We start from the raw sequence: 144,179 nt of genomic DNA, 5'->3' as shown, positions 1-144,179 counted from the left end.
AGACAGGCACCTCGCGGAGACCACAGTGTCGGCCGTGTGGACGGGAACGACATTGGGAAGAGCGCGGTTGAGAGCTTCCTCAAAGCTGGCACCGAAGAACAATCGCCTCGCGAGGACTCCGGCGCTGACGTTCACGAACGGCTCCAGCTCGAGCACTCTTTCCGCGGCACTGGGAGGCGCAGACCCATTACTGCCAGCCATGCTGAATTTTGCTGCATTTAATATTAAAACCATGAAGCTTCTAGTCCGCCTTGTTCACCATCGTAGTGTTTCAGATTGCTTAAGACGCATTCTTTGCAGTGACTGAAAAAAGTGATGTTTTTTCAAGTGCCGGTATTTGATGTACGCAACATGACACCGCCGAGTAAATTTTCTGCCATTGCCCTCATAGCTGCTCCTTATATTTATGACATGAAAGGAAACAGGGATGCATTAGCTGGTTTCACGTAAATCAGTGAAGTTAGTACTGTCAGAGAGGTCAACACAAATGCTTACGCTGCCTTATCGTATAGGAGACTTATTTAGAGCAAGATGTGACGATGACTCAGGTTCACGTCCCGAAGGTAATTGCAGACTTCAACAAGGGCTGCCGACAGCACTGTCGCTGCCTTGCAATCACTCGTCCTTCGCCACGCTCAGAACGACCTGTTAACTTTGGTAAACATGGGAAGTCGGGCCAAGCATACTACGTCGTACTTAAAATGATGATCAATATTTTTTGTACGCAAATCGCAAAGGGGACATGAATGGAACTCTGTTAATATGTGACATCTTCCCTTGTGCAATCAGAGATTTTCATTTGGCATCAACACGTTCGGTCTTCTATCCACCAGCACACTAAACAAAAAAGCATTTCAAGAAGTCTCGTTTGCCAACGTGTGGTGATAACATGTCGCGTCAAAAAAGAAATTTTTGCCCAATAAAATAATTAGGCCCTCCAACTTGCTCACGGCATCGCATGCATGAGCTCGAGCAGTCAAGATCGGTCAGACATTTTAAATAAGGCCATTGGAGAATAAAACATCAGATTTGGAGTGGTCGCCCTCGGACAGCCACAACAGAAAACAAAGAGGCCATAGGTGCAATCATCAAACGACGCGCGAGTAACAATAAATTAGAAAACAACAACAATAGACAAAGGGCAAAGTGCACTGCAACATACTATTAACACGTTAGGTTACTGGAGAATTTACACCTGCTGCACTCCACGCCTGTTGACAAATGATCACAACGTTCAGCGCAAAATCGTCAGTTAAGAACTTCTTATATACACAATTAAATAAAAAAGAAAACCATTTCCTCCTGGGCATTTTTACAGGCTATGAAAGCTGGTTTCACCAATTTCAGCCACAATAAAAACTACAGTGCATGCGATGGTATCACTCAAATGCTTCCACAACAAAGAACGCAATAAAATGTGCCGACAGCCTTCACAGTCATGGCCGCGGACTTTTGGTAATCGTAAGGTGTCATTTAGTTTTATTTCCATGAACTTAGGCAAACTGTAAATGCTGGCTGCTCACTCAATACGCTAGACCAATGATGAAACACAAAGCATGCTTTTTTCACAGCGCAGTGCCTTCCTCACACGTGGACACATAGGTGGGTTTCCCTCACCTGTGAACGTCGACGTCGACGCAGAGGAGCGGGTTCAGGGATTCATCTCCGAGACCCATGTAACTGAGTGCATCACGGAGGAAGGGAACGACGTGAGCATCGCCCAGCGAGGAACGCAGGCTATGTCCCATGTTTACGTGGGCTTTCCCTGCCCTGGAATACACGCTGATCATGGCAGACAGCCCTGACCGCGAACTGGACCCCACCACGAAGTCGACAAGGGCCGCCATGACCAGCGGCTCGTTGGTGGTAATCGCAATGTGCCGGAGGCCCAACGCACATATGACACTGGCAACCGTCGCGGTCCGCTCGTCCCTGCTAAAGATGAACGGCTGACAGCTGTTGTAGAAGACAGCCATGATCGCTTCCTCGTGGCCGAACAGGTCTCCAGGTTGTGCAGGACGTGCTGGAAGGACTCATGGATGCTGGCTGTCAAGTTTGCCGCGCTCTCCTAGATGTATACAGACCAAATTGTACATTTTCAGTATAAAATGTACTACGTAACTTGCATATAGTTGACTGATATTGATTCAGACATCGCAAGTCCGTGCACAGTACATGATGATGCTCTGCGCACGATGTTCAAGGCGGCTATGGCAGTTACTCAGTTCACTTGACGCGTTTTCTTGCCAAGGCAGGAACACCTTGCCGAAAGCAGGTCAGCTTACTAAAACGCGTCACACATTTATGAAAAATGCAACGTCGGAAAGAAAGCACAGGCCTCTCGTTCAATCCCGTTCAATGAGCGAAGTATTTTGCGGACACTTAGCTCTCCTCGACGCCACTACTTCTGCAAAAGATATTTCTCAAGCTTTATACAGCGCTAGCTTTTAGGCGCGCGTCCCTGGCTTGCGCGTCACTGTCGGTGTAACCGGTGATTGCGCTAATGACATGCACCCACCGGGTAGGCATCACCGGGTCGCTCTGTTTCCAACAGCCGCCTGCCAGTGCATGGGTGCATCACTTGACCACTACATCAGTGCAATATGAGGTCACTGCATCTTTTTTGCCTCAAAATATTCCCAAAACAAAATGTCTCCATTTCTCTCTCTGAATCTCGTCTCTCATAGTCGTAACCGTCCTGTGAGTTTTTTTTTTGTTCCTATCTTCACAAATAGTTTTCATCGCGACAAATAAAGATCGCTTTTTATTCACCACCTGTGTCCTGCTTTTTGAAGTGTCTGTTTTCACCGCCGTTATTTTGGAAGCAGAAGGTCTTTGCTATTCCTTTAACTGCCAGACCCTGTGCACTTGTACTCCTTATGGCACTTTACGCCAATACCATCAATGACAAGTGAAATTCTCTTAGGCCAATGCTGTTTTGCTTTCAATGTGAAATGCCAGGTAGGTGTGTCCACCAGTCTGCACGGTTTCTTTATATTCGGTATCATTAAGTCTATGAAAACCATTACTGCGCCTCTCAGAACCCGTTTTCCCATAATTGTAACATGCACAGATGGATGGCTTTTTGATCATAGCTCTTTTAATTTTGGGTTAATTAAAATCAGGAACCAGTCCAAGAAAATATATTCAGAATCAACATGACCAGAATATGAGAGTGAAAAAATCTGGAAATAATTTACTTTCTCACAGAAAATAACTTGAGGATTGAGTTGGTACGCTGCAGGGGCAAGCTGATGTCTCAAGTTTGCTATGCCCGACCGCTAGGCGATTTGGTCCGCGTTGGCAATAAAAGTGTGCGAAGAAATTTAAGGGTATTTAAGCAGTTGATAGTGTTACGTGGTCTAAGACGGGAACGACGCAAGAACGGCCCGGGCACAGCACGCAGGTCAAGAGCATAGGGCCCGCACAGAGCACAAAGCACCCAAGCCCGGAGCACGCGCCCATCCGAGACACTTCGTTCACCTCGTCTTCACCAAGAATATCAGTTGCAATGGTTTTTGTTGTCAACCATCGCGATGCAGAAACGTACGCCGCGCAGCCGTTGCAGAGCCTGTCCCCCTTTCCTGCTAGCCACCATACCCCTCGAGCGCCGTTCAGCGTCAGTAGTGTGTGACTTCGAGTACACACGAATAAATTCTTGACTGTAAAATTACTGTTATTGTGATGCCTCTCAAGCGACTCACTTGGTCAAGATAGGTTGACAGCCCACTGCAATCGTGCTCAGATCAACTGCGGGCTCCATGCTGCCATTTACTGCAATGAATGATTCCATAGGTCCGCGCTGGTAGACCTCATGTTGATTCGCCTTGGATATACGGCCCCTACAGTCATTCGGCATCACTTAGGGCACAGCTTGATATGGCTGTACAGTAACGAACCTTTGCTTGCGATATACGCAGTCTCAAAAATTATGATGGCCTATGATGCATCGGAATGGTCTCAGCGGTGCTTCGTGCCGAATATTTAGAGTGCTTTCTTTTGTTTTCACACCCTTATTCTAGACAGTCTGCGGCGGTGGATCAGTGGTTATGGCACTCGGCTGCTGACCCGAAAGACGGGGGTTCGATCTCGGCTGCGGCGGTCCAATTTCTAAGGCGGCTAAGTGCTAAAAGCCTGTACTGTGTACTGTGCGATGGCTGTGCACGTTTAAGAACCCCAGGTGGTCGAAGTTTCCTGAGCCCTTCACTACGGCGTCCCTCAGCTTGAGTAGCTTTGGGACGTTAAACCTCCATAAACGAAACCATAAACCAAACTTCTAAGCAGTCATGTGCAACTTTCTCGGGCAAATTTTTAAAAATTGGAAAATTGCAAGACACTACTATGGAAATATTGAAGCTAATAACCCAATATTTTGATATGTAACAAAAGAATTATTTTGAAGTGTTTCCATCGATCGCATCGAACAGTTAAGACGGTCATGCAAAACTAATGAGGAACGCTTTTGACGACAGCCAAATCATGTATAGAAAAAAAACAAGACTGCCGTCGGGTGATCTACGGACATAATAATTATTATAGGGATATTTTGCATTATATGGAGCCTCGGTCACCTGAGCTCTGCGTCCGACAAAGAGTTGGTCTGCGGGGAACCGCAGCCGAGGGTTCTCTCCACCGGGATTCCAGCCACTCTTGTCGATCGCAGCACGGTCAAGGAACGCAAGAAGTCCTTTCGCGGCGATGGAGACGACACCTACCTTCTGCAGGTTAAGCAGATTCCACTGACAACAGATCCGTACGAGGGTAAGCACTGCAGAATTGCGCAGGCAATAGAACCCATTCTACTTTTATTGTACGAAAGTACGGTAATTTCACTACCGAACCGGTAGCAAAATCCTTTCGCTTGGTTTGCTTTTCTAACTGAATATACCACCAACGTCCTTAAATGTGGGGCTTATCATCCGGAAGCGAATCAAGTTCTATGAGAGACACCGCATTGAAGGGATAAGGATTAATCTGACCCGCCTGGAGTATTTAACCTGCGCTAATATCCCATACCACAAGAGCATTCTTGTACTGCGCCTTCATTGACATAGATCGTGGCAGTTAGGATTGGTAGTCGAATGCTAAAATCCCTTTGCTACCGTGGCCCGGTTGTGATTAATATTTGGCTTGCTGGTAGGGCGATAATATGGTGAGAAAGAGCTTGGCTGGAGAGACTGTAAAAAAAAGGTCCAAACATTGGCGCTGAGAGTCAACTTAAATTGCTTTATTGCGCAAGGCAAAAAACTGAAAAGTAGCGTAAACAAGTGTGCGTCTTAAAAACCAATGTAAAAGTACAAATAAGAGCCGCGCGCGTGATGACAACTATAGCTCATTTTTGAGCGCAGAATAATAAATGTGCCCTGTTCACGGTGGCTGAGTATTTTACCGGCCTTCACTCATAGGAAGTGTGTGGGTGCGCATATCGGCGTTCGTGACCTGCGGCACATCTAGAAAATTTGGAACGTGAATACCTTGCAAGACAAGAATGGATGCATTAGAACGGTCAGGTGCCCATAGATATGCAACCAAGACCTGGACGTTGCGTAATTAGTTTTTCTAACTTCATCCTGTGCCGGTATTCTTACCGACACAAGGGCAGTTGCTCACTTGGAATCAACAGAAGATTCTGAAAGGCACCACAAATCACGCGAACTCCAGATTCACGAGGCCCACGCAGCTGCAGGATGCGGATACCGGTGCGGAACGCCAGACTTACGAGTTCCACGCAGCTGCAGAATGGAGATACCGGTAGGGAGGCGTTTCTTCAAATCCTTCTTGAACAAGGAATTGGTTACTTACGCAGGAGCGAAGTTATTGTACTTGTCCTTATGTTGTACAGTTAATTGAGCAAACATGCATGTCACCACGTTCCTCTTAACTGCCCTAAGAAAAACTTCCAGCCCCTTTCCTCATCGTTCATTATTCCACGCTGTCTTTCATTGCTGTATGGGGTAAATTGCTTTTAAAGAGATGATGCGCTCACAAGGGACCAGAGCGCTATGTAGGAATCGTTGCATTTATTCATGCGTATGTTTGTTTGGCTGAACGAAAATTTGAGAGGTCTGAGTCATATCATGCTCGGCAGCATGCAGTGCCAACCTAGTTTCATTCTTGAGTCGACGTAGATCCAGGAGCGTGACGTATTGATCATTGGAAGCCTGTTTATGCGTAAATAAACTTTGAATGAATGATGCTGCTGTTACTGGTAACACGAAACCTGCTGTCGAAGAAGGATTTTTTTGTACAATATGTAGTGACGCGTGAAAAGTATCCGAGATTCCTAACGTCTTAAGTGAGATTCACTTCTTCAATTTCTGAAAGGCCCGTGCACGTCGAATCCTTGTCTTCTCGCAGTTCGAACATCAAAGCGGCCGAGGCTCCTAAGTCTGAAGGAGAAATCCTTCGGCACCCGTTTCGGGAAGTCCCTGAGAACGACGCTCATTGCTTCCGCAATGATACTGGCAGGCGTGATCATCGGTGCCGCCGTGCGGCCGAAAAAACAATTTTTCTCGTAATATGCAAACGTTAGTGTGCCCTATGTTCATCCCCGCAAACTCAGGTTGGGTGAAATGCGCGGGCTGTGTCAAGTAAGACATATGCACGGTACAGGGGAGGATTTATTATCTGGGAGGAAGTGGACAGAAAAGGGGGCGGGTCAACGTTTTAATGCGTTCGGTCTACTTATCGCGCTTGGAGCGTCCGAGTTATACTAGTTCCGCGGAGAGAAGCCAAGATGGCGGCTTCAATAGCAACGACCCCAGTGGTTGGCATGGTAGCCCAAGCGGTTAGACAATGGCATAAAATAATGACAGGCGGCAGCGTGATGCCCGAGGATCACAACTCGAAACTAGCAGGAATATATATCCCTGTGTGGCAGTTCTCAAAGTCAGGTCAATTAGTCCCGACATTTTTGTAATTTGTAGGCCCACCGTTCGCCGCAGAGTGTTCCGGATGGTGTCACACGATTAAGCGCTTCGTGCAGCATAAGCTTACTAGTTAAGTTAGTGTCTAGCTTGCGGTAGGGATTGGAACCGGCAACCTACGTTAGGTATGGTAACGATCAATATTCGATCGGTGCCTCAGCGTCAGTTCATTTTTTTGGAATCGGGTTCATTATGTTTTTCGTAAGTAAAATTTCTTGCTTGGGGAGTCGGGATGGCGTTGTGCCTCCGGCGACTGGAGCTGATTTCAACATATCCAGCAATTCTGCACAAACGCATTTTTTTTATCGGAAAACCGCTTATGAATTAGAAGGGAAGGACCTACCAAGGATGGAACTTTCCCGACCGCTACTTCCCGCGAAAGCCATCCCAATGCCAGCGATGCCGCATCGTGGAAGGGGGAGCTCACACCCTACAGGCAGCAGCCTCCATATGGAGCAGACATGGCGAGTTGTTCTCTGAGTTTGACACCGTCTCCGCCGCCAACGACAACCGTGAGCTCACCGAGACATTCATAATCGTCAGTATTGACCAAGCATGCAAGCGCTCGCCGGATCCCCAGGCCCACCACCTTCTTTGCCATGCTGAAGCGAGCTTAGAATTCAAGCTCTCGGGAGAAAGAAATCGGTGCTCAAAAGCCTCGGTCACCTGAGCTCTGCGTCCGACAAAGAGTTGGTTTGCGGGGAACCGCAGCCGAGGGTTCTCTTTACCGGGATTCCAGCCGCTCTTATCGATCGCAGCACGGTCAAGGAACGCAAGAAGTCCTTTCGTGGCGATGGAGACGACACCTACCTTCTGCAGGTTAAGCAGATTCCACTGACAACAGATCCGTACGAGGGTAAGCACTGCAGAATTGCGCAGGCAATAGCACCCATTCTACTTTTATAGTACGAAAGTACGGTAATTTCACTATTGAACCAGTAGCAAAATTCTAATTCTCCACCTAGCGATGCCGGCCGGCGCGTCGGCAGACTGCTGGTTACATCACGATCGCGACCATACGAAGTTGGCCTTGAATTTCCCAAGCCGAACGTCCCAACGTTTTAGCCAAGGAGCGAAGCACGGGTGGGGAGCTCAGCTCTGTTGAAATGAATCAGGCGGTAGTCTTGTCCTTTTGGCGAGGAGGCTCTCACGCTCCTCCTTTCGTCCGATCGGGGAAGAAACGATAGGTTCCCCGTGTATGTCCCTGTAGTTTCCTGCCTTAATTTTTTTCAATGTGGCCGAGCGATGCCGAAAGGGATGACACCGCTGCTTCGTCTGCGCCGTCCAATGCCTTTGAATGTGTGGGGGCGACAGTGCCCTGTTCACGTTCCAGAGGGCATACCTGCCGTCTTCCTTGGCAGCTGAGACTGTCATTTTGCACTACGAGTGCCGTGCCTTCATCTGGATCATTTATTCCGCACTGGAATTCTGAGGCGCCGGGCAGATTGCGAGCCACGCCGTATGCTCTATCTGGAAAAACAAGGGGGGTTGGCGATCATGTCAGATTGGAGTTCGTCGTGGAAGGTGCGACCTTTAGCTCAGACCAAGCCTGCGCTGAACTGGGCAGGGAAGCTCATATCTTCTGCTCGGTAAGGGGCTCCGGAGCTCACCAGTTCCAATTCAGGAGTCACGAACCTTTCGGATGAAGATGAGGACAATGACAGCGTAGCTGTGGACGACTCGCAGGCAGGCAGGCAGGCAGGCAGGCAGGCAGGCAGGCAGGCAGGCAGGCAGGCAGGCAGGCAGGCAGGCAGGCAGGCAGGCAGGCAGGCAGGCAGGCAGGCAGGCAGGCAGGCAGGCAGGCAGGCAGGCAGGCAGGCAGGCAGGCAGGCAGGCAGGCAGGCAGGCAGGCAGGCAGGCAGGCAGGCAGGCAGGCAGGCAGGCAGGCAGGCAGGCAGGCAGGCAGGCAGGCAGGCAGGCAGGCAGGCAGGCAGGCAGGCAGGCAGGCAGGCAGGCAGGCAGGCAGGCAGGCAGGCAGGCAGGCAGGCAGGCAGGCAGGCAGGCAGGCAGGCAGGCAGGCAGGCAGGCAGGCAGGCAGGCAGGCAGGCAGGCAGGCAGGCAGGCAGGCAGGCAGGCAGGCAGGCAGGCAGGCAGGCAGGCAGGCAGGCAGGCAGGCAGGCAGGCAGGCAGGCAGGCAGGCAGGCAGGCAGGCAGGCAGGCAGGCAGGCAGGCAGGCAGGCAGGCAGGCAGGCAGGCAGGCAGGCAGGCAGGCAGGCAGGCAGGCAGGCAGGCAGGCAGGCAGGCAGGCAGGCAGGCAGGCAGGCAGGCAGGCAGGCAGGCAGGCAGGCAGGCAGGCAGGCAGGCAGGCAGGCAGGCAGGCAGGCAGGCAGGCAGGCAGGCAGGCAGGCAGGCAGGCAGGCAGGCAGGCAGGCAGGCAGGCAGGCAGGCAGGCAGGCAGGCAGGCAGGCAGGCAGGCAGGCAGGCAGGCAGGCAGGCAGGCAGGCAGGCAGGCAGGCAGGCAGGCAGGCAGGCAGGCAGGCAGGCAGGCAGGCAGGCAGGCAGGCAGGCAGGCAGGCAGGCAGGCAGGCAGGCAGGCAGGCAGGCAGGCAGGCAGGCAGGCAGGCAGGCAGGCAGGCAGGCAGGCAGGCAGGCAGGCAGGCAGGCAGGCAGGCAGGCAGGCAGGCAGGCAGGCAGGCAGGCAGGCAGGCAGGCAGGCAGGCAGGCAGGCAGGCAGGCAGGCAGGCAGGCAGGCAGGCAGGCAGGCAGGCAGGCAGGCAGGCAGGCAGGCAGGCAGGCAGGCAGGCAGGCAGGCAGGCAGGCAGGCAGGCAGGCAGGCAGGCAGGCAGGCAGGCAGGCAGGCAGGCAGGCAGGCAGGCAGGCAGGCAGGCAGGCAGGCAGGCAGGCAGGCAGGCAGGCAGGCAGGCAGGCAGGCAGGCAGGCAGGCAGGCAGGCAGGCAGGCAGGCAGGCAGGCAGGCAGGCAGGCAGGCAGGCAGGCAGGCAGGCAGGCAGGCAGGCAGGCAGGCAGGCAGGCAGGCAGGCAGGCAGGCAGGCAGGCAGGCAGGCAGGCAGGCAGGCAGGCAGGCAGGCAGGCAGGCAGGCAGGCAGGCAGGCAGGCAGGCAGGCAGGCAGGCAGGCAGGCAGGCAGGCAGGCAGGCAGGCAGGCAGGCAGGCAGGCAGGCAGGCAGGCAGGCAGGCAGGCAGGCAGGCAGGCAGGCAGGCAGGCAGGCAGGCAGGCAGGCAGGCAGGCAGGCAGGCAGGCAGGCAGGCAGGCAGGCAGGCAGGCAGGCAGGCAGGCAGGCAGGCAGGCAGGCAGGCAGGCAGGCAGGCAGGCAGGCAGGCAGGCAGGCAGGCAGGCAGGCAGGCAGGCAGGCAGGCAGGCAGGCAGGCAGGCAGGCAGGCAGGCAGGCAGGCAGGCAGGCAGGCAGGCAGGCAGGCAGGCAGGCAGGCAGGCAGGCAGGCAGGCAGGCAGGCAGGCAGGCAGGCAGGCAGGCAGGCAGGCAGGCAGGCAGGCAGGCAGGCAGGCAGGCAGGCAGGCAGGCAGGCAGGCAGGCAGGCAGGCAGGCAGGCAGGCAGGCAGGCAGGCAGGCAGGCAGGCAGGCAGGCAGGCAGGCAGGCAGGCAGGCAGGCAGGCAGGCAGGCAGGCAGGCAGGCAGGCAGGCAGGCAGGCAGGCAGGCAGGCAGGCAGGCAGGCAGGCAGGCAGTTGTAGTGTATACTAAGGAGGCAAAATTTTTATTTTTGAAAATATTCGAAACATTGTTCGAAATAATACTTCTGTCCAACTTATAGAGCTTTCGTTTTGCTTTCGAAACACAGGATAAAAAATCAAAACTTAATAAGAAATTATTACAATATGTTCGAAATGCCTTTTTAGCACTGCCTTCTTTTGCTAACGCTAACCACTCGGGTGCCTTGTTTTCAACGCTCCCCGCTTCACACAAAACAAACTTCCATAACTGAGACTTGCCTGATCTATCGGGCAGACTGCGTTGTTAGCCCTTTATGTTGTATGGCGCTTCTAGTATTTTGTTTCAGCAGTATGCGCAGCTAAAGACGACGCTGTACACCTGGAGCGTACGTTTTCGGCCATGGGGTAAATAAAGTTTTTCAGCTGTGTCTTTGGCGCTTTTGGCAATTTTAGAGCTCTGAGGTTAATTCAAAGAAACAATGGCTAGCGCCGATGCACTTTTTAAATAGTTTTCGTGCAGGAATTCAGAACGGTAAAGCTTTAAATTGCAGTTACCATGTTAGGAACACCGGAACTGAGTTTTATTTTCTTAAAGTTATGCAAATTATGCAAATTTTTTGTCACGCGCTTCTGTCTTTTTTTTTCTGTATGTATTTTCTTCCGTATGTATTTTCCTCTGTATAACGCTTACATCTGGCCTACTTTTTTTTACTGGCCCGCCGGACTGTTATAATTTGTAATTTGTATGTTTGTTTGTCATGTAGTAGGGGGCTGAGGCCCTGTCAGGCAACATTGTGCCTTTAGCCTCAGCCCCTTCTTAGGCAAACGTCTAAGCAACAAATAAAAAGAAAGAAGAAAGAAAATGCACTCTATTTTAGGCTAAAGCGGCGCCCACTTGTCGGAGAGTTATGACTCATTGTTATCTGTTAATTACGCTCAAGGTTGAGACGAATTTATGAAGGCGCGTCTGCAACGGAGGGCGCGCATGAATAGAGGGGCGGATGTGCTACTTCGCTAAAATAGGGTGACAAAATGCCGTTCGGGTGAGAGACCAGCTTTCTTATGCGCCCCTGCACCCTAAAAAATTCTGGACTTGGGTCCTCGGAATTTTCTGCCTTTGAACAACCGCAGCTTTTTTGTAACGAAATTATACCACAAGATGAACGCCAATTAGGCAAAAATTTGCAATTAACAAAAATGATCTTTAGCAGAGCACCAAGTTTCATCGAGCATGTTCTGGTTTCTGTCGCGTTGTCACTTTCCAGCGTAAACTCTAGCTTATCAACCAGTCTATCTTCTTACCTTACAGAAGCTTCCATGGTTCTTATGTTTTCGTTGTTAGTAACAAAATATCAGTGTTATTATTTATACTTTACGGTCAAAAATGCGCTATTATTCCTCCTAAATATATGGTACTTGTGGTAGCTTTTGGCAGGATCGACATCTAGGGTTGCTTTCAACCTAAAACACAAAATGATGAACAGTAGTGCAGAACTTGCGCATTTCATGCGGCTTCTTCTTAACAGAACCACTTTCATCTGAACGCTAAAGATTTTCATGGGTTTCTTATTTCAATATGTCTATGCTTCATGAAGGAGGCGTTCAGACTGGGATCTTGAGACAGCGGGTCAAAAAGTTATGCATCGTTTGCCCGAACATACGGCCACCAAGGGAAGGAGGCAGACGACCGGTGTGTTATATACCACTGGTAAAAAGGGACCGGATGTTTATGATAGTGGTAGCAGCAGTCGCTGCGACAGCTAGGGTGGTGCGAAATGCTGGCGGCAGGCGGACTGTTTCGTAATGCCTGAGGATGGTAACGGTTAAGCGCGTGTCACACAACGTCACACCCAGCCACTCAACACTCCATATAAGGTGGTTACACGCGGACAAAGTGGAGGTGGGTGGAGTGCACAGGCAAACATCACGATGACGTAATGATTTCGTCGAATGACGCCCATAGTTCTGTCACTGGGAAATTAAAAACAAACAAATGTTAGCGCATATGCTAGCAGTGTCAGGCAATTGCTGTTACGAGGTTGGGACAGTGGTTGGACGAATAAAGCTGCAAGCGTACGGAGGCATTAGGAAAAGTGCTTAGCGAAGAGGAAGACAATAAATATCAGGCTCAAATATTTTTACGCTAAAACCTCCCGCTTCCCGGACTCAAACGGGCAGTAATACGACGTGTGCGGTAGATGCACATAATTGGAAGAGATTCGCTGGAAGGGCGTTAAATAATAATGCGGCTTTCCTGTTTCCCACTAAAAACAGTTAAGGCTCCCGTTATGGAGAAAATGCGGCGTTGCTGGGGATGATGTTCTCGACAACGTCGTCATTCTCGTCCATAGCGTTGCGAGTGAAAAGCAGGCGGCCAACGTGCTTTCTAGGCCACATCACATCGCGACGTCCTCACAACCTATTCGCTGTGGCGGGCAGCAATCTGCTCACTGGATTCTAAGCAAACTGCACAAAGTGGCAGCTGGCAGTTCAATTTATGATTGGTCCTGAGAGGTTGCTGGTGAAAAGGAACCTAGATCTAACACTCCCAACCGGTGGCTGTGTGTGAAACAGCCATCTGCCGAGGCTAGGAGCGGTTCGAGGATTCCCAGCGATCTGTCAATGTACAGTATAACCGTTATTGGCGAATTCCTTATATACAGGCATTGACCCATTAACGCTGTCCTGTCATCCTTTAGAGGGAGCTTAACTGTCCCCATTAATTTTATTGCTTTTCAGAATTTTTATAGCCATATTGAACATGAAAAAATCAATACTATGCCTTTAGTCTAGTTCCGCTGCTGGTAAGCTGGTAGTTGCGGAAGCGTTGCCCTCGCAAGTTTCAATTTCAGATTATTTTCTTCAGATATTTGTCGAAGTCTTATATTAGAGTGCTTTGGCGGAATATAAAATGCATAATTGAGGGTGTAGCACAGGCTGTGGAGCTGACTGAGTCGTGGTGGCACGACATACACGCGGTGGTGAGCGGAGGATTCCAATTCTCTCCGCTATCGCCTGCGGTGCATTTTGCGTTCTCTTGCTCGGCGGTCAGCGGCTCTTCTATTTCACCACCCCTTCTTAAGAATGGACGTGGTCGCTTAATGTGAGAGTACGCCGTCTTCCATATGACAGATTCTGGACCCGACGACCACATTTCCACAACGCTTGGTAAAGAACTTATAGAAATGTAAGTTTATTAGCACAAAATATGTGTGAAATATGCAGGTCTAGTTACTTCCTCCTTGTCCGTCGGCCATGTCTACTTCTGGTGACCGTGTTCTGTGCGTCCGTGCGGGGAAGTGTGTAACAGTGTCGTGGTCATCGGGGTAGCAGACCCCATCCTGGCATCTTCCCGAAACTTCTTCGTCAGCCTGCGGTGTAGAAAGAAGGGCACGCACTGAGCGGTAAAAATAAGAAATGTTGCTCTATTGTTCTCAAAATCCGGGAGAATGAGTTATTCTAGTGATGCGTAATCGTTGCGATGTGCTTGGCTCATAGGAACTGACAGGGAGCAGGCGTATGCTCTAAAATATGCGCCTTTCATTTGAACTATACATTTACACTGCATGCGAATAACTAAGACCTTGACTTCACATCTGCAAATCACAATTAAGGCGGCTCAAATTGTTTTTCACAATATCTTGAGCCAAATTCTACAATTTATTATTTTCATCAGGCGCTGTAAAATTTGCTCAAAGGCCCAATCTTTTTTTTTATCGGGGTGTTCGCCCTCTTCCTTCAAAGCCATAAAAAGTGCAGCGAGGAAACTAACTTCGGAGAAGGTCCAATTATTCTGATTTCATACAAATACCTTGAGCAGTGTGATTTAAAAACTATGAGTAATAACTGATTTGACAGTTGTAATGCTTTAAGACTGCTTATTAAATCGGCATAAAGAAAGACATTACCCTATCGAGTTCGACGATAATCAGCTACACTTTTTAGGTGCAATTCTTGCAAACGGTGTTCACCGCAGCACTCTGGACAGAAGAATGCTTTCATGTTTAAGAAATACTACCTGACGATGAAACAGCAGAAACTGGCTTACATTTCAGCTAAGGAGGCATGCAGTTCTTTCCGATTTTATAAGATGTTCGGTACTATTGACGCGCACGAGCAATAAATAAACTTTTTTTGTTGTTGAACGCAATGCTTCATATCGTGATTTCCGTGGGAATTATACCATGTACACTCCTTGATTTCAGGAACAAAAACGTCTGCCTAAATGTTTAGCTTTTTTACCTATTTGTCTTACGGTATAACCTTTTTCTTTACCATTTTTCGTGTCTTATATCCGTAGGTCCAACGCCCGCTGGAGTTACAGACTAGCTACGAAGAAGCGGATAATAAAAAAAATCACATGAAGAACACAGTGTCACAACGGGCACCCTGTGGCATACCTTCGGAGGATAACATGAAAAGTTTATCCGATTCAACAAAGACATAATGACCGGCATTACAGGAGCAACGGGAGGCAGCCCTAACCAGCAACAGTCTGGAGGACCCAGGTCAGACCATCGGATGGTCCAGACATCAGCGAAAGCCACCGGATTCTTGAACTAAGGTGTCCGCCCACCTGACTCGTCCAACATTTAAAAACATTACAAAGTTTTATTTCTCTTTTAATGTGCTGATGTGGATTGCGGTGGCCTGTACGGAAAATGAATAAGACACCGAGGAAGTGGAAAAGGGCGCCCAATTATCCGAACGCTATAAAGCTGTGAAGTCGGTGCGAATGGGCACGTGGCGGAGTGTTGCTCTCCCGGGACACATCTTCATAGAGCTCGAAGTTTGGGGTTGGCTTGCCAGTTCTGGCCGAGAACCAACGTCTGAGGACTAAGCCTCCTAGGGTGCCTCTATGCCGCCTCTGGCATCGAGGCACCCTAGGGCCTCCAAATGAAAAGGTCCGCCTTGCGTCCAGCCCCCTCTGCTGCCGACCTTCGCTCCCACTCAACGCGTCGCTGTCTGCGGTCTCCGCCGCTACAGGACCTTCACGGAGTCAGGCGCCGCTACCAAGACCCGCCTTCTGCACCGAAAGCTTACCTGGCCAGATGGTGATACTATTACCTTTTCTGGGCTGTGTTACCTGTGTCCATGTTGTACCCCGTCTATGCTTGCTTTTATTGCACATTTGCTGCGTGCGTGCTCGTGCTCCCTGTGTATCCGGAGGCATTGGGAGAATGTGTACCTAAATACCTGCATCGCAGGTAGAAAGCAGGCCTGAACAGTCCCTCCGGAAATGTGCTCGTGTGAATGTAAGAGTGAGCTTAAACAGCTACAGACACCAAATTTTTTCTTGCGTCCTTCTCTCCGTGAAGTGATGCGTTAGACATTGTTATGCACGAATCACTGCGTGCTGCTCGGCTGGGATAATAAATAATTTGCAATTAAATTTATTCTCGACGTTGCTTCGGTTTTAGGAACCGAGCGAAGGCTTCGACGTGTAGCTTACCTTCAGTTCACGTGAGGACCGAAAAAAGCAACGATATAAATCCTGATATGTCGTTTGTTGTCATTGCAGCTCTTGAACCAGGCTGGCTTATTATGTGTTGTTTTGAATTACAACTACGTATCAGCGCTGATATTCCAAGTTGTTACATTCCTCACATTATCTGAAGGTCAACTACATGTCACAGTCATCGTTCGGTTGATGGAATCGAAACAAAAGGAACAAGAGAGAAGAAATTTTAATAAAATTATTTAGTTATAACAATGGAAGGAAAAGATGTTGCTAGCTACGGCATCTGGCATCCAATCCTGAAGCACCTGAGCTGTGGCTAGCGGCAATAAAACGACAGGGACAGGACAGGGAGAGGGAAAAGAAAGGGGGAAGCGATAGTGAGAAAGGATTTAGAAGCCCCCCCCCCCCCAATCGTTTAGCGATCGACCTTAGCTGGATAACATGCTGTGATCTATGTATTCTAACGCCTCAGCATCATATGGAAGAGTATATGCAACTTAAATTAGGTGTTTATAGTCCTTCGAGCACGGCAATAGAATACATCATTCCCGCTGATGACAACTGCATTCAATTTTAGTTGCACTTCTGAATAACTTCTATTGCTTCAAGTGAGTATGCTTTTGGGTGGTTGACTACAAAAGACACATTCGTAGGTGAGAAAGACTAATTCAAACTTTTGCTGCCACACGATCCAGTCAGTAGGTAATTCCTAGCTGGTAGACAATTCTGGTTATTCTCGGTTTAAACTACTTCAGCGCACTTGGCGACAGGAGGTAAACTGATGCTTAAAACTGGATGATACTTGCGCACGAACGCTGCGTGATAAGGCTTCTGCGGTGGCTAAATATGTGAGGGAGCGCGTTAGAAAGCTACTCCTTTTTTGCCAGCCGAGGTTCAAATCCTGCTAGGGTTTGAAAGTTCTTTATGCTGGATACTGCTGTCATGACGACGATATGACGCTCCAATTGGCTTTCCTCCGGTCGCTGCGGTAAAATATGGCGGCGACGTCTGTATTTGCTGGACAGTGGTGTACATGGAGGTTTCGTAACCCTGGCGTATGCGTATGCAGTGTGGCTGAGTGTTCTGAACCATCATAAAAACAGCACTGTAGGCGGACAGCTTGTATGAGAAATGGGCTGGTGATCGACATGTCATATGGCGATATTTTTAACGCGGTGAAAGCTTTAAATCTCGCAGAAATGCTACGTTTGTGTTTCAATTGCGGTGATTATCGCTATAGCTGAATTTTAATTTTTTTCTCTATGTTCGTTTGAACTGTTTAAGAAATTGACTCCTCTTAGCCTTTAATTGTTTAGGGAAAAAACGCGATTTCAGTAATCATTTTTATATAAAACTGTGTATGTACAATGTGTTGCACCAGTTTATGGTTTACGGCTTTGTGGGAGTTTAACGTCCAAAAGCGACGTAGGCTATAAGGGAAGCTGTAGCGAAGGGCTCCGGATGTTTAGACTTCCTGGGGTTCTTTAAGTGCACTGCGATAGCACACGGCCTCTAGAATTTCGCCGCCATCGAAACTTGACCGCCGCGGCAAGGATCGAGTCCGCGTTTTCCGGGTTAGCAGCCAACCTTCATAACCACTGAGCCACCACGGCTGCTATAGGTAATTTTCCTTTATGACTTTGGTGAGTGTTCGTTTAAAAGGATATGCTGAATTTCCCTCGCCAGACGGGTTTCCGTCGAACCCTCAACTATGCTATAGGTACTGTTTGCTAACGCGATCACGGTGTTAGTTTTTTGTTTCTTCCATAGACGAGGAGAAAGGACCGTGGAATGCAAAGCGTTACTTTCAAAGCAAACAAAACGTTTGCCTGCAGCTCCGCAAAGAGTTATGTCTTACTGATGCATTCAAACATTTTGCGTTAAACTCACGTCCGTGCATCGCCAAGACTAAGAACCGACGTTCTGGGCTTTTTCTCAAGGGCAGCGGCTGCCCACCGACACTGCGCCGAGCTTAAGACAACCAAATGTTTGCCTTGTGCAGAATGTACTTACCAGTCAAATAAAGAGCGCTAGCAGTTCGTGACCAACGCGCCGCATATTCTTGTTGCGATGATCTTAAGCTGACGCTTCTCTAAGGCAGGAATTTTTGCTTAATGCAGGGAAATAAAGGGAGTTCCTAAGTCGGAGGGGATCAGTGGATTAACTCCTCTTTCTTGAATAAGGCCTATCGGGGTCATTCTGAAACATAGCGACAGCTACACCAGTTTAAATATTCTTTTAGAGCACGCGGCCATCAACAAATACCTGCTTATTAGTTCGAATGGCGTTGGCAAGGTTACTGATACAAATAGAATATACATACGAACTTAACACGGTTCTCTAACTAACATTCAAATGTATTCTTCCGTCGAGACGCTAACGCTGTAAATGGTTTCGAAAGATTAACAAGTGCAACCACGGCTCGAACAAGTGAGTAAGAGTCGGCTTGATTTTAAGATTTTTAATAGTTTTTCCCCCTTCCCCCTGCATTTTAATTCGGAAACGTCAAAATCTCATTAGGAAAATATATTTTTCACTCCTGTTTATATTTGTTTACCTAATGGGGAGGTTTTCCACATTGTTGATCAAGCTCGTCAATATGCCCATATTTATTGCATTTAATAAGTACGGCGGAATTTCTCAGTCTCAGTCGGCCACCAGCTCTACTCTTGGAAGCTATCTGCTTTGCAAGACAGCTGCAGAGTAATCTTCAAAAATACCAACCCTTATAATAACATGGTATTGCAGGCGAACGGGCATACATTAGGACCCAAAAGACGATCTGCTGCGGACTGTAATTGTGTGCCCGCAGAGTTGTGTGTCCGCCAAATGTTTACAGAACGAAGGCTACAAGTCATTCATTATTCTCAATAAAGCGACTCTGAGAATGGAAAAAGTTTTCTAGAAATGATGTCCGTCACAATATGAGAAACTAGCTACAATGCCAACTACGGCTGTAGAGAAGGGCCACTCTTAAAGCCAATTTTTCAGCGAGTCTAAAGCTAACTCTTGGAATTTCATAACTGTCCAATGTATTGGTTCTCGGCTATAAAGCTTGCAATTCAGAAGATGTTTTGACATCTACCATTATTAAGAGCAGAACGCAGGCTCGGGTTGAGTGTCCGCCGCGGTGGCTCAGTGGTTATGGTGCTCGAATGCTGACCCAAAAGACGTGGGTTCGGCCAGACGCGGAAGTCGGAATTTGATGGAGGTGAATTGCTGGAGACCAGTGTGCTGTTTGATGGGAGTGCACGTTGAAAAAGCCCACGTGGTTTATTACCCGCAGCCCTGCACTATGGCGTCCCTCAGCCTGAACCACATTGAGACGTTAAATCCCATAAGCCAAACCAAACCTTCAGTTTGAGGTAATGCTCAATGTATTCTCTGCGGGCGAGAATAATAACTTTTGCCATTTCAAATCGTCTGGTTGGTTTGACTAATCATCAAGTCATTTAAAACAAACACGTTCACGTGAAAAACTACTTAGATTGCGCTCTTGATATCCTTCCACAATCTGGCGATCATTTAGGTTCAGCAGACTTACCCAACAGTCGAGTCCATCAGGTTTATAGTGTCCGTACAGCCATGTGTTGTTCGTGTCAATATATTTGCAGTAGTATGAACATTCGAGAACCCCAGCTTGCTACGAAAAATTAGAAGAAAAAGAAATGAAAGGGTATTTGCTCAATCTATTTTAAATTCAAATGCAGTTCTTGGAAGGTTTCATTTGTCGCTCTTCCACCTTAACCTCTCATTATTTCCTAATAACCGATCTGTTAAGGAATGCCAGCACAGCGGAAAACATGCGTAGTGCACAGAAGCTATCACTACATTGATTTTTGTGGAAAATATAGTGAAAGTTATCAACGTTTTCATTCATTTCTTTACATTTAACCTATATGCCTTATTGAGTGAAATCTTTCTTTTTATTATGCGTCAATCACAACACAATTTTAACTGCCATCAGATCAACTTGCTCGTTGTCATGCTCCTTGACATCGGGAAGTTTGTTGTATCTTCGCGTGATTACGGTTTTTATCGGTTTCGAAGATATAACGCGTGTTCTCCCTTCAGCCTACACAGATAATTGAGTGCGTGGCTCGTCATTGGCGTTTACTTCAGGAGGTATGCGCAAATCTTAGATTTTATTGCAATCGGGTGACGCGGTGGCCACCTACGTGGTTTACCTCACCGAAAAGAAGTTTGTGAAGCCACTACTACAATTGAGCGCTATTGAGAAAAAGAAATCACAGCCAAGCAGGCAGCAGCAGAAATGTTTTTATCGATAAAACCATTGTACGCTTGTCTACATCGCTGTAACCTGGACACCATCTTCCCATATTCTGTAAATGACGACCCCTTTAACGTCGAGATCATGCGCCTTGCCGAAGAAGATCGGCTGATGACCTTCCTGTGGAAAATAGCTTTGGAACAGCGCTTCAAGGAACGCTTCGTTGAGCCGCGTCACTACCTCATCAACGCTCTGGGTGATGTGATATTTAGGCGACTGCTCAGGTTGCGCGGCCTCCTCCAGAAACTGCTCGCGTGCTACTATAGACATTATGTTTTCAGTAACTGAGCCAGCGACGTGACCTACTTGGTTGCATTCGTCACTTCATCACTGAAACTGTTCGCCGGTAAAAAAAAGTGACACAACCGAGCTTTCTTATGTCGCACGCTTAAAGCCCGATTGCACGCGATAATCCATAACTCACACCGTGGCCCTAGGCTGGGAAGGGAAAATGCATAAAAATATGCTAAACACTGTTTGCTATGACATCGTTGACATCTGTAAAGGCACATCGAGCGAATTTATTAATTTTGTGGGCTGATTATGAAAAATGAAACCTTCAAATCAAGCGGAAAGAAAGACAACGACGTTTGAGTACCCTTATGGGCACAACCTTGCGTTGCGTCATATGATTATTTTCGAGTTTTTTCTGGCCGAATAGAGATCTTAAGTATTTCCTGTCGTGCCAGCCAATTTATCTGCGTTAAAAATTACTGTTCAACATAGAGGAATCTTTTCACTAGCTGATTTCTTTGTTTAGGCGACCTTGCTTAAAGAAACCACATAATTTTTATTATGAGTACAATAAGCCTGAAGTGATGCTTCGAACCGCTTCAGATTGTTAGTTCTGCCCTGCAGGCTGTGTATAAGGAGCAGTCTTACCTTGCTAAAAGAAACCACGTAAATTCTTAATATCAGTACAATGAGCCTGAACTGATAAATTCCTAATCGCTTCAGACTAAGTTCTGCCCTGCAGGCTATGTATAAGGAGCAGTCTAAGAAAACATTGTTCTCTAGCCAGGATAGAGCACAAGAGACAATACTTCAAGATAGCCTCTGTTGTGATTAGAAATAGAAGTTAAATTGACAAATACCGGCCAATCTCTATTTCAGCGGTGCTATATAAAGTAATACAAGAAATTTATCAACTGCAAGCAAGAAGCAGTTTTTTCAAAACTCAATGTATTTACCCCCTATAAGTGTACATTAATAAAAACAAGTCTGCAGAAGAAGCATTAATAACCGTCAACTATAGAATATTTGTTAATATTGAGCCCTTTAGACAGACCGAGTGTTTTGAGATATTTGCAATGCGTTTGAATGCGTTCTACAACATAACGTCTTACGAAAGTTATCCCTGTAAGGTTTTCAAGGAATAGCATCTGATCAGCCGAAGAGTTAGTCAGGTAATATTTTTGCAGTATGTAATAGTGAGTGGTCTATGCTCAGACAACATAGTTCTGATGCAGGGTCTTCCCCAGGGATCTAGAGTAGGGAAACTTGTTTTAAATATAAGCGTATGCTATCATTTTGATAGCAGTCACCTGACCTATTCATGTATGCATATGATATCAGTGAATTCTTTGCAGCCCATTCTCTTGCTACTCTCGAACATATGGTAAATTATTTTCTTAGAAATGCGCATGTTTGCCTGTGGGCTAATAGACTCAGCTGTAATCTTCCTAAAGCAAATTGCCTTATATACCGGCCGATGAATACTAAACAGTGCTCTCTTAAAGGTTACATACGAAAATACATAACTGAAACACGTTACAGACCACAAATTTTTGGGCGTTTGGTTTATTAAACTTTTATGAAACACTCATATTGCCATTCTAGTTAATTGTTATGCTAATGTATTGGTATTTTGCTACTTTACTGCCGGCGAGTGTTAACTGCTTTGTTTACTATGTACTGTTCTATTAGCGACTTGTGTAGTGTCCTTAATTGGGGTACGACAACCCATAGAAATTTAGACACACTCATTTGCGTAGAAAACAGCGTGTTAAGAGCAATTGAGAAGAATTACAAAAGGCCCCAACGTCTGCACACTACCTTACTCTTCCAGAAACACGGCATTTAGTTCTTTTCAGTACATTGATTAAGACAGAGCCCACATTGCAAATCATTATAAAAACCGTCAGATATGACCTTCGTATGCACCAAACAACTCATACAAGACGTCTGTTAAAGTATGGCAAATACGCGCTATTTACCAGGTTCTGTATGCTCTTAATAAGTTAAATCGGGAAGTTGAATTCAGCGTGACCGAAACATTGTTTAAAATCATCATTAAACTATACCTAATTGAGAACAATATACAAAATTTTCTTCACTCTGAAACGTGAAGTTTTCTGCTGGAATTTTTATTTTCATGTAGACCTTAGCACGCCTGTTGAATTCCTTTGCGAGCGAGACTTGGACAGTGATCATCCATGTTGCAAATTTTATATATGTGTGCTGATTGTTTATGATTGTATGTGAAATTTTAATTATCTTGCTGATTTGGTTTCCGCTGCATTGTTTGTGTTCAGGCAGATTTTGCGAGTACATGTATGCTTAAAACTGTGCTTAGACGTATGTTTTTGGTGTTGCATAACATTTGACTGCTCTGTCAAGTTGCGGTTGGGTGCCTATGCCTCTTGCGGTTTTTTTTAACTTTAACCTTGGCTGCCTCTTTTTGTTGAAAGAAAATAAAAAATCTTGAGATGGTTTGTAGTGCCAAGGTAATGGTACATATCGCTCAAAAGTAAATCTAATCGTAGCCTGTTGAAAAGCAGTTAAGCGATGACCAAAAGGTGGAGCTTTGCCGTGCATGAAATAAGAACTCTTCCAAGAGAAAGAAAGTAAGGCCCCAGATGTTTCTTCTGAGACTAACAACCCTGTGTGTTGCGTTTCCTATTGATAAAACAAGGTATATATACCCCAGCCGACATACTCCTTGGGCTCGAAGGGTAAGGTTTTACACCAGAAGACCCCCACACGGTCGTTGCCTAACATTCTGTGCCAGATTAAGATAAAAACTGGGGTTCATACTGCGAGGTATTCTCTCGTCATTTCCACCACCCGGAACAATCTATTATAATATGCAAAATGTTTGTGCTGTTTCTTACAATAGACGGTTCTTTAAATGAAATTTCTAAGAACATGAAATTTTCATTAGAGTTTGTTCATGGGAACATTTCAGTGGACTTGTTCCAGTATGACTGCTAGCCTAAAAAATGTTTTTATGAACAGGCATTGATCTGGTGTCCTCCAGGTGATAGGGCTACATTTTACAATTTTCCTCTGGCATAACTTCCTCCGTAATCGGAATGTACGCTGAGTCCTAGGTATTCTCACCAGACCACCATTTCTGGCTGCTGAAGCAGATCTTCGATATTTTTCGCACATACTTTATGCGGCCGGCTTTCCCAGCATTTATAAAATATCTCAAGGCGTTAGTCTTTAATAAACTTATTCACTACTACCAGATTTGATCTCGTACTAGCCAGCGGCTGAAAGCTTGGGTGACACTAACGCGGACTAACATGTATCTCATTTGATTTTCGCTCAGAATATGTCGGTGTTGTTGCTGAAACCACTCTACCGTCGTTTCCATCAGCAGTAACTACCTATCATGTATAGCCGATGTTTCGCCGGGATGCGCTTTTCTTATTATTTATTCAAACTGTCTAATGCGTCTGAAACAAAGCAGATTATTGAAAATCAGAAAATGAAACAAAGCAGATTATTGAAAAAATTTATCCATGCGCTAAGGCTATGTTAATTATTCAGCTTTAAATTTCTCAATTATAAGACAGTCATTTTGCTAAGGGAGTCTTGCATTGCAACATGCAAAATGTACCGTGAGAAGATTTCTGTCGAATGAGTAAGGATAAACGAGAGACGCGCCCAGATGCGGGAAGGAGGAAAAAAAAACCATTGAGAGTAACGATAAAATGCCTCAAGGCCACAGTGCTCAAAGAGCTATAACGTCTGGCCAAAAAGAGCAAAAAAGAAGTGCTCAGTTGCTGCGTGACCGCAACAGCGGTATTTTCGCCAGTAAGCACGCTACACGTACAATTTTCAACATCGAAACCCCTTAAATGGTCAATGTGTTGGGGCATGCAGCGTTAACTTTTGTGCTCTGTTTTTTATGCCTCCCATGAAGTACACTTTCAGAAATGTAATACGGCATTTAATACGTACATCACATTACAATACACGGAGGAACGATAACATGAAGGGCGCTTCGACCAGCTGAAGGATACAAATAGTTTCCGCCGTTCAGATACGATGCAACATCGCTGTCGAAATGGCGAAATCCGCACTAATGAGCGACACGGATGAGTCGCGATATCTTGTTGCATGCCTTCTTGTGCTAAAGTTAGCATACCATGCGGACAATTTTGTCAGTGCTCACTGCATTTGAGCAAAAAGCTTCATATAGTGTGTTATAGTGGAAAGAGGCGCTATTAGCGATAATTAACCCACGTAAAGGCGGAAAGCGAATGGATTAGTATTTGGCCGTTGGTTGGGAAGTAGGATAGAAAGGGGAGTGGGTTAGGGAGCTTCAGGGTCAGAATGAGCTCCTCGTTTGCTCTTGTCTTATTCTTGAGACATACCAGTTGTCTGATTCCCTTTTCAAACTGAGTAATTTTGTAAGCGGTCCTAACTTGGTCCACTCTATCTCTCTGTGCACTATGCTAAATTTTTTGTTTACCTTGTGAAAAGCTCTGCAGTTGTATGTTATTTGTTTGTAGGTTTCTTGTACAACTTTTCTGAGTGTGTTCACGTCGTGTCTAGATAGAAGTTGTTTGTCGTGAATGTGCGGTATGAATGGGCGTTGGTTATCACCTTGTTTAGGACGGCCTCGTTTGGGCAATTGAGCTTTTAGTTTGCATCTAGAACCTACGCTGATGTTGCTTCGCGTACAGTACATCTGCGATCTGAGGGTATTTTGGTGTGGACGTAGTGCAGCAATGTTCTGCCGCGATTGCCTCCATTCAACAGCTTTACGGGAGATTTTGATCTACTGTGTTAAGTTGTTCGGTTCGGTTTTGAGACGGGAGTCGCCACACTTGTGGTGAAGCCCACCATGACTGCCACCTCCACGACTGGCTTTAGCCCGCCAGCGACGTTATGTCCCAGTTTTCTTATTATTTGGATGTTTGTTCCAGACTCTTCTAGAGTACATTACATTTGGTTTGGCCAGTATACTGCCGAGAACGTATGTTCAGCTAATGAAATAAGCTTTAATCTTGAAGCAGTCTTTCAAAAGTGTCTTTCAAAGATTCAAAAGCAGCCTCTAAAACCTTGAGGCTCCTTGAGTGGAAGAATGCTCCTTTTGGGTTTATATTGTTACTTTTAATGATATATATCTGAATCGCGGTGGCGTTTTATGTTACACGTTTTCGGGAAAAGATTATCACACCAAACAAGGTGTTTACCCTTCCCAGTCTTTCCGTTTTCAATGAAGCAAACCTTTTATAACAACGCACTGAAAGCGGCTCTTGTTTCTCATATTGTTAACTTTGCCAAATTCTGTGTACATGAACAACTCACAGTAGCATTTAGGGCACCATGATATCACGATAGGGGCAAAAGGTTTGCGTGCATAGTAAGTAACTATGCATTTCTGCCTTTTCGCTGCCGAAAGAAATATCAGAGCGTAATTTTTTGTAACATCCGTTTTGTTTTGCCGTGTGCTTGTCTTTTATTTGATGAAATGCCATGCATTGCGGGGAGAAGGTATGTCGTTCGGCTTCTGAGCCATAGTAACAAGGATCGAATCCCGGACACGGCGGCCGCATTTCGTAGGCGGAAAACTGCAAAGGCACCCCTCTATCTGCAATGTAACTGCGCGTTAGGAACACATTGCAGTCGAAACTGATCGAGTGTCCTACACTTCGCCGTGATTCATAGCCAATGCGCAGCTTTTGAGTTGGTGATATCTAATAGAGTCCCATAAATATTGGAAGTTTATGGGTCACAGAATCGCGAATGAATGTTTTCTTTTTGCGAGCTTTGGTAGCGCGTTCATAACATGTTAAAATGCTCATGCTCACCGTCGCTGCTTCTTGGGTTTAAATTACCTTATGTATTGATTATACGTAGGAAATCCCACGTCGTGTACGCTAGTGGGTTTTAAGAACGCTGTGAGTCTTCGTCTTACCAGTCGCTCAAGATCCGGACAACCGTGTGCAATCAGGTGAGGATGAGTCACATTGTCTGTAGTTGTCGGCTCTGTTGAGATCTCGTTTGTAATTTCCGTAGTGTCCTGGGCGCCTGCACACACCGATAAAAAATGCGCTATTTTTTTCTACGTTTATACCACTAATAACCACTAACAACTGGTGAGAGATTCTATTATTTGCTCTCTGTGGCCCCCAACAAATCAAATAATTATATATATCAAATGTGGGTTTTGTAAGACACTTTTACATGCGCTGTTTTTGAAGAGTTTTTTTTAGCGGGGGTCGTTTTTCTTTACACGACATTATTCTTAGCCGTGCAGGAAGATCTTTCGTGACCAGTAGATCTTAAGCCTGTATTTTCTTAAGGCAAAAACGTTTGCTTTCCTACACGTGCTTCACTGCAATTTGGGTTGTGTGCCTTGCGATAATAATCTCCAAGTTGAGGTTGTTAAGATGTTACTCCGCCTGTGGTCTCAACGAATCTGCAGGTTTTAGCCATCGAGCAAACAGTCAGTGAAAAAATGATGAAACTAAAATTAAGGAGCAATTGAAATGTTACTCTACATATTTTACATATGAGCAAGCATAAAAGATTTTTGCGCTGGCGCCAAACGGATGCCTGTAGGAAAGAAAATGTGATTAACTGCTCAGAAATCCCGGTAAGCAGCAATCAGCCCCAAATGTTGGAAAAAAAATCTCCATTACTTGAAGTAGAATTTGCACCCACACGTTTTAGAAGCTAACAAAGAAGCCGTGTTTTATATATATATATATATATATATATATATATATATATATATATATATATATATATATATATATATATATATATATATATATATATATATATATATATATATATATATATATATATATTGCGCTATTTACTTGTGCACTGCCTGTCTTCCACCTGCCGTGGTGCATAACGCACCTGTTACGTTCAAAATGCAGTTTGGCATTTAAAAAAAGATTTGTATGAAACTGATGCCATTAAGATAAATTCTGGAAAGCACGATTCAAGGAAATAACAATAGAGGGGATCGTTGTGAAACCTTTCTCCGGGTAAAGCTTCCGCACTTGCACCTTGAAGAGATGTGTTATGGTCGTCTGCTACATCCCGCTTCAGATATTTTTAATTGTTATAGTCTTACTCGAATTTTATTATCACTAATAAAATCTGTTCATTGAACTTTTTACAGTTTCCTCTTTGTTTCGATATTATCACTGGACTTTATGCTTTGTAATTCAAACAGTCCTTTGGCACAGAGCACTTCTCTTTTCTATGATGAATTTTTATGCTTTCTGTGCTTTATTTACTTTAGAAGCATTGTACATTGCCAGGCTTGCAGTTTTATCAGTATGGTGCTATCGGTAGCTGTGCCACAATGCCGTCAACTAATCCGCTCGTCTTCGCCATGCAGGCGTTCACACCCTTGACTGTTTACTCCTAGCTACCAGCAGCTTGTTGTGCTCTCTGGTCAACCGTGACAGTTCGCCTTCCTTGTCACAGCATGAGTTACGGCGAGACCACCTGCGCAGCAGCTATGAACGTGCTGTTTCTGGGATACCTACTGAGGGCAGCTGGATCCTCATTCACGACGGGAAAGCCCCGTCGTCAGCAACAGCACTCAAGGAGCCATGCATAAAACAGCAGTAAACGTGGACGGCATCCTGTAGTGTCGGTTGCTGGGCCACAATGCAGTAAGCTAACCCGCTAGTATTCGCCATGCAGTTTCGTCACCCTTATAACTATTTTTAAGAAAAAGAACAGCAACACTTGTCCGGTGCAGCTCAGGAGTTGCCAGTCCTGCCTTGTTATCAGTGCCGACTGCGTTCATGTCCTTCAGTCTTTATTGCCACTGTGTGGTGACCTTGAGAACAACCCTGGTGCCGACAAGCTAGACACTATCCTTGAGGAAGTAAAAAAGTTGTCTGCTGGCCAGAGTTCATTGCTTAAAGAAGTGCAAGAGCTCGATGACCAGCGGCATTCAATCTGGGACGACCGCACGTCTTAGTGTTTTATCAATGAAGTCCTCGTTGGGCACAGACCTACAAGCCGTCCAAACCCCTACAGTCAAAACAGCTGATTTAGTTGGCGTGTTAAGTCGTGTTAGGACTATGCTCAAAATCAGTCTCGCTGAAACAATCTCATATTCTATAGTCTGCCCGATACTAACTCCACAGAAATCTATGCGGATTCTGACCCTCTAATCATCCGCAAATGCGCTGTCCATTTAGACACCCAAATAAACCCAAATGGAATACATTGTGCCCACCGCATTGGACAACACTCTATGAGCCGGCAACGCCCGATTATTGAAAAGTTCTATTCTTTCAAAAGCAAACAGCCAGTTCTTTCTAAAGCTCTAAAATTAAAAAAAGTACTGATTACATAGTCGGTAAGGATTTTCTCGTGATGTTCAAAAATGCCGTATACTACTTGTCACTTTTGCCAAGGCTAAAACAGGATCGTTTTCTCTTAGGTATAAAACTTTGCATATGGGTAAAAACGTGACTTTTTGGATGAGACTTCCAAGAGGGTTAAAGAAATATCATAGAAATCGAATTATCCTCGCCGGTCATCGCACTATCCCCGTCGTTCGGCTTGCGCCAACTTCAACAAATGATTCATACTTACGAAATTCGAAGTTTTGTGCCGAAATGTGCCATCGTGTCCAACCAAGTAACATCGTCAGAAAACAATCTACTTGTACGAACGGAGATATGTTTGAACACCGATCTTTTTCCCCGCCGCGGTGGCTCAGTGGTTAGGGCGCTCGACTACTGATCCGGAGTTCCCGGGTTCGAACCCGACCGCGGCGGCTGCGTTTTTATGGAGGAAAAACGCTAAGGCGCCCGTGTGCTGTGCGATGTCAGCGCACGTTAAAGATCCCCAGGTGGTCGAAATTATTCCGGAGCCCTCCACTACGGCACCTATTCTTCCTTTCTTCTTTCACTCCCTCCTTTATCCCTTCCCATACGGCGCGGTTCAGGTGTCCAAAGATATATGAGACAGATACTGCGCCATTTCCTTTCCGCAAAAAAACAATTATTATTATTATTTGAACACCGATGTCAATGAATCAGATATACTGTCTGACCTGTTCAATTTTCGTCTATTTCGCACCGATCGCAAGCATGCTCGCGGGGAACGAGTGATGATTGCCGTCAACGGCAGCTTATGTGCGGTAATTAGCGTCGCATCAGAAAGAAATTTGCGGGTCTTGCGCCATGCGTTGCCGCTAACCCTAATTATTGGGATATGTTATAGGCCCCCTCGCAGTAATTCTGACATTCACCGTAAGCTACACAGCACCATAAATATACTAGTCCGAAAGCACGCCAACGCACACATCATACTATTTGGGAATATTAGCTACCCTAACATTGACTGTACTATTTGGGGACATTAACTACCTTAACATTGACTGAAAGAACGTACCCCAACACAAAGTCAAAAAAGGCGGCCACAGACTGGAAGACGTTGAAATAACGAGCGTTAGCTGTTTTGTTTACTGGACGAAGAAAGCGAAGAAGAACGCTCCCGTTGTCCAGTTACACTCCCTCAAGGTTCGTCCAAAACGAAACATGCTTCGTTTGGGGGGTCAAGATTGGCCTATAATTCAGCTCGTGGCAAGATATGGTAACGCTTACATTAATAATTGCATGTATACAATGTTTACCTATTATTTATTGGGGTTCTATTATATACCACAACTCATAGTGTTTTATTTGCCCCTACCAAATTCGGTACACAACTGTCCGCGGATGGGCGCCCCTTGTTGTCAGAGTATACATAGCGGAACGAATGTGCACTCACATAGCGGTCCCATAACTGGACAGTTTTTGTCCCGTTGTAGGATATTTTTTGAGGGATGAGGGGGAAAACGGTGTGAGGGAAAAACCAATTTTAGTGCCCGCGATCGTGGATTCGAGGAGCCGAAACTTTGCCACAATTTTGTCCCCTCACTTCATTCTCATATATTTCCACTCCTATCCGCCAAATTGCACCGAGACGTCATCATTTACACATGGCAGGTGGTTCTTTCTGCAATGCTATTATAATAGATGGTGCTACAAGTGTCCATGCGAGATATGCTGTATGGTGGTAGCAGACCCCTCGAAATCTCGAAACGTGATGAGTAAGAGCTACGGCTCTCAAAAGATCAAAATGAATTTCTTGATGTCTGCCTCAAGTTTTTTTGACCCAACTAATAACAGAAGCGACACGTATAGGAGGGAAGCACCTAATGCACTAGATCCAATACTTACCAATGATCCTGACAGCTAGACTTCATTAAATGCCACCGAAAAATCAGCGAAAATAAAGTAATGCATGGCCCAATTTCGACTTCTCACCACTATCGAGACAAACTTGCCTGAAAGCTGTAAAGCTCTGCGATATGGAAAACCACCGCGCAATCAATGATGAAATGAAAAATATTCTGGCAGTACTTCAAACACTTTTTCATACCACAAGACTTAATGAAAACTGTACAATTTTAAACAAAAACTTGCCGAACCAAAAGAAAAAATATATGTGAACATGTAGCCTCCAGAAGCGTAAGAAAAAACCTCGCTTCACTGAAACACTAAAAGACTTTCAACTAAAAAAAAATGGGGGCATTTCGTATAGCTAAAAATCAGGCAATTCCACGCGCTGGCGAAAAACACTACGAAGCTGAGCGCACATAACTGGCCGCGATTGGAGATGCCAAGCGTCACTTCTACTTGGTAGAGCTACTAAAGATGATAGCGGACAACCAGAAAAAGTTCTGGGTGATGACAAACCCAAAGCAAACGCGTGCGGTCACTCTCACTAATGATTCTGGTAAAATCATGACTGATACGAAATGTGTAAATTTTTTCGACACCGCAGTTTCATCTGTTTTTACTTGCGAATTTGAAGTGCCATGTTATGCTTTAATAATTATTATTACTACAACTATAGAAGCCATAAATTTCAGTAGCACTAGAATATCGTGCGTAATTGAAAAACTGAACAATTGCTCGGGCAGTGGCATAGATAGTATAAATTCCAAGAATTTGACAAACACTAAACTAGTCTGTCAAGTTTTTATCTGTTCTTTGTTCTCGCAATCACTCTTAAAAAATACTTTACCGGACGATTGGTAAGGGAGGAAGGTCGGTCCATTCCACAAGAGAGGTGCTGCCAATTTACCTCTTAATTATCGCCCTATTTCGTTAACTAAAGTTCTCTGCAAACTCATGAAACATGTCATTTACTAACAAGTAATGAATTTTTTAGATTCCAAAAACTTCTTCCAATCATCACAGCATATGTTCCGAAAAAACGTCTCATGACAAATTGAACTAGCTATAATTCTTCACGACCTCCACACCAACAGTGATATTAACCCACAAACGTACGCCATTTTCCACATTTACACAAAGGCGTTCAGCAAAGTATCTCGCCACAGCTTGCTTCTTAAACTCACACAGTTGAACACGTATCCCGACATAATCGTCTGAATTACTGAGTTCCTCATGCGTCGCTGTGAGTCGGTATTCATTATTAACCAGTCCTTGGACCCACTTCCAGTCACCTCCGGAGTACCGGAGGGGTCCGTCCTAGGTTTCTTGTTATTCCTCATATACATTAACGACCTCTACCAGCACGTATTCAGCAATATCCTCTTCTTCGCAGATGAATGCGATATTTACCGTTCAGTGTGTAACCCTTCTGACCGAGATTCCCTACAGGCAGACCTGAACCATGTGGAAGGTTTGCAATTGCTGTGGCGGATGACACTGAACCCTAACAAATGTAAATATATGTCTTTTCATCAATGTCCCAAACCTTTTGTTTTTCTATACACAATTTCTAGCTCCCCAGTTGACCTCATCCAGTCATATAAATAATTAGGAGTCACCATTTTTCATGATATATCCTGGCGTTTGCATGTAACTAATTTAATATCTAAGGCTAACAAAGCACTAGTCTTCTTAAAGCGTCATCTGCGGGACGCGCTGCATCAAATATAATTAGGAAACGCCCTCGAGGGTGTACAAAATGGGGCAACCAGATTGATTCTTTCTCTGTTCATAGTCACTCAACATTACCATATCGTCTGTAAAATATCAGTTCGGCTTGCCTAATCTTTCTACTCGCCGTATCGCCAGTGTTTCCCTGTTCAACAAGTTATTTTATTCACCACGCGACAGCAACAATACATCTGCGCACTCTCACCAAGCAGCTCATCTCGCATCGATCATCCGCTTCATGTTTTACGCCAACCTGTCCCAACCTCTCTTTTTACCAATTATTTTTTTTACGAGCAGCAAGTAGAAATGCCCTTCCCCACTGTATCGCCTCTATATCCTGGCCATCAACATTCTCAACCACTGTGCATGTCTTCACTGTGTAAAACAACCCCTTAAAAACACCCCATCATGGGTCTCTAAGGAAAATAAAAGTGATGTGATGTGATGCGATTTGAGTGGTTACAGCCAACCACATCTGCAATGCCGCGCTTCTCCGTTCATGAATATAACGCTAAGACAGCTGCATAGTTAATGATTTTTGATGCGCAAATATTGAGTTGCAAAACAAATTCTCAGATTTCAGAAACGCTTATATAACCATCACAATGGCAAGCTTTCTGATAGACATTGAAGAGCAGAAGGCCTAAGTGAATCCTATTTGTATTAGAAGCCAAACATACACAATGGTATAAGACATTCTGTTGTCTGCGTTATCGTGAGGGACTATTACTTTAAAACTAATATTAATTTAGCTTATGTACCTAAGCCCAGGGAATGAAATATTGAAGCCTAGTTCATAGCAATGTTTCAAAAATTAGGCGAGATTTTGTATCTTTAAGGCTCGTAGCGACGCTGTGAATGAAAACTTCAGTTTCTGAATTTTTAAAATACGCGCGGGGAAAAATGATGCTTAAGGAACTTAGTAGTGTCTTAATACGTTTTTGAGTTACAATATAATAAAGTGGGCAACCTCTAAGCTGGCGAACGCTTTTTGCAGAAAGGTCCGTTGGAGGCACTTAGATATCTCTTAACTGCGAGAAGGCGAAAGCCGTTGGCGGCTTATTGCACTGATAGTAATTTGCCGCGCTTGAATTCATTTCACGACAGAGAAGACGAGCTGCTGGCGCGAGCGTGGCGCCACGTGACCTAAGTAGCGATTCAACGGACGGGCGGTCACCGCGACCTAGAGCACGTGGCCTAGGTGGCGATGTAACGGAGGGATGTCCACCGCGAGTATGAGCCATTAAAGGCTATGGGCGTAATAAATAGGTACTGTTTTATTGCGTCTGATCATAGCCTCTCAACGAAATAAATCTTCTGGCATTCAACCAGCATTATTATGTTGGGCTAAAATATTGTCCTGGACAGATAACATTAAGAATAAATATATTTGAAATACTGCGCCGAGCTTCACTTCGCACTTTGTGCAACGCTTTGATAGTCCTGTGCGTAATAAAGTACAGCATTTTGATTTTGTGAGGCTACGCTCGAAGATGAAGTATTTGTGCTGAATGACGTGGATCGAAGGCAGAAAACTGAACTTACGAGAAAATGATGCCATTAGGAGGAATAAAGCAAAAGGTGCCATTCCCAAGCCGGAGCTCCGTTTGAGCTATAGATGTGTTAGTGAGATTGAGCTGGCAGAAGGAACCTATTTATGAGCGCTGAAATGATGCTTCTCTGTTTTTCCGAACTGACCTTTCCGTCCTAAAATGTTATTTTTGATTGAAAGCTACATTGAGTATTCATGACGCAAAATAAATATATATGCCGACTGTAAATCTTCTTTTTTCTAGTTTGCTTTTTTGATTTCAGACAATTGCGCGTATGGAATGTTAAGTCACCTTTGATATTTTCACGTGCACACGGTTTCAAAACAGGCAGCCGTGGTGGCTCATTATTTATAATCTTCGGCAGCTGATCCGAATAATTAGGATTGAATTCCGATCACGGCGCTCGCATTTCCATGGAGGCGAAATGCTAGAGGCCTGTGTACTGTGCGATGTTACTACACGCTAAAGAAAGCCAGGTGGTCGAAACTTGCGGAGTCCTCCACTACAAGTTCCTCAATAGCCTGAGTCGCTTCAAGACGCTAAACCACTCTAAACTAAATCAATCTAACCCCAAAGATCACTGACACATTTGCATTCATGAAAACCAGGGAAAGAATGCTAATGATTTCGCCAAAATTCTACAATTTACGTTAAGCAGGAAAAGAATATTCTTTTTGTAAAAAAATAAAAACTGTTCATGAGCAATGCCCTGTTTAGAACCAAATGCTTATATATAAAAACGCCAAATGCTAGTACGTTCTGCAATAAAAGTGCATATTCCCATCATCCACGAAATTTTGCCCGAACAGAGCGATGATAACCGTTAAACAAAATATGCTCCAGGCCACGAATTCACGGTGATCGACCTACTGCAGCCGCTTTCAAGAAGACTTTTCGTAGACACACCAAGACGATACGTGACCACAGGTGGCACATTCTGATTAGAGCCAAGAGAATGGTGCTTTAATCAAGACACTTTTCCAGATAACGTTCACAAAATTACATAGTGGAAACAAGCGTGTGTTTTGGTTTAAAACACACTTATGCTAGCGAGTGCATTGACGCAGGACTAGTAAGACACCTATTGGTACCGCGACTACTGCTACTACTAGGACGAAGATGACTGTCATCCATGACATTGAAAAGTCCTGCCTCACCAATCAATGACTGCGAAAAGTACAGTAGGTTACGTGGGTGCATTGGTGTGAATGAGTGAAACAGTATAAGCAATAAGCACGCTATTTATGACTATTAATAAATTTTATTACGATGATTAAAGCGTAAAGACAGCTCGACAGAGGTAAATACAATCAAGCACACTGAATGAGCATTTTAGTGAACGTTAGCATTGCGCTGAATTGGCGGCGAAGAATCTCAACTCCACAAATGTAGTGCAGGGATGGACCATGTCTGATCACTCTCCGGTTCTATTGCCAATTACCCCGATAACTTCTTCAGTCCTTGGCTCATCTACGTCATTTTTGCGTCCTGCTTATTGGCCGAAAGCGAAATGAGGAGAAAAATTAATAAAAGATTATCCCTGCTTTTACGTACCTCTCATGCACTTGAAGCAAACAATACTGCCATGTGGCGCCTTGGGAAACAGACGGTGACATTAGTGGTGCTCGGATTGAAGGAAGTTGAAGTTAGCAGTCACCTAGCCACCTCTGTGGCTTCTATAGTTCTAACTTCACAGATCTGGCATGGCGGTTTCCCCTTTGTGCCATTTTGTGCCGAATCTGAGACAATAGATCACTTCCTGCTGTTCTGCCGCCGCTTCTCTCATTTTAGGTAGCGTCTTTTGCAAGTTCCTTTTCATCAACTGGGTTTAGCTGTGTCCTCCGCGGTTGTTCTTTCCATTGGCGCTTTTTTGCTTGGACGGAGCGACAGGATTGTCCGCTCTGCTCTGCAAAATTTCCTTCAAGAAACGCAGCGACTCCAATTCTAATTTCGTTTTCCAGCTCTAAGTAAGTACAACATTGAAACATCACAACGAAGTGCATTTTGTCTTCCTAGAATGAGTTCCAGCGTCGTCTCCTAGAAACTTATGGCAACAGGGATCGCCTTGAAAGGGCAGAACGCGCTCTGCAATGTCGCGTTCAGCATCCACCTCTATCGGCACTTTATTTACCGCCGTGTTAGCCTCGAAGGGTTTTCTGCCGATTCTCCTCGACCGCGCTATGGCGAACGACCACGGGCCGTTAAGGATTTCCTTGAAGATCAAAGTTGGTTCAGCCTGGTCGGTCGCATACTCGATTCCCATTGCCCAGGGGTCGTCCTTCACGTGGTTTGAAAACAGCGAAGTGCAGTTGTCTTCCAAGAATGAGTTCCAGCGTCGTCTTCAAGAAACTTCTGGCAACAGGGATCGCCTTGAAAGGGCAGAACGCGCTCTGCAATGTCGCCTTCAGCATCCACCTCTACCGGCACTTTCTTTACCGCCGTCATTGCCTCGAAGGGTTTTCTGCCGATTCTCCTCGACCGCGCTATGGCGAACGACCACGGGCCATCGAGGATTTCCTTGAAGATCAAAGTTGGTTCAGCCTGGTCGGCCGCATACTCGATTCCCATCGCCCAGGGGTCGTCCTTCACATGGTTTGAAAACAGCGAAGTGCAGTTGTCTTCCTAGAATGAGTTCCAGCGTCGTCTCCTAGAAACTTATGGCAACAGAGATTGCCTTAAAAGGACAGAACGTGCTCTGCAATGTCGCGTTCAGCATCCACCTCTATCGGCACTTTATTTACCGCCGTGTTAGCCTCGAAGGGTTTTCTGCCGATTCTCCTCGACCGCGCTATAGCGAACGACCACGGGCCGTCGAGGATTTCCTTGAAGATCAAATTTGGTTCAGACTCGTCGGCCGCATACTCGATTCCCATCGCCCAGGGGTCGTCCTTCACGTGGTTGGAAAACAGCGAAGTGCAGTTGTCTTCCTAGAATGAGTTCCAGCGTCATCTTCTAGAAACTTATGGCAACAGGGATTGCCTTGAAAGAGCAGAACGCGCTCCGCAATGACGCGTTCAGCATCCACCTCTATCGGCACTTTATTTACCGCCGTGTTAGCCTCGAAGGGTTTTCTGCCGATTCTCCTCGACCGAGCTATGGCGAACGACCACGGGCCGTCAAAGATTTCCTTGAAGATCAAAGTTGGTTCAGCCTGGTCGGCCGCATACTCGATTCCCATTGCCCAGGGGTCGTCCTTCACGTGGTTTGAAAACAGCGAAGTGCAGTTGTCTTCCTAGAATGAGTTCCAGCGTCGTCTTCAAGAAACTTCTGGCAACAGGGATCGCCTTGAAAGGGCAGAACGTGCTCTGCAATGTCGCGTTCAGCATCCACCTCTATCGGCACTTTATTTACCGCCGTGTTAGCCTCGAAGGGTTTTCTGCCGATTCTCCTCGACCGCGCTATAGCGAACGACCACGGGCCGTCGAGGATTTCCTTGAAGATCAAATTTGGTTCAGACTCGTCGGCCGCATACTCGATTCCCGTCGCCCAGGGGTCGTCCTTCACATGGTTCGAAAACAGCAAAGTGCAGTGGTCTTCCTAGAATGAGTTCCAGCGTCGTCTCCTAGCAACGTATGGCAACAGGGATCGGCTTGAAAGGGCAGAACGCGCTCTGCAATGTCGTGTTCAGCTACCAAATGAGAACGTCGCAGCGTATGTCGATGACTTGGCGCGCCTCTTCAAGCGCGCGGATCCTGTAAAGACTGAGGACAAAAAGCTGCACCATCTCATGCGGGGTGTCAAACACGACCTTTTTCTGGCCTTGTCCCCAGCCCTCTGAAAACTGTCGCCGAATTTCTTGCTGAGTCTTTCATGATTGAGAAGGTTTTAGAGCACGGCTTCCGAGTACGATTGACCATTTGTCCGCCGCCTCTATTTGTGACGAGTTACCATGCCTCGGTACTGATGCCTTATTGTTACGAGATCCCATGCCTTCTATTGTCCGCGACGAACTCCGGAAGACGTACAGCACCTCCCACGGCTCCCAGCTCCATAGGGTGCGTTGCCCGCGAGGAGGTGCAGCAAGCGTTAGGGCTGTCCTTACCTGCAGATGAATCTCGCCCATTGCCCCATCCTGTCTTTCCTGAGCCTCGTCTCACTTACGCCAAACACTGCCGTGCCACGCTCCCGCTTCGGTGTCTTTCGTTCCGGCTCCTGCTGAAATGCCGCGGCCACCCAACCCCGTGCTGCATTACGTGGAAGCTCTACGACCGTCCACGAGAAAAGCCGACGTGTGGCGCACACCCGACCGACGCCCATTATGCTTTCACTTCGCCGAACCTAGCCACCTCCATCATCACTTTCCTTACCGCCGTCTTAGCCTCGAAGGGTTTCCTGCCAAACTTCTCGACCCCGCTATGGCGAACGACCACGGGCCGTCGAGTATTTCCTTGAAGATCAAAGTTGGGTTCAGTCTCGTCGGCCGCATACTCGATTCCCATAGCCCAGGGGTCGTCCTTCATCATCTACCGCGAGAATTTCCCGGGCGGAACAAGGCCGGTCGCCCCGCACGCAGCGGAAAAACTGAAGGCAGCGATCTTCGGGGGTTGGCTCGCAAAAAATTCCGGTGCGGGAGACCGCCAAATGACGGGGATACATGACCACGCATCGACGGTTCCGAAGTCCGCGGTCACAGTTCACTCCGACACACTGCCGCCATTACATCACATACGCAATGCCGACGAATTACCGGTAGCACGGCATGCAGACAACGATGCCTGTGCGCGATCACCACTTCCGGAACCTCCAAGTCGTGAGCGGATTTTCTTGGACACACCTGTGATACTCCATCGTCGTCACGTTGAGCAGAATAGGTATTTTTGCTGATTATTCAATTCGAAGCAGCCAGCTGCCCGCTATTCTCAAATAGCTTCTCACACCAATGGCTGGGAAACACTTTCGCACGGCGGGCGTTCATCTGATTGCCCTTCTCGGCATGTGCACCGCCCGAGTTCAAATCCAGGAGTCCGCATTTGTGATCAGCTGTCTCGTTCTGAATAACTGTTCACGCCACCTTATTGTAGGCTTCGAGTTTCTGCGTAAATAGGGGCGATTATTGACCTTCGAGATTATAAGATCACGATTTTTCTACTGGGGATGCTGTCGCCCTCAGCAATGCACTGCGACCAAGCCAGATGCTTCATATTTCTACGAACACGGGTACACAGCCGCCTCGAACCAGCTCTTTCATTACTGTCTAGTGTGAATCACTTCAAGACGGTGACGCCGTCGCCGAAACCAAACTTTCATTACTGCTGACGCAAGTTATGTGCTTGGCCCGCAGTCTGATCCGTCTTCACAATAGCCAGTCACAGGCTCTTACCACCAATTTTGCGCACGAGCTTCATCATATTTTTCGCGGCACTTCCATGGCACTTGCGGAACGCATCTCCGATGTTTCAGAACGCTTTTTCTCGGAACTAGGGCAGCCTTCATTGTCCCTCGTGAGCCTCGACGTCACCTTCACGCTGTCAGCCAGGGAAAGGGAACAGGAGTGTGCACTGTTGCTCGAAATCAGAGAATATTTTGCCTCCTCGTAGAAAGTGCGTCGAACTACCATAACCAAGCACCACATTGTGACGGTCGATGACATACGCAACAATCCTTCAACATCGCTCTCACGTATTGCCGACAGAGCGCGAAGCCATTAAGTCGCAGCATAAGGAGATGCTCGAAGATGGCGTTATGCACCGTTGCAAGTCTTCGTTATTTCGTTATGCCACCCATGGTCCTCGCCGATCGTCCCTGTTCAAAAGAAAGACGGAACGCTGCGTTTTTGCGCTGATTACCGAAAGCTGAACGCAGTTAACATGAAGGACGTTTGCCGATATCCACGTATTGAGAGCTCTCTCGACCGCTATCGGTGCTGGGTTTTTTGGTCCATGGAACCTAAAAAGTGACTTCTGGCAAATCGAGGTTGGTGAAAGGGACCGTGCGAAGACGCTATTTATGAAATTAACGTTCTACCTATCGGTCTTTGTTCTGCACCTACTTCATTTCAGCGGATGATGGACACTGTCCTCGCCGGTCTTAAATGGCAATGTTGCCTAGTCTACCTTGACGACTTTTGGTTTTCGCCGACTCGTTTAGTAAACATATTGAATGCCTGTGGACGGTCCTCGAAGGACTTCGTTTAGCTAACCTGAAGCTGAAGCCTCAAATATGCAACTTCGGATACCAAGGGCTCAAATTTCTCGGTCATCTCGTCTGCGCCGCCGGCGTGAAGCGGTACCCAGATAAGTCTGCAGTGGTTGCGGAATTTGCAACTCCACGTCACGCGCAAGCTGTTTGCCGCTTTCTCGTGGTCTGCAGCTAATATCACCGTTTTATCGAAAATTTTGCTGATCTGGCTTAACCGGTAACTCGCCGCATTCGCGACGCCATGCCTTCTGTTTTGCCCCGCGAGAAAGACGTGGCTTTCGCCGAGCTCTGCCTGCTGTCTTCAAACGCTGCCCGTTCTTGGTAATTTTGATGAGCGGGGTGGCACTGAAATACACAACGTGCCAGCAACATCGCCCTCGGCGCGATTCTGATGCAACGACAGGATAGCGTAGAACGAGTCATCGCTTATGCAAGCCGTTCTGTATCGAGCGCAGAGATGAAAAATTCCGCAACAAAAAAGAAGGTCTCGCTATTATTGGGGCCGCTACGAGGTTTCGCCCCAAGCTTTACGGTCACTCTCAAAGTGGTCACTGACCCCCCCTGCTTGTGTTGGTTGCCCAACATTTGTGACCCATCTAGACGCCTGGCAGGACGGAGCCTTTTCCTGCAGGAGTTTGACCTCACCAGCGTGTGTATGTCCCGACATACGCATGAAGACGCCGTCGCGCTCTTTCGTGCGGCCGTCGAACTCGCAATTCACAACACGGACGGTGAGATGAGTTTCGTTGTGGCTATCCATTCATTTGATTTGTCAACCTAGCAGCGGGACGACCCAGTTTTATGACCTTTCACCAGTTATTTGAAAGGAATACCAGCCATCATTCCTATATGTTTTTTCCGACACCAGTCGTCTTTTTCTCTGAAACAAGGCGTGCTCTATCAGAAGAACACTGGTTAAAGATCGCAACCTTACCTCCTGCTCGTCCTCACAACTCTTGAAGAGGAAACTCTGCGTGCCACGACGAACCAACCTCTGACCATTGGGGATGCATTCGTATGCTTGCCAGAGTACGACTGCTGTTCTGATGGCCAAAACGTGCCACTGTTGTTAAAAGATATGTTCAGAGATGTAGGCAATGTCCGCGCCGTAGCGCCCCCGCCACCAAGCTTGCGGGGTTCCTCAAACGTTGCAACCACCGCCTGCCATGTTCGATCAGGTTGGCATGGACCTTCGCGGCTCTTTCCAGTTACCTCGGACGGCAACCGGTGCACCATCATTGCTATTGACTACCTCATTCGGTACGCCGATGCCAAAAGCGCACAGCGTCCGAAGTTGCGGATTTCTTCATGAATCAGATTTTACTTCGGCAGGATTCCTGGACCTACGGCATTAACGACAGAGGGACCGCCTTTACATGCGAGATGATGGCCGAAATGTTTCAACTCAGGGGTGCAACCCAACGCAAAACTGCTGCTTAGCAACCGCAGGCAAACGGGCGCGCAGATCATATTCATAAGACCATGGCGGACATGCTGCAGATGTACGTCGATGTCCAACACACGACTTGGCTATTATCCTGCCGTACGTGACACTCGCCTATAATACGGCAGTGCATGAGACGACCGGTTTCACACCAGTTCGTCTCGTCTTCCGCAGGGGATGCTGGACGCAATGCTCCCTTGCGCGAGCGGTGACTAACTTTCTGGTAACGCTGAGAAGTCTGTCGGTGAAACCGAGGAGGCTGGTCCGCTAGCACGAATCCATATTGCACAGCAGCATGATAATGACTCGCGCCGGTACAACCTTCGTTCGACTGCGAGGCTACTCCGTAAAATTTCATTTGTCACTATCTCGGTGCATATAACGTCTCGCGGCGCGTCAGCGACAATAATTACGAGGTACTCCCGGACGAGGCACTTATCTTGAATAGGTGACATCGACTGCGCTATCCAGAAATCATCCATGTTTTACGCATGAAGTCGTATTTTGCCCGTGGACCGCCCAGCTTACTCGAACCTTTATTGTGTGCTTAGGTGTAAGTGTGCCCATGTGTTCATTTTTTAAGAGGGGAGGAATGCCAGGCGGTGCACAGGCAAGTAGACGTTGACACTGGTGGCACTCTGATTGACGGATGCTGCAGTTCTCTGTCACCCATGCTGAAGGACGTGCTGCGAAGCTTTCTGCTCCTTGTCTTGTCACCAACACGGAGACAATTTGAATGAAAATGAGTAAAATGAACTATGATGTACTTAAAATGGAAGCCGTTTAGAAGAAGAGAACAGGCAAAGTACGCCCAGAATATGACGCTTAAACGAGGGAAAGGAGAACACGCGTAGGAAGGAGATGCACGGGAGAAGAAGAAAAAAGATAGAAGAAGCAGACAAGTATAATGCAAAAAAGAAGAGATTCTGCTTGTTGAAGCAGCGGGACCGTGTGAAGAAAACAAGTTATCCCTCTAAGGTACACGGGACACACATGTCCTCGGATTTCAAAACTGTGTAACTAAATGACTACTGTGTGCATAGGCATAAAACTAGCGAATTTGAGTCTTTCATGCTGCCTTTAACAAAAATTAAGGCTCGGTCGGCAACACTGGCACCTCCCCCTCCTATAAAGAGGAAATATTTGCCTCCGAAGAGCAGTGGGTTTTGACCGATAATTTAAGTGTATTTTTGTTCTATTTGTTCCGTGTTATTAATTAAAAGGTGCCAGGAAAAGGTTCGTCTTTAATTTTTAGTACCCAGAAAAGAACAGTAATGTTTTCGCAAGCAGATATTGGACTTTAGGAGCGGAAAAAAATGGCTTGGGATATATTGTCGATAGGTGCCATATGGGAAGCAGTTCTGCTTTGAATTTGTGTACGGTGGTGAGCAAAAGTGGACAGACTACGGCTCCGGGCCCGGGAGCAGCTGCGGGGGCGCACAGCGGCGCTGCTATCTCGCGCCGCGCCTCGTTGCGAAGGTGCCTCGAGTGACGACAAAGTTTACCCTCGCTCTCGTGCCGGTGGATGTCCCGCCTGATAAATTTCTACTCCGGCGTTTAGCTATTCTGTAGCTTACTGTCCCGACGAAGGGGAGCGCCCATCGCCAAGCGCCTAAAGTCTCTGAAGGGAAAGTGGGGCGAACTGCTTCCCCCCTTTTCCTCTGTTTTCGGCGCACCTTGACGGTTACACGTCGATGCAGTGCCTATATCGGCATGCTGGTGGAAGGCACTCGCGGCTTCCACTCGACTCCATAATCATTAGGTGGAGACGAAGACATCGAGCCGTAAAATGCACGAAACTGCTGGTCTTCGCCTCGAACACACTTTCAAATAAGTGCTAACAATGTTTGGCACTGAAAGGCTCGTTATTGCCGTGAGAAATAAACAATCTGAACGTAACATTCAACTAATACTCAGTGAAGTTGCCATTCACGACAATTACAGCAGCAGCTCGTACAACACGGAGAACATGGAGGTCGGGCCTCTGTAGAACACATCATGAAGTAGCTCGGTCGCTTTGCTGACTTCAATTGAGCGATGATGCGTTGCTATGGATAGCGAAAGTGTTGTGGGCGTTTTTTTTTTATTAGAGCACTGGGACTGAAAAAAATAACCGTTGAAGATAATAGGGTGCCCCATAACTGTTCGTCGCAAAATGTGGTATGTTGCTGGTGATCTTGACGTTAGCTTTATTAGCAGCCACTCGAAAAGAGCTAATGGGCATGCGATAGAAATACGCAGTATAGTAGTAGTAGTAGTAGAAGAAAATCTCGCCCTCGTCAGGAGCCAGTTGCCGTTTACACCTTTTCGATGCTAATCCCTGGCAAATGCGATCAATTGCGCACCAAACTTGGACAACGAGAATTTTGAACCCTGCATATCTGCCGGGAAGATGCGCTATATTCTAGTCGAGTTTTAAACATTTCCCATATAAATTCGCTTTAACGTCACAATATAGCTACATAAGTGAGGATTTTGATAACGATAAAGGGCTTTGGGACAACAAGGCGAGGTCATTTTATCAACCGGCCTCTATCGTGACGTTCTGTCACGGCGAAGCTTTGCGCCCAGTTTCTGCACTATCTGAACATCGCGCGGCTTCAACTCCCCGTTGGTCTTTGACACGCAATCACGCATCAATGTGAAGGCTATATTAGCTTTGTCTCATGCTGAGCTCCGTCTCTTGCGAAAATGTCGCCCTCGGTGCCCGTTGACGAAGACAGAACGATAGCTGAACTGAAATCTGCACACCGCTTTGAAGGTCGGCAAATTGCGAAGTAGAGCGCAGCGATTGGCCAAGGCTCACGGATGCTGAAACTTATAGGCTCATCGTCGCCGCATTTATGGCGGATCCACTCACTAATGCACGAGAAATGCTTGACACCATTGGCCTTGAGGTGTCTCCATCGACTGTGCAACGATGTCTTAGCGATGCAGGTCTAAGGAACTGCGTGGACGCTCAGAAGTCATATTTAACCACAAGACAACGTATTCAGCGCCTCAGCTTTGCACAAGCGGTGCAGCACTGCACAGCAACCGACTGCAGTGAGGTCGTATTCTCAGGCGAGAGCACATTCTCTAGTAGGTGGAACCTGCCACGCCAGGTATGGCGCCCGTTTAACTGGAGCTATTTGCAACCGTCTCTCCAATGCCGAGTATCCATAAGAGCGACTTATCGTAGAGACCTGCTACACAGCGTCATCACGGCACAATGCCTTACGTATACTCAACTCAACCCAGTTGCGTTGATTGATTCTTAATCCTGAACAGTCCGCTGTTTTCTTTCGGTACAATTAGAAACGCTTAAACCTCAGCACCTGTCACAGAGTTCTCCACTGACCTTATTTTTAGCTCTAATCGGCGATAAAGAACTTTGCTCCAGAACAACTTGAAATTATCAGTATTGCAGCGCCCTCTTTTGGATGGCGTCGGGTATCCGGATAGCGCAGGCCACCCAGCGAAAAAAAATTAAAATAAAGACGGCTCCTGGCCATGGCTCGTGTAGCCACGGATCGCAGTTCTGTTCTGGTGTCGGTTCACAGCAGTGGTCCCGTTCCTTCGCTTCTGAGGAGTTAAGCCTACTACTGGTGACCTAGGACGAGCAATGATCAATCCCGCATCATCCACGAAACAGCAGTTACGTCCGCAGGGCGTCTCGTCCCTGCAGGCTCGCCTCCCAGCTTTCTGGCCCCAGAACCCACAAGTTTGGTTCCGCCAAATCGAGGATCAATTTTGCCTTTCCGGCATCAGCTCGGACACGACGCACTACTACGGTGCCACCTCGACCCTTCCTCGCAATGTTGCCGGCGGCCTCTCCGACGTTTTCTCCGCCCCAATGGGCGCTACACCACGTCAGCACCTGAAAATCAAGGTGCTGGAGAGATTGAAGCCCTCGGAACGCACCCGGCGCCAGCAGCTCCTTACCGAGGAAGACTTTGCCGACCGGCGCCCTTCCCAGCTTCTGCGCAGGATGCAACAGCTTCTCGGGGAGCGCGATATCCCCAATCACTCAGCGTGGCTTCGAGAGCTTTTCCTCCAACGCCTTCCCCAGCCCATCCGCTTCGCTCTTGCGGCGGCCGGTGACGTCACACTCAACCGCTTGGCTGTGCTCACCGACAGCGTTCATGAGGCGACCTCCCCATCCGTCACAGCTGTTTTGCCGCCTACAGACCCCGCAATTTCTCGCCTTGAGGCTTGTCTCGATGAGCCTGCCGCTTCGGGCGCCACACTCCACAGCCCACCTCAGCAGATCTGGCCGCCTCGTCTCGATCATCGCGCTTTTCGTGCCCACGTCAAGCTCGGGCTCTCAGCCGTACTTCTCTTTGCTGGTATCACTGCTTGACACCGGACAAGGAAGTGTACACCGCCCTGCTCGCGGCCGGGATCACACCCTCCGGGATAACTAACAGCGTCGTGTGGTCCCACCAGTAGTCCTAGCCGCCTGTTTATGTTAACTGACATGTACTCCGGCACCCGGTTTCTAATAGACACGGACGCGGAAATCAGCGTGGTTCCACCGCCTAAGGCAAATCATTCCAAGTTTTCAGGCCAGTCACTCCTTGCGGCCAACGCCTCGTCTGTAGCCAAGTACGGACTACGAAATCTCACCCTCGACCTCGGGTTTCGCCGAACTTTTCGATGGGTCTTCTTCATCGCAGACGTGGTTCACCCGATCATCGGCTCGGACTTCCTTTCATACTTCGACATGGACGTGAGCGTGCGGCATTGTCGCCTTACTGACGGTCTGAATCATCTCTGCATCTCGGGAGTCTTGTCCGACCTTGCTCTCAAGAACATCCGCACGCTGATACCTTCCTCTAAGTTCGAAAAAATGTGGCCGGATTTCTCGGAGCTCACCAAACCGTGCAACCTCACTCAGGAGCCTAAACATACGGCGACACACCACATCGTCACCCTGGGCCCACCCGCAGCTGCTAAAGCACGTAGCTTGTTTGAAGCTCGTCTAGCTATCACCAAACATGAGTTAGGCCACATGCTGCAGCTTGGCACTATCCGCCCGTTGTCCAGCGCGTGGGCGTCTCCCCTGCATCTAGTGCCCAAGCGTGATCCCCTGACTAGCGTCCTTGTGGCGACTATCGGGCGCGGAATGCCAAGACTCTCCATGACATCTATACGCTGCCCCACATCGAGAACTTTATGTCTCACCCTGCTGGCTGCACCATTTTTAGCAAAGTTGACCTGATTAAGGTGTATCACAAAATTCCCATCGAACCCGCCGACATACCTGAGACCGCCATCAAGACACCTATTCATTTGTTTGAATACGTGCGCGTGCCTTTTGGACTAAGCAATTCGGCTCAAATCTTCCAACGGTTCATGGCTGTGGTCACGCGGGGCCAGCGACTGTATTCACGTATCTTGATGATGTCCTCATCGCCAGCTCTACGACGATGAGCAACACCTACGTGCTTTGTTCATGTGGCTGCAGCAGTACGACTTGGTTGTGAATACCTCCTAGTGTGTTTTTTGTGCATCTCAGCTCGAGTTTTTTGTTATCACATATCCTCAGAGGGTGTCCGCCCTCTCGCGTCCCACGTCCTGAACATCGAGAATTATCCCCAGCCTACAACACTGCGCCAATACGACAATTCCAGGGGCTGGTGAATTTTTCCAGGCGCTTTATCCCGCACTGTGCAGAGCTGCTTCGCCCGCGCACCGACCTCCTCCGGGCAACCGCTGGCCCGTCCTCCACCATTTCTTCGTCATCAGAAGCACAGGCCGCCTTTACTGCCGCAAATCATGCAGTCGCGAACACCGTGCTTCGTGTTCATTCGCGCACCAACGCTGCTACGATATTGATGGTGGATGCCTCCAGCGTGGCCGTCGGAGCCGTCTTTCTGCAGTACATTAACTCCGAGCAGAGACAGTTGTCTTTTAAAGCGAAAGCTTTACTGGCCGCGAACTTGCAATTTCGTCGCGATGGTGCTTCGAGGAGGCACATGCCGTCACCACGCGAGGCTCGTCACGCCTTTCCTCAAAATGCAACACTTTCAATAATAATAATTGGTTTTTTGGGGAAAAGAAATAGCGCAGTATCTAGCGCATTACCGCGCCGTAAGGAAAGGGATAAGGGAGGGAGTGAAAGAAGAAAGGAAGAAAAAGGTGCCGTAGTGGAGGGCTCCGGAATAATTTCGACCACCTGATGGTGGTGGTGAAAACATTTATTACAGATGATTAGGAGGTATGTTTGGATCAGCCCGTAAGGGACCGATCCGTACAAGCACTAGGCGGAGGTCCCTAGTATGGGACCCCAGTGGCGGTTGCCGCCGCCCGGGCGCGCCCGACTAAGGCTTGTTGGGCCTGTAAGTCGTGGCAGCCGAGCAGGGTCGCCTCCCAGTCCTCCCGGGTTGGGTTGGGGATGGGGGGAATAGCGGGGTTGGAGGGGCAGGCCCAAACCATGTGATAGGTGTCAGAGGACACTGCACTACAGTGTGGGCAGCTGCCACTAAAGGAGGGGTCAAAATGTTTTAGCGCTGCCGGGCACAGCAATGTATTGGTGAGAAGGCGGAGAAGGAGCCGCTCATACGCCTTCTTCAGGCCTTTACATGGACTAGGGTAAAGGCGATGACAATTTTAATAATATGTTGTAATATCTTTGAATGTATAGACCGGATTAAAATCGGGTTCCTGATCGGATGGGGAGGAGAAAACAGCCCGGTGAGAGAGCGCGCGGGCGGCTGCGTCTGCTGCCTCGTTTCCTGCCAACCCCTGATGAGCAGGGGCCCATATGAGGTAACGGTGTGCGGGGTCCGTATCCCGTATGCAATTTTGGTATATTCGATAGGCTAGGAAGGGAGTGCAGCCTTGTTCGACGTTCCGACAGGCCCCTCGCGAGTCGGTGATTATGTATTTTGAATTGGAATGTGAGGCCGCGAGAGCAATCGCGACCTCTTCTGCTTGTGTTACACTGCGGGCTCTGAAAGTTAGGCCGTTAACTGTTGCTGTTGTGAACTACCGCGGCCGTGTACCATCCCCCGTGGTGAGGGCCGGAGGCGTCCACGCAGTAGACACCTGTTTTGTTGCCATAATATCGGGCTAGCGCTTCCGCTCGTGCCAGGCGCCGACCATTATGGTCTTCGTGTGACATGTTTGCTGGAAGAGGCCGCACGTGGAGGGCACGTCCCCACAGTTCCGGGATGCGAAACCTGTCTTCCATTAGAGGGGTGTGTTGGATATGGAGTCGAGCAAGAAGGCGGCGACCCGACTCCGTTAGCGACAGGCGCGTGTACTGGTTTGTAAGGTGCGCCTCCCGGAGCTCCCGGAAAGTGTTCACCACCCCAAGAGCCATAAGCCGGCTGTTTGAAGTAGTGACGGGGAGGTCAAGGGCACGTTTAACAATTTTGCGAAGGATGACCTCAAGGGCGTCCTCCTCTTGTTTCCGTAGGTGGAGATAAGGAGTCGAATAGAGAATTCGACTAGTTACGAAGGCGTTTGCCAGCCGCAAGGCATCCTTACTTCGTAACCCTCCGCGTTTGTTGGAAACCCGGCGGACCATGTGGCCCACCTGGTCCCCCACCTTACGGAGTTTGGCCAATGTAGTGTCTGGCCGCCTGTGTTTGTGAATGTAGAGTCCGAGTACCCGTATCTCATCACTTTCGCGTATGGGACCGCTCTCAAGAGAGAGAGATATTTTAGTTGTGCACTTCTGTGAGGGGCGGAGGTGCACAAATTCCGTTTTTTGAGGGGAACATTGAAGACCGCAGCGGCGGGCGTAGCGGTCTACTATCGTCGCCACTGATTGCAGGCTGGTTTCAATGTCTCCTGTGCTGCCCTGTGTGGCCCACAGAGTGATGTCATCGGCGTACAGGGCGTGCTGCACGCCGGCGACACCACTCAGCTGGGCCGGCAGGTGCATCATGGCCAGATTAAAGAGCAGCGGGGAAAGTACCGCGCCTTGAGGGGTTCCCCGCGTGCCGAGTAGGTAAGGACCATGGTCTCTATCTTGAATTCGAATGTAGGATTGACGATCCATTAAAAATTGGCTTATGTATTGGAATGTGTTGAGGCCACAGTCGGTGTGACTTAGGTTAGTGAGTATGATCTCATGTGTTACATTGTCAAATGCCCCTTTAAGATCCAGGGCGAGTACTACCCGGTCATTATGGGGGCATTCGAGGGGGTCAAAGACTTCCCGATTGAGTTGCAGGAGGACATCCTGTGCGGATCTGTGTGGGCGGAATCCGAACATGGTGCTCGCAAAGACTTGTTTGTGTTCAAGATATGTAGATAACCGATCCCGCACCATCGTCTCCATTAGTTTGCCCACACATGAGGTGATAGAGATGGGGCGGAGGTTATCTGGGTCAAATGGTTTGCCAGCTTTAGGAATAAAAGTCACCAAAGCCGTTTTCCATTCGATTGGCAGGGGGGTGTCCCCGCGCCAAATCGCATTGACGTATTCCAGGAGGGACTGGTATGCCAAGCCGGGCAGGTTCGTCAAAAGCTTGACGGTGACCTTATCCCGTCCTGGCGCAGTGCCCCGTTTCATTTTGGCGAGAGCCGCCCGCAGATCATGGAGCTGGAAAGGTTGATCCAGCTCCGTGTTCTCTCTGCCTGCATAAGAGTACGCAGATCCACGGGGGTCTTGGGCTGTACACAGATACTGGTCCCGAAGTTTCTGTGCCAGTTGAGTCGTGTTGCCAGGAAAATGGTGCATGGCTCGCTGCAAATGTTTTTGTGTTTCGGTTCGTGTTTGGGTTGGGTCGAGTAGGGCTCGAAAGAGACGCCAAGTGTTTCGGCTGGACATTTGTCGCGCGGCCGTGTTGCATCTATCTACCCAGTTGGAGTCGGCGAGTTGGGCCGCGTACTCTGCCGCTTTCTGGGTAAGCTCGGCAATTCGAGCTTTAAGCTTTCTGTTGTGTTTCTGGCGTCGCCAACGGCGGACGAGGCTGCGACGGGCTTCCCAGAGGTGTAGAAGGTGGTTATTCACGTCCGTGACCGCCTCTGAGAGCTGGATGTGTGTTTCATGCGAGGAAAGGTGTGCCGGCAGCTGTTGGGACCATGCTGTGTAGCCTTGCGCGGAAATGGGTGTATTATCAAGTGAGTTAAAATTTTGCCTGAATTTCGTCCAATCTGGGGTATGGGCTTGTGTTCTGGGACGCTTGAGGGGGCGTGTGCGTAGTGTAGTGTTAATGATGCAGTGGTCGCTACCGAGGGTCTCCTCGGTGTTGAGCCAGTCTGCGTGTTGTATGTTGCGAGTGAAGGTTAAGTCCGGACACGTATCCCGTGTCACGGAATTTCCTAGCCGGGTTGGGTGGACAGGGTCCGTGTGGAGGGTGAGGCCCAACGTGGACGCAAGCTCCGCCAGCTTACGCCCGCGTGACTCCTCCTTGCGATACCCCCATTGCTGACTGGGAGCGTTAAAGTCGCCCACAATAAGCAGGGGATCGCGGCCCGCTACTCTTAGCGCGCGGCTAAAGAGGTCCGCAAAAGTCACTCGCTTTAGTTTGGGAGAGCAGTACAGGTTGAGTATATGCAATGGTGGGTCCCTGCGGCGGACTGGTAGGAGGGTCACCATTACATAAGAGTATTCTAATGGGAGGTCGAGATCCACTAGATTTGCTGTGTAGTCTTTGTGGACAAGAAGACAAGACGCGGGATCCTGTTGGAACGTGGTGTAATTTGAAATTGTGGCGCCCAGGCCTGGCTCTTGGAGGGCAACCACGGCTGGTAAGGACTCGAAATTTTCAAGGTAGAGGCGGAAATTGGCCCGCTTAGTGCGGTCCTTAAAGCCTCTACAGTTCCACTTTGTTATTGAAGTTGACATGGCCGAATTGGAGATGGCGGAATTCCTTTGATTAAGGTGTCTCGGCGGAATTCCTTTGATTAAGGTGTCTCGCCATGAATTAAAATTCTTGGGGGGGAGGAGGAGGGATTGGCTGCCTCAGAGCCAGCTACTTGCGCCATCAAGGGGGTGATGACGGAAGGAGCTGGGCAGTTGTCCTCATTGTCCGAATCAATAATCAGACGGGTGAATTTTGAAGGGCGGGATATGTCCCTAATGGGTCCCGTCCGACGGAGGAGGCGGGGGTTGTCCGAGATGTGTTTTGAGACCACCGCTGGGACGGCAGATTTGACCTTTGTCAAGATCTGGTCCATGGCGGTCTCGATCATATATCGCAATTTAGAGGTTAAGCGCTCCTCCATCGCAGAGATGGCTGTCACGAGGGCAGGCGAGATCTCCGCGTCGCTCTCCATTCCGTCCGAGTTTTTTTTTTAACAACATCAAAGGAAGCTTTATTTCATAATTCAAAAAAAAATTGTGCAAAATATTTGGACCGATAGCCTACATGGCTAGTGTCCGGTCCAATACAAATCAAGTCATTTAGGCATTTAGGCAACCACATAAATATGTAAAGTGAGAAAAAAATGAAAACAGCGAATTAACACAGCAAAAGCATCCAGTGTCCGATCGCATGCAAAAACAAGGCATTTTGGCAAACGTACAAGGAAGGTATACATCGGCATTTTAAGAAACACAGAAACACAAAAAGGAAATCACATGATTACTTGATTATGCAAGAAATATAATTTAGAAGATAGTTTAAAATTTCTGGCAAGCTTTATTTCCAATGGCAATGTATTCCAGACTTTCGTCCCAATGAACTCAATTAATCTCTCACCGTATGTGTTGTGATGGATCGGAAGATTAAAATTACCATTGGCAGCATGTCTTGTGTTGCGAACAGGCAAAGTGAATAAGCTCATCGGGAGTGGAGAGTTAGTTGTTAACATGCAGTTTACTAGAAGGGAGATTTTGTAGTCGCGTAGGGCGGAAAATTTTAGTACTCGAACTTCTTCAAACAGATTGTTACTTGGATGATACAATGGAGAATATGTTATAATCCTTAGTGCTCGCTTCTGTAACCGTTGCAGAGGTGTGAGATAAGTTGAGTATGTGTGGCCCCATGATTCGCAGCAATAACTCATATGACAATGAACGAATTAGAAGTACAAGCTTCGTAATATGTTGCGAGGAAAGCCTTATTAAGGACGTAGCAACCAAACGCAGCTTTATTACAAACGCTGTTCACTTGATTCTTCCAGTTAAGGTTATTGTCAAAGATAACACCAAGATATTTAAATGAAGGAACTGATTCGATTATATAATTGTTCAAGGAAATCCTAATATGGTTAAAATCGGAAGACGACATATTTAGTTTTCGCAACGTTCAATGTTAATCTATTGTTACTGAACCAGTTGGAAACAGTCATTAAATCCTGCTTCATGTCGTCTTGCATCGCAGAAACCGATTTACCTCTGAGTATGAGGGCCGTGTCGTCTGCATATATGAGAACCTGCGAGAGCGAGACTGAACCTGGAAGATCATTTATATAAATGGAAAACAGTAGAGGCCCCAGGACAGATCCTTGGGGTACTCCGCATTTTATATAGCTATATGTAGATTCAAGGTTGTTAATTACCACTTTCTGTTGTCGACCTGATAAGTAACTGGTGAAAAATTGCAGTGTGTCATCAACAATCCCATAGGCGGCTAGTTTCCTCAGTAATATTGGATGTGATACAGTGTCGAACGCCTTCTTCAGGTCTAAAAATATACCAATTGCGATTTCGTTTTTATTAAGAGCTGAATTTATCAACTGGGAAAGCGTTAGAACGGCTGTAGAGGTCGACCTGTTTGGGACGAAACCGTGCTGCTGGTGACAGATGATGTTATACTGACTAAGGAATATTTTTAGTTGAATGGCAATTAGTTTCTCAAAAAGAGTATTTAGAATGCTTAGTACAGATATTGGGCGATAACTACTTGGGTTGTTTTCGTCTCCAGATTTATAAATAGGCACAACTTTCGCGATTTTTAGAATGTTTGGGTAGCAACTAGTCTCTATAGCATGGTTAAATATATGGCATAGTTCTGCGGGCTCGGTGCGGCGGACGCCAATTTTGATTCTAAATTTTGAATTTTGTTGAGCAAAAGCTCATTCTGTGCCCGGAGCACGTCTATCTGTTTTTTGTATTCCGCGTCGAGTGCGGAGACGGTTACAGGGGAGGGTGAGGGATGGGAGGAAGAGGAGGCGATCTCAGCCCAACTGCTCACCTGTTTGTGGTGTTGAGGCGCTGATGCCCGGGCGTCGGCAGCGCCAATTGTCTTGAGGGCCGGGAAGTGGCCAGTGTCTCTGCCGCTGGGCGGTGGAGGCGCCGTCTTCTTCCCGGGCGCTGGTTTCACCGACGGTGAAGAAGGTGACGATGTCTTGTGGTCGGTGCCGTGAGCACCACGCGGCGTTCCGCCACCGGCACCTGGTTTTGAATGACTTGGCTGCTTGCCAGGTCACTGGTTTTTTGGCACCTCTGGGCGCTTAGCCTTGGGGCCATGCACCTTGAGCTGCCGGAATTTTCCCGTGCAGTCGCGGGAGTTGGTAGCGTGGGCTTGCCCACAGACTGCACAGGACAGACTGCATTCATGCTGCGCCTTGACTCCGTCGACGGTCGGCGCCGTTTGACCACACAGGCCGCACTTTTCATCCGGGCAGGGGCAGGTGTCTGCTGGGTGGCCCACAGTGCCGCACCGCACGCAGGCCGGAATGGTTCTCTTGTACGGACGCACAAGGGTCACCTCAGAGTTGTAATGCACATATCGCGGCACCACTTTTCCCACGAAGGTGAGCGACGCGACGTCGGATTTGCCAAGCTTGCGGATATCGGCAAGCTCTCCAGCACGCCACTGGATCTTGTTTTGGAGGGACTCACTGGTCTCGTGCTTGGCCACGGTGATGACGCCGCGGCACACGTCTCCAGTGAGTTTCAACTGGCCGTACATTGAGAGCTGGCCCTTCGGTGATGTTAGTTGAAAATCCCGCAGAAGCTTGTCCGCGACGTGCGGCTCTCTGGTGCCTGCGACGATCAGGTTTTGCACCCATGTGGGGAGCAGGCTGAGGGATGCTGCGGCCTTGGCGCCCAGGTAGTCCGCGAACGCTGCTCCCAGCTCGCCATGTTGGTAGACATCCCTGAGAGCGACGGTCACCCGGGGCTTCAGGATGATGACGATGTCTTCTGGATGAAGACGCGGCAGTGGCTTTGGTTTCCAAGAGGGTCCGGTCTTAGACCCTCCGTGAAGCGCTGCAGCGCGCGCAGCAGCGCTGTGCCGTGTTGAGCGGCCTGCCGACGTGGCGTCCGCTTTTTTGGAGGCGGCGTCCCGCTTGCGGGAGCGGCGTTCCACTAGTTTGAAGAGCCTGGGGTTCTCGATGGGCGCAGAATCCGGACTCTCAGGCGTTGGAGCTGAAGGAACCTCGGACCAGGCCATGGCGTCCGGGTCGTAGCCGCGTTGTACTTTTTGGGCAGCCATCTTGACATGGGTGGGCGACTCACTCACGGCCGAGCGTCGGCGTAGGCGTTAGGCCTAGCGCCGTCGCCACGAAACGCAAGTGAGGATCGGCCCTAAAATGCGTAAATGTTGCCCCACCTGTGTGTGAGTGGTGTCCACAGGTAGCTGTCGACTTCGCGAACACAGACGGGGCTGTGTTGACGGGGTTCCGGCCGAGGAACCGTGGCTTTAGCCAAAAGTTGGTGGAGAAGATGCGCTGTGCGCTGTATGTCCACTCGCTTCGCGCGCTCACAGCCAAGCCGACCACCTGGGGATCTTTAACGTGCACTGACATCGCACAGCACACGGGCGCCTTAGCGTTTTTCCTCCATAAAAACGCAGCCGCCGCGGTCGGGCTCGAACCCGAGAAATCCAACTTTCAATTTTCAGTTTTCTCTTTGCTCTTTTCCGCCTTCCTTATCTCTTCTTTTACAGCGCAGTTCGGGTGTCCACCGAGATATGTGAAACAATTTCTGTGCCATTGCTTTCCCCAAAAGCAAACAAAACAATTGAGCAGACGGCGTTCATAGAGTTTATTGGCGTTGACAATTTTGGAAAGGCAGTTCATTTTCACGAAACGAAACGCGCACAACCGGTTCCGTGGGGCAGTGGCAACCTGAGTCCTGCTTTCTTGTGCGTGCCGTTGGTGTCCAACTACAAAAGCTTGCTTTGATTGTGTTGCGCACACTAGATAGGCAGCGCGCCCTCCCTGCCACCCTGGGAGGTGACATATGGGTAATGGTTTATCGCGAGAGATTGATCATCAAATGAATCCTGCGGCCAGCTATTGCTGCAGTGCCACATTTCAGCCACAACGTTGTCAGCGCTAATGCATTGAGGCCACATCTCTCTCTCACAAACGGCACATGCATCAAAGCACGAATGAGGCATCCACATATCCAGGGAGCCAGTTATGCGCCCCTCCTTTCCTCAAAGCCATCGCCGTCTATAACATTGTCAACGCCAACGCTGATGAACAAAGTGAACGCCGACATCTTTCGCTGTGTAAATCCCGGATTAGCTGACACATTATTTTTTTACTCTCGGAAGCTAGTTCCTGCTGAGGCCCGCTACAGCGTCTTCGGCCGAGAGTTACTAGCCGTCTACTCCGCGATACAGCACTTTCTGTATTTTATAAAAAGGTGCCAGTTCCACGTGTTGACCAACCATAAGCCATTGGCGTGTGTTCCGCAGCAACTCATCAATGTACGTGTCACGCGAACTCCGTCAGCTGGCTTATATCTCGGGTCTGCAGACATCCGCCATGTGAAAGGTGCCGCCAACACCGCTGCTGATGCCCTTTCTGGTATTGCCGGGGTTGCCACTCCGTCTCCCACCATTGATTAGGTCGCAATCTCTTCCGCCCAGCAGAATGATCGTGCGCTCGCCGCTTTTCGAGAGTACCCCCCTTCTCTCTCACTACGTCTTGTACCCTATCCCTGCTCGACTGAGCCCTTGTGGTGCGATGTGTCAACAAACCTTCCCCAACCTTTTGTTCTGGCTTCACTACGTCGCCCCATTTTCCATTTTCTACATGACATATGCCACGCAGGCATTCGAGCTACGCAGCGCCTTCTTGCCCAGCGGAATGTTGAGCCCGGAACCAATGTTGATGTGCGCGCTTGGACGCGCCTGTGTCTGCACTGCCAGACGACCAAGGTCTGCCGTCTTACGAAGACGCCTGCGCAAGCCTTCCTACCACCTGGCTGCCGTTTCTACTATGTGCATCTTGTGGCATATGCTATTCAGTAAATTGAGTTGCACGAGCGTCACCAGCGCGCAACCTTTCATTTCTTTTCGGCAACCACAATCTCCGCTCTCTATTCCCCTCTTCCCCTCACGTTAAGCATGCCTATAAATGGCACCTACCTCTTGCAATAAATCGAGATTCTGCTCTCCTAGCTGACCAGCGCGGCTCCTGCGCTTGCTGCGCGTCAGGGCGACCGTGGTGATGCAACACATCTCGACATTGTGGGCCCTCTACCCTTGTCTCGAGGCTACCGCTATATCCTGAACATTGTCGACCGGTTCACTCGCTGGCCCGAGGCAGGCCCCATTCCTGACATCACAGTAGAGACTGTTTCCAGCGCCTTCATTTCTGCGTGGGTATCCTGATTTCGTTGTCCTGGCACGGTGACAACGCACCGTAGCCGACAGTTTTGATTCCTCCCGGTTGGCTTCCCTTAATCATAATCTCGGCGCCAGGCATTGCCGTACCACTCCATATCACCCGTATGCCAACGGCATGGTGGAACACCTTCACACCAATTGAAGGTTGCTCTAGCTGCCCGCCTCAACTGCGCCACCTGGGTCGACTCCATGCCCCTTGAGCTCCTTGGTCTAAGGACCTTCGTACGGGAAGACTTACAGTGCTCACTGCAGAGCTGGTGTATGGTAACGCTCTGCGTCTTCCAGGCGACTTCATTACATCCTGGCAGCTCCCAGCACAGCCCCGAGAATTCCATCAGCGCCTGCTTGACTGCGTTAAAGACTTCCGGTCTACTCGAACACGTCCGTCCTGCCACCATACCATTTTCGTGCACCCTGACCTTGCCGATTCGACCCACGATTTTGTGCGCCGCGACGCTGTCCGAGCACCACTAACACCTGCCTACAACGGACTTTTTCGCGTTCTCCACATCCCCCCAAAAACCGCCACCCTCATACACAACGGCCGTGAAGAGACCGTAAGCGTGGACTGCCTTAAGCCGGCTTACGTGGGGTCCGCACTGGTAAGTCTCGAATCGGCGTCTGACCTAGCGCTCTAGTGCCATCGACAGCCCTGCGTCCTTTTCGTCTCCCAGTCTAGGCGGTAGGCCCGGTAGTGCCCTCCCTTGGGTGGCGCAGGGAACTCGGATAGCGCGCACCACCCGGCGAAGAAAATCAAGATGGCACCTGGCCGTGGCTCGTGCAGCCACGAATCGCAGTTTTGTTCGTGTGTCGGTGCGAAGCACTGGTCTTGTTCCTTCGCTCCTGACGCGTTAATTTTAGAGTATCATGTTTCCTTACGGAGCTTCACATCAGTGCCGGCCATGTTAACGGTCCGATAGCATGGTAGCTTTGTATTTCGCGTTTTCTTTTTCAAGGACCAGACCTTACCGAGTGCACATCGGATTTAAAAAAAAATATGGGGTGTTTATTGTTGAACCTGCGAAATTCCAGAAATTTCTTTATCCAAGACAATTGTAATCTCTAATAGGGCTTTCCTTGGCCCCTAGATATCGTTTGTTACCTGGTTTGCTGCTTTTATTTAAGTCTCTCTTCACCCTACTGTTTTATAGATACGTGCCCGAGTGCATGACGGGCGTGTTGTCAAGTGCAGGTGCGCTGTCAATGTATATGGTGTCAAGAAAGAACGGCCTGGCCCCCTTGTGTGCATCGAATTCCTCTCCAACACCTCTGCGTACAGTGCCACAATTCTAGATGAGTTGGTCCCTTCACGACTGGTAGCCCCTTCTGCTATGACTGCTTCCTTTTCCAGCAGGATCATAGCCCTAGCCGCACAGCTCGCCTCGTGGGTGCACTGCTGGAAGAGCTTGGCACCTGCACAGTGGAGTGGCCACCAGTAGGTGCATATATGAACATCAAAAACGTATGGTATCTGATCAAGAAGCAAATTGCAGTTCAGGATCTCCGCACGGCTACTGCTGATCAGCTGTGAACTGCCATAAAACGGGAATGGCAGACTAATCGTGCTCGCCCCGACGTAATGTTATGAATGTATGATTCGACCACGCCGAGCTGCTAGTCTAATTGCCGCTAATGGCAACTTCACTAAGTATTTGTTGACTTGTGTCCCGATTGTTTATTTCTCATGGCAACAAAGAGCCTGTGAGTGCCAAACAATTTGCATATTAAAGAACCCCGGGTGGTCGAATTTATTCATGAGCCCTCCACTACGGCACCTCTTTCTTCCTTTCTTCTTTCATTCCCTCCTTTATCCCTTCTCTTACGGCACGGTTCAGGTATCTAACGATATATGAGAGAGATACTGCCTCGTTGCCTTTCCCTCAAAACCAAATATTATTATTATTAATACTGATTTAAAAGGGGTGTGCGAAGAGAAGATCCAGAGTGCCTTCCATTTTATGTCAAAATATGTTCGACTCTACCTAATGATTCCGTAGTCGAGTGGAACCCGCGCGAGCCTTCTAAAAGCATGCCGATACTTTCACTGCATCAACGCAAAACCGTCAAGCCGCGCCGAAAACAGAGGATTAGGGGAGCAGTTCGCCCCACTTTTCCTTCCAAGACTAGACGATTTTAAAGGGATGTACGCGGCCAGTTAGCAGGTAGACTGGCAGGATGTCATGCGGGTATCCGAGAGAGGTGACGAATATGAACTCTAAAGGCTTAGATTGTTACATAGGTAGTCACTGGATTTTCCGGGGTGATGAGTACTGTTGCGGCAGCAGACGGGCATTAGGTCAATTCTAGGAACGTCCGGAGAGCTGGAGCTTGAATACTTTGTCGACGCCGTATGTTCGGTTTCCTCAAGATTCCAAGTGGAGGGATACTGTACGAAAGGAATCCCATGAATAATGCGGCGTACAAATAGAGCATCGATTGCATTGTTGTTCCCCACGACTTCCCTCCGAGAAAAGAAAGACCGTGAAGGATGCATGTCTGCTGCGTTGTTTCCATGCAAAAAATGTACCAACTAGCCCGGCTTACTCTTTTGTTGCCAGGATGTCAGTCGCCTTTTCATCTAAGAAACATGGGGGTCCAAGTTAGTTTATTATCGATGATTACTCTAAGGAAGCAATGGTTTGTTTCGTACAGTATTGTGTCATTTATACCTACGTGGAAATCCCTTGCATGTAAATGCAACAAGAGAACATTTCTCACTTGAAATCTCCGGGCCTTGCAGACGTCGATAGGCCGTAAGAATACTTCCTTGATTTTGAATCCTTGCTCGAACTGGAACTTGGAACCGAGACCTGGGCCGACTGTTGTAGCAAGACGATAAAAATTATTGAGGCCCATGACGACTTTCTACCAACCCAATTTGCACTAGCCTCTACACCATCCTCTCCAATATGGAGCCTGCACGAGCGCCGTGTGCTTCTTTCTATACCAGACATTAAAATGAAGGCTGATTTATTGCCAACAGCATTAAAACAGATCACTCTTGAACATTTGCGTGAGATCACGGACACCGACTGCACGTATAAACCGATGCCTCAGTGACCCCCTCCAGCTCCTCGGGCTCCGTGGTCATCCCCGTAAGGACCATAGTTAAGAAAGTGAAAACATCACACCGGGTTTCATCGACTGGTGCATAGCTCACTGCTCTTCGTGTCAACATCGAGCATATCAGTAAAAAAGCACCACAACAAGGGTATTTTCAGTGATAAAAAGCAGCCCTGCAAGCCTTATATTCTGTTCTTCGCCATAGGTGCCATTAGCAAATCCGAGAGTTACACCGCACCTTCATCAATAAAGGGCACGAAATTGTCTATGAATGGCTGCCACAACATAGCGGCATCGCAGGCAACCACCGCGAGGACGATGCCGCGCGAAATGCTCACTATGAAGGCGATTGTGTGTCCATCACCATCTCGAGAGGCGACGCACCAGGTAGGCTTCGACCAATGGCGCAGGGAATCACGCTTGCCGCGTGGAATTCTGGCCAGTTTTCAAATTGGAGTATAAAATTCTTGGACGCAGATCTGAATTTCTGGATTACCACGACGTGAAGCAACTTTGCTGTATCGCCTATGGCTTGGTGTAACGTCCACAAACCATTACTCTTTCATAACCGGTATGTTTGATAGCGTACATGGTACATGATTGATCTGTGGGTGTGATGAGACTACAGCGCGCATTCTTTTTGGATTCCCTGCTTACAGTGCCGAAAAGCGGTGGCTCTCCCGTGCGCTGGAGCATCTAGATCCACGCCAACTCACGGAAATCAAGATTCTCGGCCACTGGCCTCAGCGATCGTCGGCGGTGGATGCCTCCAAGTTACTGCTCCAGTCCCTGAGGACTTCTAGCCCGCACGATCGGCGGTGAATTTACCCAACGCTTGCTTACATTGCATAGTGCCTTCAAGTTCCTGCTACGCTCTTTTCTCCTTCATTTTTTATCCCTTCACACCTTTCCCCCCGTGCAGGGTAGCAAACCGGCCGTTCTTCCAGCTGTTGTTGTTGTTGCCTGAATTGCGATGGCACAAACCCACGGTGGGGAATTGGCCATGGTTTGGTGCATAGTTGTTGTTGTTTGCCTATCAAAACATGGCACATACCCACACTAGGGGATCGGCCAAGAATCGGGTGGCTATTCACCTGAACGCAGTTAATAGAAAGGAAAAACACGTGGGAGCGCAACACCGGTGCACAGTCAAACAAGGAACCTCTCTGCCTTTCTTCCTCTTCCTCCTCCTAAGGCGATTTCCGATGGGCGCTCCTGTTCGTCGCGACCATAAGCTGCAGTCAGCTGTCGCAGGAGAAAATCATCAATTGTAATAAGCATGCTCGCGATAGCGAGGGTGTATTTTGTAGTCACTCGAGGCACTCTCGCAGCGAGCGTGTGGCGCGAGATAGCAGCGCCGCAGTGCGGCCCCGCAGGTGCTCCCTGGTCTATCGGCATAAGCTCAGGACAGTACATGAGCTAAGATCGTGCCCTTTCGCCTTCCCAAATGTTGCATAATGTAAATGATTGTTTTTGTTTCGCTTAGTGTGTGTCTGTGAGCTGTGCAATTACTCCTTTTTCTAAGTGCTGCTTTTTGCCTCGCATGAGGATGTCTTGCGGAAATTTTGAGTTTATGAAAGAGAGAAACTAATCTTTTTCGCCGAAGACAGCGGTCATAAGGTCGCGTTGCAACTCCAAGATTAAGATTTGGATTTCTTGGCGAAAGACTTGGATAAGGTTGAACCACAGATTTTAATTGAGCACCAAGATACGCACTGATCCTTAGAATTACTATAGTTGACGCATCAGGTGAACTGGATAGGCTGCGCTCAGCTCTTCTGGCATTTCCGAAATGAAAGCCGCAATCAAAATCACATAAAAAAGTCTCACAGAGCAAGGAAATTTAGAAATAACGCTGGAGTGAATTGCAACTTAGTAAAATGCGTACCAGGCCAAGATAAAGGTCGCGTGGCCAAACTTGTGATATTTGGAAGTGATGAATTGTAATGCTCTAGTTTCTGACGCACTCGTATAAGAAAGTATCCATTACACACATCTACACGCAGTTCTTTTAGCTACAACGAAGTTCAGCGAGATGAGTTTCCGGGCAAGTAAGTTGGCTCATTGTACCGCAAAGTTTAGTTGCGGAAAATGGAACATTCACATGAAAGAAGAGGAGATAAGTGCAAGTGAAAGAGAGAGAAATAAAAGAGGGTTAGGTGTAAACGTTATCTTGTTCTCCTTGACATGGGAATGAACAACAGCCAGATTTGGTACCATTAGTTTCAAGCTGAGGATGCTAATGCGCCTGCTTTCACCTCGATAGAATTTCGAAAGGCCAGGGTGCGTTCTGTCATGCCTAGTTTTCATAACCGTCAGATAGGCTCAAGTCTTGTTGAGACGCAGTGACGCGTCGCAACGTTCCCCGTGGCTGCATATCCACAGTACGCCATATGCAGAAACATTAGTCTGGAGAGCGCAGCGCGAATTGCGCGATGTGAATGGTTCGTAAACTTCAGTTCAATTATTCCACAGTTTGTAGAATGTACTTGAGGCATGAAACTGTTTTCCAGAGTTTGAAAAGCGCGAAAACGCAGTGGCTATCGCTAGAACAAGTTTACTCTGTTGAGGTAAATAGGGACACATGTGTCCCTACCCACATCTTTTGTCATTTCATACCGATTTGCTTATTCGCGGTTTTCTTGTTTTTTGGAGGTCATATTAAACAAAAAAATTATTGCATTGATTTTACCATTGCTCATTTGGTAGTGTACCGGACTGGGTTATATTGCAACACAGAGATGAATTACAAGCCACAAGAAAATTAGAAAGAAAAACACAAAAAGTATTGAGACACTCAATTAACCTTAGTAATGAATTTCTTTGGCATTAGATTTTACATTTGTCGCGGCTTATTCTCTAATATTTCTGCGCGTTTGCACCAGTTTCTTTGTAGTTGTCGGCCCATACTCTGCCATATTAGGAGTTATATCAGTGGTATGCTGTGACAGTGCGAAAATTTGCATGTAAATTTTTGGTGACTCTTGATTGAAGTTTTTTCAATCTTTCTTAAACTCAAGGCGTTAAATTCTGCTACAATTATCCTTTGGAGTAGTGTTCTTATAAATATTCATCCATGCCAGAAGTCGAAGTTTCATCCAGTGGAGTCGCTTTGGGTCTCATTTGTTTTTCTTGCACAGTTAGGAGCATGGCTTTCAGGTGGGAAAAATTGCAAGCCATATATCTTACTTCCCCATTGCTGTTACTGAAGAGCAAGTCTATGCAGGTGTTGCGGTTTCTTGAAATGGCATTGTTCGATGCGATGTATAATGCCATCTATGTTGCCCACAATCCGGTGGGCACGTTATGGCGATAGCACAAGGTTAAGTGACTTCGATCGGTCAAATATTAGTTTAATTGCCACCTGATATCTGGATAGTTTCTGATGACGCCACTGGGTTACATGGCTGCTTTTGACCAATTAGCGAATTTCATGGCATAAGACGGTATATTCTGAATATGCAGTGATCTCTAATGTCGTGAACTCTAATGTCATTGCATTAAAAACTGACACAGGAAGAGAGGGTCGTTCGTTCGCTGCACACAGCCGGTGCCCTACTCTGCTTCCAAGGAAATGTCGGTAGGTGTTTTCCAGTGGCCTTCATTCCCGCAAATGTAGGAAATATGTGCTAGAACAAAACGACGAATATCTATTAGAGCAGTGTGCGATCACACCTAATGTCGTTCAGATTTCAGAGGTAGGGCTTTTGTGCGAATTATGTTTGTGTCTCAACTCAACTCTTATTTCTTTCATTAACGGGTTACTTCTCTATTTCAGATCTGACAATACGCAATTTCAAGCTTTCGATCAGACTTTTGGCTTTTTGATGCTTGTTTTCCTAATGCAGGACAATAGCCTCACAGTTCACTTCTGTCTTCGGCCCATGCCCTTGCACATTTGCTTGCATATGTCGATTGGTATATTTGGCAGGAAAGCTTTCAAACCCAAATTCAGAAGTTGGAAAAGCGGAGTAGCTGAAGCTTTGCTGCCGAAATTGAAGAAAGAACGTAGTAAAAAATGTGACCAAGGTGAGGGCACCAAAAACAAAAGTAGACCGGTTGTCATCCCGTACACCCATTAGGTGGTGCACAATTTGAAGCATGTGGCAACAGAATATATAGTTCCTGTGGTTTTTTCTGCCCCATAGAAACATACTGCCTTGTGCGTTAAAACTGATCCTTACAAGGTAAAAGACTTAATGTAAAAAGAGACATGCAGCTCCGCTTGTTAAATGTGCCGTAGGAGTCGTCGATCAGATTCTTCTCACGTGCCGAAAGTACATCGGACATCGACCACTTTATTAACGACCTATTAGCAGGGCATAATCGGGATTTACAATAAGTTACTGCATCAGATTTGCCGCATCATTCTAAAGCCTTCGGAGAAGAAAGATTAAGTGCGTAGCAAGGCTGAAAGAAACCAAAGTTTTAAACAGAAGTAGAGAGCAGACAGCCTGTGAACTCTTGGAGGCCTTCTATATTAAAAGCAACTGTAGTGATTGTGTTTTTGCTCCGTCTATCACCACTCATAAGAATAAAACTGCTTTTTTCGATACACAGGGATGAGGTACTTGTGTGCTTCACCTATCTTTATCCACTTTTTTTTGTAAAACCCTCGCGCGCATGTGTAGTTCTTGCTAGCCGTCTTAATTGTTGTCCTTATATTCATTCGCATTCGCGGTGAATAAACAGCTTAAAGTTGCTTCTGACCCGTCTTGCGTGCTATGTGTTGACTTTTTCTGCGCTACAACTTTTTTCTGGAACATGCATCAAATGCCTTCCCAACAAGTATTTCTTGGTATATTTGGGGTGGAACAGACTGCTTTCGCGCAAGACCTAGCTGGTGCCATGATGAAGTTTTGGGATAGCTTGTAACTGTATAATCTAAATAGCGCACGTTGGCAGAGTATACCATCAGTTGCTGTCGTCCCTCTCATCATCATAATCATCATCATCATCAACAACATCCTGACTACACCCACTGCAGGCCAAAGGCCTCTCCCATGTCTGTCCAATTAACCCTATCTTTGCCAGCTGCGCCCACCCTATGCGTGCAAACTTCTAAATCTCATCGCCCACCTAACCTTCTGCCGCCCCCTTCTGCGCTTGCCTTCTCTTGTCATCCTCTCCGTTGCCATTAATGACCAGCGGTTGTCTTGCCTTCGCAGTAGATGCTCTGCCCAAGCCAATTTCGTCCTCTTGATTTCGACTAGGAAGTCTTTGACATGCGTTTGTTCGCTCACCCATTCTGCTAGCTTTCAGTCTATTAACGTTACGCCAATCATTTTGCTTTGTATGGCTTGCTGTGCTGCCTTTAAGCTGCACCCTTTTCGTTAGCCTCCACGTTACTGCCCCGTAGATGAGTACCGGTAAGACGCATCTGTTGCACACTTTTCTCTTGAGGGATATTGGTAGCCTACTATTCATAATCTGAGAGAACCTGCTAATGCGCTCTATTCCATTCTTTTTCTTATAGTTAGTTCCATTATCTGGATCAGCTGTCACTACTTGCCCTCCTTTACCACTTCCAGCGCCTCGCTTCCAATTGTAAACTGCTGTTCCCTTGCTAGGCTGTTGAACTAAACCTTGGTTTTCTGCATGCTAATTTTTAGATCCACCGTTTTGCTCAGCCTATCTAAATCATTCACCATGATTTGCAGTTGATCTCCCGAGTGACTCAGCACGGAAATGTTAGCAGCGAATCGCAGAATATTTAGGTACTCCTCATCACCTCTTGTCCCCAAATGTTCCCAATTCAGGCCTCGGGATACCTCCTGTAAAAGGGCGTTGAATAGCATTGGGAAGATCGTGACTCCTTGCCTGATGCTATTCGTTATTGGAATTTTATTGCTGACTTGATGGAGGACTATGGTAGTTGTACAGTTCCCACATATATCTTCCAGTATTTTGACATAAGGCTCATCTGTACGCTGATTCCGCAATGTCTGTATGACTGGTGAGGTTTCCACTGAGTCAAATGCTTTCTCATAATCAATGAAGGCTATATATAGGGGCTGGTGATATCCTGCGCATTTCTGTACCATCTGACTGATAGTGTGAATATGATCTATTGTGGAATATCCTTTACGAAAGCCTGCCTGATGATTTGGTTCATTAATGTCTAAGGTTGCCATGGCTCTATTTGCGATTACCTTAGTAAATACCTGGTAGGCAACGGATAGTAATCTGATCGGTCTGCAGTTTTTGGAGTCCTTGGCCTCTTGTTTCTTAAGAATTAATGTAATGTTTGCAGTCTTCGAAGCTTCTGGTACGGTCGAGGTCGTAAGGCATTGCGCATATATGGTGGCTAGTTTTCCTAGCACAATCTCCTCTCCATCCTTCAACAGATATGCTGTTGCCTGATCCTCTCCATCTCAGCTGCTTTACCCCTTTTCATTGCTCCTAAGGCTTTCTTTATTTCCTCTTTCGTTACAGGCGAGATGACGCTTTGCTGTGCGCTGCTCTCACTATATATTAACGTTATGATTACGTCGGCTACTGTATATATTTGTGTAGAACTCTTCTGCTACTTTAACTATCTTATCCATATTGCTAAAGACTTTGCTCTCCTTTTCTCTTAAAGCATACATCTGGTTTTTACCTATGCTTGTTTCCTCTTCACCGCTTTTAGGCTACCTCTTATCTTTAGAGCATGCTAGATTCTTTCCATATTAAACTTCCTTATGACGGCTACCTGGCGCTTATTTATTATCTTTGATAGCGCTGCTAGCTCTATTCTGTCTGCAGGGTTAGACGCCCGCTATTCTATCCTAAACAGGTTTGTTCATTTTCTTGAGGAACCTTTTGGAGATCAGGTTCTGGAATGTAGTCGGAAAGCCATCGTCCTGTTGCTTGCCTATCTGCTTGTCTAAACTCTGCCTTGTCAGATAAGGATTTGAACTTAAGAGGTCGCTATGAAGGCGTCCTTCGCGAAAGCCGTTGCCTTACAGGTTTAACAATTTCCAAATGCCGTGGCTCATATTGAAAGAAACTTCTTATATGTAGCGTGACAGTGTTAGTAGCGCATGTCGGGAAAAATTGCCCGGTGTCGGCGACCGTTTGAATCCGCGCAGACGGAGCATGCAGATGGAAGGTGGCACCAGCTAAATAAGTCACGGCACTTTTACACGTCATCACGGCCCTCCAATTTGCAATCCAGGGATACAGTGGCGATATATATCTGCCAGAGCATTCGGGCTCGGCACCGCGTCAGCTATGCACCTCTTACCCGTCGTGATTATGCAGTGTGCTTTCTTCTGTTGCGTCGCTTGCTGGCCGGCCATCTACCGCGAGGCTGGTTATAAAGCATCTCCACAGGCCGTTCTTGGTTCCCTGCCGCCTTCGCTGTTTTTGGACGCCACCGACACTTTCACCTGGTAACATCCATCGTCGTCAACGGGATACGTCACAGCCAGCCAGAGATATAACTATAGTGCCTAAAATATACGGGCTAGTGTGTCGAGCGCCAGTGCTCCGCAATGGGAGATGGTGGCGCCATTTGCAATGAAAGCCCACCGATGGCGACAAAGGGCGCTGCTGGTGGGGAGGGTGCTGCCGCAGCAGACGACGCAATTTTCTCGGTTCGGAAGGTAGCATCCTGGTATTGTGCGTGCGTGATTAACTTGCAAGTGCGCGTATTTTTTGTTGAGCGAGGTGTAGTGTTTGTTTTCCTGTGCGGCTGCTTGCACATGCAAGTCATCGCGTCCTCTCTTCCGAGTAGTTCTGTGGTGATTTCGTCGTTTTTGTGCGCGCATTCTGTGCGCGCGTGTATCCATTTTGGGCATTTTAGTCTTGTAGTAAAATCATCGACTGAACTCCCAATTTCTATTTGCACGTTCCCATCACTAAACGAGCTAGATGTCACGGCACGAAAAGATGTCAAAACAAAAGCGACCATACAAAGAGACGTGCTTTCGAGTGCAGCTGTGTAAAGGCGGTTACCGCTCGAACAAGGGGCGTGTTTTCATATGTTTACTGCACCACCTTATAGTACACGGCTTGCAGAATGGGAACGAAACTTAAAAGAGAAGAGAGAAGGCATAGGCCATCGAAGTTACTCATGAGTCGACTACCTCGGGATCACTCACGTTCATATCAGATCATGATGTGAGCCGTGGAGTGAGTCCGGACTCACAATCAGACCCTGTGTTGAGCCGTGAGTGAGCCCGGACTCATATGCTTATCTTGATCTGAGTTGTGAGTGAGTTCGGGCTCGCGTTCAGATCATGATGTCAGTCTTGAGTCCGGGCTAACATTCATATCATGATGCGAATCACGAATACGTGCTCACATTCAGATCATGCTCTGAGCCGCGGTTAGAGTGGGTCCTGCTCTGTGCGGTACTGAGTGGACCGGTCAAATCAAACAAGTCTATGATGTAAGGTTGAGCAATTCCATGATCTCAAGTAAATCCATGATGCCGATTGGGCACGGGTTTGTAACGTTCGTAAATGCGTTTCCTGCGCACTCGCAACACTGAATAGCTTTCGGTCGAGATGATGATGTGGAGCAATTTTATTGTTCATGGTGCTGAACTCTAGAACATTGCTAAATTGCGAGAAAAGTTGATTAGTCGCTGCGCTTGGTCTCGTCGGATGTTAGCTATATAGCTTGCTGTATTGCGGTTGTCCTAGCAATTCGTTTGCCGTTTGTTTGATTGGCTGCAGAGCACATTCAATGGCTTCAGATTTTTACGACCCGCGAAGGGCAGGTACAACCCTGTGAGCCTGGCTAGGCTGTATATATATATATGTGTATATAGGCTAGCTGCAGTTAGGCGCTAATCGCATCACACTGTGTGGCATTTTCGGCACGTAATTTGGGCTGTTGGGATTAAAAACTATTCATCTGTCCTTTGTGCGAGTTTATAGGACTCCTGAGTCAAGGGGGCCTGGGTTAGCTTTGAGTTTAAATGTGCAAGTGTGCCCGAAATAGTGATGCACAGGTGAGGCACCAGCGAGCATCTCCACGATAAACCGTGTCTGAAACCCGAAACGATATTCACTCATCATCAAAAATACATTGTGCTTAAAATATCAGCAAACAGCAAAACTGGAAATCTGTGCGAGCAAGAGCCTCCAGAAAAGCGTCACTGCTATAGGCCTGCTGTGTCGGAATCCTCCGAGTTGTGCTACCATTGAGAGTGCCAAATCGGTGAGCGTGGAAGGACATGTTGCTGACAACGGAGCTCTACTAGTTCAAAAATGCACCACACGCTGTGGTTTTAAAGAAGCAGCGCTGGTGAATTGGTGAATTGTGTACGTCTGCCGACCACGAGAGAGAGTGCACCGGTCCTACTCTACAGCGTCTCTATTCCAGTTACATGGTTGGAAGGGCCATTTGCGCCAGTGGATTAATTAGCTTACGTTTATTGTGAAGCTGAAGAAAACATCTTTGATGGGCAATGAACGGTAGCCGCGGTGTACCTGACGGGAAGAGAGGAGTGAGAACATATACCATCACAATTAACTTGCAAAGTCACCGAATCCTTGGTCGTCGAGGTTTCCTTCCCAAATCTTAGCGGTGGATGCGGCGTATATAAAGCCGGCATCAAGGTAGCACACTTCCAACAAAGGAAAGTTTTTTGCTGAGGAGAGTTTATCATCTACGAGGTCCGAAGGAGAACCCTGAGCTTTCTCTAAGTACCAAAGGATTGTGGGTTAAAACCAAACACGCACAACACCTAAATAAAAGCCCATAAAATTAACCGACGCATTTCACTTGCTTCGTTAAAGAAAATTTCACCGAAAGAGCACTTTTGTAATCGCGTCTAGAAAACAAATTCTCTGTTCCCTTCGTAAGCACCGGATGTTCGAAGCTCGAAGATGTGCTGAACTTAATAGAAGCTTTCTCGCAAGCGACAAGCACTCATTGTGAAGCTTCTAGTCGGACACTCAAAAGAGACACTGAAACCTGCAATCAGCTGCCTCCATGGCAGCTGTGCTCGCTTACGGCTTAACGAAAGCAAATACACAGCGCTCATTTACCTGATTTCACAACAGCGAGGCGGCGAGGCCCGCACCGTCCCGAATCGCACAGCGCACCACGCGGCGGCCGTCTGCATTCATCGCTCGCGGTGCACCAGGAAGGCCCCGGTCGGCTCAGTAGCCAGTTTATTCTAGGCACTATGATATAACGGCGACGGGCCTGTCAGTGCATTTCGGCTCGGCATTGTGTGAGCCATGCACCGCTTACCCGTCCTGATCGTGCAGAGTGCTTTCCTCTGTGGTGTCGCTTGCTGGCCGGCCATCTACAGCTAGGCTGGTTATGAAGCATCGCCACTAGCCGTTCTTGGTTCACTGCTGCCTTCGCTGTTTTTGGACGCCACCGAAACTTTCACCTGGCACCACCCATCGTCGACAAGGGCAAATATCAAAGCTAGCCAGAGATGTAACGGCGGCAGATCTGCGAATGCATTGGGGCTTCGCACCGCGTAAGCCATGGACCGCTTACCCATCCTGATTGCGCAGATTAGTTGCCTCGACGTAAGTACTTGCCCCAAGAGCGATGATTACTGTCTTTTAGCGGTGTCGTGCTCAACAGAGTTCTGCGACAAAGTGAAGCGCTTTCTATTTCCAGTGTCGCGATGTTGGTCATTCGCCCTGGCCTTGTTTACTTTACTCGCCGGTGGTGGTGAGTCAAACCCAGGTCCTCCCCCGAGGACCTGCTTTCCTCGGTTTTAGAAACTTTGTAGAGGCTCGAGTCTGGTCAACAGGAATCACTGAACGAGCCTAAGGGTGTTAAAGAGAAAAACGATGCTACAGCTGTTACGATTAAACAAGTTTCTGACAGAGATACAGCACTGGAGGCCAAAGTAGAATCGCTTGGCCAATCTGACGCCAGCAGTCTTGATTCCGGTCTGCATAGCATTGCTGAAACTTAGAAACTGGCTTAAACACTGGTTCAAGTTACAGAGAGGTGCACTGAGGCTGAAAACAGGTTTCGCTGGTACATTTGTTTTTCTTTGGGTTCACGGACTACGAGAATGAAAGCTGGGACGATTCGAAACAAAAACGCGTCCCATTCTCGAACGACGGTGATGTCACTTCTCTGTGCAGTTTAGTTTCTAAACTCTTATGTTAAGCCTTTCTGCCATTCAGTATCGGCTGATTGTCACTAAGCCTTTTCATCGTCGCCTCAGAATTATGGATAGCTTGAAAATAAAAATGTTAGTAAATCTCCATTTCTCAGCAATAAAAACATCTTTTCCTGCTCCACAAATATCAAGGGGCAAAAAAGGTAGAAGAGAAGTTTTTTAACTTGAGATGTGATACGTAGAAAGATGATTGTACCGACGTCACACGTACGGTATGAGGGGCACTGTAGAGGAGGACTTCGGAATAAATTTGGCACCCTGGGGTTCGTTAACCTGTTCTGAGATTGTAGTGCTCATATCTTCGCATTCCGCCGCCACTAAAATGCACCCACCGCTAGCTTGAAATCAGTATGGGACGAACAAAGCCCCTAGGCCTGCGCTCTAGGTTTTTTCTTACATCAAAAACTATAAGGAATGGGCCGCAGTGTCTTTTAAAATAACCACTGCATTTGAATTACTTGCCTTCCTAGCTGGCTCTTACTTGGCAGCTGAGGGCTTAGGGTGCTCGGCTACTGAGGCGGAGTACCGAAGTTCGAACCTGACCACGGCGGCCGCGTTTTCATTGAGATGAAATCCGAAAATTAGCTGCGCAATATTTACTGCTGAACCTGGTAAGCTCGCGAAAGCTTTGGTGTATCGCACGACTAGAAGCGGCTTGGTGTCTGTAATGGTCAGTGCGTTCCGAACACTGAATGGGAAGCGCGCCCACTCTTCCACCCTGGCAGCTGGCAGTCAAAAAAATGATTGGTCACAAGAGGTTGGTCACCCAATGAACGCTGCGGCCTATTGCTCCAGTGCCGCGTGTCTGACACAATGTTGTCACCGCAAATGCATGCAGCCCGCATCTCTCTCTCGTCACTGCCACGTACCTCAAAGCGCTAATAAGAGAGAGAGAGAAAGACGAACGGAAAGGCAGGGAGGTTAACTAGACTACGCCCGGTAAGCTACCCTACAAGTGGGAAGGGGAACGGAGGGAGAGATAAAAAGGGGACGTATGCACTATGTCTGTTTACCAATACTTGTAGGGTACACAGGGCACACACTGATAGTTCACAACCTTGCACTCAATCCTGAGTCCATCAAGAACTTGAAAAGTGCCTTCAACGCTGACTTCTGCGAAGAAGGCTTACTCCAAAGACCTAGCTTCTTGGCTTCAGTAAGAAGCCGAGGGTCTAAGCGGCAGAGTGTTGCAGCCACGAGGGCCCCGCTGAAACTGAAGTAGTTACAAAAAAGTTGTTCAATTGTTCCTTCACACTCATAATCTCACACGCCGCAGAGTCTGCTATTGCGATTAAGTGGGAGCAGGCATCTGTACATGCCACTCCCAGCCACAGTCGACACAACAGCGTAGCTTCGCGACAGGACAGGCCGGACGGAGGACAGAGTTGGCATTAGATGTCTATGCGCTGCAAACGGCATGAGGAGTTTCCAGGTCAAGACCATGACGCTAAAATCTCATTTCGGCCAAGCACTCGCAGATGTCTTGCTGCGTCGGATCTTGTCAACGGTATCTGGACAGTGTTGGCTGTGGCGTGAGCCGGTCGACCTGCAGCGTCAGCTGCGCCGTTTCCGACAACACCACAGTGTCCCAGTATCCACTGGAAGACGATGTCATGACCCTCTTCCTGTGCCTGGTGTGGAAGATTTCTTTATTCAGCTACGAGTTGATCGTGATTGCCATGGCGTAAAGGAGAATTAAGATGCTAATAAGCGCTATTAAGGCGTCCACTTATCATGGAAGCCACATATGCGCCTTCATTTCCTCAAAATTATCTGAGTCTAGAACGCTGTCTCCAGATTAATTTCGACCAATTGGGGACCTGTATCGTGCCCTTACATCGCACAGCACCCGGGCGCCTTTGCGCGGTGGAGGGTTTCTATGGAGGCGACACGCAAAGGCCCCCGTGTACTCTGCGATGTCAGTGCGCGTGAAACATCCCGAGGTGGTTAAACTTAATCACGAGACCTCCAGTACGGCACCCCTTTATTCCTTTCTTCTTTCACTGTCTTATTCTTCCCTTTTCTTACGGCGTTGTTCTGGTGTCCACCGAGATATATGAGACAGTCAGTGCGTCAATTCCTTTCCTGAAATCTGATTCTCAACTTCAATACGCTCTAGGGGCTGACTGTCCTGCCACCCGCAGCGCCACCCTGCAATCGCATAGTCCCCTACTGGACAGCTTTAGCTCAGAATCTGAAGGCGGACAGTGCACGAACTGCCACGTGCTCTGCGGCCGTGTGTCAAGTCGATGCCTCGTGCCGGTGCTTAACCAAATATAATCTGTTACGACGCACCCAGGCTAGAATTCCAAGTCAGCTTAAACTTGGCTCCTTGTATGTCATGAAAACGTGACGCAGTACGGTGCTCAATGGTCTTTGTTTGCAATACATATCACCATGAAAGTTGATGGCGCAAAGTTGCAATGATGAGAAATAGCAAGCAAATTTTCTCGCTTTTACTGTGGACGGCAAAAGCGCGAGAGTATGAGATTCTAATGTAGCCTCAGACAAATCCCTTGCAGTCAAATACAGCTCGAACCAAAAACCAGTCGTGAAAACTGCCTCCACCAAAGAAGAACAAAATATTTTAGGCCGCCAGACGATTGTTATTTTCTTTCGACTTCAAGCACGAAGATCACTAAACTTCAATTGAAATGGCTGTTATAAAGTAGCGAAACTTGAAAACAAAATCCAGTAAGGTGCACATTTCGAGGTAGTTTTCATTCTGTTATTTTATGTTAACTGTCGGTTTTATTTTCGTAATGTCAGAAGAATGTCTTGATTAGAATTTCATTCATTCTTATGCATGAGCTCTTGGGTACGCTGATCAGCAGTAAAAGATTGGTATTTAGCAATCATGTGCAAGTAATTTGTATACAGTGGTCATTCTAAAAGGGACTGCTGGCCATTCCTTTTATTTTTCCCTTGTAAAAAAGCGTAACCTAGAACGAAGGCCTAGTGGTTTCGATCGTCGCATAATATTTTCAAGCTAGTGGCAGGCTCATTTTAGTGGCAGCGGAATGCGAATTTATGTGCATTACAATGTCGGAACGGGTTAAAGAACCCAAGAGTGTCAAATTTATTCCAAACATTTTTCTCTTCAGTTTCATGCATGCCGTACGTGTCAAGTCGGTACATTAACCTTTCTACGTATCACATCTCAGGTCAAAGATCATATCTTCGACCCTTTTTTGAATCCTGATATTAGTTGAGCAGCAAAACATGTATTTATTTCTGAGAAATGGCAGATTTTCTAGCATTGTTATTTTCAAGCGACCCAGACTTCTGACAGGGGTGCCGAAAAAAGCTCAGTGACCATCAGCTGATAATAAACGACAGCAATGCCTATCATAACAGATCAGAAACTAAACTGCACAGAGCACTGACGTCACCGCCGTTCGCGGCTTGGTGGCGATACATGTATGTGATTAGGTGGCCTTTCCTAGAATTAAAAAGTTACATTGGCTGTGAAATAAAACAATTTAGCATTAGAAGAAGAAGAAGAAGAAGTTTATTGACATCACATTACAGGATGCAGGAAGCCTGCAGAAAAAGCTGCCAGAAGCCAGCTTGACAGGGCCGCAGGCCCCCTTTCATTGGCAGTTTGCGGAATGTCGTAAAAAAAAGTTTATACACAGCATATTTTATCACAACATGTAAAGAAAAAAAAGAAAAAAAAGTGAAAAATACAACATATTACAAGAAAAACGCTAAAACCTATATACTGTTACCACATTTCAGCGTAACACGTGCTCACATTTTTAATACATTGATGGGGAAATATTATAGACACAAAATCTCGTTTTACTTCGTTTTGAAAAGATCGCGCAGTGCTTTGAAAGTTATATTGTCGAGTTGGATATTTTTAGCTTGCAAACTGCTTAGTAATCGGGGTAACTTGTTTTGCAGCATTTGTAGACCGCATGTAGTTCTACTTGTGTTAACCTTCCATGGTTCAAAATGACGCGTCTGGTATGAATCTACATTCTTTTCTAGCTGAGCTATGTTCTTAGTAGTACAATTGTTACATTTAGTTTCTTGTTTGAACAACTTGCAAAGCCGGTAGTCATAGGATTTTGTTACTGGAATTACATTGTATTTTTAAAATAATTCATGTGTGTGGTAGTGCATTGGTACGTTTTCGTCAGCTCTTAAAAACTTTTTTGGAGAATGAGCACCCTGTCTATATTAGATTTAGTAGTCGATGCCCACACCAAGTGACAATAATTAAGTCTAGGGGAGAAAAGACATTTATAAATCAGCATCAGAATGTGGCGAGGGAATACATGGCGATTTCGCGAAACAATGCCTACTATTTGTGATAGTTTTTTTGTAATATAATCTATGTGGGCATCCCATGACATTGTGTTTTGAAAAATGACACCCAGAGTTTTAAAACTAGACACAATCTCTACAGGAGTTGACCGTAGTGTAATTGTGTTTTGTGTGTCTATGTTTTTGTTCCTAGTATGATACAAAACTGCTTTAGTTTTATCAGCATTAATCTTCAAGCTATTTTTTTGGGTCCATTCATCAAGCTTAGCAAGCGCTACATTTGCTGCAGCTATTAGCTGATCACTTGATTCTCCTGTGAAAAACACGCTTGTATCATCCGCATAATTCACAAAAGTAGCGGATGGAGCGATACCGTAAACATCGTTCACGTACAAATTGAACAAAAAGGGGCCCAGGATGCTGCCTTGCGGCACACCCTGGGAAACATGAAGTGCATCTGATAAAGAATCACCAATGGCTACAATTTGGGTACGATGTTTAAGGTAGGATTCCATAAGAACACCGGCCTTTCCGCGAATGCCATAATGTTCTAACTTCCTAATAAGTATTGCGTGGCTGGTAGTGTCGAATGCTTTCGAGAAGTCAACGTAAAGGCCCAAGACTAGCTTACCTTTCTCCAAACCGCTTAAAATGTGTTCTTTCTGCGTCAAGAGGGCAAGTTCGGTGCTAAATCCTTTGCGGAAACCGAACTGGCTACTAGCTAGCAATTTGTGTTTTTCTTGAAATGCTGTCAATCGGTTTAAAATAGCTTTTTCAAAGACTTTGGAAAAGACCGGGAGAATTGATATGGGCCGATAATTTCCCATATCATTTTTGTCACCTTTCTTATATAGCACGCTTACTCGAGCGACCTGCATTTTGGGCGGAAATATGGCCTGCTGAAAGCATAAATTAAGTACATGCATTGAGCATGGAGCAGAAAATGTGCAACGTGTTTGATTGGTTTTACCTGAATTCCTTCTACGTCTTTGGCACTGCTATTTCTTAAATTCAGAATTATGCTTGCAATTTCTGTTTCACTTACTGGAGTCAGAAACACCGAGTTATCATTACGCGGAAAGTTTGCTAGGTCATTGGAGCAAATGGCGGTGTTACCTTGAACAAAATGTTGGTTGAATGCGTTCGCGAGGGTTTCTCCTGTTAACTCAGCATCATGTCTTTTTATCTTACACACTTTTTCAGTTCCTATCTTGTAATTTAGCATCGAGTTCAGTCTACGCCAAACTGCATCCATTTGTCCTGCTGCAGGCATAAATACATTGTCTAAATATTCACGTCTGGTTTTTTTTATATCTGTATCTAGATGATTACGGAAAGCTTTAAATTCTAGTAGTATTTTTTTGTCTTTGCTTTTGACAAATTGGTGGTACAAGTTATTCTTTTTTCTAATCCTCGCGGAAAGTTCTGCGTTAACCCATGGTTTTCGGATTTTTCTACCGTTCTTCCTTGCTACTAAAGGAAAACTCTCCTCATAGATTGGTTTCAGTATTTTCATGAATGTGTCATAAGCAACGTTCGCATCTTCGCTACCAAAAACTTGATCCCACGAAGTGCGTGAAACTTTGCTATAAAACTTGGAAAGGTTGCAGTGTGTCATATGTTGAACGAAATATGCATGTCGTGCTTTATTTTTGCTGAACTGACTTTTGGCGCACAAAAATATAGGCAAGTGATCACTGAGATTTCACGTAAGTACACCCGCTTTGATTCTACATGCGTCAATATTAGTAAGGAACACATCAATTAATGAGGATGAACTTTCTGTCACTCTCGTCGGCATATCAATAGTGTTCCTAATACCATGCGTGTTCAACAAAACAGAAAAGTCAGTTTGCAAAGAAGCATTCATCATATTTATGTTAATATCACCACCAAATATAATACTATAACGATTAATATCAACAAAGGAGAACAGCGTTTCTAAGTAGTCAAAGAAAGGCGCCATCTTTCCATGTGGAGGACGCTAACAAACTACCAACAAATTGTTGTGAACAAGAACAGATACAATTTCATAATCATCTGTGCAATCAGTAGGCCAACTTCAGTTCGCCCTCGCTGTACCCAAAAATGCCTCTCGAAGCGACCAAAACTTCGCTGTAAGAAATGAAACATTTGTCACACGATTTCGTCTGCCTAGTCAGTCCTTCGGAGGTAGAAGAAAAGTGCAAAATGATGTGCGAACTGAAACGGCGTTATAATATAGAGAAAAGCTAGTTACGCTGCTGAGTCCTTAGTATACCTGAGGTTAATAAACTGTACTGCGAATGAAAATTTTTCGACATCACATTCTCTGTCCATAATGTCGTATAAATATTCAGACATCCTAGGAAAGTCCCCTTGCCTAAAAACAAGGACAACCTTTGCCAAGAATATTAAATCCGAACCAGGAACAAAACACATGATCATCATCACAAGGCATACTTCTGCCCGAGAAAATTTTGCAAAAACCGCATATAGGAAAACCGCTTAAAAACAATGCTTTCCCTTTAACGCGCTTTACAAGCTTAACGGTGCCAGGTTTTTGGTATTTTCTATAGTGCGCTTAAACTCCATTGGCTGCCAGGAACTATCAGCCCAACACGCCCTGGTTCGGCCTCCCTACGCAGCGGAGATGACCAACGGGAGCCGGAATGAGAGCCTCCGCCTTCTATTATTAAGGGCGAGACCGACTAGGGGACTCTCCGCGAGCCCCTCGCTGTACATAAAGATGACTTCGTCAAGATTTTGCAGCGACTCAGGTCCGGCTCACGCGCACCGTCTTGGCAATCACAGCAATGCAGCGTGAGGGTGCTCTTGGGGCGGCAGTTGTTAACAACTCAGCATGCTCTCTCAGGCGATCACTGCGTTCGTCCACACGTGCAGCACTTGGGATGACTTTCCTTCCTGTCTCTCCTTTGGAAATCTTGGCAATCGGGTGCCGCACCGGCTTTCGGTGCCAGCGTCTTTATCGAGGCGGCGCGCTCTCGCATGCGGCGATTGACACACCGGCCGGCTTCGCCGTACGGAATGAAGCGGGTCCCGCGCTTTTTGTGACATTCCTCTTTCTCTAGCTAACCCCCGTTTACTTGTGGCATAACACAGGCAGCTTGTGCGGTACGAATAAGACAACGCGGACAGTAAACCTTGCGCCAGTGTTTTTCAGCTTGTGCGCAAACGAGTGGCGCTTCGGAACAGTCACAACCGGACCAATTTCCTCCTCTTCCTTCGTCAGTTTTTTGGACGTAACTCGCCAAGTTCTTTTCAGACGAATTTATTGTGTCGCAAATAATGATAGTGCAAACGTAAAAAAGAAAAAAACATTAGATTGAAGGGCATCAGCCGAGGACGCAATTGCGGCGTGAATTATCTTCGTGGAAAGAAATTAAATCTGGTTTTGAGCAAAGGAAATGACGCAGTAATTTTCTCACATATGTTGGTGGACACGCGAAGCTTGCCGTAAAGGAAGGGATAAAAGAAGGAGTGAACGAAGAAAGGAAGAAAGATGTGCCGCTGTGGAGGTCTCCGGAGTAATTTCGACCACCGTGTTCTTTCGCGTATTCGTGGTGTACAGAACGCCCGTGCTGATTAGTGCGGTCTGCGATAAAAGAGCGAGACGACGTTAAAATTAAGGAAAGACAATGCAGTCACTTCACTCTAGCTCTAGATGCTTACATTTAGTCAGTTTCGAAACAGGTGCATTGTCTAGATGCTATTGATGCTGAAACATCAGAGGAGCTGAACATTTAAACAAGCATTTTTCTCTCTGTGGAGTTGCTCGGATAATTCTGTATGTGTCTCTGTGTGCTGGTTATATCTTCCGATTATTTTTCTTATTTTATCCTCTCCATAGTGATCATTAGGTGGGGTGCTAAGCTGCTTCCCCGAAGATTATCAGCTGAATAACGATTGAAGTAAACATAAAAACGCATTTTGGGCCGCACGTCAACCTAAAAGGGGCCCTGAAACATCTTTTCGAGCATAGTATATAAACTAGGTGAATCGTTAGATTGCACTGCCATGGCTACCTCAGTCACATAACACACTTCTATGACGAGCAGAGAACACGCTATCGCGCTCGAAAGTTGCTGAGTCCTTTCCCTCCACTTTCGAAAATTTCGCATCTCTACTTGAATTGTATTTAGGCGCAGCGTTCCAAATCGCTGAATTCCTGGGGGTGAAGACTGTGGCTTTTCTACCGAAAAGGAAACATGCAGAGAGTAGTAAGAAGAATTATCATGCCATCGGAAGCGCTACGGTTCTTGTTGCGGCGACAAGCTGCTTGGTGCTAAATAGAAAATTCTGTACGCACACCCGGCTCGACAAGGCGGAACTTTTAACACTCATAAAAAAGACCGCTTCCAAAGCGGGCTCCGAGAAGTCCAACAGGTGCATTGGGGAGGGCGTTGACGACCTTTTTGAAAGAAGGCAAACGACGCGTAGCCTTGACATCCGCAATGCGGTGACCTCGCTCAAACAAGCGTACCTGAAGGAAGTGTAGTTTATCAAAGAAGGCTGTATTGCTGTCCGCACGACTGAAGAATACAATTTTAATTCGCGACTAAATGTGTCTAGTAACTTCCGGACCCTGGTAAATGCACGACATAAGAAGATGAAGCAGCATGTTCTTTTGTTGTGCGATTCCAAGGAGTTGACAACGTTGGCCTCAACCATAAAGGCCAGCCGGGACTCGATCTCGCAAGTCATATTTACGGCTAAGACTCACAAGGAAGGGTGTCCGTTTAGGGTTATCGTATCAGAACGAGGACCTTGCCGGCTCTAACTGGGGAAATACTTGCCGAACTCACTCTCGCTGCAGCAGGTGGATAATCCTTTCTTGGAAATCCTTAGCTAGTTTCGAACGTTGCGCCTTCTCTATTGCTTGTGCCTTATGCCTTATGCTTAGAGCTTATGGCTTCTCTATTGATGTGAAAGAACTATACTACTCGCTTCCAGAGCACCTTCTATGCGAAGTCGTCAACAGGGGTATCGATGCTTTTGGTTTCATCAAGTTCCAGAACGCGTATGGCACCAGTATAAGCAGCTTAATTGAACAAATGTCCTTCTACCTACAGTCCACGATCATCAGCTTCTGCGAGAACTTCTGCATTCAAAATAAGGACTGGTAATTGCCTGGCTCCAATACTGAGTGATCTCCTCTTAGCACACTTCGACCGAAAGCTTGAAACTGCACTCCTGGGACAATGCATCGCCAGAGTGTTCAGGTTTGTAGATGATTTCCTTGTCATTCTAGAAACAACCAAGGATAATGCAGCAGCTTACGTCAAGCCTGCGCTGGATGTTTTCAAGACCACAGTCAGTGCTTTTTACTTAACCCATGAGCTTTCTGAAAACAACAAACTCCGCTTTCTTGACTTGTTCTTGATGAACGAGGAGGGCAGAATCGTCTTTTCTTGGGCTAGTTGGTTTTTCATGCTGTAGGTGTAGGTGTAGGTGTTTCGTTCCCTTTTCTGTCCGTCCGTGTTTCGTGCGCGCTGCAAACACCTACAGAACGAGCAGGACCATATGTGTTGGAGGTATGCGCCCCGTTCACAGATAGTCTCCGTGCCTGACCACTGTGCTCACGCCAAACAGGTAAAGCGTGATATAGCCATCACAGCTATAAAGAATGCTCTTAACAGGTCACGTCGCCATGAACTGAAAGCCAGCTTTGATGCCCAGGCGATCTGGCTCAGGTCAGCCGAGTTCCAGGAACACCTCCTTCGCAGCCTGTCTGAAGAGAATTTGGTGTATTACGTCGCGAATTGGCCACGAAAGAGCGAGAAATTGTTCCGGTGGTGGGAGTTCTCTACATTCACGGGTTTCGCTTAAGCTGAAGATGAATGGCTCAATGTTTGGTGCCCAAGCTGTCTTTTCCGTACCGCACAAGCTGAGTGGGTTATAACACACGCAGATGGGAGTAAACTACAGAAAGAGGAATCTCAGAAAATGCACCAGACCCGCTTCATTTCGTGCGACGAAGGTGCGGTGTCAGACATTCTGCTCTCATATGGTCGGCCGTACATTGCCCAAACCGGCCGGTGTGTTAATGACAGCATGCGAGAGCACACCACCTCAATGAAATCTTTTGCACCCAAACCTAGTGCCGTGGCCGAATTTAAAGATTGCCTAAGGAGAAGCCGGAAGCAAAATCATCCCAAACGCAGCACGTCCGAAGGAGCGCAGTGATCCCCTGATAGAGAATGAGGAGTTTTTAACTGCTGCCCCAAAAAGCAACCTCACCCTGTAGTGCTGTGATTGCCAAGAAGTTGGTGTGAGCCATACCTGAGTCAAGGTAAAATCTCCAGGAAGCACAGTACACAACCCACGCGGGAGATTATAGAAGACTTGACAATCAGTTATTGATGTGCAGATTATGTTAGTGCTTTATTTGTTTGTTTGCTGGCCAAAGAGATAGCCATAGCCGGTAACGTTTGACTGCTCTGGCTGCAACTCTTTATTATTCGGTTTGCTTGAGTGTACACCTTTCCTATTTATTTCCTCGTTGTAATTAAGTGTTGCTTCTTAGTAGCGCTCGTGGGGTGTCTATCTTTCATCCCGTTTATTGCGCTAAGCTGTTTCGAAGCTTATCTGTTTACGCCGCCGCAGGGTTGAAATCCCAGTCACGGCTATTTATTTTTATTTATTTATTTTTATTTATTTATTTTTCACATGGTATAAACCCACCAACATCCAAGTCAAGAAACATCACAAGATCTTGCTCGTATTTTGCACAACAGAGTGGTGTTGTAGCGACCCACGCGGCTGGCAGTCGTGAATTGCCAACAAGGACGAAGTATCCCCACCGCGCGCACGACAGAACACTCGGGACCTTGGCCAGGGCTGGACGCTGCCACCGCCGCTCCGCTGCTGGCTCCTTTTCGGCAGGCCTCAATAAATGTGGCCGCGGTCATCTTCCTGGGCGACCTCCGCATTTTGGTGACCCGTGGAGGCGCACCTTAACCCGCAGCTTCATTCGTGGATGGCGGGCTGCCAGTGCAAGCCTTCGATCCGCCGCTTCCAGCATTCCGGCCTCAAGGCGTCTGCAGGCGGTCCAATCAGGTCGATATATATCAGCAGCGCGAACACAAAAAGGAAGAAGAAGGAGAAGATAGTACACAGCGCTGAACTTCGAACTTTTATTTGAACGAAAACTGAACCCGCACTTATATACACACACCAGGAAAAGCCCACCAGAGGGAGTGGTGAAGCCACGCGAACAAACTGGGACCCACACGATTTACAGGGCATCAAAAGATAACAGGAACCAGACTATACAATGAGATCAAAGATATGGAGCATGAATGACATGTGTAAACAAAATGGAAAAACAGGGTTGAGCATGCGCGAGTGACAAAACAGAGTTGAGGGCGCGATTTTGTTAAAACCAAAACATGAGACGGCGAGAATACGAAAAAAAAAAATAGCGAAACGAAGGATGAGCGCCAAAAATTAACACGCCTAGAACGGAAAAGCGACATGTGAAGTGTGCCTCTAAAAACCGAGTAAAATCAGATAAAACCAGACAGGAAGGTGATTTCTTTTTGAGATAATGAAATAGAAGGGTTGCTAACGCAACCTTCCTTAAGCCCTGAGATGTGGGCTGCTTCAATGATTTCGCGCGTTATTTGGTTTTTATGTTTTTTCAAGACAGTTGCCTTCTTAAAGTTAGGAATGCATTTCTTTTTGCTGTCACATACCCGGCAATGTGCGGGCAAGTTCCTCAATGGCGCCCCAGTTAAGTCGTTCTTGTGTTCTATTAACCTTTCATTTAAACATCTTCTTGTTTGGCCTATGTATGTCTTAGCGCAAGTTAAAGGGATGGAATACACGGCGCCCTCCACACAAGGCACAAAAAGGTCTCGGCGCCGGATTGTACAGCTACTGTTCTTTTTCTTTTTGTTCACTTTGTTGCACAGGCTGGACAAGCGCAGTGGGGCTGAAAAGACAACGTCTACACCTGCTTTTTTACCAATTTTCTTAAGATTATGAGATATTTGGTGCAGATACGGCAAAACAGCAACCCTTTTGTTCCGCTGTCGCTTGTCATCCGGGGCTTCCCTATCATGCTTCATACCTATCAGGACTTTTTTTTGCTATTGACGACAGGAGAGATTGCGGGTACCCTGATTGCGTCAGCCTCGACACCTGATTCGAAAAACTGTCATGCAACTTGTGTTTACAAGATTTTGTGAGCGCTTTTATAAAAGTTGACTTCACGATGTTCCTGTTTACAAGTTTTGAGTGGGCTGAGTCGTAAGGCAGGATGGGCTTATTGGCTCTTGGTTCAAATAACCAGCAGACGTGGTTCTCTCCGAAAAAAAAACCTTTAACTCTAGAAACCGCATTGCGTTTTGTTCTGGGAATTCATGGGTAACTTCAAGAGGTAATAAAGTATTAGAATAAACGTGGAGGGCTTGAGTTGCTTCTGTTTTAAATGCTTAAGAGTCGCAATCTAAGAGAACCAGGAAGTCATCAACGTACCGGAAAATTTTGAGAACGCTTGAAGACTCGAGCTTGTCCTTCAAAGCTCTGTCATGCATAGCCAGTAAAAGGTCGCTCAAAATGGGGGCAATGCAAGAGTCTACACAAATGCCTTGCTTTTGTATGAATCTGGAGCCGTTCCATTCAGTTACAGTAGATTTTAGGTAAGTGCATAGCAGCTCAATGAAACCGTCCGTAGATACGCCACACTCATTTTGGAAGGCCACCACACCGTGTCTATCGATGGCGTCACGAACACATTCTATGAGGGCATCCTGAGAGATGGAATAAAACAGATCTTTTACATCAATGGAGAAGCCATTGAACGACATTGTTCTGTTCTCATGCAGGAATCTGACGACTTCTTCGGTATTTTTTGCAAGAAAGTGGTCATTGACTGGAAGTCGCTTGGGGTTACTTTACAGAATCTTGGCGACTTTTTTTAGCCAGGTCATCTTTTCAGACACAATCACACGCAAAGGGCATCCAGTCTTGTGCGTCTTGGCGGTAAAAAATATTTCCAGACTGGCAGTCTTCTTTCCTTGTATTGCGCGTGAATGGTTTTCTGAATTCAATCGTTGGCATAGCTTCTTTGCATTACTTCTTAGTTTTGAATCGGATGTTCCGAATTTTTCAAAATTTGCTTGAACTGCTGCCGCTGCCTTTGGCATAAACACTCGTTTTGGAAGGACGGCAAACCCTCCCTCTTTGTCGGCGGTTAACAATGACAAATTTTTCTTCGTTAAATACGACGCAGTCTTCTTGATTGGGAACCTGTGTCTTTCAGTGCTACAAAGCGTGACCAGATCCACTCCTTCCGCAATACATCGAACCGCTTCCGCCGCTGGGGCTAGGAGAGAAACTTGCCTGACCATGGTCAACAATTCCGGCGCAGTCCTCCTCGGTTCCACAGCGAACTTGGGGCCGTGACCTAGAAAACCCTGGACCTCCTCTGGGATGCTCCTGACACCTTCCACGAGGTGGACGGGATTTCCGGTATTTTTCTTTGGAGGCACGAGAGCACGCAGGTCAGGGAGTACCTGCTGCCAGAGGCACTCTGTCGTTCGGCTGGCTTGAGTCACAACATCACGCCATTTTCTTGCTGCTGCCGGCGCTGGCGACGATGCGAACACCATTAACCGCAGATTTTCTCTATGGTCGCTCGCCAGGTGCTGCCATTCTGAACGCAAGATTTTGCACAGGCGTGTAGCATGGCCGACAGTAGGCTGGATGCCGCCGAAGAGCTTCAGAAGATCAGAAGGGAGCACCTTGCGCCGGATGCAGAAGCCGAGACTTCTTGCCTGGCAGGTAGATGCCGAGGCGAGGTATACTACGTAGCAGGGATCAGTTTGGGGTACCTTGATGACTTCCGGTACGTTGATACTTCCTGGTTCTCTTAGATTGCGACTCTGAAGCAATTAAAACAGAAACAACTCAAGTCCTCCACGTTTTTTCGAATACTTTATTACCTCTTGAAGTTACCCATGAATTCCCAGAACAAAACGCAATGCGGTTTCTAGAGTTAAAGGTTTTTTTCGGAGAGAACCACGTCTGCTGGTTATTTGAACCAAGAGCCAATAAGCCCATCCTGCCTTACGACTCAGCCCACACAAAACTTGTAAACAGGAACATCGTGAAGTCAACTTTTATAAAAGCACTCACAAAATCTTGTGAACACAATTTGCATGACAGTTTTCCGAATCAGGTGTTGAGGCTGACGCAGTCAGGGTACCCGCAATCTCTCCAGTCGTCAATAGCAAAAAAAGTCCTGATAGGTATGAAGCATGATAGGGAAGCCCCGGATGACACGCGACAGCGGAACAGAAGGGTTGCTGTTTTGCCGTATCTGCACCAAATATCTCATAATCTTAAGAAAATTAGTAAAAAAGCAGGTGTAGACGTTGCCTTTTCAGCCCCACTGCGCTTGTCCAGCCTGTGCAACAAAGTGAACAAAACGAAAAAGAACAGTAGCTGTAGAATCCGGCGCCGAGACCTTTTTGTGCCTTGTGTAGAGGGCGCCGTGTATTCCATCCCTTTAACTTGCGGTAAGCCTTACATAGGCCAAACAAGGAGATGTTTGAATGAAAGGTTAATAGAACACAAGAACGACTTAACTGGGGCGCCATTGAGGAACTTGCCCGCACATTGCCGGGTATGTGACAGCAAAAAGAAATGCATTCCTAACTTTAAGAAGGCAACTGTCTTGAAAAAACATAAAAACCAAATAACGCGCGAAATCATTGAAGCAGCTCACATCTCAGGGCTTAAGGAAGGTTGCGTTAGCAACCCTTCTATTTCATTATCTCAAAAAGAAATCACCTTCCTGTCTGGTTTTATGTGATTTTACCCTGTTTTTAGAGGCACACTTCACATGTCGCTTTTTCGTTCTAGCCGTGTTAATTTGTGGCGCTCATCCTTCGTTTCGCTATTTTTTTTCGTATTCTCGCCATCTCATGTTTTGGTATTAGCAAAATCGCGCCCTCAACTCTGTTTTGTCACTCGCGCATGCTCAACCCTGTTTTTCCATTTTGTTTACACATGTCATTCATGCTCCATATCTTTGATCTCATTGCATAGTGTGATTCCTGTTATCTTTTGATGCCCTGTAAATCGTGTGGGTCCCAGTTTGTTCGCGTGGCTTGACCACTCCCTCTGGTGGGCTTTTCCTGGTGTTTGTATATAAGTGCCAGTTCAGTTTTCGTTCAAATAAAAGTTGGAAGTTCAGCGCTCTGTACTATCTTCTCCTTCTTCTTCCTTTTTTTTTGTGTTCGCACTGCTGATACATATGGATCGCAACCAACTAGCCCGGCAGATGGTGTTAATCAGCTCGAGGCTGCGCTGTACTCAAAAGCATCACCACCCAGCCATTCAAACACGCAGTCCTCTGCGATATCTTCACTCCCGACCTGCTGCACCGTTTCACTGCCCTGCCTTGGGCTGCCGGCCATAACAGGATCTGCGCGCTGCCAATATGGTGGACTTCGGCGTCCCCTACTGCCCTCTGCCGCTCTGTGACGCTGCAGACCCGCTTTCGACGCCGCCAGATGCTGACCCAGCAACACCCTCGGTCTCCCCTACGCAGCATTCGTCAGCACACTGCCCGCCTCGGCAGCCCCTGGCCGCCTCCTCGCCACTCCAGATCAGAGTCTTCGGTCCCGCCGTCAATCCTCCCGAAACCGTGGGTAGGCTCAACAACAGCTTTTCCGGAAGTCTTGCTCCAAGAACTGCCTTCTCCGCGTCTTTGGACGGGCCTCTTTGCACCAGTTCCCACCCAGAGCAACATTCGGCCCCGTACCGACCACCTTGCCCACCACTGCCGTTATTGCCACAGTCTCTTGACGACAAGGAACGCTCTTTGACCGTACGCGTCTCGCGTTTTTCGGCATTGGCGCCTGCCTCGCCGCACCAGATAACAGCTCAACAGGCCAATGCAGCGCCGTGAGTGTCACGGCTGGCTGATCCTCACGAGCTCTCGGCAACACCCAAGCCAGCTCGCCCCCCCCCCCCCCCCCCCGCTCCGCAGCCCCTCTAAAAGTCCGAAATGCAGTAAACTTACACGAAGCAGGATGAGAAGACAGAATCGGTGACAGCTGTGCCAAGCACGGCGGAAGAAACCCGCCTTCCTTTGCCGGACAAGGACCCTGAACCGATGCCTTTGCTCGTTTTCCAGCCAAAGTAAGCCTCTGATGCCGGCTCATCTTGCTCCCCAGCAGTGTTCGCATCTTCCAAGACGCCTGACACCATGTGCACTGGCTCAACGACCTAAAAATTTAACTTCGAAAGAATACCAACCGTCCACACCCTCTCGATCACAAGAGATTCAGGTTCTAACCATGCTGCCGCTCCATCGGCCGCCGCCTAACAAGCTACCTAGGCTTACCACGGCAGCGGACGTTCCTTCGGTTGCTGTCGCGGTGCTGAAGGCGCCTTCGATTGCCGCTACTTCACCGGCGTCACACTTCATGGCCAGCTCTGCGAGGGTTGCACGGCCAGCGATTGTGCGTCCGCCCGCGGCGTTCAAGCCAATCACGGCTGGCTATGCGCATGTACCAGGAGCCGCATTCCGTCCATCTAAGCCCTTCCTTTGCCTCGCACCTTGCTGCGCCTTCCGTATCCGCTTGCCTAGGTAACGGGCCGCTCAGCACGGCAGTAGTTCCGGAATATCGCTGCCCATCAGCACGACTAGGCAGCAATGTGGCCCAGTTGGTTGTACATTTGGCGGGAATGACGCGATATACACTAACAAAACGACAACTGGCGCGCTTGTCCTGTGTCCCTTGTTCCAGTTGTCGTTTTGTTAGTGTGTAGCGCAATATTCACACCAAAAGCATGACTACCTGCCCTCGTCTCGCGACTACGAGTCACTCGAAGCACTCAGAAAGCTAGGCCACAGTGCCACAGCCAGGGTCGCCAACCTAAGCCGTACCTTCGGATCCCTGACGGCCTGCACGACTCTTGACACATCCGTCTGATCGTCCGGGAATGGGGGGGGGGGGGGGGGGGCGGGGGAGGTCTGAGCAGCTACCCGCTCGGCTGGCAGTGGTGAACTGCCAACGAAGACGAAATATCCTCAGCATGCACTCGAGAGAACGCTCGGGACCTTGGCCAGGACTGGAGACTGCCGTCAATAAATGTGGCCGCGGTCACCTTCCTGGGCTACATCCACAGTGTCTTCGCAGTGATAGCCACCAACCTGCAAGTCCAAAACAAAGACTTGAAACCCTTGCTGCACGTTAGCCAATGCCCCTCGCTGCGCGAGATACTAGGCTCGTGGGGCGCAACAGATGGCAGTATAGAACCGTGAAGTTCACGCCGCATTAGAGAAAATACCATTAGCATACAACAGTTAAGCTTGCCAAGCGAACTAGTGGTAAAGCATTGTTGTTAAGCGGCTTTTCTGTGTACGAAACTAGCAAAATTTTCTAGGAGAAAGTATTCCTTTTGATGGATGCTGTGTTTTGTTCCTGGTCTGGATTTAATATTCTTCACAACGCGTGTTCTTGTTTCAGGCGAAGAGATTTTTCTAGGATGTCCGAGTATCTATTCTACATTACAGGGAGGGAATTTGGCGTCAAAAGATTTTGATTCGCATTACGCTTTTTATAACCTCAGGTATGCTCAGGGCTTAGAGGCGTAACTATTTTTTTTTCGATAATAAAACACTATCGGCGCCGCGCGTCCCCTTCACGAACGGCGGTGACGTCTTAGTTCTGTGCAGTGTAGTTACTAATCTCTAAGGTTAGGCCTTGCTGCCATTCACTATCGGCTGATGGTTACTAAGCCATTTTTACCGTCCCCGTCCGAATTCTTGTGCACCTGAAAAAAAATGCTAGACGGTCTGCAATTTCTCATCAATGAATACATCTTTTGCTGCTGAACAAATATCAAGAGGCAGAAGAAGGGTCGAAGATATGAATTTTGACTTGAGATGTCATACGTTGAAAGAGTAATGTCTCAACGTGAACCGAGCGCCATGAGGGACACTGTAAAAGAGGACATCGGAATAAATTTGGCGCTCTGGGGTTCTTCAACCTGCTCTGACATTGTAGTGCGCATACATTCGCGTTCCACCGGAACTCGAGTGCGCCTGCCACTAGCTTGCAGTCAGTATGCGACGGCCAAAGACACTAGGCCTGCGCTGTAGGTTAAGCTTTTCACAAGCGGAAACTAAAAGGAAGGGCCCGAAGTGTCTTAAAGTGACCGCTGTATTTAAATTACTTGCCTTACTAGCTGGCTCTTACTTGGTGGCTGAGTGTTTAAGGTGATCGGCTACTGGAGCGGAGTACCCAAGTTCTAACCTGACCACGGCGGGCAAATTTTGGTTGCGGTGAAATCCGAAAATTTGCGGCGGTTTAATTTCTACTCAACCTTGAAACAGAGCGAAAACTGTGGCGTATCGGACAACTGGAAGCGGGTTGGTTTCTGTAATGGTCACTGCATTCCGCACACTGGGTCGGTAACGCGCCCAGCCTTCCAACCTGGGGGGTGGCAGTTAGATTAATGTTTGATCACGAGAGGTTGGTCTCCCAATGAACACTGCGACCGGTTGCAGAAGTGCCGCGTGTCTGCCACAATGTTGTCAGCGCTAATGCATGCAGCCCTCATCTCTCTCACCACCGACACTTACCTCGAAGCGCTATTTAGGCGTCCACTTACACAGGAACCCAGTTATGCGCCTTCATTTCCTGAAAAACATCCTAGTCTAGAACGTTGTCTCCGGATTAATTTCGACCACCGGAGGTTTTTAACGCGCACTGACGTCGCACAGCACATGGGGGTTCAAGTGCGGTTCAAGTGCCCGCTGTCATGTGAGACATACTGCGCCATTTGTTTTCCACCGAAACCATTTTCTAGAACGTTGTAAACACCAATGCCAATTTACAAAATTAACGCCGACGGCCTATAACTTCAGAGCCGCGTTTCTCCCATCACAACTTTGTCAATGCCAACGCATAGAGCTCCCATCTGTCAATGCCGCCAGGTGGCTAAAATCGCGGCTGCGGTGTCGACTGTCGCAGGGGGCCAGTCTACGCCTCTGATTTGCTTTCGAAGCTCCCGCTCTAAATCGGTTTCGGTAAAGCTGCAGCTTGGCGACGCCACGTGGTTGTGTTTGGCTCAAGACCATATGAAACACATGCACAAGCTAAACAACAGAGTATTAACGCTTCAGCTTGCAAATGCGCCCATGTGCAGTGCAATGTCCGTGCACGTTAAACATCCCGAGGAGGTCAAACTTAATCACGAGACCTCCACTACGGCACCCCTTTATTCATTTCTTCTTTTACTGCCTGCTTTATTCCTTTCCTTACGGCGTGGTTCTGTTGTCCACCGAAATATATGAGACAGTCATTGAATCATTTTGATTCCTGAAACCTGATTTTCATCTTCAATTCGCTTTCTTTGGGCTGACTATCCTGCCTCCCGCAGCGCCACCCTGCAATCGAATAATCCCTACTGCACAGCCTTAGCTCAGACACTGAAGGCAGACAGTGCACAAACTGCCATGTTCTCTGCGGCCGTGTGTCACGTTGATGCCTCCTAATAGTGCTTAACCAATTAGAATCTGTTATAAAGCGCCCTGGCGAGAATTTCAAGTCAGCTTAAACTGGGCTCCTTGTGTGTCACTACCGTGACAACAATGCAGTCCTTACTGCTCTTTGTTTGCAATACATATCATCATGTAAGATGACGCAAATTCGCAATGTTAAAAAATATAGCCTTTTTCATCATCGCCTTGAGAAGTCTGGGTAGCTTCGCAATAAAAATGTTAGAAATTCTGCCATTTTTCTGCAATAAATGCATGTTCTGCAGCTCAAAAAATATCAGAATTCAAAAAAGGGTAGAAGATACGTTTTTTGACTTGAGAAGTGATACGTAGAAAGGTTAATGCACCGAATGACACGTACGGCATGCATGACAATGAAGAGAAAAATTTTTGGAATAAATTTGACACCCTTGGGTTCTTTAACCTGTTCTCACTTTTTGATGCGCATGAATTCGCATTCCGCTGCCACTCAGATGCGCCCGCCACTAGCTTGCAATCAGTATACGACGACTTAAACCACTAGGCCTGCGCTCTAGGTTATGTTTTTTAAAAGCGAAAACTAAAATGAATGGGCCTCAGTGCCTTTTAAAATGTCCACTGTGTTTAAATTACTTGCCAAGAATTGTAAAATACGAGTCTTTTACTTCTGATAGAGTATCGAAGAGCTTATCTGTAAGAACGAGATTCTTCTGAAATTGAAAAATTATAACCGGCATTTATTATACACTAATGGAATGAAATGACCTCGGAATGTACACAGTTGTGAATTTCGTTTTCAAGTTTCGCTGTTTTATAATCCCCTTTCAATTGAAGATTAGTGATCTTCGAGCTTGAACTCGAACGAAAAGAGCAATATCCGGCGGTCTGAAATGATTTATTTTTATTGGAGCAGGCAGATTTTGCGGCTGGTTATTGGCTCGAGTTGTATTTGACTGCAAGGGATTTTTCTGACGCTACGTTAAAATCTCGTGCTCTCGAGCTTTCGTCCTCTACAGTAAAAGTGAAAAATTTTATTTGATATTTCTTATTGTTGCGACTTTGTGGCATCATCTTAGATGATGATATACATTGCAAACACAAGTGAGCACCGTATTGTTGTACACGTTTGATGACATACAAGGAGCCCCGTTTAAGCTGACTTGGAATGCTAGCCAGGGCGCGTCGTAACAGATTGTATTTCGTTAAGCACTGGTAGGAGACATGGACGCACGGCCGCCGAGCACGTGGCAGTTAGTGCACTGTCGGCCTTCAGGCTCTGAGCTAAGGATGCCCAGTAGGTTACTATGCGATTCCTAGGTGGCGCTGGGCGGCAGGGCAGTCAGCCCCTAGAAAGTCAATTGAAACTGAAAACCAGATTTCAGAGAAGGAAATGACGCAGTGACTGCCTCATATATCTCGGTAGACACCAGAACCACCCCGTAAGGAAAGAGATAAAGGGGGGAGCGGAAGAAGAAAGTAATGAAGAGGTGCTGTTGTCGAGGTCTGGTGATCACATTTGACCATCTGTGGATGTTTAACTTGCACTGACATCGCACAGCACACGAGCGTGTTTGCAAGCGATAGGTTTATTAATCTTTTCTTTCGCTTGATCTGCACGTGTTTCATATGGTCTTGAACCAAGGAGAATCGTGAGTCTTTGCCAAGCCGCAGCTGTGCCGAAACCGATTTAGTGTGGGAGCTTAGAATGCAAAGGAACGGCGCTTAACGGTCTCCCTGCACAGTGGACACCACAGTCGCGTTTTAAGCCACGTGGCGGTAGTGACAGATGTGCGCTCCATCCGTTGGCGTTGACAAAGTTGTGGTGGGGAAACGCGGCACTGAAGCTATAGGCCTTCGGCGCTCATTGTGTTAATTGGTGTTGGCGTTTACAACGTTCTAGAAAAAGGTTTGGGGTTAAAGGAAATGGCGCGGCATGTCTCACATCTCAGCGGGAACATTAACCGCACCATAAGGGAAGGGATAAAGAACGAACTAAAAGAAGAAAGGAAGAAAGAGGTGCCGTTGAGGAGCACTCCGGAATAATTTCGACCGCCTGAGGATCTTTAACGTGCACTGATATCCCACACCATACCGGGACCTTTGTGTTACGCCTCCATCGCAACTCTACATCGTAAAAATGCACCCGGGTGCTTTGCGATGTCAGTACACATTACAGATTCCCAGGCAATCGAAATTAATAGCGAGACAACGTCCTAGACTCGGATGATATTGAGGTAAGGAAGGCGCATAACTGGAACCAACAGTAAGTGGACGCCTTAATAGCGTTTCAAGGTGCGTGGCCGTGGTGAGAGAGAGATGAGGGCTGCATGCATTAGCGCTACCAACATTGTGGCAGACTCGCTGCACAGCAGCACTAGGCCGCAGCGTTCAATGGGTCGGCAATCTCTCGTGATCACCATCACCACCATCACCATCAGCCTTACTACACCCACTGCAGGGCAAAGGCCTCTTCGATGTCTGTCCAATTAACCCTGTCCTTTCCCAGCTGCATCCACATTTTGCCTGCCAACTTCTTAATCTTATCCAGCCACCTAACTTTCTGCCGCCCCCTGCTACGCTTACTTTCTCTTGGAATATACTCCGTTACCCTTAAGGACCAGCGGTTATCTTGCCTTCGCCTTACATGCCCTGCCCAAGCTCATTTAGTTCTCTTGATTTCGACTAGGATGTCATTAACCCGTGTTTGTTCTCTCACCCACTCTGCCCGCTTCCGGCCTCTTAACGTCACACCTATCATTTTTCTTTCCATGGCTCGCTGCGTGGTTCTTAACTTAAGCTCAACTCTTTTCGTTAGCCTCCATGTTTCTGCCCCGTAGGTGAGTACCGGTGAGATAAAGCTGTTGTACACTTTCGTCTTGAGGGAAATTGGTAAACTGCCACTCATGATCTGCGAGAATTTGCCATATGCGCTCCACCCCATTCTTATCCTTCTAGTTATCTCCCTCTCATGATCTGGATCAGCTGTCACTACCTGCCCTAAGTAGACTTATTCCGTCGCAACTTCTAGGTTCTCGCTGCCAATTGTTTACTGTTGTTCCCTTGCTAAGCTGTTGAGCATTACCTTTTTTTTCTGCATGTTAATTTTTATACCCATCGATCAGCTCTGCCTGCCTAACTCATTTATCATGATTTGAAGTTCACCTCCTGAGTGACTCAGCAAAGCAATGTCATCAGCGAATCGCAGATTATTTAGGTATTCTTCATTTATTCTTATTCCGAACTGTTCCCAATTTAGGCCTCGAACTACATCCTGTAAACATGAGGTGAACAGCATTGGCGAGATCGTGTCTCCTTGCCTGACGCCCTTCCTTATTGGAATTTTATTGCTGACTTTATGGAGGACTATAGTAGCTGTGCAGTTGCTATATATATATATCTTCCAGTATTTTGACATGAGGCTCTTCTACCCCCTGATTACGCAATGCCTGTATGACTGCTGAGGATTCCACTGAGTCTAATGCTTTCTCGTAATCAATGAAAGCTGTTTATAGAGGTCGGTTATATTCTGCGCATTTCTCTATCACCTGATTGATAGTGTCAATATGATCTATTGTGGAATATCTTTTACGAAAGCCTGCCTGATCATTTGGTTGATTAAAATCTAAAGTTGCCCTGACACTATTAGCGATTACTTTAGTAAATACTTTGTAGGCAACGGATAGTAAGCTGATCGGCCTGTAATTTATCAAGTCCTTGGCATCTCCCTTCTTTTAAATTAAGATAATGTTTGCATTCTTCTAAGCTTCTGGTACAGTCGAGGTCATAAGGCATTGCGTATACAGGGTGGCTAGTTTTTCTAGCACGATGTCCCCTCCATCCTTCCACAGATCGGCTGTTACCTGATCCTCACCAGCTGCTTTTCCCCTTTTCATTGCTTCTAAGGCCTTCTTTACTTCATCTTTCGTTACTGGCGCGATGACCCCTTGCTGTGCACTGCTGTTTTTCTCATTAACGCTCTGATTACATTGGCTACTGTACAGATCTGTGTAGAACTCTTCGGCTACGTTAACTATCTTATCCATATTGCTAATTACATTGTCCTGCTTGTCTCTTAATGCATACATCATGTTTTTACCTATGCCTAGTTTCCTCTTCACTGCTTTTAGGCTACCTCCGTTCTTTAGAGCATGCTCGATTGTTTCCATAATAAACTTCCTTATGTCGGCTACCTCGCGCTTATTTATTAACTTTGATAGCTCTGTTAGTTCTATTCTGTCGGTAGGGTTAGACGCCCTCATGCTTTGGCGCTTCTTAGTCAGATCTTTCGTCACCTGAGATCAATCTCTCGTGATCAATCATTAATTTAACTGCTACCTGCCAGGGTGGAAAGGTGCGCGTTAACAATCCGGTGTGCGGAACGCACTAGCCATTACAGATTCCAATCCGCGTCTAGTTGTCCGATACACCATTGCTTTGGCTCTCTTACCAGGTTCAGCAGAAATTAAACCGCCACTAATTTTCGAGGATCGCCTCAATCAAAACGCCGCAGCCGCGGTCGGGCTCAAACTTGGAATGAAGGAACTTGGGCGTCAGTATTAACCAGGAATGTGGCGCCGGTTGTCTTGTCGGTGAAGTAGAAAAAGCAGCAGGGTTCGAGGTCATGACCTGTAGTCGCTGCCAGGGTCTGCGGGCTGGTTTCCTACTCAAGAGCACGGAAGTAGGCTGTGGCGGGCGAATCGGCGGTGGTAATTCCGAAGCGGCGGTGTAATTGTTGACTGAGAACGGTGCTTTTGGGAACCGAAACGAGATGGTATGTGCCGTTGGTGATGCAGTCGGGACGTTTGGCGGGCTGGAACGACGTGGTAACGATTAGCTGTTCGAGGTGTTGGCAGAACTGATGGAAAGATGCTGGCGGGGTCGTCTGCTGTGACTGAGAATGGTAGGGTGGCGGAGGAGCAGAGGGGATGAGACGTTTGTAGAGCTGACGGTGGCAACCTTGGGAGAGCGGTTGCCAACCTCCAGGATCTCCAGTCGAGGCAGCAGCCGAGATTATCTGCCCGTTAACCGAGAGACGTTGGTGAAATAGCTCGCGCAGTGGAATGTCGTCTACCGCTCGAGCTCGTGCTCCGAGAAGCTGCACCATGCAACGGAGCAGTTGAGTCGACGGTCTCCTAGCTCCTCAGCGGAGAGAAGTTGTTGAATACGTGTTCGCGTCGGCGCTGCAGTCAGCGTGAGTAGCTTTGCCTTGAACTGATAGTATAGATCTGCGCGGGGGTGGGGGGGGGGAGGGGGTGTTCAAGCGGAACCGGGCCAGGACATGGGCAACCTCTTTAACCGCAGTCTTAAGTAGGGTAAGGATAACTTGTAAGTATTTTGCGGCTGGAGCCGTGTCCAGGCTAGTTCAAAGTGGACCTCGACCTGATGAAATCAAAGCGCCGGGTTGCTCTCCGAGATGGGAGGCAGGCGATCAGCAACAGCTGAGATGGGTGCGAGGGCCGGAGGCGTGAATTTCAGCACCGAAGTATGTTGTGCATTCTGTGCAGAAAACGAATCTTGGCGGTCATCCACACCACTACCTCGTGATCAAGTCCGGCCGTCTCCAGATATTGTGCGCCGTCGGGAGAAAGGAATGGAACCAATCGGTTGCAGACTCAATAATATATTTTGTTTTTAAGGCCCCGTCTTCATCCTTGTGTCATCTCAGATCCCGAGCGTTGTAGCACGCGGCTTGTGTAACTTCTGCTTTTTCGCCCGCTTCAGACATCCCGAGAGAGCTCTGCTACAACCTCTTTAAGGACAGTGAAGGAAAAATAGATTTTAAGCAGGTAGAAGTAACCAACCTAAGGTTTTCCGGGGTGTTGATAAATCAGGAGAAAAACTAGAATTTCACAAGTGATGGCTAGATGGCTTGAACCACTGCACGATATAAAATGTTGAGGCTTATCCATCCATCCATCCATCCATCCATCCATCCATCCATCCATCCATCCATCCATCCATCCATCCATCCATCCATCCATCCATCCATCCATCCATCCATCCATCCATCCATCCATCCATCCATCCATCCATCCATCCATCCATCCATCCAACCGTCCATCTATCCACCCACCCACCCACTAATCATTCTAATCATGCGTCCGTCTCTCCGTCCGTCCGTCCGTCCGTCCGTCCGTCCATCCGTCCGTCCGTCCGTCCGTCCATCCATCCATCCATCCATCCATCCATCCATCCATCCATCCATCCATCCATCCATCCATCCATCCATCCATCCATCCATCCATCCATCCATCCATCCATCCATCCATCCATCCATCCATCCATCCATCCATCCATCCATCCATCCATCCATCCATCCATCCATCCATCCATCCATCCATCCATCCATCCATCCATCCATCCATCCATCCATCCATCCATCCATCCATCCATCCATCCATCCATCCATCCATCCATCCATCCATCCATCCATCCATCCATCCATCCATCCATCCATCCATCCATCCATCCATCTATCCATCCGGCTGGAACACGCGATGAACGCAGGAAGAGAGATTAAAGGGACGAAAGTACTAAAACCTCTGTTGCTAAGCGGTAAGTTCTGCCAAAAACGGTCGCTGCAGGCTAGAAGCGTTCCGACGCAACCACTTTTGAATTGGTGCGTGAAAAAGGGGAGGATCATCTAGGCTAGCGTAATGACGGTGCCTGTACAGAACAGTAACTCGATGCTGCTTCCCCCAGAGTTACGAGGCGGCATTCACTTCGGTCGACAGAAAATTGTAGACAGCGGACGGAACGGTGTTACGTTCGCTTCAGTCGCCTACTCGACACTTGAGAAAGCCGCAAGGTTCGCTGCGGCAAAGTGGTACGCGAGTCATAATGCATACGAGGCTGAGACAAGGATCGTGTGCAATCTACGGTACAGGGTTTATGAAAATTAGAGGTACTTCTATGACAGATCGACGGAAAGGGTTGATTTCAATATATTCAAAAGCAAAGCCGAGATTGCAGAGTCAAAGGGTTAATTCGATCCATGTAAACAGCGAGTGAGGACAGACCGTCAAGGCCACTCAAACCAGAGAGTACAGCGGTAGGAAAAGCCCAGTAGGCACGTTCAACCGGATTCTGAAATGTGCCGTGCAACTGTTATTGGCTCAAGGATTGAGCGGACCGAGAGAACACACGCTAGGTTGCAGTTTGCGAAGGGCAGCAGAAACAAGCCGACCCTTCTTATAGAAAACGAGAAGGCAGCATTTGTGAGAGGCATACATGGGATATCAGAGGCTCAAGGAGGTGTGAAAAATGAGCCTTTAACGCACCGCACAGGAAAAAAAAATCTGGTTCTAGACCTGAAGCGTGCATACCGTAGGTCCAGAAAAAGACTGCCAAGGTGGTCTGCGTAAGTCATCCGCTGCCTGAGGCGACCGAAACCAGCATGTCAGAGCTATATTTGGCAGCAGCAGTGCAGCAGATAACAGTAGATCACTACGTGCCGAGATGACATGAACTAGGGGGAGCAAAAATTGATAGGAGGCACATCTTTGATCCTGGAGGCTCTCAGCTTCTTGACAGGGTGGTAAAGTTAATAATAATAATAATAATAATAATAATAATAATAATAATAATAATAATAATAATAATAATAATAATAATAATAATAATAATAATATTAATAATAATAATAATAATAATAATAATAATAATAATATTAATAATAATAATAATAATAATAATTGGTTTTGGGGGAAAGGAAATGGCGCAGTATCTGTCTCATATATCGTTGGACACCTGAGAGAGAGAGAGGGAACATTTTATTGGGAATATATATAGAGGAAGTATGAGAGGGCCCTGAAGGGACCCTCCCTTACAAACACTAGGTGGGCTCTTCGTTACAGGAGCCCATTGGCCTCCAGGGCTGCTCGGGCTCGGACGACTAAAGCCTTTTGGCCCGTTAGGTCGGAGCAGTTGAGCAGGGCTGTCTCCCAGTCCACCGTGGTGGGGTTGGGTTTGGGGTCTAGGTTCGGGGTTGACTGGCATGCCCACACCATGTCGTAGATATCCGAGGACTTCTCCTCACAGTGTGGGCATTTTCCCATGCAAGCGGGGTGAAAGATTTTCAGAACTGCCGGGCACAGCAAGTTTTGGTGAAGAGACGGAGGAGAATGTGTTCCTCCGTCTTAGTGAGGTCCTTGCATGGCTTGGGAAAGATTGAATGTACAGATTGGTAAAGTTGTGTTATTTCCTTAAACGTAAAGACGGGCTTTGGATAGGGATCCGCTGCGGTAGGGTTAGAAGGCGTTGTTACCCAGAGAGTGAGCGCGCGGGCGGAGGCATCTGCCATTTCATTGCCTTCGAGTCCTAGATGAGCGGGAGCCCATACTATCGTTCGGGGAGCGGGGGCCCCGGGATAGTCACTGTTTTGAAGAATGCGGTAAGCTAGGAAATGAATGCATCCCTGTTCAATGTTTCTACAGGCACCTCTCGTGTCAGTAATGATGACCCGTGAGTCCCGGTCTGCGGCGGCTAGCGCGATAGCGACCTCCTCCGCATGACTTATGTTTTGAGCTCGGAACTTAAGTCCGTTCACCGTAGCTTTCTTGTGTACGACTGCGGCCGTGTACCACCCCCCACGGTGGGGGCCGGAGGCGTCCACGTAAAAGACTCCGTGTTTGTCACCGTAGTGGTAGGCTAGAGATTCCGCCCGCGCGAGGCGTCTGCCACTATGGTCTTCCTTTGACATTTTGGCCGGGAGAAGTCGCACGTTCAGGGCGAGTCTCCAAATCTCGGGGACACGTGCGCGCTCATCCACGAGTGTTGTGTGATGGCGAATGTGCAGTCGAACTAGTAGGCGGCGACCCGATGGCATTTTCGAGGGTCTAGTGTATTGGTTCGTCAAGTGGGCTTCCCGAAGCTCGGCGAATGTGTTAACCATCCCCAGGCCCATGAGGCGTTTGTTAGACGCGTTTGCCGGGAGGTTCAGGGCACACTTGTAAATTTTTCTGAGGACTACCTCGAGGGCATTTTCGTCAGATTTCCGAACGTGAAGGTAGGGGGTCGAGCAAAGGACTCTACTGGTTACGAAGGCATGCGCCAGCCGCAAGGCGTCTTTGCATCGTAGCCCCCCGTCATTGTTAAAGACCCGGCGGACCATTCGGCCTTCCTACCTTGCGCAGTCTGGCTAGTGTTTCAACTCGTCTATGTTTGTGGATGAGAAGACCAAGTACTCTGATCTCCTCGTGTTCGGGTATGGGGCCGTTAGGCAGGGATAGTTCCAGTTTGGTATCGCACTTTGGTGATGGGCGAATGTGCACAAATTCAGACTTATCCGGGGAGCACTCAAGGCCGCAATGGCGAGTGTAGGCATCTACGATCGCTGCCGCTTGCTGCAGGTGGGTTTCTATGTCACCGACTGTGCCGTGTTTGACTCAGATAGTTATGTCGTCAGCATACAGCGCATGCTGAATGCCTTCGACTTTCGCCAGCTGGGCCGGGAGATTCATCATGGCGAGATTTAAAAGGAGCGGAGAAAGAACCGCGCCCTGCGGGGTTCCTCGCGTTCCTAGCTGGTAAGGGCCGTGTTCTTCGTCTTGTATCCTGATGATGGATTGTCGCTCAGATAAAAATTGTTTGACGTACTGAAAGGTTCTGCGACCGCAGTTGGTCTGGGAAAGATGTTGTAAGATGCTTTCGTGTTTGACATTGTCGAAGGCGCCCTTTAAGTCTAAGGCGAGTACTACCTTGTCGCTTAGGGGGTATTCGACGGGGTGGAGAATTTCTCGATCGAGATGTAGCAGAATGTCCTGCGCGGATCGGTGCGGGCGAAAACCGTACATGGTGTCAGTGAATGCAGTGTGGTCTTCCAAAAACTCGGACAGTCGTCTCGCACCATCGTTTCCATAAGCTTTCCCGCACAAGACGTAAGGGACATGGGGCGAAGGTTGTCCGTGTTTATGGCTTTGCCGGGTTTGGGAATGAAAGAGACCAGAGCGGTCTTCCATTCGATTGGGAGGGGTTCCTCGCCTAGCCACATAGAATTGATGTACGCGAGGAGGTCTTCGTAGGCGGGGTCGGGGAGGTTGGCAAGAAGTTTCGCGGTAATTTTGTCCCTTCCCGGTGCCGTTCCTCGCTTCATTTTACCCAGTGCCGCCTTCAGGTCGTACAGTTGGAACGGTTGATCCAACTCCGCGTTCTCGGAACCTGCATAAGAGTACGCGGGCCCTCGGGCTGCAAAGGTATTGGTCTCGTAGTTGTTCTGCCAATTGAGAAGTATCTCCATCGAAGCTGTGGATAGCCCGTTGGAGATGCTTTTGCGTCTCGGCACGAGTCTGTGCTGGGTCGATTAGGGCGCGAAAAAGACGCCTCGTACTTCGGTTTGACATTTGCCTAGCTGCCGTGTTACAGCGATCTACCCAGTTCGAGTCGGCGAGTTGGGCCGCGTACACTGCCGCCCGCTGGGTGAGCTCGGTGATCCGGGCTTTAAGTTTCCTGTTGTGTTTCTGTCGGCTCCATCTGCGGACCAGGCTATGCCGCGCTTCCCAGAGGTGCAGGAGGTGGTTATTCACCTCCGGCGTGGCCTCCGAGAGTTGAATTTCTTTCTGTGTCGAACGAAGGTGTGTAACCACTTCCTGAGTCCACGAGTGGTATCCTCGTTCGCGAATGGGGGTCGGGTTTGTGTAAGATTGCCGGAACTCATTTCAGTCGGGGAGTCGGGCTTGCGCGTGGGGTCTTGCCAACGGTTTAGTCCTAACGGTGATTTGGATGAAGCAGTGGTCGCTGCCGAGGGTTTCCTCGGTGTTTGTCCACTCAGCATGTCGGATGTTCTTGGTGAAGGTAAGATCCGGACACGTGGCACGGGTCACGGAGTTACCCACTCGCGTTGGGTATGCAGGGTCTGTGTGGAGAGTTAGGCCTAGCGTGGACGCGAGGTCCGCCAGCTTGCGTCCTCGCTTCTCTTCGCGCACGTATCCACAAAGCAAGCTGGGGGCGTTAAAGTCGCCCAGGATTACTAGGGGGTCCCTGCCTGCTGTTTTTAGGGCACGACTAAAGAGCGTCGCGAAAGTGGCATTTTTGAGCTTTTGGAGGCAGTAAACGTTGAGTATGTGGAGTGGTGCCTTTCTTTTCTTGAGCGGAAGGAGGGTCACCATCACGTACGAGAAATCGGTTTGGAGGTCGAGGTCGACTAAATTGGCCGTGTAACTTTTATGCGCGCAGATGCAGGAGGAGGGGTCCTGCTGGAAGGTGATATGATTTGTAAGAGTTGCGCCACTCACTGGCTCCTGGAGGGCAACCACTGCCGGGAGAGAATCGAGGGTTGATAGGAAAAGTCTGAGGTCCGCCCGCTTAGCTCGGGAGCGGAACCCGCGGCAGTTCCATTGGGCAATTTGGACAGGGGAGACCGAATTGGGTTTGGGGGGTTGTTTAGTCTTAGGGTTGTTGCATGCCATGATTGTTGTTTATGTTAGCGAAAGGACGTAACGGTGCTATCCCGGGGCCAGTGCTGTCGGAGGTTTGAGTGTCCTCCGAGCCGCTGAGCGAACAGCTATCGTCCTCGTCTTCTGAAATAATGGTCTTGGTAGTAGTTTTGCTGCGTTTATTCGAGGCGATTTGTCGAGTAATCATCCCAGGGACCGTCTGGGAAAACTGGGTGATTTGCTGGGCGATCATCTCGGTGATTTGAGCAAATTGTTGGGTAACTTGCTCTTGAAAAGTGGAGCAGGCTTGGACGAGCTTTGAAATTTGGTTCTCGATAGCGGTGAATCGTGCCTCGAAACGTGCTTCGATGGCGGTAAATCGTGCCTCGAAACGTGCTTCGAGACGGGCCTCGAGTGAGGTTTCTGCTTTTTCGGTCGCCTTAAACGCCGCGGGCTCACTCTCCATAACCTCGACCGCAGGGGGAACTGAGGGAAGAGTAGGGGGAGTCTGATTCATTTTGAAATTTGAAATTTGAAATTTATTCCACAACAAAAAGATGCTGCGAGGAGGACAGGAGGAAAGCTGTGTGAACAGCTTGAAAAGCCCTGAGCCCCAACACACGGGGTAGGACAGAAGCGTGCAGCAAGAGAACACAGTCGGATATGGCAACATCGTTGAAAACGTTAGTATAAAACAGGCAAGAAGAACTAGAAAATCATATCACAGCATTATACAAACAATAAACGCAGTTCTTTTGGTGATATATCTGATATGTCAATGTTAGAATCCTTTATCATGTGATTCAGAAGTGTAGGCAATTTAAATTTTATCATTTGATTTCCATAATTGGTTCTGCATTTTGGAACATACCACATCTCAGGATGGCGCACATGATAAGCAGAAATGTTTTTCTCTAGCCTTGCTAGGCTAGTAATGGCATCATTATTTTTTATTAAACTGAGTTTATATAAGCGGCACAGTCTGTGATCGTTCATCGATGGAACTTGTATTATGTGGTACTTCTTGAATAGGCCTGCTGTGTGAAAGCGATATGGAACTTTACAGGCGAGGCGTAAAGCCCTTTTTTGCAAGACGGTAAGTTTGCTAATGTTTCCAGCTGTTGTTGTTGCCCATACAGAAAACGCGTAATTTAATAAAGAGGAAAATAAAGAGTTATATATGAGCATGTTAACAGGTATGGGAAAATTGTAGCAGTAACGGCGCATAACGCCAGTTGTCCTAGATAGCTTACCATAGTTTACGTGATCATCCCATGTCATGTTTTCTGAGAAATACACGCCCAGTGATTTAAAGCTCGTTACCACTTCAATTTCAGTGTTATTTAAAAAAATAGAAGGTCGCTGGACATGTGTCTGTCGGGGGTGAAATAAAATCGCCTTCGTTTTATTAATGTTTAGCTTCAGGCAGTTAATTTGAGCCCAGGCATTAATCTCGGACAACGTTCTATTCGCCCGGATACCTAGATCAACACACGATTTGCCTGAAAAGAATAAACTTGTGTCGTCAGCATAGATTATATAATGTGCCGTTTCATCAACGCGAACTATCTCGTTAATATAAAGAATGAAAAGAAATGGTCCCAGGATGCTTCCCTGTGGGGCACCTGTTTTGATTGACTTTGATGTGGAGTGTTTTCCTTCAATGACGACAAACTGAGTACGGTATTGTAAGTAAGACGCAATTAATTGATGCGAAATGCCTCTTATGCCATAGTGAGCGAGTTTTTGAAGGAGAATTTCATGATTTATGAGGTCAAAGGCTTTGGAGAGGGCTCTAGTTCGGTGATTTTCTTTAACAGTAGCGCATTTTGGTTCAGCAGCTTCTCATTTTGGGCCCTGAGTGCTGGCATTTATTGGTTTTGCCCGACACTTTGTGTCTTAAGGAGGGGAGTGGAAGGAGAGAGGAGGGAGAAGCAGCCCCGCTCGAACCGCTCACCTGGTGTCCGTTTTTGACGACGTTGGCCCAGGCCCGGGGGGCTCCGTCTTGCGTCTGCGTTGTTTGCCGTTTCTTCTCCGGGCCGTTGTGTGGTTTAGGTGGCCCCTCCGGTGGTTGTTTCCCATCAGTGGTGAGTTGCGGCTGTTTCTTGGTATTGGAGGTTCCCTGGCTGGCCTCTTCACCTCCTCCTCCGGGAGGGCCCGAGGTGGCGGCTTTCCTCTTGGGCGTCGTCTTGTTGCTCTTTGCCCCCATGAAGGCAGCCATTTTTGGTGTGCGGTATTTTGCCGCACATTCGCGAGAGTTGGTGACGTGGGCGCCACCGCACACGGAGCATCGCGGATTGCATTCATGAGGGGCCCGCACCCCCTCCACTAAAGGGACTGGGGTTCCACAGGTTCCGCAGATGTCCGGTCGCAGGTTTGGACACGCGTCCGATCGATGCCCAACGATTCCACACTTGTCGCAGTCAGGAATGGTCTTGTAATAGTTTCGCACAGGTGTAAGGACGACAATGACGTTTTGGTCTTTCGAGGGTATGATGGCGCTGGCTTGGGCCAGTTCCGGTCCGAGGTGTGCCGAAAAAGGAGTGCCGTAGCCTTTCTTCATGAAAGCCTCGTGAAGAGAGAAATACGTTCTTGGTTTGATGATGATGACGAAGTCATCGGCTGTAGGCTTGCACATTGGTCGTGGTTTCCACTTTGTTAGGATCTTGCCCTTGCTTCCCTTGGTGCGCGTCGCGTGAGCGTCCGTGTTGTTCGGCAGGTTGGCTCCGGTAGTGGCGTCGGGAGCTGCCGACTTCTGCGTTTTAAGCTGAGTGCGACGTGCAATCAATCGGGTTAGGTCTGGATGAATGGAATCCGGGGGCGTGTTCGGATTTACGTCATCGGTGACGGGGATCGAAGTCCACGCCATCGTCTCAGGATCATAGCCACGCGATTGCGGCACGTGGGTTGTCATATTGACCTCGGAGACTCGGTCCCGCCCGGCCGAGGGTAGGCTTCGTCGCTAGGCTTAGCGACGGCGCCCACGTGGTCGGGCGAAAAACGGCCGTAAAAATTGGTGAAGTAGACCCACCTGGCTGAGAGTGGTGTCAGGTTGCGCCGCTTGGTATTCCGGATCGATGGATGCCAGAATTGATGGAGTAGGATGCTTTGGGCCGCGGCCCTGGCCGAAAATTGGCGGAGCCGATACCGCACACGTCTGCTCAGTCGCGCGACAGCAGCGCCCCCCCCCCCCCTCGGACACCTGAACCGCGCCGTAAGGGAAGGGACAAAGGAGGGAGTGAAAGAAGAAAGGAAGAATGAGGTGCCGTAGTGGAGGGCTCCGGAATAATTTCGACCACCTGGGGATCTTTAACGTGCACTGACATCGCACAGCACACGGGCGCCTAAGCGTTTTTCCTCCATAAAAATGCAGCCGCCGCGGTCGGGTTCGACCTCGGGAAAGTACATTTCGAAGCCACATTAAAAAAACACGCCCGCTATGACCGACAATCGCCCTGCTAATGGGAACCGTGCAGGACATATATTTGAACGAGGTGATGCCAGAGGTTGCAGAGAGCGGTGAAGATATGCAGGGTTACTGCTGTTTTCTCTTGAGGTAGTGAGGTTTCTTTGTTTTCTTTTTCCCACTTCGTTTGAAGTGTCGCTGTTAAAGTCTGATTCGACATAGCTTTCTTTTGAGGCAGAATTGACTGAAATGTTATTATGTATTCGTTGTGCTGGAAATGCTGTTACTGCCTGATTTTTTTTTGCGGGTTAAGCTAGTCGGCCTCTAGTGCAGACTTCTGTCGTCGCGAATTTTCTGACATTAAAAAGACGGCTTGGAGAAGGTAAACTTGTCTCGCAGTGGTTGACCGCTGGCAGTGTGGGGGCATGGTGTGAGTGCGTCGAAAACCAATAAAGACTCGAGGAAGAGAGGATGAAGAAGTGCCTTTTAAGTCCACAGATATTGCGCCATCTGCCGAGCACGGTGAGAACACGACGATCTGGCCACTGCGGGGAGCAGCGTTTAAGTCTCAGTGTATTTGTTTCATTCCCATTTACAGAAACCGGAGCAAAGGCGAAAATCAAAAATCCTGACAAAGGCCTCTCCTCCGTATGCAGTCAGCCGACAAGCATCAGAAACATGCAAATGATTCCCTTTTATGGGATAAAAGTGACAAAACAAGCAGCACTGAAAGGCCATAAATGCTAGCGAAAATCAAGAACTACATATAGGCCTACAAATAGAATTACAGAACTACAAATAGAACTACAGATAGAACAAGAACTGCATATAGAACTACAATTGCGAAAAATTTATTCCCTTTTTAGGGAACAAAAACGAGAAAACAAGCAGCACTTAAAGGCCATGAATTCTAACAGAGCACAAGAAAAATGAATCTAATGAATTCAAAGTTTTGTTTCAACATTACATTCTGAAGGAACATTTGAGGGATTGGCTTGTTGATAGTTTTTCAGTGCGATTTAGTAGAGACGGTATTGTGAACTGTGCGTGTTGCCTACCGTAGTTGGTCCTTACTAAAAAGATTTTTATGCTATGTGTGCGGAAGCAATACTCTGCAGCGCAGTTTGCTGCGCTGTAAAGTTTCTGGTTCTGGACATGTTGGAAGAGGCTGTGACAGTATAATTGGTTAGCTTTTATCAGGGAATACTTTTTTAATAATGGATCTGTGGGGAAATATTGTGGTCGCCCATGGTAGTTTTCATTTGTGCGCGGGACTCTTTTCTGTACAGCAATCAGCTTATGAAAATTGCCCTGCATGGTTTTTCCCCAGATTAGCGAGAATAAGACATTCTGGGGTATAAAAGCGTATAATATAGCGACGCTCTAAGCAGTCGTTGTACCAATGGGCTTAGTTTATAAAGACAAGCTACTGCCTTACTTAACTCGGCTGCCAGTTTCGACGCTGGAACATTGCATGATAAGGTGTCCTGAAACCACACAGCCAAAAAGTTTTGAACGTTAACCCGCTCTAGACTGATACCATGAAAATTAAGGTCAACATTAGTTGTGATTGGTTTATTTATGGGTGCGAATAATATATATTTTGTTTTGCTTATATTCAGCTGTATGTTATTCCTGCTAAGCCAGTCCGAAAGGAGTTTGAAGTAATAATTAACATCATATTGAAGTTGAAAAAGTGAATCACTCACGAAAAAAACGTTAGCGTCGTCTGCGTTCATCATTATTTTCGGAGAGTTTGGTATGCTGCAAAGCTTATTTACATGAATAAAAAACAACAGCGCTCCGAGAATCGACCCTGGGGGACACCATTCTTTAATTTGGCATAAGAAGATTCTTGATTAACACTAACGTATTGATACCGGTGGGATAAGTAGCTGTGCATTTAATCTACAGCGATTCCGCGCACTCCATACAAAATTAGTTTATATAAGAGAATGGTGTGAAACACAGAATCGAATGCTTTTTTCAAAGCAAGAAATAAGCCAAGTGTACAAAGTATATGCTCGAAATTATTGATTTTGTCATGTTTGATGTTTAGTAATGCTATTTCGAACGCTCGTTTCAATAGAAACTCTTATTTCACGTCATTTAGTACATTATACTTATTGAAAAATTTACCAGCCTATTTGTCAAAGCACTTTCAAACACTGAAAATGAACTTCAATGCAGATATAGGTCACTAGTTATTGACTGCTTGTTCTATACGATCTTCAAAAATCAGACAAACGCGTCCTAATTAAAAATATTCAGAAAAAACTCGAACTTCAAACATCGTGTTGATAATGTGGCATAAAAGTGGAGATAATATATCTGAGACAAATTTTCTAGGATGATATTTTGTGTCGCCGAAACCAGCAGCAACATTGTTTTTATCTTGCTTATCAACCGTTCTACTTCAGCTGGACTTACTGGGACTAAATGATTTAGCAGAGGTTTAACGTCCCAAAGCGACTCAGGCTATAAGAGACGCCGTAGTGAAAGGCTGCGGAAATTTCGACCACCTGGGGTTCTTTAACCTGCACTGACATCGCACAGTACATGGGCCTCTTGAATTTCGCCTCTATCGAAATTCGGCCGCCGCCGCCGGTATCGAACCCGCGTCTTTCGGGCCAGCAGCCGAGCGCCATAACCACTCATCCACCACGGCAGCTAGTGATTAAATGCATAGAATTTACAGCAGCGTTGCACAAATTCTTCTGCATGATCTACATTCGTGCTGATGCTCTCACAACTAATCAGAAAATAATGGTTATGAGCAGATGCGGCTTCATTCCCGTGTACCAAACCTGACGGTGTTATAACGATTGCAATTAGACTTGTATTTCCAAGAATGTTTTCAACATCGGCCCAAATCTTTCAGGGATCGTTTCCTACTCTTGCGAACAGTTTTCCTAGCCTCGCTGCTGAATTCATTTCTGTATTTCTTTAAAGCAGCGAACGTGCTCAAGTCCTGAGATTGTACAAAAGCGTGATTCATACTGTTTTTATTTGATATCTTTGCTAAGATGAAAGAAGTAATCCATGGTTTACGAATTTTTTTCTTTCCAGGTCTACTTTGCCGTATCGAAATTTCTTCATCATAACATAAAATCAATTTATCATTAAACAAGGTGCACGCGCATTTTGCGTTAGATTCGTGTAGTATAAGACTCCAGTCAGTGGTCTCGACAAGAGAACGGAACTTCTGTTGTACTGGGACGCTGATAGCGCGGTAACAACGTTTCTAATAATAATAATAATAATAATAATAATTGGTTTTGGGGGAAAGGAAATGGCGCAGTATCTGTCTCATATATCGTTGGACGCCTGAACCGCGCCGTAAGGGAAGCGATAAAGGAGTGAGTGAAAGCAGAAAGGAAGGAAGAGGTGCCGTAGTGGAGGGCTCCGGAATAATTTCGACCACCTGGGGATCTTTAACGTGCACTGACATCGCACAGCACACGGGCGCCTTAGCGTTTTGCCTCCATAAAAACGCAGCCGCCGCGGTCGGGTTCGAACCCGGGAACTCCGGATCAGTAGTCGAGCGCCCTAACCACTGAGCCACCGCGGCGGGGAACGTTTCTATTGCAGTTTACGGTTTCTGTGTGTGTGCGGGATCAAGCAGAAATTCGGAAGATGTTCGCTTATCTCCAGCGATAGCTGTCCTGAAATACTCTCAGGCATATTCGTGAAAAATATCAAGCCATGTTGCACTTTGGGCTGTTAACCTTGTAGGTTTCGTAATCAGATTTCCACATGGAAATGAAGCAACGAGCTTATTCAGGTTTTTACATGGAACTTCATCAGATACATCAGAAAACATGTTGCTGTTCATGTCACCCATTACCACAAACTGGAAATTTGAACTGCTTAGGTAAGAAAGCATGTCGTCCGGCAATTCAAAGAAATTAAGCCTCTTACCTGTTGGAGGGCTTTAAATGGCAAAGACAAACAGTGAATCTGGACGAACCATTATACTTTCGAAATCGCTATATATATAATTGGAGAATTCTTGAATTATTTTATACTTTGCTGGCTGCTTAACGTAGACAGCCACAGCGCCTCCTCGGCCACAAGACCGCACTAACCCTTCGTACATATAATTCTCAAAATAAGGAGGATTATCTTCAATTGACACCATGTGTCAGTGAATAGCAGAAAGTCAAAAACAATTTTTATTGATTAGAATAAGTATCTCATAACATCTTGCTTGTTTCGCATACTACGCGTGTTGATGTGAAATATGGTGAATTGCTTGTGGGGAACCATAGCTAATTTGTTAAAACTGCAGGTGTCATGGTACTTGCATCCGTTGTGAGCAACAATTTCCGCTTCTATGCTATCTGGGCTTGAGCCTTGGATTCAGCAATTCAAACGCCTCCGACAGTCATTTTGTTCAGATCATTTTTGCTAGTGATATTAAAGACCGTTGACTGCTCGCCTTGGTTTGCGAAGATCTTTCCACCGTTTGTCCAAGCAAACTTCCATTGAACTTCCTTTTTTTGGGCTATGGCCGGACCAAGTAATATTTTTCAGGGTATACTAAGGTGCTCGTTAGTGTAGGCAGTGTCCGACACCTCAAAACCAAATTGCTCAGCGTTCATTCTAAGCTTTCCGGCATTGCTTAGCAAGGCGTTCTTATTAGACCTACGGTCAAACCGTTCGACTATGTTGGATTCGTTTAGCCGAGAAGTGGGAACCCTGTGGCAGATGTCAATATCAGCATCGGTCACCTAGTCATAAATTATCTCACCAATTATCTTAATCACAGTTAATCGAGCGCTGGTACTGCTCTAAATTTTCAACCTTACGCGAGAGCTTTGCGTTTTCCACTTTCAGCTCACGATTTTCTTTTAGCTCCTCAGTGTCACCTTTCAGCTGCGTCACCTCATTCATACCGTCTTTTTAACTTCTAAGTTCTGCCCTTAGTTCTCGTCGAAGGTCTTCAATTTCTTTGGCAGATTCACACCTTTCTCCCGGCATGGTGTATTCATAAAAATGTTTGGCCGATCACAAAAAGACCGAAACCAGTGCAATATCCAGTACCGTTCGGCAGCAGTGCGCAGCTCGTAGTAGAAAAGCGCATTATCAAAGTTTCTTACCTGTAAGAGCTATTCAGTTAGAACGTGTGAAGCGATGCTGCCCTGCAGCCGAAATGCGGTCGTCATTGGTTACGCAGGTGCTTTTAACATGGCAGATGGCGTCCAGGCGATGATTTCAAAACGGCCTTCGGGGCCGAGTAAGCGGACGCGCTTCACGTGCGCTCCGCAAACTTTGTCTTTTACGACCGGATTTACTCATCCCACCCGTCTAAAACTGGTGTCATCTGCCTCCTCTTCTCGTCAGGAAGCTGCCAATACCAACTTTTCCCGATTTGGACCACCACATTAGGAGGCAAGATCATATATTTAATCACCCCGCAGCGCTGAGGCTAAGCCTTGCAGCGCAGCAGCCGCCGATACCGAACGCCGCTAGAGGCACAGCTTCGCACACGGACCACCGGCGCGTCGGCGCCTCTACAGCGACATGGAACCCATTGTAGCAGAGGGAGAAGACATATCTCCCTCAGAACTTACCTATACTAACGGCTGGCAATCAGCACACGACAAGCGTAGCTCCAATCGCAAATTCCCTCCAACCGTTACTTCGAATCTGGCTCAAGCCCCGGCCGGGTGTCGGCCCCGGCCGCCCCAATTGTCTTCCCAACACCACCCCATGCTCCCCATCGACGACAATAAGGTCATCTTCCGTCCCCGTGGTGGCCTCAACCTTCCGATCGTGAACGGCGTGTTGTGCTTCGCGATCGCGATGCCATTCTGCAAGCAGCCCGCCTCGGACCTCAAAAGGCCAAGCCCGACGCAGTCATCATCAACACCCTCCAACACCTCATCCTCATCAACACTCCTGACCCGGAGCGCAGACTCCGCTACCTCGACGTCAAGTCAATACTGATCAAGGCACTGCCTACGAGATATACTCCTACAAAGCTGAACCGGAAGACTGAGCCCGCGACGTGGTTCACGGTGTCCCTCTCCACCACTCATACGAAGACATTAAGAACCATCTCAGTCATGAGCGGAACCCTCCCATCCTCGACTTAAGGCGCATGGGCTCGACAGAGTTCATATGTTCCTCTTCGAACAAGACTGGGTGCGCAAGCAAATCTAGTACTCCTGGGTACTCTATAGGTGCTACCTCTTCAAAAAGAAGATCGAGCACTGCCATAACTGCAGCGCACTCAGCCACCGTGCGGATGTGTGCCCGGATCCCAAGAAACGCCGCTGTCCCGGCTGCGACCAAGTCGAACCCCCTGAGGACCACTCCTTCACACCGCAATGCAAGGTCTGCAGTAAAGCCCACCTGACGGCAGACAGAACATGCAAGGCGTATTTCCGCATCCCATACCTCGTCAAAAAGAGGTACTGTGATAGTGTTGAAATCTGGGTCAGTTGGTACATGTTCAGGAGTAAAACCAGTCAAAAAAACGGGACACAGCGAAGAGACGAGGCACACACACGACGACTGGACTAGCAACTGTGCTTGTTAGAAGAAAACAAGACTCCCAGGAAAAGTGGCAAAGTTTGCACAGCTCAGTTAACAGCAATCTACATCAAAAGATAAGCTGTAATCTAACGCCGTTGCGAAAGGAAGCTAAGTTCCTTCTGCATGAGGTAGATAGAAGGACTGCTGATACAATCATCTCCTTGAATACTAATGAAGAACGCTTCGAGGATTTCGCGCTCAACTTTTCCCTTGCCTCTGCCGACAATACTAAAATTGGAAAATAGCGGGTAGCAACCGCATTCCCGGCAATGTCGAGGCAAATTAGCGCCGTCAGTAGGGGACAGAGAACGGCGGAACGCCTAAGGCGCACAGAGGTTCTGTCACTTACCTCAATGGAGCATCAGTGCCCGAAGAAATCGATCAGCTTCTACAGAAAGGGCCTAAGTACAGTTTGGAACCAAGTGTCAGCAGCCACGAACTTCTTGCTACTGCACACCGTGTAGCAGAGAAAGCCGAGAAAGATGAGAAGCAGAGGTGCCTTTCTGAAGGTATAGACGCCGTTTGCAATGCAGATGGAAAGCAGAAACGGCACAGTAACCACATTCTTCACCGAGTTGTGGACTACTTCACAGAAAACGAGTTGACACTTCTTCAGGCGGATAAAGAAGGCGGTTTTGTGGTGCTTCCCACGGGTGCGTTTGGTGAGAAGGCCTTGGTGAGAAGGAACTTCCAGCCTGCGAAGCGCAACTCCTCGAAATGGAAGTCCGCAGCTATGAGGCTTCTGTTGGCCAACAACCTGGACAGCCTGTCTCAAAGGGTGAAGAATTGCAAAGGGAATCGCCTCCGCGTGTTTTTCTCTGCAAAAACGCACAAGGCTGACTGCCCTTTGAGAGCCATTGTGACAGATGCAGGCACGTGGCAGAAGTTAGTGGGCCAGTATTTGCAGAGACATCTACAGTCCATCACTGTTCAGGACCCTTACTGTGTTGCGAGCACGGCTGCAGTGATTGAAGTTCTGGACAAAGGCATCCCTGGAGCCAACAGTGCGTTTTCCATTGACAGTGAGGACTTGTTTTACAGCATCCCCATGGTGATCTATTTGTAGCGGTGCGTGAGCTGATTGAACAGCAGGGTCAAGTCGCCTTTCAAAATGCTTGTGGCGTTTCTGTGGATACGTTCCTTGAGCTGTTAACGATTTATCTTTCTTCCACAGTTGTTGATTTTAAGGATGGCATGTACGTGCAGAAAAAAGGAATTTGTATTGGGGCAAGCGTAGCACCAGTATTGTGCCATATATTTTTAGCAAAGTTTGACAACACGTTGCAAGGCTTTCTTTTTGACAAACATGTGTGCAGAATTTTTAGATATGTTGATGATTTCCTGATTCTTTTGAATCTTTCACCCAGTGCCTCATTGCATGTGGTTGTAAACCAGATTTTGACAGCTTTTAAAGCTTGCTCGAGTGCCCTCAGTTTTACATATGAACTGCCCGCTAACCACTCGATTATATTTTTAGAACTTCAAATAACATTTCGTGACGATGGCCATGTTTGCTGGTGCTTCATGCCTAGAACTAAAAAGTCCTTATTACCGTATTCGTCAGCTCATTCCAAGATTGTCAAGAGGGGGATTGCTACTTACAGCTTCCGTAATGCACTGCAAAAGAGTTGCCACCACAGCACGAAGACTAGCTTCTATAACCAGTATGAACGTTTGGAGGCGGCCGGTTTTCCAAAAGAACTTCCGAGGGCAGTGGCCGAAACGCTCCTGCAAAAGATAAAGGTTCGAGACGTCAAAAGGGTTTACCCAAAGACAGTGGAAAAGAGAAATTTTGAAGTCATGCCTTATGTGCATAAAGTCGCCCACACCACCAAAAAGGTCGCCGGAAAGCAGGGCGTCAATGTTGTGTTTTCAGCTCCCTGCAAGCTTTCACGCCTGTGCTCACGTGTTGCACGTGGCAGGACTTATCGGCCGGTTTGTTCGACGCAACATGAAAACCGCTACGTCAACTGTGCCACAGGTGTTGTTTACAAAATTCCGTTGACCTGCGAAAAAGTGTACATTGGGCAAACAGGCCGATGTATTAATGACAGACTAATAGAACACCACAACTCTCTGTCCCCTACTGACGGCGCTAACTTGCCTCGACATTGCCGGGAATGCGGTTGCTACCCGCTATTTTCCAATGTTAGTATTGTCGGCAGACGCAAGGGAAAAGTTGAGCGCGAAATCCTCGAAGCGTTCTTCATTAGTATTCAAGGAGATGATTGTATCAGCAGTCCTTCTATCTACCTCATGCAGAAGGAACTTAGCTTCCTTTCGCAACGGCGTTAGATTACAGCTTATCTTTTGATGTAGATTGCTGTTAACTGAGCTGCGCAAACTTTGCCACTTTTCCTGGGAGTCTGTTTTCTTCTAACAAGCACAGTTGCTAGTCCAGTCGTCGTGTGTGTGCCTCGTCTCTTCGCTGTGTCCCGTTTTTTTTACTGGTTTTACTCCTGAACAGGTACTGTGATTCCAAGCGAGCCGCAGGGGCAAACCCCAGCCAGGCTGCCACCAGTCATGCTCCACCCCAACACTGCAGCCGCTCCCCGACCCACAAGCCCTAGGCCCCGCAGCTCACATCGAAGTCATTTCCGGTGCTGCAGCCGGCCGCACCAAAACCGCCGTCCACTCTTAACAAGCCCCAGGCCCGGTCCCGCTCCTGGACTGGAACCAGGCCACCACCACCTCCAGTGCTACGGAGATCACCTGACCAGGCACCCGGCCGCTGCACCAATGAGGCGAGCTGGGCAGGCGTAGATTCCCAGGACTCCGCCAACCCCCTCTATGAAGAGGTGCTGCGTGTCCTCGGGCAGCTCGCTCGTCTCAAAACCACACGCCTCCGCCTCCAGGCACAGCTGCATGCCCACCAGCAGGCCCAAACTCCTACCCTTATCTCGGCAGCAGCTGCCCCAGACGCTCCTATCCCCGCTCTTCCACCACCACCTCTTACTACTCTAGAACCGGCAGCCAAGAAGCGGGCCGCGACACCCACTACCTCCCTTACCACACACTCTCCGAACGAGGAAACGCCAACCCTACCTCCCAATTTCGAACAACTCATGGAGGCGAGAATTCAGGCCGCGGTGCAGATGGCCATCAAGGCATTCACAAATTAATTCCCCAACCTCACTATCCGTCTAGGCGAATTTCCTCGCCAAATTGACGGGCGATTTAAAGAGCAAGACGCTCACCACGCGACAGCCTGTGCTGCCGTGCGGCCTAAAAAAAACCCGGCTCCACACCATCTCCAACTCCTCCAAGGCAAAGGACAGCTTCAGTGATGGCGAGACTACACACTAGCCTCACCATCTGGCAGTGGAACTGTCGAGGCTTTGGTACCAAGAGGGGGGTCCTTCACCAGTTCCTAGCTCGGGCAGACGGCCCCGACGTGCTCGCGCTCCAAGAGCCCTTCAATCCTCTCACCCTACCCAGCTACGTGCCCATCGTCTCCGTTTCTCCTACACCCCCTCTGGTTTCGTTTCTTGTACGCCGTGCGCTCACTAATACCTCCCACCCCATAGACGACCCCGAAATAGATCATCTCCTCATCGAACTCGTGCCGCACCGCACTCGGGATAGTAGTCTCTTCATCGTCAACGTATAAAGCCACCCGAAGTGCCTGCGGCACGACTTCGACCGACTATTTACTCTTGCCAAGTGAGCCACACACAAATGTCCCCTCCTGATTTTAGGGGACTTCAACGCCCCGCACCGGCCTGGGGCTACACAGCCGACAACCCCAAGGGGCGCAAGGTATGACTCGCAGCTCAGCAGGCTGGTTTCTCCCTTCTCACAGACTCCACCACACCTACTCGCACCGGGAACAGCGTCTGTGCAGACACTACTCTTGACCTCACCTTCACCCATCGCCTCCCTCACGATGCGTTGTGTAAAACCCAGGTGAATTTGGGTAGTGATCACTAAATTATCGATATTCTCCTACAAGCAGGCCCAACACGTAGACCCTCCAGTGATGCTACCATCACGAAGTGGGACTCGTTCCGCACCTCCCGAGCAGCTCGCACCCTACACACCATCTCAGACATTGCTACTTGGTGCGACCAACTCCAGTGTGATGTCTGCGCTGTGACTCGCTAAATCCCAGAGGACTTACCTGCAGACGTGATGGATTCCCATCTCTTGCACCTATAGGAGGCATAGTGGGATCTCGAACGGCGGTGGCGGCATCAGCGCTGGAATAGAATACTCAGACGCCGGCTGGCCCGCTTCAACAAGGAGATTAAGATGCATGCTGCAACTCTGCCTCGCCAAAATTTGGAATCTCTGTAACAATCTGGACGGCAACATGGGCCTACCCGAGACCTGGAACGTATTCCGCCATCCCATTGATTTTACTCGGTCCAAGACACACCAAAAACACAACCTCATAAAGCTCATGCAAACAACCGAGGCCTCCCCGCAGGAACCCCTCGAGGAGCTTCGTGGCATCTACTTGCCCGCTTATCCCTCCGCAGAACACCCTGACTACACAGGCTCCCCCAACGACCTTCTCGACCAACCGATCACCGAGGCGGAGGTTAGGGCAGAATTTCAGCGCCTAAACGTGTCCTCCGCTCCTGGCCTCGACGGAGTGCACAAGGCACTCAGCAACCTCGATTACCCCTGTGTGAAGGCCCTAACCGGCTACTTCAACGAAAGCTGGCCGTGTTTGCAACCTCAGTGTAAAGACGCCAAAGTTGTCTTTAATCCCAAATCCGGCAAAACACTTCTCACCACTAACCTCCGCCCTATCTCTCTTACGTAGTGTGTGTGCAAGCTCATGGAGCGCGCTCTCCAGACCCGGATCAGCCGGCATTTGGAGAACAACAACCTTATGCCTTCGCGCATGTTTGGTTTCCGCCCGGGCTTATCCACCCAGGACGTCTTTCTGCAACTCAAGCACCACATCCTTAGCTCCCGCGCGGGCAACACCAAGACTATTCTCGGTGTTTACCTAACAAAACCTTTCGATAACGTTACCCACGCAGCCATCCGAGAAGGCCTAAACGCCCTAGGTGTAGGATCGCTGGCGTACAATTACGCGCGTGATTTCCTCTCTGAACGAACAACCACACTCACCATGGGTGACCACCGGCTGTCCGGTGTCTCACTGGGAGCGCGGGGGAACGCTTAAGGGTGTTGTACTGTCTCCTATCCTCTTTAATATATCCCTTCTCCAACTCCCAAACCAACTCGCCAAAATGCTCGACATACATATCAGCCTTTATGCTGACGACATCACTATCTGTTCTAATCGAGGCAGTGATGCCGACATGGAACCCAGCCTACAGTGGCCTCTCAACATCAACGACTCACACACTCACGCGCTCGGCCTAGCCTGCTCCCCTTCTAAATCAGAACTCTTTTTCTACTGCCCCAGGCCGCACGATCCCGCAAACCGTCCCATCTCACTCACTCCAAAAAACCACCCCATTGCCCTGGCCTCCAAGAATCGCATCCTGGGCCTCGTCCTTCACTCCCATGACAACGCCATCCAAACTCTCCAGACCCAAGCCACGCGAGCCACCCATCTCATTCGGCGCGTGGCGAACCGGCGCGCGGGTGTGCGAGAGCGGAACACTCTCCCCCTCACCCAAGCTTACATCATGAGCCGAACGGCGTACTCATTCCCCTACCTCCCCCTAAAGGAGAAGAAGCAGGACCGCATCAATGTGCTCCTCAGGAGCTGCACGAAGGTTGCCCGCCGCCTACCCCTAACACCTCTGCTGCCCGACTCCTCAACCTCGGTGCCCAAAACACGTTTTAGGAGCAGGCAGAAGCCGCCCTAACAGCAAAGCTGACTCGCCTGTTGAGTACCGCGGCAGGCCGCATCTACTCTGTCAGCTAGGCATCACCCCGAACACCCATCCTACCGAAGGGGTTTGCCTACCTCCATACCTACGCTCCCATCTCATCATCCTACCAATCCCTAAGAACATGCACCTCGAGCACGACGGAGAGCGCAGGGCAGCCCGCGCCAAAGCCCTGCACAAGCTCTACGGCAACAATTCCGAGGTAGCCTACGTGGACGCGGCAGCGTACTCGTGGGGCTCCCGCATGGCTCTCGCCGTCGCTAATTCTCAGGCCCGACTAATCGCAACAGGATCCGTCACCACAGGTTCATCGGAAATTGCAGAGGAAGGGGCCATTGCACTCACTCTTGCCTCAATCTCTGCCACCAAATTGATCTCCGACTCAAAATCCGCCCTATCAAATTTCGCCAAAGGCCTGATGTGCCGCGCCGCGGCTCGGCTTCTACGCGTTTGGCACCCCACCCACTTCGTTACCCTTATCGCCCCCGCATACGGTGGCCTCCCGGCTAACGAGGAGGCGGACTCTCTCACCCGAGGTCTCACTTTCCGGGCCGGAGTTGGACTTCCTCCACCATCCCTGGAGCGTCTGCTTACGTTTAAGGATATTAACTACTACCGAGATACCGCGCGCGTTAACGCACCACCGGCTCCCTCCCTAACCTTAACCCAGGCCTCTCACTGGCGTCGACTCAAGATCCGAACTGCCCCTACCCTATTCTCCATCATGCCAGCTACCTTGATCAATTTCTTTCTTACAAGCTCTGTGGGAAACCGGGAGACTTCCTTCATGTCCTCCTCGCATCTCCTACCTTCCCACACCCTCCATCCCCAACCACGGCGGAGTCATACCGGGAGGCTCTGCTGGCCGGCTCTGCTGGCCAGCTCCGCTGCTGCTGACCAGCGCTGGATAATTACCGGCGCCCCGAAGCGGGTAGCTCTCGAAGGACTGTCTTTTGGCCTGTAGTGGCAACCCCCCCCCCCCCCCCCCCCAGGGTTGCCTCGTGCCATGTTAGGTGTCCCTACCGTTTTGCAGTCCGCTCGGAAAACACGAAAACTGCTAAAGAAAAAGACTACAGAGAAGAGCCAAGTTTCTTGCAAGAGCACAGTACGTGGGTTCTGAGAAGATTGCGCGAAGTTACCGTAGTAGCACTCGTCTCATATCCGAGCGATGGTGGAGATAATTCCTTATTCTGGCTTCGAATGAAGTTGGTGCTGTATGATGCCGGAGGAGGGGCCTTTGGCACCTTACATGTGCGTGTTCGTGTGAGTTTCTGGAAGGCTATTCGCGCCGCGTAGCCTCGACGTGCGTGGAAATCTTAAAATAAAAATACACAAAAGAAGATGAGAAGAGGTTGCAGAAGTAGCAGTGCGTTGGCGAAGCCTGGCGGGCAGCCCCCCGCCTACCTCTGTCACAGAGAGGCCGATCGACGCCAGATAGGCCTGGTCGGAAGACCTGAAGTCAAAAGATTGTTGTTACCCCCGGCATCTAACATCGATACTGAAGCAGCTGAGGGGTGGGGTGGGGGCAGCGGAAATAAAGGATAACAGGCAGAATGGAGAAATAAAACGAAAGCTCTGCTAGTTCGATTCTGTCTGTAGGGCTACATGCCCTCAGGTAACACTCGTTGCGGGGCTAGTTGGTGCATAGTTCTATGTACAAATGTTAGCGCAAAAATAAGAGACAACCACAAGAAAGGTGGAAAAGACAACGCGCCCTCAATCAGGTGTTTCGTTTTTTGAAATAGCTTGCCGGGATCCTGTCGAATCATCGACCTGTTGAATGTTCGACTGCTCACCGATGCGTGAAGAAAGTTACGACTAACAGTTCGGTTCTAGATCTCCCCCCGATTCGAATGCGACCAGTCCCGCGTTTGTTCGACAATTTGGGGGCCCACAGTTTTTGCGCCAGAAAAACTTCGCCGGGCAAGATAGTGTGTCCTCTCTGCTGACTATATATGCTGCAATCCAAGAAGTAGCATTGTCTGAAAACTTTGAGTTTGCGAGCGTCACTTTCTCTCGGCATTAATAGTTTGGACACTTGTTTCCTATAGGAGAAAAGTACCGTCTCATAAGCTTGCAATGTCGTTGAACTCTTTGTTGCTAACAACGTCGCGTTTTGTTAGGAATGGAGCGCCTTTTGCTTAAAACATTAATAGCACCATGGACTAAACCCTTCACTCAGCTGGCCGTGATTATTGTTCCACCGCTGATATCTTTAATAGGCTTCCTCCAGCCGAGGGGTATAGTAGCCTTTTTTTAAAGCTGAAATTAATTTATTTAATGTAATTTAATGTAAAGTAATACATTTATTGCATATTTTTACTGTATATTTAATGTTATGTAAAGTAATTAATATACACTTTTAGTGTATACTAAGCCGGCAATTGTTTAATTTTTTAAAGTATTTGAAAGCATGTTCGAAATGTCACTCCTCGCTTACATATAAAGCATTGGTTTTGCTATTTACCAACAGCAAAAGAAATCAAAAATCAAAAAGACATTAATAAAATATGTTCGAATTGCCTTTTTAACGCAGCCTTTTTCCGCTTACGGTAACCACTTGGGTGTCTTGTTTTCAAGGCTCCCAGCTGCTCGCAAAACAAACTTCCATAACCGATACTTGCCTGACCTATCGCGCAGACTCCGTTGTTTGTCCTTCATGTTAGATGGCACTTCTAGTATTTTGTTTCAGCAGTGTGCCCAGCTAAAGACTATGCTGTACACCCTGAGCGTACGTTTTCGTCTACGCGGTAAATAAAGTTTTTCAGCTCTCTTTTTGGCGCTTTTGCCAATTTTAGAACTCTGAAGTTAATTGAAAGAAACAATGGCTTGCGGTGATGGACTGTCTAAATAATTTTTACGCTGGAATTCAGGACGACAAAGCTTTAAATTGCAGATGCCTAGTTAGGCACACCGAAACTGATTTTTATTTACTTAAAGTTATGGGGAGCATTCCGCCGATGAAGAAATGCAAGCTTTTTTAGGCCAAAGCGGCGCCCAATTGTAGGAGAGTGATGACTCATTGTTATCGGTTAACGACACAGAAGGTTGAGACGAATAAGGCGATAAAAATCATTATGAAGGCGCGTGTGGCCACGGAGGGCGCGCATGAATAGAGTTGCGGCTGTGCTGCTTCGCTAAACCAGGGTGACAAAACGCTGTTCGGGTGAGAGACCGCCTCTTCTTATGCGCCCCTGCGCCCTAAACATTTCTGGACTTTGGGCATCGGAATTTTATGCATTTGGACAATCGCAACTTTTTTTGTAACGAAATTTTACCATAAGATGAACGCCACTTAGGCATTAATTTACAATGAAGAAAGTTGATCTTTAGCAGAGCGCCATGTTTCTGCGAGCATGTTCTGGTTTCTGTCATGTTGTACTTTACACCATAACAACTAGCTGATAAACCAGCCTGACTACTTACCTTACAGAATAAGTTTCCACCGCTCTCATGTTTTCGTTGTTGGTCACAAAGTACGAGTGTTATTTTTTTATACGTTACGGTCAAAGATGCGATATTATTCCTCCTCAATATGTGGTACTTCTGGTCGAGTTTAGCACGATTGATATTTAGGGTTGTTTTGAACCTAAAATACAGAATGATGAACAATAGGACAGAAGTTGCGCCTATGAAGCGGCTTTTTTGTAAAAGACCAACTGTCATCTGAACGCTAAAAATTTTCATGCGTTTCTTGTTTTACGGTCTTGAGACAGCGGCGCCAAAAAGTTGTGCATCGTAGTGTGAATACACGACCGCCAAGGGAAAGAAGCAGGCGACAGGTGTTTTATATCCCACTGGTAAAGAGGGACCGAATATTTATTATCGTGGAAGCACCACTCGCCAGGACAGCTAGTGTGGTGCGAAATCCTGGCGACAGGCAGACTGTTTCGTAAGGCTTGAGAGCGGTACAGGTTAGGCGCATGTCACACAAAGTGACACATAGCCTCTCAACGCTCCTTATAAGAGGGTTACGCGTGGGTTAAGTGGAGATGGGTGGAGTGTGCAGACAAAGATCACGATGACGTAGTGATTTCGGCGAATGACGCCCATAGTGCTGTCACTGTGAAATAAAAAAGACAAATGTTAAGGCATATGCTCGCAGTGTCAAGTAATTGCTGTTACGAGGTAGGCACAGTGGTTGGACGAATAACGCTGCATGCGTACGGAGGCTTTTGGAGATGTGCTTTGTGAAGAGGAACACAATAAATATCAGGCTCAAATATTTTTACGCTATAACGTCCTGATCACGGATTCACAAAGGGCGGTAATACGACGTAGGCGGTAGACGCACACAATTGTAAGAGGTTCGCTGGAAGGTAGATAAATAATAATGTGGCTTTCTTGTTTCTCACTAGAAACAATTCAGGCTCCCGTTCTAGAAAATATCCGGCGTTGTTGGCGGTGGTGTGCTCGTGAAGGGCGTCGTTCTCGTCGATGGCGTTGTGAGTGAAAAAGTAGGCGGCCCACCTGCTATCTAGGCCACTTCACATCGCGACGTCATCACAACCTGTTCGCTGTGGCAGGCAGCAACCTGCTCACTGGATTCTGAGCAAACTGCACACCGTGGCAGGTGGCAGTTCAATTTATGATTGGTCCTGAGAGGTTGCTCGTGAAGAGCAACCTGGGTCTATCACTCCCCACCGGTGGCTGTGTGTGAAACAGCCATCTCCTGAGTCCAGGAGCGGTACCAGGATTCCCAGCGATCTGTGAATGTAAAGTGTAACCGTTAATGGCGAACTCCGCAAATATAGGCATTATCCCTTCATTCAGCTCTGTCTTCCTTCAAACGAAGCCTAACTGTCAATATCAATTTTTGTTCCCTATCCGAATTTTTTATAGCTACACTCAACATGAAAAAACAATACTATGCCTTTGGTTTTTCTAGTTCCGCTGCTGGTAAGCTGTCCAAGCAGCACAAGTAATTGGCCCAAGATTGGAGCCGTATTGGCTAAGGCCGGCCCTACCTAGGACCAGGATGGGACCATCCTGCTGCAATATTGGACCGATGACCTGTGCTGCTTGGGTGGAAGATGTGGAAGCGCTGCCCTCGCAAGTTTCAATTTCAGATTATTTTCTTCAGATATTGTCGAAGACTTTTATGAGAGTGCTTTGGCGGAATAGAAAGTGCATAATTGAAGCTGTAGCACAGGCTGTGAAGCTGACTGAGTCGGCGTTGCACGACAAATACGCGGTGGTGAGTGAAGGACTTCAATTCTCTCCGCTATCGCTTGCGGTGCTTGTTGCGTTCTCTTGCTCGGCGGTTATATGATCTACAATTTAACCACCCCTTCTTAAGAGTGGGCATGGTCGCTTAATGTCAGAGTACGCCGACCTCCATATCACAGATTCTGGACCAGGCGACCATTTTTCCACAACGCTTCATCGCATCCAGAATACATAAGGACTAATAGGCGTAAAAAATTTGATAGAAATGAAAGTTTATTAGCGCGAAATCGACCTGAAATATGCAGGTCTAGTTACTTCCTCCTTATCCGTCGGTCATGTTTAGTTCTGGTGACCGTGTTCTGTGCGTCCGTGCGGGGAAGTGTGTGACAGTGTCATGGTCATCGGGGTAGCAGACCCCATCCTGGCATCTTCCTGAAACTTCATCGTCAGCCTGCGGTGTACAAAGAAGGGCAAGCACTGAGCGGTAAAAATGAGAAATGTTGCTCTATTGTTCTCAAAATCCGAGGAAATGAGTTATTCTAGTGATGCGTAATCTTTGCGATGTGCTTGGCTCATAAGAACTGACAGGGAGCAGGCGTATGATCTAAAAAAATGCGCCTTTCATTTAACCTATACAATTATACTGCATGCGAATAAATAATGCCTTGACTGCACAATCAGCAAATCCCAATTAAGGCGCCTTAAATTGTTTATCACAATATCTTGAGCTAAATTCTTCAATTTATTATTTTAATTAGACACTGTAAAACTTGCTAAAAGCCCAAATCTTTTTTTATCTGGGTTTTCGCCCGCTACCTTCAACGCCACAAAGAGGGCAGAAAGGAAACTAATTTCGAAAAAGGTCCAATAATTCTGATTTAATAGAATTACCTTGAGCAGTGTGAGTGAAAATTTTTGAGTTATACCCGATTTGACAGTTGTAATGATTTAAGACTGCTTATTAAATCAGCGCAAAGAAAGAAATCACCCTTTGGAATTGGACCATCATCAGCTTTCTTGTTTACGTTCAATTCTTGCAACGGTGTTCACCGGAGCACTCTGGACAGAAGAATGCCTTCATGTTTAAAAAATACTACCTGTCGATTAAACAACAGAAACTGGCTTACATTTCAGCTTAGGAAGCTTACAGTTATTGCTGGTTTTATAGGATGCTCGGTACTAATGACGCGCATGAGATATAAATAAACTTTTTGTTGACATCAATGCTTGATATGATGGTTTACGTGTGAATTATATCATGTATAGTGTTTGATTTCAGGAACAAAAACATCTGCCTATTTCTTTACCTCATTTTCTTATCTATCCTTGGGTTTAAGATTTTTCTTTATCCATCTTTCTGGTCACATATCTGTAGCTCCAACGCCCGCTGGAGTTACGGATTAGCTGCGGAGCTCCGGATAATAAAAAAATCATATAAAGAACTCAGTGTCACAAAGGGCACCCTATGACATCCCTTCGAAGGATAATCTGAAAAGTTTATTAGACTTAACAAAGACATAATGACAGATTACAGGAGCAATGGGAGGCAGCCCTAACCAGCAACGGTCTGGAGGACCTAAGTGAGACCATTTGACGGTCCAGACATCAGCGAAAGCCACCGTATTCTTGAACAAAGGAGTCCGGCCACCTGACTCGTCCAACATTTAAAAAGCTTTCAAAGTTTTATTTCTCTTTTAATGTGCTCATGTGGATTGCGGTGGCTTGCACGGGCAATGAAGACGACACTGAGGAAGAGGAAAAGGGCGCCGCATTATTCGAACGCTCTGAAGTTGCGTAGAGGGTGCCAACGGGCACGTGGCAGAGTGTTGCGCCCCCGGGACACATCTTCGTGAAGCTCGAAGTTTGGGGTTCGCTTGCCAGTTCCGGCCGGGCACCAACGTCCCAGGACTGGGCCTCCTAGTGTGTATCTATACCGGCTCTTGCATCGAGGCACCCTAGGGCCTCCCACAGAAAAGGTCCACCTTGCGTCCAGCGCCCCTCTGCTGCCGACATCCTCTCCCACCCAACGCGTAGCGGTCTCTCTGCGCTCTCCGCCGCTGCAGGACCTTCACGGAGTCAGGCGCCGCTACGAAGACCCGCCTTCCGCACCGAAAGCCTACCTGGCCAGATGGTGATACTATCACCTTTTCTGGGCTGTGTTGCCCGTCTACATGTTGTTCCCTGACTGTTCTCGCTTTTATTTCACTCCTACTGCATGCCTGTTCGTACTCTCTGTCTATCCGTAGCTCTTGGAAGAATGGGTACCTTATACCTGCATCGCAGGTACGAAGCAGGCAGGAACAGTCCCTCCTGAAATGTGCTCGTGTGAAGGTAAGAGTGAGTTTAAACAGCTACCGACACCAAAGTTTTGCTTGCGTCCTTCCCTCCTTGAAGTGATGAGTTAGACATTGTTATGCACAGATCACTGCGTGCTTCTTGGCTGGGACAGCAAATAATTTGTAATTCAATTTCTTCTCGACGTTCCTTCGGTTTCAGAAACCGGGCGAAGACTTCGAACTGTAGCTCACGTTCATTTCACGTGAGGACCGAAAAAGAACCGATGTAATTTCTTATATTTTTGTTGTCACTGCAGCTTTTGAACCAGACTGGCTTATTAAGTGTTGTGAATTACAACTACGTATCGGCGCTGATATTGCAAGTTTTTTCGTTCCTCACATGGCTAAGGGTCAACTACACATCAACGCCTTCGTTCGGTTGAAGAAATCGAAACAAAAAGTTTAGGTGAGAATAAATTAGATTACAACTATTTAGTTGCTGTTAGTGGCTGTTTATTAATAAAATAACAACGGAAGGAAAAGATGTTGCTAGGTACGGCATCTACCATCGAAACCTGAAGCACATGAGCTGCGGCTAGCGGCAATAAAAGGCAGAGACATGAGAGGGAGAGGGAAAAGAAACGGGGGAACAATAGTAAGAAAAGATTTAAAAGCCCCCCCCCCCCCCCCCCCCGGAAAAAAAAATTTACCGATCGACCTCAGGCGGATACCATGCTCTGGTCTATGTATTCTAACGTGTCAGCATCATATGGAAGATACATGCAACTGAAATTAGGTGTTTTTAGTCCATCAAGCACAGCAAAAGAATGCATCATTACCCGTCCTTTAAGGTGCATTGATGCCAACTGTATTCAATATTAGTTGCACTTCTGAATAACTTATATCGCTTCATGAGAGTATGCTTTTGGTTGTCTGACTACAAAAGACACATTCATTGGTGATAAAATAGCATATAAACTTCTGCTGTCACACGATTCATTTAGTAGGTAAATACTAGCCGGTAGGAAATTCTGGTTAGTCTCATATTAAATTACGTCAGCGCACCTGGCGACTGGAGTTAAACAGATACTTAAAACTGAATGATAGTTGCGCACGAACGTTGCGTGGTAAGGATGCGGCGGTGGCTGAATTTGTGAGGGACCGCGTTACAAAGCTGCTCTTTTTTCGCCAGCTGTGGTTCGAATCCTGCTAGGAGATGGGATTTCTTTCTGCTGGATACTGTTGTCATTTCACGATACGACGCAGCATTTTGGTTTTCTTCGGCCGCTGCGGTAGAATATGGCGGCGACGTCTGTATTTGTTGGACAGTGGTGTACATGGAGGTATTGTAACTCTGGCATATGGCGTACGCGGTGTAACTGAGTGTCTTGAACCATTATCAAAACAGCACTGCAGGAGGGCGGCTTGTATGCGAAATGGGCTGGTGATCGGCATGTCATATAGCGATCTTCTCAACGCGGTGAAAGCTTTCAATTTCGCAAATATGCTGCGATTGTCTATCAAATGCGGTGATTATAGTTAGAGGTCAATTTTGAACTTTCCTCTATATTTCTTTGAGCTGTGTCAGAAGTTTAGACTTCTCAGCCTTTAACTGTTTACGAAAAAACGCAATTTCAGTAAACATTTTTTATATAAAACTCTGTATCTACAATGTGTAGCCACCAGTTTATGGTTTACGGCTTTATGGGGGTTTAGCGTCCCTAAGCGGCGTAGACTATGAGGAAAGCTACAGCGAATGGCTCCGGAAGTTTAGACCACCTGGGGTTCTTTAACGTGCGCTGCCATAGCACACGGGCCTCTAGAATTTCGCCGTCATCGAAATTCGACTGCCACGGCCGGGATGGAACCGCGTTTTCCGGTTTAGCAGCCGAGCATCATAAACACTGTGCCACCATGGCGGCTATAGGCACGTGCTTAGGTAACGCGATTCGGTGTTAGTTTGTTTGCTTCCAGAGACAAGGAGATAGCACCCTATAATGCTAAGCGGTGATATCAAATGCGCACAATACTTTTGCCTGCAGCTCTGCAAAGAGTTATGTCACAGTCATGCATTCAAACATTTTGCGTTAATTTCACGCCCGTGCATCGCCAAGACTAAGAACCGACGTTGTGGTTTTTTTCTCAAGGGCAGCGGACGACCACCCACATTGCGTGCGAGCTTAAGACAACCGAACGTTTGCCTTGTGCAGAGTGTACTTACCAGTCAAAGAAAAATGGCTAGCAGTTCGTGACCAACGCGCCACATATTCTTGTTGCGATGATTTTAAGCTGACGCTTCTATAAAGCAGGAATCTTTCTTTAATACTGCGCAATAAATGGAGTTTCTAAGTAGAGGGGAGCAGTAAATGTTGTAATAAACCAGTGGATTAACTCCTATTTCATTAAGAAGGCCCAACGATGTCATAGTGAAACATAGCGGCAGCTACACCACATCAAATATTCTTTCATAGCACGCGGGCATTATCAAATACCTGCACATTATATTGAATGGCGTTGGCAAGGCTACTGATACAGAAAGAATATACCTGCGAAATGAACACTGTTCCATAACTCGCATTCAAATGTATTCTTCCGCCCAGACGCTAACGCTGTGTCGGTACAGTCGGTACAGCAGCGGTACAGTGCCACTGAGCGGGAGTGTCTTGCAGTGGTTTGGGCCGTGCGGCACTTTCGGTGCTACCTCTATGGCCACAGATTCAGGCTAGTGACCGACTGCCAACCCCTTAAGTGGCTTCTAAACGTGAAGGATCCGAGCTCGCGCCTCGCGCGCTGGAATCTGCAACTTCAGGAATACGATTTCGAGATAGAACACAAGCCAGGCAAGGTGCACACTAACGCGGACGCATTAAGTCGAGCTAACCTGGTACGCACCGTGAATGAGTTTTGTCCGGCCATAGATACAAACGATCTCCGCACCGAGCAGCGAAAGGACAAAGGGCTAGAGAAAACATTTCATGCCATTTCTGGGGGGATCGCCCGGGATCCCGACAATTGTTACTTTGTTGACAACGAAGGAACCCTACGAAAGCGCACCCGGCCTACGCGGTCAGGAAGGAAGGCTAGCCAGGTGTGGGAAAGAGTGGTGGTGCCAAAGTCAATGGTGCCGCACGTCTTGAGGGTTTTTCACGATGCCCCATACGCGGGCCATTTTGGAGTAATGAAGACGCAAAGGAGGTTGGAGCGCTACTACTATTGGCAGGGCATGCGTTCAGATGTTAAAGAGTACTGCGCTAACTGCCGTTCTTGCCTGGAAAGAAAAACTCCGAAAAACCGCAGGCCGGCCCCCCTTCAGGAATTCGAGGAAGTCTCGACGCCTTTTGAGAGGGTTGGCATGGATATCCTAGGCCCACTTCCGACTACGACAACAGGAAACAAATATGTACTGGTGTGCGTTGACCACCTAACGAAGTATGCCGAGATAACAGCACTGCCCGACCAAAAAGCAGAAACTGTGGCACGTGCCTTTGTAGAAACAGTGGTTCTGCGACACGGCGTTCCGCGGCAGTTGTGAACGGATCAAGGGTCAAACTTTGTGTCGAGGTTGATGAAAGATGTGTATAACCTTCTGGGAATTGACAAAAGACAGACCACCCCTTACCACCCGGCTTGTAACGGTGCTGTGGAGAGGCTTAATCAAACAGCAAGCAAACTGTTATCCCATTATGTTTCGCGAGACCAACAGGATTGGGACCTCTGGATACCGTTTGCTGTTTTTTCTTACAACACGGCGGTGCACGAGAGCTCCGGTGACTCCCCTTTCTACCTCTTGTACGGTCGCGACCCAGACACACCGAATGCGGTGGTTGATGGACAGAGAAGGGTGCCATACGGGTCACTAGATGATTATCGAGCCGAACTGACGTCTCGATTGCAAGTGGCCCATGACGTAACAGCCGAAGCATTACGGGAAGCAGCCGACAAAAGAAAAAGGCGGTTCGACACTAGGGCTAGGGCGGTTCCTTTCAGGGTGGGAGACCGCGTATACCTTGAGTGTGTGCAGGTCAAGGCAGGGCTTGCCCGTAAGTTAACGCCCAAATGGAAAGGACCTTACCGCATAGTAGAGCAGCTATCACCGGTTAATTTTCGGATTCGGGAGATCGCAGGGGCCTCAACCGCTGTGGTCCATGCTAACCGGTTAAAGCAAGCACCAACATGCTCGCCTCTTTCTGAAACGGCTGCCTCAAGGGAACAGGAGGGGGAGGATAACCTTCGCACGGAGCCCGCCATTGTAAATAACCCTGCATTGCAGAAAAGCGGTCAGAGCGGCCGGCACAAAAATTTCAGTCCATGTGATGAACTGGAACACTTCATGCAGTCGCAGCTCGGAGGCGCCCTTCTCTAGGAGGAGGCATTCCAATCTGGCAGACGTATTCCAGCCTCTAGGTACTACCTCCGTAACCGAGTAGTGGACAGGGAGGTACCTCGCTAAGACTACATTTCCTTGTTTTGTACATTACAAGTGTGCTTCGTTTAGTTTCATTTTTTGTTCGTTCTCTTGTTGGAGATGTTGTACATACTGTTAATTATGGTCTTATATTGTGCACTCGAGTGGTATCTACGGTGAAGAATTGTTCTGAAACTCCGCTCTGGCTCGGTGCTCGTGGGGAAGAAAGGAGCGACTTGTGCGGGATACTGGCCCGAACAGCGCGGCGTGTGTGTGTGCGCGTGTGTGTGTATGACGAATTCCTAATGTTCAATGAACATTCCTTTTAAGAAAGAGCGGATGTGACGATTCGTGCACATGCACCGGTGCCACGGCGAGCCGGTCAGTGAATTTTCCTGGAGACGGTTGGCCGCGCCGTCCTGGCGTGGGGTCGCAGCGGAGAGACATGACCATATTTGGTTGTGGCGGAGAAACATGACCATATATGGTAACCGTCGACGGCCCTGTCGAACGACGCTTGAGTGTCCCCGTCATTATGCATCCCTCGAGAGCCACGGGGGAGTGGACAAAGGCGCGGCCACGGCTGAAGAAAGAAGCAAAGGCTTTAAAAGCGGAAGCCAACGGGAGGAAAGGGCAGAGCGATCGGGGCGAGTGGACGAGAGGGCCGGAGACGGAGCGAGGCAGAAGACTGGGGCTGCGCATTGACCTGAGCCCGGGGTCTAGCCGTCGCTAACGTTCGACCTTCGCCAACGCGCCTCCACGCCTGGCAGCTCATCCAACGACCAGCCGAGAACGAGGGCAGCACAGCCACGAGGAACTCCCAGCCCGGCCGCTGCAGACAACCAGCCATTCATCGAGCCCGTGCCCCACCACGCTGACTCAGCCCCGGCGAAGACGAGCCCAGCTTCTGTCCCGTAAGCGGCATCGAGCCAGATGCTTTAATTAAATCACTTCAAAATCATTTTGGAGTCTGTGCATCAATCTCCTCATGCCCAGTGTGGACCCAGGGCCATTTTAAGAAACTGGTTCATCACAGCTGTAAATGGTTTCAAAAGTCTTCAGTCTGAACAAGTGCGACCGCGACTCGAAGAAATGATTAAGAGTCGGCTTGAATTTAAGATTGTTAATAGTTTGCTCTCTCCTCCCCCTCGTTTTTACTCGGAAACGTCAAAAGCTTATTGAAGAAACATATTTCTTATCCCTGTTTATATTTGTTTACAGAATGGGGATATTTTGCCCACTGTTGTTCAAGCTCATCAGTATGTCCATATTTATTGCCTCAATTAGTACGGCGCCATTTCTGAACTTCAGTCGGCCACCGGCGACTCCTCTTGTGTTTGAGGAAGCCCCAAGCAATCTACTTTGCCAGACAGCTTGAAAGTAATCTTCAGAAGTACCATCCCTTATAAGAACAGGGTATTACAGGCGAACGGGCATACATTAGGACCCAAAAGACGATCTGCTGCGGACTGTAATTGTGTGCCCGCCAAATGTTTATAGACCGAAGGCTGCAATTCAATAATTCTTCTCAATAACGCGGCTCTGAGGTTAAAAATTGTTTTCCAGAAATGATGTCCGTCAGACAATGAGAAACTACCTGCAATGACAACTACGGCTGTCGAGAAGGTGCACTCCTAAAGCGATTATTTCAGCGAGTCTCCAGCTTATTTTGGAATTAATTAACTGTTGAATATATTGGTTCCCGGCTGTGAAGCTTGTAATTTTGAAGATGTTTTGACATCCAAGATTATTAAGAGCAGAAGTAGGTTCAGCTTGAGTTGCCGCAGTGGTGGCTCAGTGGATATGGTGCTGCGCTGCTGACCCGAAAGACGCGTTTTCGGCCCAGGCCTCAGCAGTCGCATTTTAATAGAGGAGAATTGCTAGAGACCATTGCACTGTGGGATTTAAGGGCTCGTCAAAAAAACCAAGGTGGTTGAAATTATCCGCAGCCCTTCAAAATGGCGTCCCTCAAAGCCTTGAACATTAAGACGTTAAATCCCATAGCCAAGCCAAACCTTCAGATTGAGGTAATGCTCACTGAAATTTCTCCGGTCAAGAATGATATTTTTTTGCGATTTAAAATAGAGTGGTTGGTTTTGTCTAATTCCCAAGTCATTTAGAAGGAACACGTTCACGTGAAAACTTGCTTGGATTGCGCTCTTGATATCTTTGCGCAATGCGCCAATCTTTTAGGTTCAGCAGACTTACCCAACAGTCGAGTCCATCAGGCTTATAGTGACCGTAGAGCCATGTGTTGTTCGTTTCGATATATTGGCAGTAGTATGAACAGTCGTGAACCCCTGCTTGCTACGAATAATGAGAAGAAAAAGAAATGAAAGTTTATTTGTTCGCTTTATTTTACATTTCAGTGCAATTCTTGGAAGGTTTTATGTCTCGTTCTTTCACCTTGATCTCTCATAAGTTCCTAATAACCGATCCGTTAAGGAATGGGAGCACATTGAGGTAAGCGTGCGTAGTACACAGAAGCTACCACTTTATTAAGCCCACATAATTCTTCAGTAATTTTGTTGGAATATATATTGAATTTGATCAACGTTTTCTTTTATTTCTTTACATTTAACCTATATACCTTATTGAGTGAAATTTCTCTTTTAATAATGCGTCATTCACAACGCTATTTTAACTGTCATGTGTTGATTTTACAGTTCTACTTGATCGTTGTCATGTTACTTGAGATCGGGAAGTTTGTTGAATCGATGCGTGATTGTAGTCTGTATCGGTTTAGAAGATACCGCGCGCATTCTCCCTTCAGCCTACACAGAAAATTGAGTACGTGGCTCGTCATCGGCGATTACTTCGGGAGGCATGCGCAAATCTTATATTTTATCGCAATCGGGTAACGCGGTGTGCTCCTACGTGATTTACCTCGGCGAGAGGAAGATTGTGAAGTCGGTAGTACAATCGAGCGCTCTCGAGAAAAAGAAATCACAGTCAAGCAGACAGTAAGAGGAACTAGTCATCAATAAAACCATTGTACGCCTGTCCACATCGCTGGACTCTAGACAACATGTTTCCATTTTCCTTCAATGACGAGCCCTGCAACGCGGAGACCCAGCGCCTTGCCGAAGAAGCTCGGCTAAGACCAGCCTGTGGACAACAGCTTCGCAACAGCGCTTCAAGGCAAGCTTCGATGAGCCGCGTCACTTCGTCACCAACGCCCTGTGTGATGAGATGTTTTGGCCACCGCTCAGTTGGCGCGGCCTTCACTAGAAACTGCTGGCGTGCGGCTATAGCCATTTTGTTGTCATGGCCGGAGCCAGCGACGGAACCTTCTAGGTTGCACGCGTCACCAGAACTGTTCCCCGTTAAGAAAAAAGAAAACAACCGATCTTTCTAACATGGCACGCTTCAAAACAGATCACACGCGATAATCTATAATTCACACCGTGGGCCTCGGCTACGCAGGGGAAATGTGTAACAATATGCTAAACACTGCTACGACATTGTTGACTAGTTGTAAAGGCAGGTTCAGCGATTTAATTATATTTTTGTGGTTATTGATTAGAAAAAAATGCAACCTTCAAAACAAGAGGAAAGAAACCCAACGACGTTTCTTCGCCCTCATAAGTACAATCTCGCTTTGTAGGGCGATTATCGAGTTTGTTCTGGTAGCTGAAAAGAGTTCTTAAGTTTTCCCTGACATGCCAGTCACTATATCTGCAATAAAAATTACGGTTCAAGGAGGAAAAGAACTTTAATGAAATAGGAGATATCTGCCTGGTACGGTTCAAGATGAATGAATCCTTTCACTAGGTTATCTCGCCGTTTAGGCGATCTTGCTAAAAGAAACCGTGTCATAATTATTAATACGAGTAAAATAAGCCTGAAGGTATGAACTTCGAATCGCTTCTGACTGTACGTTCTGCCCTGCAGACTATGTATTTGAAGCACTCTAAAAAAACTTTGTTCTCTAGCCAGGACAGAACACTATAGAAATGACCTCAAGATAGCCCCTGTGTTCCCTAGAAATATGAATGAAATTGACAATTACAGGCCAATCTCTATTTCGCCGGTACTATCTAAAGTATTTAAAAATTTAATCAACTGCAAGCTAGAAGCTTTTCTCAAAGCACAATTGTATAACCACCTCTAAGCATAGATTAATAAAAACAAATCTGCAGAACAGGTATTAATAACAGTAAACTATAAAATAATTGGAATTATTGAGGCCTGTAGATAGACTGAGTGTCTTTAGATATTAGCAAAGCATTTGAATGCTTGAATACAACATATCGTCTCAAGAATGTTACCCCTGTATGGTGTGCGAGGAATAGCATCTGATCAGATGAAGAGTTATATAAGTAATATTTTTTCAGTATGTAGTAGTGAATGTTGTATGCTCAGAGAAATTTATTCTGATGCAGGGTCTTCCCCATGAATCTGCAAAAAGGTACCTTTTGTTTCAAATATACGTGCATGTTATCGTTCCGAAAGCAGAGTCACCCAAACTATTCATGTATGAATACGATACCAGTGAATTCTTTACAGGCCGTGCTCTGCCTGCTCTACAATATATGGTAAATTATTTTCTTAGATATGTGCATGTTTTCCTGTGGGCTAGTAAACTCAGCTTTAATCTTTCTGAAGAAAATTGCATTATATACTGGCCGACTAATACTAAACACAGCTCTGTGTTAAAGGTCACGTACGAAAATACACAACTGAAACAAATTACTGATCACAAATTTTAGGGTGTTTGGTTTGTTAAAAAACTTATATTGAACGCTCATATTGTCAATATGCTTAATTATCTTGCTAAAGTATTGCTATTTTGCGAGTTTACTGCCGGCGAGCGTTAAATTTTTAGTTTACAATGCGCTGTTTTGTTAGCGACTGACGTAGTGCATTCTTAATTGGGGTACGACAACCTATAGAAATTTACACTCATTCATTTGCGTAGAAAAAAGGGTAATAAGAGCAATTGGGAGGAATTACAAAAGGCCCCAACGCGTGCACACTACAATACTCTTCCAGAAACACCGCATTTAGTTCATTTCAGTACATCGAGTATCACAGACCGCACATTGCAAATCATTATAAAAACCCTGTCAGATATGACATTCGTATGCACATAACAGCTCATCCAAGAAGTCTGTATAAAGTATCGCAAATAGACGCAAATTACCAGGTTCTGTGTGCTCTTAATAAGTTAAATTGGTATGTTGACATCAACGTGAGCAAAATTGCATTAAACGCGTCATTAAACTATACCTAATTGAGAACAATATATAAAATTTTCTCTCTGAAACTTGACGTTTTCTGCTGGATTTTTTCTTTTCATGTCCACCTTAGCACGCCAGTTGAATTCGTTGGCGAGCGAGATTTGGACAGTGATCGCCTATGTTGCAACTTAATATTTGTGTGCCGATAGTTTATTATTGTGTGTGATTTTTTTATATGCCTTGCTTATTTGGTTTTCGCTGCTTAGTTTGTGTTAATATAGATTTTTCGAGTTTATGTATGCTTAAAATTGTGCTTAGACGTATGCTTTTGGTGTTACATAACATTTTGACTACTCTGTCAATTTGCGGTTGGGTGCCGATACTTCTTGCGGTTTTTGTAACTTTTAGCCTTGGCTTCTTCTTTTTGTTGAAAGAAAATAAAAAAAACTTGAGATGGATTGTAGTGCCGACAATATGGTACATATCGCTGAATAGTAAATCTAATCGTAGCCCGTTCAAAAGCAGTTAAGCAATGACCAAAAGGCGGAGTTTTGCCATGAATGAAGCAAGGCCTCTTCCAAGGGGAAGAAAGTAAGGCAGCCGATGCTTCTATCGAGGCTAATAACCCAGTGTGTTGCGCTTCCTAAACAAGGTATAAATACCCCAGCCGACATACCGCGTAAGCACGAAGGTCAAGATTTTACACCGGAAAACCCCACCATTTGTCGTTGGCTAGCTTTCTTTGCAAGCTTATGATAAAAATTCTGGTTCATACCGCGAGGTATTCGCTCGTTATTGCCGCCATTGAGAACAATCTAACATAATGTGGAAAATTTTTGTACTCTTTCTTACAATATACGGTTGTTTAAAAGAAACAACATGAAATTTATTTTTGGAATTGGAAAAACAGCGCAATCAAAGACGAGACACAAGAGAAGCACAAAACACCTCTCTTTTGTCTCGTCTTTGATTGTGCTGTTTTTCCAATTCGTAAAACATGTACCAACCAGCCCGTGTTTGCCCTCTTCTGGAATTTATTTTTGGGTTTGTTCATGGGAACATTTCAGTAGACTTGTGCCAGTATGACTACTAGTCTAAAAAAATGTTCCTATGAACTGACATTGAATTTGTGTCCTCACAGTGATAGTGCTAAATGTTTCGATTTTCCTGTGACATAATTTCCTCCATAATCGGGCTGTTGGCTGAGTCCTAAGTAATCTCATCAGACCAACGTTTCGGGCTACTGAAGCAGAGCTTGGATATTTTTCTCACATACTTTGTGGCCGGCTGTCTCATCATTTATAAACTATTTTAAGTGATTAGTCTTTGATAAACTATTATTCGCCCCTCCCTCCAGGTTTGCTCTCCTACTTGTCAGCGCCTAAAAGCTAGAGTGAAAATGACTAGGACTAACATGTATCTCATTTCATTTGCGCTCAAAATATTTCAGTGTTAATATTCAAATCCCGCTACCGTAGTTTCCGTCAACAATAACTATCATACCCAGATTATATTTCGCCGGGGTGAGCTTTTCTTAGTACTTATTTAAACTGTCTAATGCTTCTGAAACAGAGCAGATGATCGAAAAAATTTACCCAGGAGCTAAAACAATGTTAATTTTTTATCTCTGAGTTCCCAAATTATAAGACAGGCACATTGCCAAGGGAGTCTTGCAATGCAACAGGCAAAATGTACCGTAAGAAGATTTCTGTCGAAAGAGTAAGGATATACGAGAGACGCGCCCAGATGCGGCAAGGAGGAAAAAATCCCTTGAGAGTAACGGCAAAATGCCTCAAGGTCGCAGTGCTCAAAGGGCTATAACGTCTGGCCAGAAAGAGAAAAAAAGAAGTGCTAAGTTGATGCGCGACCGCATCAGCGACATCGTCGCCAGTAAGCACGCTGCACTTACAATTTTCAATATCGCAACCCCTTAAAAGGTCAATGTGTTGGCATGCAGCGTTAACTTTTCTGCGCTGCTGTTCATGCAGCCTCGCCGCTTTTTATGCCCCTCAAGAAGTACACTTTAAGAATTGTAATACGGCATTTAATATGTACACCACATTACAATACTCGGAGGAACGGTCACATGAAGCGCGCTTCGACCAGCCGAAGGATGGAAACAGTTTCCGACGTTCATATACGATGCAACATCACAATCGAAATGGCGAAATGCACACAGATGAACGGCACGTATGCGTCGCGATATCTTGCTGCATGCCTTCTTTTGCTAAATGTAGGTAGGATACCATGCGGACAGTTTCGGCAGTACTCACCGCAGTTTAGTACAAAGCTCCTTCAGTTTATTATAGAGGAAACTGGCGCTATTCGAGAATTAACCCAGGAAACGGCGGAAAGTGAATGGACGAGTACCGCCTTTTGTTCAAGAAGAGGGAAGGCTCTTGGTCGTTGGTTGGGAAGTAGGATAGAAAGGGGAGTGGGTTAGGGAGCTTCAGGGTCAGAATGAGCTTCTTGTTTGCTCTTGTCTTATTCTTGAGAGTTGTCAGTTGTCTGATTTTCTTTTCCAACTGTTTAATTTTGTAAGTCGTCGTAGCTTGGTCCAGTCTACCTCTCTTACACTATTTAATGCAGGGCGCACTGTCTACCAAATGTCTCAGAGGCTTTTTGCGTTGATGTGTTGATGTGTTATAGAGTGTCTATGTAGTCATGTCATGTCAGGTAGTCAGACCGTGGCTGCAGCCTGCGCGACAAGCTTTAGCCTGCCAGTGCTGCTGTGTCGCAGTTTTCGTACGATTTGGATGTTTGTTCCAGATTCTTGTAGAGTAAATTACATTTGGATTGGCCAGCAATATGTCGAGAACGTAGGTTTCGCTACTAAAATAAGCCCTTATCTTGAAGCAATGTTTCAAAAGTGTCCTTCAGAGATTCAGAAGCCTGTTCTAAAACCTTGTGGCTCCTTGAGTGGAAGAATGCTCCTTTCGTGTTTATCTTGCTACTTTTAAGGATATATAGTTGAATCGCGGTGGCGTTTCCTGCTGCGCATTTTCGGGAAAAGACTATCAAACCAAACAAGGTGGTTACCTCTTCCCAGGATTTTCGTTTTCAATGAAGCACATATTTATAACAACAGACTGAAAGCGGCTCTTGTTTCCCGTATTGTTAACTTTGCCAAATTTTGTGTACATGAACATCTCACAGTCACACTTCGGGCACCATGATATTGAGATAGGGGCAAAAGGGTTGCGTGCATAGTCAGTGACCATACGGTTCTTCCTTTTCGCCGCCGAAAGAGACATCAGAGCGAAATTTTTAATAAGATCCGTTTTGTTTTGGCGTACGTGTGCTTGCTTTTTATTTGAAGAAGTGCAAGCCATGGTGAGGAGAAAATATGTCGTTCGGCTTCTGAGACGAAGTAACTAGGATCGAATCCCGGACACGGCGGCCGCATTTCGTGGGCGGCAAACTGCAAAGGCAGCCCTCTATCTGCAATGTAACTGCGCGTTAGCAACACATTGTAGTCGAAACTGATCTACTGTCCTACACTTCGCCGTGATTTATAGCCAATACGCAGCTTTTGAGTCGGTGATATCTAATACAGTACTGTAAATATTGGTAGTTTTTGGCTCTCAGAACTGCAATGCATTTATTTTTTGCGAGTTTTGGGAGCGCGTTCATAACTTGTTAAAATGCTTTTGCTTCCCATCGCTGCTTCTTGGGCTTAAGTTACCTTATATATTGATTATACATAGGAATTCCCACGCCGTGTACGCTAGTGCGGTTTAAGAACGCTGTGAGTCTTCGTCTTACCTTTCGCTCAAGGTCCTGACAACCGTGTGCAATCAGGTGGGGATGAGTCACATTGTCAGTAGTTGCCGGCTGTGTTGAGGTCCCGTTTGTAATTTCCGTAGTGTCCTGGGCGCCTGCACATACAGATAAAAAAGGTGCTATCGTTTTTTTCTAGGTTTATACCACTAATAAATAACAACTGATGAGGCATTCTATTATTTCCTCGCTGTGTCCCTAAGAAGTCGAATTATATATATATATATATATATATATATATATATATATATATATATATATATATATATATATATATATATATATATATATATATATATATTAATTGTGGGTTTTGTATGACACTTCTACATTGCGCAGTTTTGGAAGACTGCTTGTTTTTGCCAGGAGTGGGATTTTGTTTACACGACATTATTCTTAGCCGCGCAGGAAGATCATTCGTGACCAGTAGATCTTAACCCTCTATTATTCTAAGGTAAACACTCTTGCTTTCCTACACGTGTTTAACTGTAAATTGGGTTTTGTGCCTTGCGATAATAATCTCCCCGTCGAGGTTGTTTAAAATGTTACTCCACATGTGGTCTCAACAACTCTGCAGGTTTTAATCATCGAGGAAACAGTGAGTGAAAAAAGATCAAAAATAAAATTAAACAGCAATAGAAATACGACGCTGCCTATTTTACCGCTTTTCTCGCAAAGCACATGAGCAAGCATAAAAAGTTTCTGCGCTGACGCCAAACGGATGCCTGTAGGTAACAAAAATTGATTAACTGCTAACAAATTCGGATAAGCTAAAATCTGCCCCAAATATTGGAGAAAAAAACTCCATAACTTTTGCAGTATTTGCACCCACACATTTTAAAAGCTAACAAACAAGCCTAGTATTAAACATGTTTTGCGCTCTTTACTTGTGCACTGCCGGCCTTCCATCTGTCGTGGTGTATAACGTGCCTCTCACGTTTCAAACGCAGCTCGGCATTTAAAAAAAGGGGGTTTGCATGGAACTGATGCCGCTAAGATAAATGTTGGAAAGCACGACTGAAGCAAATAGCAATATGCGGGATCGTTGTGAAACCTTTCCCCCTGGTAAAATTCCCGCATTTGCGCCTTGAAGAGAAGTGTTGTGATAATCTACAGCCCGCTTCAGATATTTGTAATGGTTGAATTCTTACTCGAATTTTATTACCACTAATAAAACCGTTTCATTGAACTTTTTAACATTTCCTCTCTGTTTTGATATCACTGGACATTATTCTTGATATTTCAAACAGTCCTTTAGCACGGGGCAAATTTCCTTTCTATGGTGCAATGCTTATGCTTTCTGTGCTTTATTTACTTTAGAAGCACTGTACATTGCCGGGCTTGCAGTTTTATCAGTATGGTGCTAGCGGTAGCTGTGCCACAATGCCGTCAACTAATCCGTTCGTCTTCGCCATGCAGGCGTTCACACCCTTGACTGTTTACGCCTTGCTACCAGCAGTTCGTGCCCCCTCGTCGACCGTGACAGTTCGCGTTCCTTCTTACAGCGTGAGTTACAGTAAGACCACCTGCGCAGCAGCTGTTAACGTGCTGCTTCTGGAATGCCTACTCAGGGTAGCTGGATCCTCATTCACGATTGGAAAGCCCCATCGTCAGCAACAGCACTCAGCGAGCCATGTATAAAACAGCAGTAAATGTCGACGGCACCCTGTGGTCTCGGTTGCTGTGCCACAATGCAGTCAACTAATCCGCTCGCATTCGCCATGCAGTTCGTCACCCTTATAACCTTTATTTAAGAAAAAAAAACAGCAACAATTGTTCGGTGCAGCTCCCGAGTCGCCAGTGCTACCTTGTTATCAGTACCGAGTGCGTTCATGTCCTTCAGTCTTTATTACCACTTTGTGGTCACCTTGAGAGCAACCCTGTTCCGGCAAGCTAGACACTATCCTTGAGGAAGTAAAAAAGTTGTATGCTGGTCAGACTTCATTGGTTAAAGAAGTCCAAGAGCTCAATGGCCAGCTGCTTTCAATGGACTGTCTGGAACAACCGCACGTCTTAGTGCTTTAGCAATGAAGTCCTCATTGCGCACAGACCAACAATCCGTCCCAATCCCTACAGTCAGAACAGCTGATTTAGTTAGCGTTTTAAGGCGTGTTAGGACTACGCTGAAAATCAGTCTCGATGAAACAATCTCATATTCTATGGCCTGCCCGATACTAACTCCTCGGAAACCTTTGCGGATTCTGACAACCTAATTATCCGCAATTTCGCTGTCCACTTAGAGGTTCAGTAAACCCAAATGAAATACAGTGCGCCCACCGTCTTGGACATCACTCTATGAGCCGGCAACGCCCGATTGTTGAAAAGTTCGATTCTTTCAAAAGCAAACAGCCAGTTCTTTCTAAAGGTCTAAAATTAGAAAAACACTTATCACAGCTATGGTGAGGATTTTCTCGTGATGTTCAAAAATGCCGCATACTACTTGTCGCTTTTGCCAAGGCTAGAACAGGATTGTTTTCGCTTAGGTATAAAACATTGCGTATGGGTAAAAACGTGACTTTTTGGATGAAACTTCCATGAGGGTTAAATAAATATTGTAGCAATCAAATTACCCTCGTTGGTCATCGTACTGTCCCCCTCGTTCGTCTCATGCCAACTTCTCCATATAATTCATATTTACGAACATTCGAAGCTTCGTGCCAAAACTTGACATCGTGTCCAACCTTGTAACATCGTCAGAAAGCAATCTACTTGTACGAAAGGAAAAATGGTCGAACTCTGACGTCAATGACCCAGATACACTGTCTGACCTGTTCAATTTTCGTCTATTTCGCACCGATCGCAAGCATGCTCGCGGGAAAGGAGTGCTGATTGCCGTCAACGGCAGCTTATGCTTTGTATTTAGCGTAGCGTCAGGAAGAAATTTTGTGGGTCATGTGCCATGCGTTGCCGCTAACCCTATTAATTGCGATATGTTATAGGCCCCCTCGCAGTAATCCTGACTTTCACCGCAAGCTACACAGCATCCTATATATACAACTCTAAAAGTGCGCCAATGCACACATCATACTATTTGAGATATTAACTACCCTAACATTGACTGTACTATTTAGGGACATTAATTACCCTAACATTGACTGAAAGAATATACCCCAACACATAGTCAAAAAACGGCCGCCACCGTCTGGAAGACGTTGAAATAATGAGCGTTAGCTGTTTGGCTGACTAGACGAAGAAAGCGAAGAAGAACGCTCCCGTTGTTGAGTTACACACTTTCAAGATACGTCAAAAACGGAACATGATTCGTTTGGGGGGTCAAGGTGGACCTAGAATTTGGCTCGCGGCTAGATATGGTAACGCTTCAATTAGTAATTGCATGTATAGAATGTTTACCTATTATTTATTTGTGGTTTATTTCTATACCGCAACCCATATGGTTTTGTATGCCTACCAAAATCGGTACACAACTGCCCGCGAATGGGTGCCCCTTGTTGTCGGAGTATATATAGCGGAACGAATGTGCACTCACATAATGGTCCCGTAACTGGACATTTTTCGTCCCGTTGTAGGATATTTTTTTAGGGAAGAGGGGGGGAAAGCGATAGGAGGGAAGAACGAATTTTAATGCCCGCGATCGTGGATTCGAAGAACCGAAACTCTGCCGCCATTTCATCCCCGTGCTTCATTCTCACATATTTCCACCTCTATCCACCAAGTGGCACCGAGACGTCATCATTTACACACGGCGGGTGATTGTTTCTTCAATGCTATTATAGATGGCGCTACAAGTGTCAATGCGAGATATGCTGTTTTCTAGTTTCTGCCCTAGATGGCGCTGTGAAATCAAGGTGGTAGCAGACCCCACGAATTCTCGAAACGTGATGAGTAAGAGCTAAGGCTTCCAAAGCGCAAAATGAATTCTTTGATGTGTGCTTCACTTTTATTTTGACCCAACTAATAACAGAAGCTACACGTGTAGAAGGCAAGCACTTAATACACTGGATCCCATACTTACCAATAATCCTGACGGCTAGACTTCATTACATGCTTCCGTAAATTCAGCGACCATAAAGTAATTCATGGCAATTTCGACTTCTCCCACTATTAAGACTAACTTCCCAGAAAAATATAAAAGTCTGCGATATGGGAAACTACGGCGCAATTAATGATGAAATGACAAATGTTGTGGCAGTCGTTTAAACATCTTTTCATACCAGAAGACTTAATGAAAATTGTACAATATTTAAACAAAAACTGCCGAAGGAAGGAAAAAATGCACGCCAACATGTAGCCTCCAGATGCGTGAGAAGAAGCCATGCTTCAGTGAAACACTAAAAGACTAAACGGGCATATCGTACAGCTAAATATCATTCAACTTCACACGCTTCGGAAAAACACTACAAAGCTGAGCGCATATAACTGGACGCGATTGGAGATGCCAAGCATCACTTCTACTCGGTAGAGCTACCAGAGATGACAGCGGACAATCAGAAGATGTTCTGGGTGATGACAAACCCAAAGCAAACGCATGCGGTCACCCTCACTAATGACTCTGGTAAAATCACGACTGGTACTGAATGTGGAAACTTTTCAACACCGCAGTTTAATCTGTTTTTACTGGCGAATCTGAAGCGGCATGTTCTGCTTTACTAATTATTGTTACTACATCGATGGAAGCCATAAAATTCAGTAGCAGTAGAATATCATGCGTGATTAACAAAATAAAGAATTCCTGGGCCAGTGGAATAGATATTATTAATTTCCAAAATTGGTGAAACACTAAACTAGCCTGTTAAGATTTTCTCTGTTATTTGTTTTCGCAATCATTCTTCGAAAATAGTTGACTAGACGACTGGAAAGTGAGTAAGGTCGTTCCAGTTCACAAGAGAGGTGATGCCAATTCAGCTCCTAATTATCGCCCTATTTTATTAACAAAACTTCCCTTCAAACTCACGAAACATGCCATTTACTCCAAGTCTTGATTTCTTTAGATTCCAAGAACTTCTTCGCCATCACAGCATAAGTTCCGCAAAAAACGTTTCATGGGAAACTCAACTAGCTATATTTCTTCACGACCTCCACACCAACCCATTTTCCTCGGTTACACAAAGGCATCCGGCAAAGTATCTCGTAACAGCTTGCTTCTTAAACTCACACAGTTGAACCTGCATCCCGACATAATCGTCTGAATTACTGAATTCCTCATGCGTCGCTTTCAATCAGCCTTCATTA

Source organism: Amblyomma americanum, chromosome 8 (genome assembly GCF_052857255.1).
Source record: "Amblyomma americanum isolate KBUSLIRL-KWMA chromosome 8, ASM5285725v1, whole genome shotgun sequence".
Lineage (NCBI taxonomy): Eukaryota > Metazoa > Arthropoda > Arachnida > Ixodida > Ixodidae > Amblyomma > Amblyomma americanum.
This window is presented reverse-complemented; position numbering follows the sequence as displayed.